Source organism: Scyliorhinus torazame, chromosome 1, assembly GCF_047496885.1.
Source record: "Scyliorhinus torazame isolate Kashiwa2021f chromosome 1, sScyTor2.1, whole genome shotgun sequence".
Classification (NCBI taxonomy): Eukaryota; Metazoa; Chordata; class Chondrichthyes; order Carcharhiniformes; family Scyliorhinidae; genus Scyliorhinus; species Scyliorhinus torazame.
The window spans coordinates 341,104,993-341,249,171 of NC_092707.1; the positions used below are offsets into that span (position 1 = coordinate 341,104,993).

The window sequence follows — 144,179 nt, forward strand, 5'->3', positions numbered from 1 at the left end:
CCAGTTGAACACACCCCTCGCACTGGGAAATTCACGGAGGGGTGCGCCATCGGCAAGACCAGAAAATGCCGCCGGTGTGAACAGCCAGAAAATTACAGCCATGGAATTTTTACAGCACAGAAGTTGATTCAATTGTTACTTAGGGGCCTTTACTGAGAAATGACAGTTTATGGAGATCAAATGAGAAAAATACTGGGCTCAGCTGTGGCAAATTGTTGACACTGCTAGGCTAACATCTGAAGAAGTGCAGATTGGGCAAGATACCAGTGATCCACTAGTGCTCAATGAACTTCAACAGGAGTCAGTATCTTCAGGAAAGGAAGAAAGAAAGAAAGAAAATCACAGAGAGAGACAGAGTTTGCAAGGCACCCCAACAGTCCCTAAGATCTCTGTCCTCAAATCCGATCTACCCTTTTAGCTAATGGGAATAAAAATGAAATGTAAACAGGCTGCCAATTTACTACTACCCATTTTGCATTGTTGCACAATGTTGAGATCTTCTCCAATGTGTTTGTAAATAAGTGTGTGATAGGGCTTTCATTTATTCAATTTCACATTGAAATAGCAGGCAGAATGTTGAAGTGCAGGTTTGCCCCTGTATTTTGCTCATACACTGAATCCTCAATCTTATTCACATTTTTGAGGATAATCCAAAATAGAGACCAGTCACTCCCTCCTTGAGTTTGAAGATATCATCAGACATGCCTGGATTGGATCTTCCCTCTCACAGCTAGCATGGCATGGGAGAGTTAACAGAAAAGAAAGGAGAGAAAAATAAATTATTTCCAAGGACGGAAAACTCCCCAAACCAATTAAAAAATTTATTTTAAAAAGCTTTTGTTTACAGTGATGTGATGTTTTAGTACAGCTTAGAAAAGAGGAGCCAAATGTAGCATTTAGAATGGATACACTCGAGCATTTGGCAAAGTACTGAATTAAATTGACATATTTATGTGAACAAAGAGTTTGCTTTTGCAAAGATGGAAATGTAGGTCATGAATCCATTATTGATACATACTTTATGTGTAAAGCTATTAAGCAAAACATCACTCAACAAGTTTTATTTAATTTAACAATAGACAATGCTTTTGCCAGGTAACTAACCACTGAAACAGGATACAAAATCAATTGATATGAAGTAGACTGCTGTTACAAATCTAGGTCATAGATCCCAACTTAGGTTCAGTGGCGTCAATCGCTGTCATAAACAGTCTGAGCATCTTACTGGTAGGGGAGTTCACTTACAGAGCACAATTCTGTAACCAAGGGTGTAACTTTAATACTCCCTTGTGACTTGAACCAAATATTTATGCCTTTACATTTCTTCTATTACTTGGAAGATGCACCAAGCAAGTACCCAAAGGGATGAGGCTTGATATGAACTGTTTATTTGCTTTATTGCAAATAGTAATAATCAGACCAATTGTTATAATCCGGTTCATTGGGCGTGATTTTGCGGGTCCATTAGCCAGGGGTGCAAATTATCGCGAGAGGTCAAAAACAGGATTTCCGCCGGCGAGATTTCCGATCGCGATCTTCCCGTACCCTCCTCAACTACATGATCAGGTTCACGTCCAGGAATGATTTGAATGAATTTTAATGCAGTTTAATTTAATTAGCGAGTTTAAAGTCGAATATCCAGCCCTCATTGAATCTTCCCACCCACCAGCGTGATATCACATGGGCACAATTACCACTCAAATGGGAACCAAGCGCCATGACCTCGGAGAGGGAGGAAGGAGGTGAGCTGCCCTCTCCACATTCTACCAGGGTGTACAAGGGTACAGTACCCGCTGGACAGCTCCAGAATGGACTTGGTTCAAGGGCGTTGTGGGTGAATGGTGTGATTTGGGGTGAAGGGGCGGTTGGAAGTGGAGGGGGGTTGGAAGTGGGGGGGGGTTGGGAGTGGGGGGGGTTGGAAGTGGGGGGGGGGGGTTGGAAGTGAGGGGGGGGGTATGATACTGCTCAGAATGAGCAGCTATCCTAAGGGAGCCGCTGCTCAGGAACCAGTACCTTCGAGTGGCGGCAGAGTGACCAGGATCGGGGACATGCTGGGTGGCAGAGGAGTGGGCTGGATGACACCCCGTGAATTGGCACATCGTGTGACGGTGGGTGTCCAGCTCTTGGTCGGTGCCATCCGTGACCTCAAAACGGTTGTGCTTGGACCCGATGGCATTCGCATTCTTGAGGACACGCAGGCATGCGGTGGACTCCCATCTGAGCAGACACCTGGTTGGTCAGAATTTCACATTGGCCCCAAGCACCGAACCCTCCTTTGGGAACCGGAGCCCCACAACCCTAGCAGCCTCACGGAACTGCCCACGATGCCCTTTTGCATTGCATGGTGCAGTTTCCTATATGGACTGCTGATACACCCCTTTCACCTCCTTGCCCTCAACCGGCACCAGGACCCGTGTCTTGTTGCCCAGCAACGGAGGTCCCTACTGGAGATTCCTCTATGGAGGAGTCCTACCAGTTAATCTTGGGGACCTTGGTGTTGCACACAGAAGCCCCATGCAACTGTCATCTGCACCTGTTCATGGACTCCAAGATGCCTGCCTTTTTTGCAGCCTTGAGGAATCCTTGCACCATGTCTACATCAAATGTTTTAGGCTGCATCTCCTGTTTATTTTCTTAACAGATGTTTTATTACAATTTTGTTTGCACTTCAATCCCACGCTCCAGATCAATGGGCACTTGGTGCGGAGAGGGGCAGGTAAGGAGGAGGACCTCCTCGTGAACCTGCTCCTGGTACTGGTACAACTTTCCATCAACAGATCCAGACAATGGGTGACCGAGGAGTCATCTCGCCTAACTGTTTTATCCTCTTCCATGGCCTCATTTGTGGTGGGGTGTCCCTGGAGAGGGAGCATGCAGTGTTCACTGGCACCATCGAGGCCTTCGATGCGCAGTGGGCACCGCAGGGTCTGGGTTGCTTTATGGACCCTTTTAATCACCTTTTGGTTTAAGTTTTCTAAGTTTCCTTTGCTCTTTGTTTTTATTTATGGCAGTTCCCCTTTAAGGAGCGGCCCCTTTTAATTTGTCCCTTATTTGTTTACTTTAGTTTAATTAGTAGGCACTTTAAAAGAGTTCAAAGTCATGGATATGGGTGAAACTCATGTTTGATGGATAAAAGGTTGGGTGCAGGGGATTGAGCCAGCATAATAACCAGATCCCAACACTTACAATAGAGGATTCATTGCCCCTCAAGGTATAAACAAGGGTCCAGTTGGAACTTTTTTGCCATACCTTCACTCTAACTGGGTCAAAAGCTTGGAACCCTCTTCCTGATAATGCAGTGGGTGTACGAACAACATATGGACAGCAGTGGTTCAAGATGGCGGTTCACCACCACTTTCTCAAAGGCTATTCGGGATGGACAATAAATGTTGGCCTAGCCAGAGATGCTCACAGCCCAAGAAATAACTTTTTATAAACTATTTACACAGCTGTTTTATTTACATAAAACTATACTTTTTGCATCAGCCTGGAAAGAATGAATAATTACGCTTTTTGAAATAGAAAAACTGTTTTCTGTTGCGATCCTCGAATCTTGTGATTGTTTCTCTGAACATGGGGCAATTTAAGCCGTCGAGAATGTCATATGGGTATGTGCTTCACTGACAGGGTGGCCAGTGACCAATGAAACCACAAAAATATCGAACATTAAAGCACGTGTGGACAGCACCATCAGTGAGATGGTCACACCGTAGGTGAGGATTGATCAGGCAGGAAGGGAATGAGTGACCACTGGGCAGAGTAGAGGAAAGCATGTAGTGAAGGAGTCTCCTGTAACCCTGTGACCATCCGCTTTTCTAACAGTTATACCGTTTTGGATACTGTTGGGGGAGATGACTGTGTTGGGGGAAAGCAGTGGCAGCCAACTTCATGGCACCATGGGTGAGTCTGCTGCACAAGAGGGGAGGAGGAAGAACATCAGGGCTATAGTGGTAGGCGAATCAATTGTAAGGGAAGTAGACAGGCCTTTCTGTGCCTTCAAGAGACTGAAGGATAGTATGTTGCCTCCCTGGTGCCAGGGTCAGGGCTGTCACTGAACGGCTGCAGGGCATAATGCAGGAAAAGGGCAAACAGGCAGATATTGTGGTGCACATTGGTACCAACGATATTGGCAGAAGAAGGGATGAGGTCCTGAAAGAAGAATTTAGGGTGCTCGGAAGAAGATTTAAAAACAGGACCCAGAAGGTAGTAATCTCAGGATTATTTCCGATGCCACATGCCAGTGAGTATAGGAATAAGACGTTAGTCCAGATGAATGTATGGCTGGACAAATGGCGCAGGAGGGAAGGCTTTAGATTTCTGGGATATTGGGACCATTTGGGGGGATGGTGGGACCTGTACAAGGTGAACAGTTCGCACCTGAATTGAAATGGGACCAGTATCTTTGCAGGGAAGTTTGCTAGTGCTGTTGGGGAGGGTTTAACCTAACTTGGCAGGACCTGGGATCCTGTGAGAAGGTTCAGCAGGGATAAATGTACTGCCAACATTAGAGGAAACATCAAGTGAGTCAGGAAGGCATAGAATGTCAAGATCAGTAAAGTTCCAGGGATGTGACAAGATTGGTTGGTATTTATTTTAACACAAGGAGTCTGACGAACAAGGGCACAAATTGAGGGCACAATTTGAGGGCACAAATTAAAACATGGGACTATGATGTTATTTCTGTCACTGAGACATGGTTGAGGGGCAGGATTGGCAGCTCAATATTCCAGAATACAGGATCTTCAGGCGTGATGAGATGGAGATAAAAGAAGAGGGGGTGTCGCAATTTTGATCAGTGAATCAATTACAGCAGTAAAGAGGGATGACATCTTAGAAGGCTCTTAAACTGAAGCCATATGGGTAGAACCTAAAAACCAAAAAGGAGTGTTCTATAGGCCCACTAACAGTGGGAGAGAAATAGAAGAGCAGATATGTAGGCAGATTTCGGAGAAGTTTTTAAAGTAATAGGGTAGTCATAGTGGGGGATTTCAAATTCCCTAACATTAACTGTGATAGCCATTGTGTAAAAGGTTTAGAGGGACACACACACACTCATCTCTCTCACACACGCACACTGACCTCCCTCACACACTCACTCATCCCTCTCACATGCACACTCATCTCTCACATCTCTCTCACACATTCGTCTCTCACACATACACACTCATCTGCATACTCACCTCTCTCTCACACACACTCACTCATCTCTTTGTCATGTACACACTCATTTCTTTCACACGTATACAGTCATCTCCCACTCATGCACACTCACCATTCTCTCATGCACACTCACTCATCTCTCTCTCACACAGACACACTCGTCTCTCTCTCATGCACACTCTGTTGCACGATCAATTGCACAAAGACTAAAGTTGGGTACAACTGTGGCTTTATTACAGTCAGATGCGAGGCCTCCTGCTGCAGCTGGCGAAATGACAGGGCACTGGAGGTCATGAATATTTATACAGTTCTCCGTGGGCGGAGCCAGCCGGCAGGAGCTACCGGCGAACCTGTAGTGCAGGTCCTACCTTACATCTCCAATTACAGTGGATCACCACACACTCACTCATTCCTCTCTCCACACAGACCCACTCATCTCTCTCCACACACACACTCATCTCTCTCCACACAGACACACTCATCTCTCTCTCACACAGACACACTCATCTCGCTCTCACACAGACACACTCATCTCGCTCTCACACAGACACACTCATCTCGCTCTCACACAGACACACTCATCTCTCTCTCACACAGACACACTCATCTCTCTCCACACAGACACACTCATCTCTCTCTCACACAGACACACTCATCTCTCTCTCACACAGACACACTCATCTCTCTCCACACAGACACACTCATTTCTCTCTCACACAGACACACTCATCTCTCTCCACACAGACACACTCCTCATCTCTCTCGACACAGACACACTCATCTCTCTCTCACACAGACACACTCATCTCTCTCCACACAGGCACACGTATCTCTCTCCACACAGACACACTCATCTCTCTCGACACAGACACACTCATCGCTCTCTCACACAGACACACTCCTCTCTCTCCACACAGACACACTCATCTCTCTCTCACACAGACACACTCATCTCTCTCCACACAGACACGCTCATCTCTCTCCACACAGACACACTCATCTCTCTCGACACAGACACACTCATCTCTCTCTCACACAGACACACTCCTCATCTCTCTCGCCACAGACACACTCATCTCTCTCTCACACAGACACACTCATCTCTCTTCACACAGACACATTCATCTCTCTCTCACACAGACACACTCAAGTCTGCGTAATACATTATAGCACGATCAATCACTCACGAGACGAGATGAGAAGGAGTCAATCGATGGCTTTATTACGCAGACTTGTTCCCCAGCAGCACAGTTACAGAATGTGGCTGCTGGGAGAACACGGGCTCTTATACTCTGCCTTACTGGGTGGAGCCAGTAGGCGGCCGATCCAATCGGGACCCAGCGTCTATCCACCAATAGCCTCTCGGCATCACAGGGTACCGTAATACCCCTAATACATACCATCACACACAGACACACTCATCTCTCTCTCACACAGACACAGTCATCTCTCTCTCACACACTCATCTCTCTGTCATGCACTCATCTCCCTTTCACACACACTCATCTCTTTCATACACAGATATTCATCCCTTACATGCACACTCATCCTAACTCAAACACTCATCTTCACCCAACAATACACTCATCTCACAGAAACTCATCCTTCTCACACACTCATTTCTCACACACACGCTCACCTCCCTCCCAGGCTTGAATGCCCCCCATCTCTTGCAGATCCTGCTAACCCCCTCCGGAGGCTCCACTCTCCCTCACTTGCAGGCCACACTCTCACCTTCTTGCAGGTCCCACACTTCTCCCTTAACATGCCCTGTTCTCCTCTCCTCGCAAGCCTCATTCTCCCCCTTCTCTTCCCCCTTGCAGCCCTAACTGTCCAGCCATAGCAGGCCCTGATCTTCACCCTTAGCAGGCCCTGCTCTCTGCCCCTAGCTAGCCCTGCTCTCCACCGCTAGCAGGCCCTGCTTTCTGGCCCTAGCATTCCTGCTCTCTACCCCTATCAGGCTCTGATCTCAGCCCTTGCAGGCCCAGCTCTCCACCCATTGCAGGCCCTGCTCTTCCCCTTCACATGTAGCCCCACTCTTGCCGCCTTGCAGGCCCTGCTCTCTGGCACTCGCAGGCCCCACTCTCACCCTCTTGCAGACCTACTCCCCACCCTTCACATGCCCTCCTCTCCACCCCTCACAGGCCCCGCTCTACCCCCTTGCAGGATACAGTCTCACCCCCTCACAGGCCCCATTCTCACCCCTTCGCAGGCCTCGCTGTACCCCAAAACAGGTCCCACATTTTCTCCTCACAGGCCGTGCTCTCCCCCTCACAGGCCCCAACCTCACTCCCTCGCAGGCCCCACTCTCACCCCTCACAGGCCCCACTCTCACCCCCTCGCAGGCTGATGCACTATCAATTACCACAAAGACGAGAGTAGTGGAATAATTGAGCAAAGATGTTCTGCCCCCTGTAGCTGCCACCAGAATGGCTGCAGCACCGGCGAGCACACACATTTATACGCCGCCTACTGGGCGGAGCCAGTGGACAGGGATTTACTCATGTACCTCTATTATACATGTCTTACCATAATGCATATGATATTGCTAGTAGTGACTACCACATTCACCCCCTGTTAAAAAAGAGTCCGGCGGGGATGGTGGAAAACATTACAATTTCAGTCTGTCGGGGGCCTTGACCCTCCTCTGCGATCGCCTCAGTCCTGATGGTGATGTGGGCACTGACTTGGTCACCTGTGACTCCGGGAGCGTGTTGTCCTCGTCTTCGTCACCCCTGAGTGGAAGCATTGGGAGGATGGATCCTCCTGGGGTGGGGGCTGCGGTGAGGTTCGCTGGAGGGAGGGTGAGTGGCGCAGGGGTGAATGAGGCAGCCGGGGGGGGGGGGGGGGGGGGGGGTGTCAGGTCAGGAGCTGTGGGTGGGGATCCAGCAGGTTTCAGGTCCCGGAGGGAGGCTGTGTCCTGGCGCCCGCCGGGGTGTGCCACGTAGGCGTACTGCGGGTTCGCGTGTAGGAGGTGGACCCTTTCGACCAAAGGGTCCGACTTATGGGTCTGCACATGCTTGCGAAGGAGGACGGGTCCAGGAACTGTCAGCCATGTTGGGTGCGAGACCCCAGAGGTGGACTTCCTGGGGAAGGCCAAGAGATGTTCATGAGGGGTCTCCTGAGTCGCGGTGCAGAGGAGCGATCAGATGGAGTGGATTGCGTCGGGGAGGACCTCCTGCCAGCGGGAGACTGGGAGATTTTTAGACCACAGGGCCAGCAGGACGGTCTTCCAGACTATCCCATTCTCCCTCTCCACCTGTCCGTTTCCCCGGGGGTTGTAGCTGGTCGACCTGCTCGAGGCGATGCCCTTGCTGAGCAGGAACTGACTCAACTCATCACTCATAAAAGAGGATCCCCGAATGCTGTGGACGTAGGTGGGGAAACCGAACAGTGTGAAGATGCTGTGGAGGGCTTTAATTACTGTGGCAGAAGTCATATCGGGGCATGGGATGGCGAAAGGAAACCGGGAGTACTCATCAACCACGTTCAGAAAGTACGTGTTGCGTTCGGTGGAGGGTTGGGGCCCTTTGAAGTCCACGCTGAGGCGTTCAAAAGGGCGGGAGGCCTTCACTAGATGCGCTCGATCTGGTCGGTAGAAGTGCGGCTTGCACTCCGCGCAGTCCTGCGTTGCGGGCAGGTTGCGGGCCTTGATGAAATGGAAGAACCAGATGACCCCCGGGTGGCAGAGGTCACAGTGGAGAGCCCGGAGTCGGTCCACTTGTGCACTGGCACATATACCGCGGGATAGGGCATCAGGGGGCTTGTTGAGCTTCCCCGGGCGATACAAAATCTCGTAATTATAGGTGGAGAGCTCGATCCTCCACCTCAAGATTTTGTCGTTTTTGATCTTGCCCCGCTGTGTGTTATTGAACATGAAGGCAACCGACCGTTGGTCAGTGAGGAGAGTGAATCTCCTGCCGGCCAGGTAATGCCTCCAATGTCTCACAGCTTCCAGAATGGCTTGAGCCTCCTTTTCGACAGAGGAGTGCCGAATTTCAGAGGCATGGTGCGGGAAAAGAAGGCCATGGGCCTGCCCGCCTGGTTGAGGATGGCGGCCACAGATACATCCGATGCATCGCTCTCGACCTGAAAGGGGAGGGACTCGTCGACCGCGTGCATCGTGGCCTTGGCGATGTCTGCCTTGATGCGGTTGCAGGCCTGGTGGACCTCAGCCGTCAGGGGAAAAACTGTGGACTGAATGAGTGGGCGGGTCTTGTCTGCATAATTAGGGACCCACTGGGCATAGTAGGAGAAAAACCCCAGGCATCGTTTCAGGGCCTTGGGGCAGTGGGGAAGGGGGAGTTCCATGAGGGGGCGCATGTAGTCGGGGTTAGGCCCTAGAACTCCATTTTCCACGACATAGCCAAGGATGGCTAAGCGGTTGGTGTGGAACACGCATTTCTCCTTATTGTATGTGAGGTTAAGGAGTTTGGCGGTCTGGAGGACTTTTTGGAGGTTAGCGTCATGGTCCTGCTGATCGTGGCTGCAGATGGTGACGTTATCTAGGTACGGGAAGGTGGCCCGCAGTCCGTACCGGCCAACGATTCGGTCCATCTCACGTTGGAAGACCGAGACTCATTAGTGACGCCAAAGGGAACCCTAAAGAAGTGATAGAGGCGGCCATCTGCTTCAAACACAGTGTATTGGCGGTCCTCTGGGCGGATGGGGAGCTGGTGGTAGGCGGACTTCAGGTCCACTGTGAAAAAGACCCGATACTGCGCAATCTGATTGACTATGTCAGATATGCGTGGGAAGGGGTACGCGTCGAGCTGCGTATACCGATTGATGGTTTGACTGTAGTCAATGACCATCCTGTGCTTCTCCCCAGTCTTTACCACTACCACTTGAGCTCTCCAGGGGCTGTTGCTGGCCTCAATGACCCCTTCCCGCAGAAGCCGTTGGACCTCCGACCTGATGAAGGTCCTGTCCTGGGCACTGTACTGTCTGCTCCTGGTGGCGATGGGTTTGCAATCCGGGGTAAGGTTCGCAAACAAGGAAGGTGGATCGACCTTAAGGGTCGTGAGGCCGCATATACGGTGAGGGAGGGGTCGGGGTCCGCCGAATTTTAAGGTTAAGCTTTGGAGGTGGCACTGAAGTCCAGGCCGAGTAACAGGGCAGCGCAGAGGTAGGGGTGGACGTAGAGCCGGAAGATGCTAAACTCTACGCCTTGGACGGTGAGGGTCGCGATGCAGTACCCCCGGATTCCCTCGGAATGGGTAACAGGGTGTACCGCGAGGGAGCAGCGCCTTACTGTCGTGGGGTGGATGAAGCTCTCTGTGCCCCTGAAGTCAAAAAGGCAGGTCGTCTCGTGCCCATCGATTTTCACCGTTGTTGTTGCGGTCGCGAGGTTGTGGGGCCGGGACTGATCCAAGGTGATTGAGGTGAGCTGCGGCAGATGCTGGGAGGTCCCGGGCTGGTCAGCGGTGGTGGAGGTAGCGGCAGGCAATGAACGGCCAGACGTGCAGGGGTCCTTGGCCCATGGGGCGCACATGGCAGGCGGTATCAAAGATGGCGGCACCCACGGGCCGCACGTGGCTTGCGAGGAGGAAAATGGCAGCACCCCTGGGCCATATGTGGGGGTGCAGGAACGCGGGGCCTGGAAACAGCGGCGACCGACCGGGCATGGCAAACAGAAACAAAGTGTCCCTTCTTTCCACATATGTTGCAGGTCACGCTCCGCGCCATGCAACACTGCCAGGGGTGTTCGCTCTGCCCGCAAAAATAGCACTTGAGCCCCCCCAGAGTTGGCTGACTGCCACACGGCGCAGGCTTGCGTTGAGCTGGAGTCGGCAGCTAGTGGGGCCCATGATGCCCACGAGGGTGCCGCGTAGTCGGGGGCGTACCACTGGACTTTACAGGAGGCCACTTTTAACGAGTTTGCGAGCTGCCTACTTCCCGCAAGATCAAACGTACCCCCTTCTAGTAGGCGCTGGCGGACATACGCAGACCTCATGTCCGTAACGAAGGCGTCTCGGATTAAACGTTCTGTGTGCTGGACTGCCAAAACTGCCTGGCAGTCACAGTTCCTCCCCAGGATGTGCAGGGCACGCCAGAAATCGTCCAGAGACTCACCGGGGAGTTGCTGTCTCGCGGACAGGAGGTGCCTGGTGTATAGTTGGTTGACTGGCCAAACGTAATGTCCCTTCAGGAGCTCCATTGCTTCGGAGTAAGTGGGCGCATCCAGGATGAGAGGAAAAATATCAGGGCTCACCCATGAATAAAGGACTTGGAGCGTCCGAGGGTTCCTCAGCGGATGTTCGGAGGTAGCTTTTGAAGCAGGCTAGCGAGTGGTCAAAAGCAGACGTAGCGTTGGCTGCTTGAGGGCTCAGCTGCAGACGATCAGGCTTGATGCAAAGATCCATCGTTTTAAAAATCTTTGCTCAATAAATTGATGCACTATCAATTACCACAAAGACGAGAGTAGTGGAATAATTGAGGCTATACTGAGCAAAGATGTTGTGCCTCCTGTAGCTGCCACCAGAATGGCTGCAGCACCGTGAGCACACACATTTATACGCCGCCTACTGGACAGGGATTTACCCATGTGCCTCTATTATACGTGTCTTACCGTAATACATATAATACTGCTAGTGGTGACTACCACACAGGCCCCACTATCAACCCCTCGCAGGCCCCATTCTCACCCCCTCACAAGCCCTGCTCTTCCTCCTCTCAGGTCCCGCTCAACACCTTTTCAGGCCCTGCTCTCCCCTCTCGCAGGCCCCACTTTCCCTTCCTACAGGCCCCACTCTTCCCACTTGCAAGCCCCGCTCTTACCTCTCATAGGCCCTGCCCTCTACCCCTCACAGGCCCTGCTCTCACCTTTGCCCCACTGTCCTTGTTCACCCTGATTGCGTTTCCTGTTGTCTCCAGCTTGTCCAATCAGAGGTTGGATTCTGAGAAGCCAGCCTCCTGCTTGGACTAGCTGGAAACAGCACAAAACTCAATTGTATCAATTTATCGAGCCTGGTGCGGAATTCCTGGGAGACTCCCAAGGAAGCTTGGGGTTCCATGGAACCCTCCTTGGGAATGCCTGATCTATGTCATTAACTATTGGCCTTAAATATAGGCAGCAGTAGCTTCATATCTGCCACACAGTAGCATAGTGGTTAGCACAGTTGCTTCACAGCTCCAGGGTCCCAGGTTCGATTTGCGGCTTGGGTCACTGTCTGTGTGGAGTCTGCACGTTCTCCCCGTGTCTGCGTGGGTTTCCCCCGGGTGCTCCGGTTTCCTCCCACAGTCCAAAGATGTGCAGGTTAGGTGGATTGGCCATGCTAAATTGTCCTTGATGTCCAGAAAGGTTAGGTGGGGTTACTGGGTTACGGGGATAGATTGGAAAGTCTGGGCTTAAGTGCGATGCTCTTTCCAAGGGCTGGTGCAGACTCGATGGGCCAAATGGCCTCCTTCTGCATTGTAAATTCTATGATTCTATGAAAACTTGACATTCAATATATTTCAATGGAGAGGGAAGCAGCAAAACTACATTTTTGAAAAGCTAACACCTCAATGGCAGAATTCAGACAGCAACTTTTGAATATTGGAATTTAACTACACATCAAAGCCCATTGCCTAATGTTGATGTTTCACTCAGGCATAAATAATGCTAGGTTTCATTGGACTCACCATTATTTTGACAGCAAATTGTGCCCCATCAACTTTATTGCTCAAAGCTGTCACTTCAATCAAAAACAACAGGCAAAATGGAAATGCGGATAATATGGCAACTTATTTTTATCTGGGTGGGGTTCTTCAAAGACAGCATTCAGACACTCAAGCACCCATCTTATAGACAAAGTTGGGGAATCGAGAATTGCCGCAAAATTACAGAGGGAATCAAAAGCAAGAGCTAATTACACAAATTGACATAGATTGCTATATGGTCAGTGAACTGCAGTGTGCTGCAAAACGTGATATTCCTTAACTCCTGAGAAATCAGGAGCTCATGCCTTTGCAATTTGATGGGGTGTATGTGCCACTGCAAAGGGACTGCTCTCTGAGTGCACCATGCAAAATTGTCCCTATAGCGTATGCTTCCCATGATGCACGAGTCTTCCCTTACGTGAGAGCAAATGTAATAACTCAACGTCAGGTCGTGCTATCGACACAATCACCTTCAAGGTGTGATTTTCTTTGATGCAGTATGTATTTGTCAGAACTCATACTGAGAAACATATGGGCCCAGCATGATCTGTAAATGAAAAACAAAGATAAGAAATTAAACGGTGCTAGCTGAAGTGCTGATATGTGAAGACAGAGTGGAACAGCTCTTCATACAGAATGATATTTGACACTTAAAAGTGATTTATATCTGGAATTAAATGAATGGTTTGGGTTTAAATTGAGGTAGACCTCCAGTAAGTTGGAGGTGTCTCTCACGATTTGCATTTGTTTTCTGTGAAGACATTTCTTCTATTGAATATAAACTCATGAATCTTTTCCTGTTTCTTTTGTACAATGGCTTACTCCAGCTGATATTAGAATTTGTGAAACATGTTTCTGGCTGTCAATACATAAGTAAACTTTCTTAAATCCTTACAATGTGCACAAGCAAATGGATAAGCTAATAAATTCATTGGAAGAATAAATAAACTTTGAATCAACTATTTCAAGATCCATAACCTCACACATGTTTGCATTGCAAATGTTTACAATGTAAAAGCCTAACATCTGCATTCATAGCTGACAAAACTAAGGGAGTTCAAAATAGCAGTAAGTCAAAATGGAGCTGGACAAATAAACATGGAAATTGGACTTATTTAAAATTAGATAGCAAGAGTTAAAAGAAACAAACAACCTCAGGAATTAGATAACATCTAAAAACTGCCTCAGCTTCATTCTCACTGCAGTATTCTAACTTTCCAGCTACAGTATTAACTAGTCTACAAATCCTTGTCAAAATATTGAAGAGCAGAATACTATGCATTTTAGCTAAAATATGTTTTTTTCCATTTTATTGGCTTTCGTTTATTCTCATTCAGCTCTGTCTTACTTCCAGTACAGAATTATTTATTATGTCTTCATATCTAACCATTTTGGACAGTCCCCTTTAACGTACGGTTAAAAATGCTATCAGATGTCATCAAAAGTAAGGGTCATGCTATAGCGAAGAAGGCATGTATAGCATCCTAAATTGGTCCAAATCCAGATTGGTAGGACCAAGGCATGACGATGCCTTACATCGTTTGAAAATTTGCAAAATATGTGGTACCTTGTTCTTTTTAGTATTTATCCATGGTAGAACAGAAAGCGGCTTGCATGGTTTTGGTTTAGATTAAGGTTGACCTCCAAAAGGATGGAAGCATCTCTCACAAGTTGTCCTAATTTTGTGTAAAGAAATCTTTTCTACTGAGTATAGACTCATTGTATCCTGTGTTTCTTTTATATAAAGGCTGTTATTAGAATTCCTGAAAGACGTTTCTGGCTGTCAAAACGTTTTGATGGTCATCATTTAACTCAGGTCAAGAGTAGTATGAAGAACTAAGACTATAATTGACATAGCTCATTGCTGTTTTTAAAGTGTTCGAACTGTACAAATGTCCTTAATTAGGCTGAAACTGTGTCTGTCTGTGACTCCAGAACAAAGTAAGTCATCTCGCAGTGTTTGGAAAACTAAGTCTTCAATGTCTCTGAGGAGCCAAAATCGATCCATCCTGTGGACTGTACAGCTTAACTGCAAAGAGAGGTATACAAAGATCAGCTGCATTTAATCGCCCAGGCTGGCTACATGGAGATGGGCCATCTGTTAAGACAAAGGCTCCGCAACCTTCCTTTCAATTCCTAATGGCTGAGACATTTAACAGTCCTCAGAACCTATATGATGGACATGCACCCTTCAGCAAAGGTCAGGTGGAGAAATAAGAGGTCATGTGACATGGGCCTTTGGCTTGTGAGACAAGTAATATTGCCTTGTTCAATAGCATAGGTCAATCTGCTGTTAACCATCTGACTAGCAGCCTCACAGAAAAGGAGCTCTAACCCAGGTTGGACACCTGGCCCCATCTACACTAGTTCTTGTTGGAACTTTTGTACCATCACCTACAAGACAGATTGATCTCTCCATGCGTATCTCACAGTCTGAAGTCAACACCACCAGAAAAGTGAATTATACAGCATTGGTTTTCAACCCACTGATCTCCGTGAAGAAAAACCTCATTGAATTTGATTCTTCTGGACTCTGGAATTCACATGAACCAATGTTTATTTTCTCTGTGGCCTCTGTACTATAAATCCTTCTTTTATTACCCCTTTCTTCCAAGTGTGGAGGCCGCATTGCAGCCCTCCTTTTGCATTTGAATATGTGCAATAGACTAACCCTTTTCAGTTCATCCTATTTCGAGTTTTCAATGGGGTTATTAATAGAAAATGGGATCACAGAAAACCAAGGTGTTGGGAAATAAGCCACCGCTTATCAAGAGGGAAACAAATCAAACACCTTTCAGTTTACAGATGGATAGAGCAAGGAGAAATTAGTGCTGTTTAAATTAACCTCCCACCTGTCCATAACAGTCTCAGATATGATGATCAGTAAGTCTATACCATTAACACTGAAAGATATTATCAAAGAGCAAAAGGCATGTGATAGGGAAGACAAGCTTGGTTGATGCAAATTCAGAATGGGCGGATCTTTGCATGATGATAGCTTATTGCATTTGAAAATTTAAGATATGTATATATTTGAAAAAATGTATGTGACAAAATACGCCATTTTATTTGAGAGTCAATTATCCACGAAGGCACTGAAATTGGAGCACGGTGAACTATCAACAGTTTCCAGAAGGCATGATGCCCCAGTGCAGCTTAATTTATAGGGAACTCGACTTCCGGTGACGGCGGGTGGGAGGCGGCCGCACAATGGAGGGCTCCCGTTCGGCAACGGCATTTTCGGGGCTTTAAGCCCGGTCCCAGGGTCCGCGGAGGTGCCAGAAGCAGGGAGAAGGCACGGAGGAGGCACAGTGAAGACACAGGAGGAAAAAAGAACAAAGAAAAATGTCGAGGGTGAGCAAGAAAACGGCCAAAAAAAAACAGCTGAAAGTCCGCCGGGGAGTGGAAAGGTCACCAAGGAAAATGGAGGCTGGAGAACCAGGAAAGGCCGCACTGCTTACGGCTGAAGAAATAACTAAGGTGATGGCTGCGCTATTTGAAAAGCAGTTGGCGTAGATTGCGAAATGCATGGAGACGGTGAGGAAGGAGATGAGGGAGGTTTTGAGTGTGCTGGTGGCGGAGGCGGTTTCCCCGGTGAGGACGGAGGTGGCGAGCGCAGTGGCGGAGGTGCGAGAGCAAGGGGAGGTGCTGAAGGAAGTGGAGGAGACGTTATTGCAGCACGGTGATCAACTTGCCTCGATGGGGAAAGAGATGCGGAAGGTGATGGATACTAACAAGGATCTGCGAGGAAAAATGGAAGAACTGGAAAACAGATCCAGGCGACAGAATTTGAGGATTGTGGGGCTGCCCGAAAGAGTTGAAGGACCGAAGCCGACTGAGTATTTTGCCGCGATGTTGGCAAAACTATTGGGGGAGGGGGTGGATCCCTCCCGATATGAACTGGATCTGGCTCATCGGTCGTGGAGGCCTGTACCAAAGTCGAGTGAGCCACCAAGGGCAGTGACTCTGTGCTTCCGTAGGTACAGTGTGAAGGAGAAGGTCCTGAGCTGGGCCAAGCAGAAGCGGGTGGTGCAGTGGGCTGGAGTTGGTATACGTGTATACCAGGACTTTACGGTGGAGCTGGCGAGGAGGCAGGCTGCCTTCAACCGGGTGAAGAGGGCACTGTACATTAGCAAGGTGCGGTGCGGCATTGTATATCCAGGGAAACTGAGGGTGACTTACAAGCTCAGGGACTTTTATTTTGGAATGGCGGAAGCAGCGGAGGAGTTTGCGAAAGCAGAAGGACTGTGGCAGAACTGACAAATTGAGGAATGGCCATGTGCCGATGTAACCTCATGACTGTATTTTCTTCTTTTTGTATCACTGCGCGCGGGTGTAGAGACTAAAGGAGCCAATGTTGTATATATTTGGACAGGGGAAGGGACGGGACTTTCACTCGAAATGAGGGTTCTTTGGGGTGTAGGTGGATATGCGGGGTTTGTGTGCTAAAAGGGGATCTTTGGGCTTTCCTGGGGCTGGGCAAGTGGGAAAGGGACCCGGGCGGGGGCCTCCACGCTGGCCCGTTTAAGCCGGTCAGTGAACGGGAATGAGGTGGGGGAGGGGCTGCGGCCATCGGAGCCTGGCAGAACAGGGTCCGAGTGGTCTAGCCGGGGTGGAAAGTTGGGGGGAAGGAACCGAGGTTGGGAGGAGGAGTTTTACAAGAGGCAGTGGACGGGAGGAGCTGGAGACCTGGGGTGGGGGGGGGGGGGGGGGGGGAGAGCTGTGTAAGATTAAGGGTGACTACGGGTGATCCCTGATTCCTTTTTGTCATTTGTTTATGTAAACATGCGGGTTGAGGTTTGGGGGTTGGTGGGTAGATGGGATCGATGTTATTATGGGGATTGACATATCTTGCTGATTATTGTCTATTGTTGATGGATGTAAATGTGGGAGAAAATGTGAAAAACGAGAATTAAAAAAAAAAATTTTTTAATAAATTTTTAAAAAATTTATAAGGAACTCCTTACCCACTTTGGACCCAGCAGCAGAAGCTGTGGAAAGGGTCAGGTGAAAAATTGCCTGCATCAGCTGTCAATCAGGTGCTACCGAGCCACTAAGTAGTTGTGCCTGAGTGAGTGACTGCAACTGAAGAAGGAAGATGTTTAGAAGTTTGGCTGAATTGGCACTAAGCCATCATGTTCTTCCTTGCTCAAGTCATCTGTGGCCTCCGCCACCAAGACTTTGCAAACTGCTTCCTGATGGTGGCTCAACTGACACGTGTTAACAGGGTGTGTGGTTGTGGCCAGCGTCCTTCTTTGAAAACAGAAAACACAAGTGCTTTCAACATTTGAATGTAATGAGATACAAGGCCAGTGCCTAACCCACAGTGTAAATAGAAGACTACACAGCAGGAGTAATTTTGTCAGTCCATGTTTGTGGCAGGTGAGGCTTCCCACCAGCAACACGTATTCATAAAACAATCCTCACCATCTGCAAGTCATTTGAGGTGGTATTGTGCCTTTAGCATGCAACAAGCATGGGGTATCTGTGACATCTGGGGGTTATTTGGAAAGATTCCATTTCCAGTATAGAGCCCAAGAGCAGGGAAGGGGCTACTATCTTGTAGCTGTGAGTTTCTGACCCATACTTGACACAAACAGAACCCCGCAAAATTATTATTTCAAAGCCTTTCTCTGGACCAACCACATCGGAAGCATTAGACCTGGAAGATTAACAGCGTCCGGTAGCGGCCATGACCTGCTAGGTCACGCGAACGGCAGCTCCCGCCGGGACCGGTGTTTCGGGCCGCTAAAAGGAGCGGCGGTGGCAATTGACTGGAGGGACCGGCGCGGGAACGGACGTGGGTGAGGCTTCCCCCGGTGGTGCATGGAGAGGACCAGGAGCAGAGCCGACAGACGCGCGAACCCGGGGAAGAAGGTCGAGAAGGTCCGGGAGGACAAAATGGCGGCCGGAGAGGATCGGGAGGTGTGAGCCTAGTGGGCCAGAGAACAACAGGAGCTCCTTAAAAACTGCTTCGTGGAGCTGAAAACAGAGATGCTGGCCTCCATGGAAAGAATTGTGGTGACCCAGAAGGTGCAGGAGAAGGAGATCAAGGAGGTGAGGAGGAAGGTGGCGGAGAACGAGGACGAGGTCCTGGGCCTGGTGGTGAAAGTGGAGGCGCATGAGGCGCTCCATAAGAGATGGCAGGAGAGGCTGGATGACCTTGAGTGCAGGTCTCGGAGCCACAATCTGCGGATCCTGGGCCTTCCTGAAGGAGCGGAGGGGGCGGACGCGAGCACGTACGTGGCCACAATGCTGGGGACGCTGATGGGCGTGGGGGCCTTCCCGCGGCCCATGGAGACTGATGGGGCTCACAGGGTTCTCGCCAGTAAGCTGAGGGTAAACGAGCCACCGAGGTCGATGGTGATACAGTTTCAGCGCTTGGCAGACCGGGAGCGAGTCCTGCGGTGGCCGAAGAAAGAGCGGAGCAGTAAGTGGGAGAATGGTGAGATCCGAATTTACCAGGACCTGGGAGCTGAGCTGCCGAGGAGGCGTGCAGCTTTTAACCGGGCGAAGGCGGTCCTCCACGGTAAAGGGGTGAAGTTTGGGCTCCTGCACCCGGCGAGACTGTGGGTAACATACCAGGACAGGCACCACTATTTTGATAACCCAGACGAGGCGTGGTCGTTCATCAGGCAGGAGAAGCTGGACCTGAACTAAGGGACGGTTGTATGTGGGTGAAATGTGCGGGTGGGGAGGGACCGGGGGGAGGACGGCGGGTGAAGCATAAGTTAATGGGCATGTCTGCCCTAGTTTGGTTGGGGGTTTTGTTGTTTGTTCTGCTTGTTTTCCAGGTGTTTTGTTTTCCAGGTGTTCGGTGCTAGGGGGCAGGAAACGCATGGGACAGGCTGTCCGGCGCACGAGGAGGTCCCAGATGGCGTTTTCCCCTCTACCCTGTGGGGGAAGGGGGGTAGGGTGGCCCGAAAGAGGCAACAAGTTAAGGGTTGGTATATAGAGGCGGGAGTGGCTGGGTCAGCATGGGTGAGCTGACTCACGGAAACACAATGGGGGGGGGAAATCAGAGCTAAGCGGATGCTTGGCAGGGGGTGGGGGGGTGCGGGGGTTTGGGGGGTAAGGGGTGTTGCTTTGCTGACTGAAGGGGAGCCAGGTGAGGGGTATGGATGGAGAGTCGGGCGAGGGGGCCGCCGGGGGGAGAGCTGGAGGAGGGAGGCGGGGGCATACGTTTGGCCAAAAAGGGAGATGGCTAGTCAGCGGTATGGGGGGGTGGTTAATCCCCCGACCAGGCTGATCACGTGGAACGTGAGGGGCCTGAATGGGCCGGTCAAGCGATCCCGTGTGTTCTCGCATTTAAAGGGGTTGAAGGCGGACGTGGCCATGTTGCAAGAGATGCACTTAAAGCTCACGGACCAGATGAGGCTGAGGAAAGGATAGGTGGGACAGGTGTTTCACTTGGGGTTAGACTCAAAGACCAGAGGGGTGGCCATTTTGGTCAGTAAACGAGTGGCGTTTGAGGCGGGGAGCTTCGTGGCGGACCAGGGGGGCAGGTATATAATGGTGAGTGGCAAGCTGCAGGGGGCCCGGGTGGTGTTCGTGAATGTGTATGCCCCGAACTGGGACGATGCGGACTTTATGAGGCACGTGTTGGGTAGGATCCCAGACTTGGAGATAAGTCACCTGATAATAGGAGGGGACTTTAATACGGTCTTGGATCCAAGCTTGGATCGTTCCAAGTCCAGAACGGGAAAGAGGCCGGCGGCGGCCAGGGCCTTGTGGGAGTTCATGGGCCAGATGGGGGAGTGGACCCCTGGAGGTTTACGCGGCCAAGGACGAAGGAGTTTTCCTTTTTCTCCCATGTCCATAAAGTCTATTCGCGAATAGAGTTCTTTGTGTTGAGTAGGGCGTTAATCCCGAGGGTGGAGGGGGTAGAATACTCGGCCATTGCGGTCTCGGACCATGCCCTGCACTGGGTGGACCTGCGACTGGGAGCGGAACGGGGTCAGCACCCTCTCTGGCGACTGGATGTGGGGCTGCTGGCGGACGAAGAGGTGTGCGGGCGGATAAGGAGGAGCATTGAGAACTATGTGGGAGCGAATGACACAGGAGAGGTGATGGTGGCAGTGGTTTGGGAGGCTCTGAAGGCGGTAATTAGGGGAGAGTTAATCTCCATTAGGTCCCACAGAGAGAAGAAGGAGAGGGCGGAGAGGGAGAGACTGGTGGGAGAGATACTCAGGGTAGACAGGAGGTACGCGGAGACCCCAGAGGGGGGGCTGTTGAACGAGTGCCGGAAATTACAGGCGGAGTTTGACTTGCTGTCCACGGGGAAGGTGGAGGTGCAGCTGAGGAAAGCGAAGGGGGCAGTGTATGAGTATGGGGAGAAGGCGAGTAGGATGCTGGCGCACCAGCTGCGCAGGATGGAGGCGGCCAGAGAGATTGGGGGAGTGCGGGATAGGGAAGGCAACATGGTGCTGAGCCCAGAGAGGGTGAATGAAGTCTTCAGGGAGTTCTATGGGACGTTATATGAGTCGGAACCCCCCGGGGAGGGGGAAGGGATGAGGCGATTCATGGACCGGTTGAAGTTCCCAAGGGTGGAAGCAGAGTGGGTGCAGGGACTGGGGGCCCCGATTGGGTTGGAGGAGGCAGTCAGGGGGCTGACAGGCATGCAGACGGGCAAGGCCCCGGGCCCGGATGGCTTCCCCATAGAATTCTATAAGAAGTTCTCGGAGCTGCTGAGCCCGCTCCTGATGAAAACCTTCAATGAGGCAAAGGAGAAAGGGATCCTCCCTCCAACAATGTCGCAGGCATTGATCTCGCTTATCCTGAAGAAGGAGAAGGATCCGCTTCAGTGTGGGTCCTACAGGCCGATATCGCTCCTGAACGTGGATGTCAAGCTGATGGCAAAAATTCTGGCCATCAGAATAGAGGACTGTGTCCAGAGAGTGATTGGGGAGGACCAGACGGATTTTGTTAAGGACAGGCAGCTGAACACGAATGTGAGCAGGCGCCTGAATATTATCATGATGCCCTCGAAGGGGGGGGAGGTGGAGGTGGTGGCTGCGATGGACGCGGAGAAGGCCTTTGACAGGGTGGAGTGGGAGTATCTGTGAGAGGCGCTAGGCAGGTTTGGATTTGGGGAGGGATTTATAGGGTGGGTCAAGCTGCTGTATCAGGCCCCTGTAGCGAGTGTGTCCACAAACCGGCTAAGGTCGGAATATTTCAGGCTGCACCGGGGGACGAGACAGGGGTTTCCCTGTCACCATTGTTGTTTGCCCTGGCAATTGAGCCGTTGGCCATTGCGCTCAGGACTTCGGGGATTGGAGGGGGCTGGTGCGCGGAGGGGAGGAGCACCGGGTCACCCTCTATGCGGATGACCTGCTGTTGTATATTTCGGACCCATTGGAGGGGATGGGGGAAGTCATGCAGATCCTGGGGGACTTCGGGAGGTTCTCGGGGTATAAGTTGAACATGGGGAAGAGTGAGCTGTTCGTGGTCCATGGTAGGGGCCAGGAGGAGAGACTGAGGGAGCTCCCGCTCAGGATAGTGGAGAGGAGCTTTCGGTACTTGGGGATACAAGTGGTCAGGAACTGGGATGCCCTGCACAGGCTTACCTTAACCCGGCTAGTGGAGCAGATGGAGGGAGAGTTTAAAAGGTGGGATATGCTCCCGCTTTCCTTGGAGGGACGGGTGCAGACTGTGAAGATGACGGTTCTCCCCAGGTTCCTCTTTGTATTTCAGTGCCTCCCCATATTCATCCCCAAGTCCTTCTTTAAGCGGGTGAATAGGATTGTTACGGGATTTGTGTGGGCGAATAAAACCCCGTGTGTCAAAAGGGTATTCTTGGAGTGTAGCCGGGGCGGGGGGAGGACTGGCTCTGCCGAACTTCTGCAGTTATTACTGGGCGGCCAATGTGGCCATGATCAGGAAATGGATGATGGAGGAGGGGCGGCGTGGGGGCGGTTGGAGGTGGCGTCGTGTAGAGGCACCAGTCTAGGGGCACTTGTTACGGCTCCGCTGCCGTTCTCGCCGGCGCGATACACCACTAGTCCGGTGGTGACGGCGGCACTGAGGATCTGAGGGCAGTGGAGGAGACACAGGGGAGAGGAGGGGGCCTCGGTGTGGACCCCGATACGGAATAACCAAAGATATGCTCCGGATAGGTTGGATGGGGGGTACCAAGGCTGGTACAAGGCAGGTATTAGGAGGATGGGGGATCTGTTTATAGACGGGGTCTTCCCCAGCATGCAGGCACTGGAGGAGAGGTTCGGCCTGGCCCCGGGGAATGCGTTCAGGTACCTTCAGGTTCGGGACTTCCTTAGAAAACAGGTGGGGACATTCCCGCGGATGCCCCCACGTCGGATCCAGGATACGGTGGCGTCTGGCATCTGGGTAGGGGAAGGGAAGGTGTCGGACATATATCAGGTGCTGCAGGAGGTAGAGGAAGCCTCAGTGGGGGAGTTGAAGGATAAGTGGGAGGAGCAGCTGGGCGAGGAGCTGGATGAGGGTCTGTGGGACGATGCCCTGGGCAGGGTGAACTCCTCCTCATCGTGTGCCAGGCTCGGATTAATCCAGTTTAAGGTGGTGCATCGGGCGCATATAACGGTGGCAAGAATGAGTAGGTTTTTTGGGGTGGAGGACAGGTGCCCAAGGTGTGCGGGGAGTCCGACGAATCATGCCCATATGTTTTGGGCATGCCCGGCTCTTAAAGGATTCTGGCAGGGGTTTGCAAGGGTGATGTCTAGGGTTTTGGACGCTCGGGTGAAGGCGAGCCCAGCGGTAGCGATAGTTGGGGTGGCGGAGGATCCAGGAGTGCAGGAAGCGAAAGAGGCCGAGGTTTTGGCCTTTGCCTCCCTGGTAGCCCGGAGACGGATCTTGTTAATGTGGAGAGACACGAAACCCCCGAGTGTGGAGACCTGGGTTAGTGACATGGCTGGGTTTCTCAGCCTGGAGCGAATAAAGTTTGCCTTGAGAGGGTCCTTGCTGGTGTTCTCCCGGCGGTGGCAACCTTTCCTTGACTTTCTAGGGGTAAGTGTCAGCAGCAGCAGCATCCTGGGGGGGGAGGGGGTGTTCAGGTTGTGGGGGGGGGGGGGGTGCGGGGGGGGTACTGTTGATATATTGTGAGTTGGGCATGGAGGCAAAACCCACCTTGTTCTGTTTTTAAAAAAAAAAAATTCTGTTGTGTGAGTAGTTTCATTGTAAGCTTTGGGCTATGTTTATTGTTATTTTCTATTTCAATTTGTATTTCTATTTTTGTCATGTAAAAACGCTTGTTGGAAAAACTTTAATAAAACATTTATTTTTAAAAAGACCTGGAAGATTGATTCCAAGATGCGAGGGACCATGTGGTGTATTTGACCCTTTGCTATTCATTCTGCACCCCATTGGATAATATGAACATTTATTTAGTTTGAGTGTTCAAGTAATAGGCAACCCTGTCTTGGAACTCTTGCTCATGCCAAAGAATTCCTTATTTGCTCCCAAAACATAGAGAAAAGGTAAAGTGCATTCACACTATCAGCAAACACTTTTCTTGGGCACGACCTACCGGCCGCGTCCCACCGGAATCAGAGTGCAATGTGGCCGGTAGATGCCGTGTGTGGCCTCCTCCGGGCTTCTCGACACCCGTTGCACCTGGTGTGAGCTAACCAGAACTGACCAGGTGTCACAATCTGGGTCCCACCCACAATAGACCTAACCGGCTACTGGAATCTACCGGCCTCCCCAGGGAGATCCCTGCCAGGCGGCAATTAGCACTGGTCTACACAAATGTGGACCGGGCAATACGGCACGTGGGGGAGCCCTGGATAGTCAGGGACAAGGTAGGCTGACACCCTGGCTCTCCCCAGCACTCAAGCACCTTGGTACTGCCAGGCTGGCACCTTGGCACTGCTACCCTCATACCACCAAGGTGTTAAGGTGGCACTGCCAAGATGACAGGAGTACTGCTGGGGTGCCAGGGTGGCAGCACCAGGGTGCCTGGGTGCAAAGGTGGCATTGCCAAGAGTCAGGGCTTGAGGGGTACCATACCATGAAAGGAGGGGTGGGGGGGAATGAAGGGTGAGAGATGAACGGCAGGTATGAAGGGGCCTCCGGAAGGTTGGAGGGGTAAAAGTTGGGGGTCCTGAAGGCGGGACCCAAAAGAAGACATCGAAAGGCCTGAAAAGGAGGCCCCGCAGTAATCCCATAGCGGGGTGTCCTCACTTGGGGTGTGCCCATTTGTGTGGGGGGGCTGACATTGCCCATGGGTGGGGTTGTGGGGGACTCTCAAGCTCACTTCGAGATCGGGACACCCTTTCAAATTGGTGGCTCAATCTCTAAGAGGCCAGTCTGGCCAGCGGGTTCAGTTTCCCAGTGATTGAAAATCTTCTAAGTGAGGGTTATCTTGGTGAGAAACTCCTCAGGGCCCAATAAAGTGCCTGTGTGGTTAGGTAGCGGTGGGAAACCCACCAACGAAGCCGGGGAGAATCTCCCAGCAAACCCGCCTGAAATGACACTTAGAAACCTTTCCGTTAGATCGCGCCCATTCAAATTAAGTCAGGGAGAATGCGTATTTTCAGCTTCAGATAATAAAATCTTCTGTCAAACTATTTCTAAACGAATATGAAAAGTCACTTTATCAAAGAGGGCAGTTGTTCCCCTGGCACAATTCTTTTTCCATAGCATTATTCAGCCACAAAGAACAGCAAAGTGAGAAAAGATGTACTGCCCTCCTCATATCTCACCTATTTTCAGTCACAGTGTTCACAATGCTAACGCCAATGTGCAGGGAGCTCATCATTTCTAAAATGCAAAGATCTCATTGAATCTGATAAGATCGCATCACATTCCAAGGCAAGATACTTCCTGTACTTGTAGAAAACTCCCTGTTGTTGCCATGAATCAGATAAGAAGCCCCAAAATCCACTCTTACACTCAGTATACCACAACACAGCATTATCTTCATATTCCACAATATTTATGCTGGCACCTTTGCTGGCTGATAACATGAAAATTTGGAACTCGCACCACAGTATCTAAAATTTCTAATGTCCAGAATCATGGGCGTCATTCTCCGACCCCCCGCCGGGTTGGAGAATCACCGGGGGCTGCTGTGAATCCCGCCCCCGCCGGTTGCCGAAGTCTCCGGCACCGGATATTCGGTGGGGGCGGGAATCGGGCTGCGCCGGTTGGCGGGCCCCCCCGCTCGATTCTCCGGCCCGGATGGGCCGATGTCCCGCCGATAAATTGCCTGTCCCGCCGGCGTGGATTAAACCACCTTTTGAACGGCGGGACAAGGCGGCGTGGGCGGGCTCCGGGGTCCTGGGGGGAGCGCGGGGTGATCTGGCCCCGGGGGGTGCCCCCACGGTGGCCTGGCCCGCGATCGGGGCCCACCGATCCGTGGGTGAGCCTGTGCCGTGGGGGCACTCTTTCCCTTCCGCCTCCGCCACGGTCTCCACCATGGCGGAGGCGGAAGAGACTCCCTCCGTTGCGCATGCGTGGGAAACTGTCAGCGGCCGCTGACGCTCCCGCGCATGCGCCGCCCCGACATGTCATTTCCGCGCCAGCTGGCGGGGCAACAAAGGCCGTTTCCGCCAGCTGGCGGGGCGGAAATTCCTCCGGCGTCGGCCTAGCCCCTCAATGTTGGGGCTCGGCCCCCAAAGATGCGGAGCATTCCGCACCTTTGGGGCAGCGCGATGCCCGTCTGATTGGCGCCGTTTTGGTCGCCAGTCGGCGGACATCGTGCAGTTTCGGGAGAATTTCGCCCAAGCTTCTCAATAAAATGTAAAAATTAGGGTCGGGATTCTCCACTCTCCGGCAGGGCGGGCCGTACCGGCGCCGAGAAGTGACATGAACCACTCCGGCGTCGGACACCCGGAAGGTGCGGAATCCTCTGCACCTTCAGGGGCTAGGCCGGCGAGCCGGTGTGAGTTGGCGCATGCGCGTGTGCGCCAGCGTTTTCGGGCGTGATCCCAGCGCATTCGCCGGGGCGTTCTTCTCTGCGCCTGCCATGGCGGACCGTTACAGCAGCCGGCGCAGAGGGAAAGAATGCCCCCACTCCACAGGCGCACCCGCAGATCGGTGGGCCCCGATTGCGGGCCAGGCCACCGTGGGGGCCCCCCTCGGGGCCAGATCCCCCCGCACTCCCCTCGCCCCCGCCCCCCCCCCCCCCCCCCCCCGAGGACCCGTAGGCCGCCCGCAGAGCCAGGTCCCGCCGGTAAGGACCTTGTTTGATTTATGCCGGCAGGAATGGTTGAAAAGGGCCGGCCACTCGGCCCATCGCGGAGCGGATAATCGCCAGGGGGCCACAGCCAACAGCCCCCGACCGGCGCAACGCGATTTCCGCCCCAGCTGAAAAACGTCGGGGCGGGATTCACACCACCCCCTGCCGATTAGCCGGCCCAGTGGGGGGGTCAGAGAATCCCGCCCTAGATGTTCAACCATAAAGGTTCTGGCAGCATTCTTGCATCACCAGGAATGCAGTGGAATGAAATATCTGTTACTACTCTGCCACACCACTTTTAAAAAAAATCTTTATTGTCACAAGTAGACATACATTAACACTGCAATGAAGTTACTGTGAAAAGCTCCTAGTTGCCACATTCCGGCGCCTGTTCGGGCACACAGAGGGAGAATTCACAATGTTCAATTCACCTAACAGCACATCATTCGGGGCTTGTGTGAGGAAACCGGACTCCGGCACCCGGAGGGAACCCACGCAGACACAGGGAGAAAGTGCAGACTCCACACAGACAGTGACTCAAGCCCGGAATAGAACCTGGGACGCTGGAGCTGTGAAGCAACAGTGCAAAGCACTGTGCTACCGTGCCGCCCGCTCCTCGGGATGATTTTTATTAAATTCAAGATGGTTCCCAATGCTAATAGTGCCACAATACATGTCACTAACCAGGCACTATGCAGGAGAGATTTTTTTCAAATTATTTGTTCTTGGAACGTGGACTTCAGTGACTTGGCCAGCATTCATTGCCCATCCCTATTTGCCCTCGAGGAGGCAATGGTGATCTGACTTATTGAACCGCTGCAGTACTTGTGAGTAGCTACACAAACCTTGCTATTCGGGATCGAGTTCCACGATCTTGACTCAGAGACAATGAAGGAATGGTGATATTGTTCCAAGTTAGGTTGATCTCAGACCTGGAGGGGAGTTTCCAGGTGGTGGTGTTCTCATCCATCTGCTGACTTTGCCCCTCTAGTTTGCAGAGGTCAAGGATTTGGAAGGTGCTGTCAAAGGAGCCTTGATGAGTTGGTGTAGTGCATCTTGTAAATAGTACTCTTTGCTGCCACTGTTGTCAGTGGTGGAGGGAATGGATGCTGTAGGTGGTGGATAGAGTGCCAATGAAGTGGGCTGTTATGTCTTAGATGGTGCCAAGCTTCTTGAGGGTTATTAGATCTGCACTTATCCAGGCAAGCAGAGTGTACTCAAAACACACTCCTAGGGCGCCATTCTCCGACCCCCCGCCGGGTTGGAGAATCGCTGGGGGCTGCCATGAATCCCGCCCCCGCTGGTTGCCGAAGTCTCCGGTACCGGATATTCGGTGGGGGCGGGAATCGGGCCGCGCTGGTTGGCGGGCCCCCCCGCTGGATTCTCCGGCCCGGATGGGCCGAAGTCCCGGCGATAAATTGCCTGTCCCGCCGGTGTGGATTAAACCACCTTTTGAACGGCGGGACAAGGCGGCGTGGGCGGGCTCCGAGGTCCTGGGGGGGGCGCGGGGCGATCTGACCCCGGGGGGTGCCCCCACGGTGGCCTGGCCCGCGATCGGGGCCCACCGATCCGTGGGTGGGCCTGTGCCGTGGGGGCACTCTTTCCCTTCCGCCTCCACCACGGTCTCCACCATGGCGGAGGTGGAAGAGACTCCCTCCACTGCGCATGCGCGGGAAACTTTCAGCGGCCGCTGACGCTCCCGCGCATGCGCCGCCCCGACATGTCATTTCCGCGCCAGCTGGCGGGGCAACAAAGGCCGTTTCCGCCAGCTGGCGGGGCGGAAATTCCTCCGGCGTCGGCCTAGCCCCTCAATGTTGTGGCTCGGCCCCCAAAGATGTGGAGCATTCCGCACCTTTGGGGCGGCGCGATGCCCGTCTGATTGGCGCCGTTTTGGGCGCCAGTCGGCGGACATCGCGCCGTTTCGGGAGAATTTTGCCCCTGATTTGTTCTTTGTAGATGGTGGACAGGCTTTGGGGAGTCAGGAGGTGAGTTACATGCCACAGAATTCCCAGCCTCTGACCTGCTCTTGCAGCCACAGAATGATATATTTTTCAAATTTCGACTCACTTAGTGCTAGGGGCTTAGACGGGGCAGAGTTTGTAAGGAGCATCCAGGAGGGCTTCTTAAAACAATATGTCGATAGTCCAACTAGGGAAGGGGCTGTACTAGACCTGGTATTGGGGAATGAACCCGGCCAGGTGGTAGAAGTTTCAGTATGGGAGCATTTCGGGAACAGTGACCACAACTCAGTAAGTTTTAAAGTGCAGGTGGACAAGGATAAGACTGGTCCTAGGGTGAATGTGCTAAATTGGGGGAAGGCTAATTCTAACAATATTAGGCGGGAACTGAAGAACCTAGACTGGGGGCGGATGATTGAGGGGAAATCAACATCTGACATGTGGGAGGCTTTCAAATGTCAGTTGAAAGGAATTCAGGACTGGCATGTTCCTGTGCGGAAGAAGGATAAATACGGCAAATTTCGGGAACCTTGGATAACGAGAGATATTGTAGGCATTGTCAAAAAGAAAAAGGAGGCATTTGTCAGGGCTAGAAGGCTGGGAACAGACAAAGCCTGTGTGAAATATAAGGTAAGTTGGAAGGAACTTAAGCAAGGAATCAGGAGGGCTAGAAGGGGTCACGAAAAGTCATTGGCAAATAGGGTTAAGGAAAATCCCAAGCCTTTCTACACGTACATAAAAAGCAAGAGGGTAGCCAGGGAAAGGGTTGGCCCACTGAAGGATCAGCAAGGGAATCTATGTGTGGAGTCAGAGGAAATGGGTGAGGTACTAGGGAATACTTTGCATCAGTATTCACCAAAGAGAAGGAATTGGTGGATGTTGAGTCTGGAGAAGGGTGTGTAGATAGCCTGGGTCACATTGAGATCCAAAAAGACGAGGTGTTGGGTGTCTTGAAAAATATTACGGTGGATAAGTCCCCAGGTCCTGATGGGATCTACCCCAGAATACTGAAGGAGGCTAGAGAGGAAATTGCTGAGGCTTTGACAGAAATCTTTGGATCCTCACTGTCTTCAGGTGATGTCCCGGAGGACTGGAGAATAACCAATGTTGTTCCTTTGTTTAAGAAGGGTAGCAAGGATAATCCAGGGAACTACAGGCCGGAGAGCCTTACGTCAGTGGTAGGGAAATTACTGGAGAGAATTCTTCGAGACAGGATCTACTCCCATTTGGACGCAAATGGACGTATTAGCGAGAGGCAGAATGGTTTTGTGAAGGGGAGATCGTGTCTCACTAACTTGATAGAGTTTTTCGAAGAGGTCACAAAGATGATTGATGCAGGTAGGGCAGTGGATGTTGTCTATATGGATTTCAGTAAGGCCTTTGACAAGGTCGCTCATGGTAGACTGGTACAAAAGGTGAAGTCACACGGGATCAGGGGTGAGCTGGCAAGATGGATACATAACTGACTAGGTCATAGAAGGCAAAGAGTAGCAATGGAAGGGTGCTTTTCTAATTGAAGGGCTGTGACCAGTGGTGTTCCGCAGGGATCAGTGCTGGACCTTTGCTATTCTTGTATATATAAATGATTTGGAGGAAAATGTAACTGGTCTGATTAGTAAGTTTGCAGACGACACAAAGGTTGGTGGAATTGCGGATAGCGATGAGGACTGTCAGAGGATACAGTGGGATTTAGATCCTTTGGAGACTTGGGTGGAGAGATGGCAGATGGAGTTTAATCTGGACAAATGTGAGGTAATGCATTTTGGAAGGTCTAATGCAGGTAGGGAATATACAGTGAATTTTAGAAAGTCAGAGAGATCTAGGTGTACATGTCCACAGGTCATTGAAAGGGGCAACACAGGTGGAGAAGGTAGTCAAGAAGGCATACGGCATGCTTGCCTTCATTGGCCGGGGCATTGAGTATACGAATTGGCAAGTCATGTTGCAGCTGTATAGAACCTTAGTTAGGCCACACTTGGAGTATAGTGTTCAATTCTGGTCACCACACTACCAGAAGGATGTGGAGGCTTTAGAGAGGGTGCAAAAGAGATTTACCAGGATGTTGCCTGATATGGAGGGCATTAGCTATGAGGAGCGGTTGAATAAACTCGGTTTGTTCTCACTGGAACGACGGAGATTGAGGAGCATAGACAGAGTGGATAGTCAGAGGCTTTTTCCCAGGGTAGAGGGGTTAATTACTAGGGGGCATAGGTTTAAGGTGCAAGGGGCAAGATTTAGAGGAGATGTATGAGGCAGGTTTTTTACAGAGAGGGTAGTGGGTGCCTGGAACCCGCTGCTGGAGGAGGTGGTGGAAGCAGTGACGATAGTGACATTTAAGGGGCATCTTGACAAATACATGAATAGGATGGGAATAGAGGGATACGGACCCCGGAAGTGTAGAAGATTTTAGTTTAGACGGGCAGCATGGTCGGCGCAGGCTTGGAGGGCCGAAGGGCCTGTTCCTGTGCTGTACTTTTCTTTGTTCTTTGTCCATCGGGCAGGAGATACAAAAGTCTGAGAACACGCACTAACAGATTCAAAAACAGCATCTTCCCCACTGTTACCAGACTCCTGAATGACCCTCTTACAGACTGGACTGATCTTTCCACGCATCTTGTCTACTGAGTAATACTACACTCCGTATGCTTCACCTAATGTCTATGTCCATGTATTTACATTGTGTATATATCACATGTCCTATGTTATTCGTGAATGCGCCGATCTGTCGGGACTGTACGCAGAACACTTTTCACTGTACCTTGGTACACATGACAATAAACCCATATCCAAATATGGCTGGCCCAGTTTAGTTCCTGGTTAATGATATACCCCAGGATGCTGATAGTGGGGAATTCAGTGATGGTATAAATAAATAGGCCAGCAGAGGTATGTGGGCATTGCTTAGCAACTGGAGGGTTTTATAAGGTAAACAAAAAGTTAAGTTTTAGTTTTAGCTGGATATGTTGCAGTTGGATATCGGGGAGTGAGAAGAAAGTATTCATTGGACAGCAGGACACTGGGATGCTCCGAGGAACAAAGGGACCTTGATGTTTTTGTCCATAGATCTCTGAAGACAGAAGGACAAGTTAACAGGGAGGTGAAAAAGGCATATGGAACATTTACCTTTATGAATTGAGGCATAGATTACAAAGGTGGGGAGGTCAAGTTGGAGTTGTACAGAACTTTGGTGAGGCCACATTGGAGTACTGTGTGCAATTCTGGTCGCCACATTATCGGAAGGATGTGATTGTACTGGAGGGGCACCCAGAATGTTGCCTCGGGTGGAACATTAAAGTTATGAAGAGAGCTTGAATATGCTTGGGTTGTTTTTGTTGGAGCAGCGAGAACTGAGGTGGGATCTGATCGAGGTGCACATGATTATGAGTGGCATGGACAGGGTAGATAGGGCGTAGCTGGTCCCCTTAGTTGAAGGCTCAGTCATGAGGGGCAGAGGCGTAGGAGGGGATGTGAGGAAACATTTTTTACCCAGGGGGTGGTGACGGTCTGGAATGCATTGTCTTGGAGGGTGGTAGAGGTGGGTTGCCTCAAATTCTTTAAAAGGTACCTGGATGAGCAGTTGGCACATCTTAACATTCAAAGCTATGGGCCAAGTGCTGGCAAATGGGATGAGGTAGATAGGTCAGATGTTTTTCATGTTTCGGTGCAGACTCGGTGGGCCGAAGGGCCTTCTGCACTGTATCTTCTGTGATTCTGTGAGTGAACATCTGTCAACCTTTCCAGAAGAAAAACTAGACAGGGTGGAAGCTGCAAAGAGGCAGGCTGCCTCGAGTACCAGTTACAGTCCAGATAACCAGAGAATTGGGACTGAAGGATTTCTTAAGACGACTAAAGTTAAGAGAACAGAGAGCAATGTATTGTCAGAAAAATTCAAGGAAGAGTGAACAAAGTATTCAGAGTTGAAGAGACAATAGGCGGGATTCTCTCAGCCCACGTCGGGTCGGAGAATCGGCGGGCGCGAATCACATGACGCCGTCCCGAAGCGGTGAGCGGAGAATCAGCGCCATTGGTACCGGCACGGTCAGGGCAGCGCCAGTCGGGCGCCGCTCTATGCGGCCCCACGGGCGATTCTCCTCCCGGGATGGGCCGAGTGGCCGCCCAAAAAAGCCCGAGTCCCGCTGGTGCCATTCACATCTGGTCTTACCCGGCGGGACTTCAGCATCCATCCTGTCTGGGGCGGCCTGGGATGGGGAGGAGGGCGGGGGGGTGGAGAGGGAGTCCGACCCTGGGGGGGACCTCCACCGTGGCCTAGCCCGCGATCGGGGCCTATCGATCGGCGGGGCGGCCTCTCGTATTGGGGTCTCTTTTGCTCCGCGCCAGACCCTGTAGGCCTACGCCATATTGCGTCAGGGCCGGCGCAGAGAGGAGGCTACCGCGCATCCGCACCGGTCGCAGTGCACATGTGCACATTCGGGCCAATTGCAGGGCGCATGCGCAGGCCCGCGGCGCCCATTTGACGTCGGCATCGGCAGCTGGAGCGGCGTGGGTCGCTCCAGTGCCATGCTGGCCTCCTGTGGGGCTGAGGATCGCTACACATAGCGGTCCGATGACGCCGTCATTAAACTCTCCAGTTTTTACGATGGCATCAACACTCTGCCTTCAGGTGGGAGAATCCCGCCCAATAGCAGTAACCAAAGTGGGGCAGTAGACTTCAGAGTTGCCTCAAACATCTGATACCATTTTAATATGAGTTTGGGAATCAAGAGTTTAAGCAATTGTGAATAATTTGCACAGCAGTCAAGACAAAGAAATCCTAAAGTATGTGGTGTAAAATCCTGGACTGGATTTGTTGTTAAAAGTGGAGTGGAAGCTTTGATTAAAAGTGTCATTTGTAAAACAGGGACTGGCATTTGGAATACAATCTGCTAATGGAAGGCATTATTATGAACAAAGATTTTAAAGCGTGTTTTTTGGGAGTGGGGAAATTGGAAACTCTCACATGGCAATCATCTGGGGGGGATTCTGAGGAGAAAATCATAGACACTAACTTGGGTTCAAAGTAGAGTGTGTTTATTTGACTGCAGCCAATCTATGTGCTTAAAAGGGACTTTGTGTTAATGGGACCATTATAGCATAAGATGGACATTGTAATCCATGTTAGCCTCAAAATCTGTGCGGATTTGTTACACTGAGGGGGAAATAAAGAAGTATTGTGTCATAATCCAACTTTTTATGTTTAATAAATATTTTTTTTCTTGTTGTGGTAATTAGAGGTCCTGTGACTCTGTTCCTCCACGTTTTATTTAAAAAAGTAAAAATTATGGTCTTTTGAGCCAGGGTTCCATTCAGGGATTTTCCCATCCAGTTGTAACATCAACTGGGATTGTAACACCTCCAACAACCACAACCATCTCCCTTTATCCTAGGTATGACTCCAAACAGCAGAGAGTTTTCCTCCTGATTCCCATTGACTCTGCAATTTCTAGGTTTCCTTGATGCCACCCCCCCCCCCCCCCCCCCCCACTTCCCCCTCCCACTCAATCAAATGCTGCCTTGATGTCAAGGGCACTCACTCTCACCTCATCTCTGGAGTTCAGCTATTTTGTCCATGTGGTCAGGGCTGAATGATGCTGGCAGAACTAAAACTGAGCATCAGTGAGCAGGTTAGTGCTGAGCAAGTGCTGTCGATTACATTTTCCATCATTTTGCTGATGTTTTAGAGTTGACTAAATGGGTGGTAAATGGTTGGGTTGGATTTGTTCTGCTTTTTGCAGAAAGAATATTCCAGGGAAGTTTTCCACATTGTCGAGTAGATTCCAGTGTTGCAGCTGTACTGGAACAGCTGGAGTAACGGCACAGCTAGTTCGGGGACACAAGTCTTCAGTATCAGTGTTGGAATGTTGTCAGGACCCACAGCTTTTGCAGTATCCAGTGCCTTCAGCTATTTCTTGATATCATGTGGAGTGAATTGTATTGGCTGAAGACTGACATCTGTGATGTTGGAGACCTTAAGAGGAGACCGAGATTAATCATCCACTCGACACTTCTGGCTGAAGATGGTTGCACTGAAATGTTGGACTCCCTGATCATTGAGGATATCTATGGCGCCTCCTCCTCTTGTTAATTGTTTCATTGCACACCATCATTGACAACTGGACATGGCAGGACTGCATTGCTTACATCTGACATATTGGTTATGGGACCATCTAGCTTTGTCTATTGCATTGATTTCGCTGTTTGGTTTGCAAGTAGTCCTGTATTATTGTTCCAACAGGTTGACGCCCCATTTTTAGGTTTGCCTGGTGTTGCTCCTGGCATCTTTGTTTTTCCAACAAAGCGGTAATTTAGCCTAGCCAATCCACCTACCCTGCACATCTTTGGGTTATGGGGGTGCGACCCACGCAAACACAGGGAGAATGTGCAAACTTCACACAAACAGTAACCCGGGGCTGGGGTCGAAACCGGGTCCTCGGCGCTGTGAGGTAGCAGTGCTAACTATTGTTCCACTGTGCCGCCAAGGGCATCATCAATTGTACCCATGTGGCCATCAAGAGACCCAGGGACTGACCAGTCAGATTCATCAACAGAAAAGACTTCCATTCCCTCAACATTCAGCTGGTCTGCAACCACATTAAGAACTTTGTCAACATGTGTGTTAACTTTCCTGGCAGCTGCTCTGACCCCTTCATCCACCAGCAGTTCACTCCCCAAAGTCCATGGATAGATCCTGGGGGACAAGGGATATCCCATGAAGAGATGGAAGCTCACCTCTTTATGAGAGTCACAGGCAGAGGCACAGAGATGCTACAATCAATGCCATCTGCTCACGAGGACAACTATTGAGAAGGCCAAGGGACGTCAGAAGATGCAGTTCCAGTGCCTGTTCAGTCAGAAGGCACCCTGCAAAATACTTGCAAGATCCGTACTCATTGTGAAGGCTACACCTCCAGAAATTGGTCCTCTAGAGAGATGTGAATCTTTAGGATTGTGAGGCCTTGGAAGGGGACAGCTCACCTGAGGAAGAGGAAGTGCAGGAGGTGGGACAGGAGGACGAGGAAGAATTTGGGGGATGGGATGATGAAAATAGCAGGGATGATTTCATTCAGAAACGTTTCTGCCATGCCTCTCTGACCCAGGATACAGGGCATGATATGGAATTTGCTCTGAGATGCCTGTGCAAACACATCCATTGAATATGCAGCCTGGAACATCTAAACTCTCACTACCAATGATGGAAGCACATTTTGGCAGAGGCTTCACCATCCTCATTGGTGAACCATTGTTCTCCTTCACCATTACATACTTTGTTTCATTTCCACCATCAATAAAATACATTTTCCATGCGTGCCTTCAGGTTTTAATACTTACATGGTACTCAGAAAGGATAACAGTGAACATTAAAAGCAAGTTAACACCCCAGTGGCCAACGTAGTGCTCCCTTTGTAGCCTCAAAGGAGGTGGAGGCAGCCTACTCTCAATTTGGTTTGAAGCTAATTTGCCGGTGGCAGTCACCGTCATCATGGAGATAACCCTTGTGTGCATCTCCAAAGGTTGCTGCCCCTGAATCACTCTGTTATTTGGCCTTGCAGCACAGAGGCTCCCACTGTCAGAGGAGTGGAGGAGGCCAAGGATGATGCCCCATGAGAGGTGCCACCTTCTCCTCATCGGCATCCTCAACCCTTGCTTGGCACTCCGGATGGCAGGAAGGGATCAATAGCTAGCTTACAACTGGGATCTTCTTCAGCCATCATCCCCAATGATTGGTCGATGCTAGATAGTGTGGCATACATCCTGTGGATGTCAGTCTGAGTTTCTTGCAATCACTCCATGGGGGCTGCACGGGGCTCTCTACGAGGCTGGGCACTCTCTCCGGTGCACATTTCGACTCCTCCATTCTCTGCCCATGATTCCACACTGCCTCAGGGAAGTCTCACATGTGGGAACACTTCTGCTGCTGATGGTCTCCGGAGAGCCTTAGTTCCTGTAACTCCAGTTGCCCTGCATCTGTGCCCAACTGAGCAGGATTGTGTCTGTTCTTCATGGGGAACTGGTACAGCTGCCTCTGACTCTGGTATCTCCTCCTGCACATGAGTGCTGGACTGTCTACCGATGCCACATTGTCTAAATGCACATGAGGACCCATGGGAGCATCTATGCTGGTGGACTGTAAGATTGTAAAGTGTGACAGTGTTTTGCATTTCTTTGGTGGCCATTAATGGACAGCAAGAAAGCTTTGTGTGTTGCATCTAGGTGTGAGACACAGGAAGGAACCACGACAGCTAATCTTGGAAAACAGAAGCCGCTGCAGTGCTGCAACCTCACAATACAACTCAATGTTCAGTATGCTGTTGGACAGGGCGGAGTGAAATGCACCCTTTAATAAAACCCTGGAATCACAATCTCCACCATGAGTACCCATTTTACCAATGTCAGCTCCGCCAATTCATTAGAAGCTGTGTGTATCAGGCTGTCAGCAGGTCCTCAGCAACATTTTGGCTTTGCCAGACAGTGGGGTACATTTTCTCCCGAGAGGAGATCAGGCAGACTGCCACGATGCAGCAGATAGAGCCAGCAATGGAGCTGGTCCATTTTGAGGCCCAATCTGTTTAGTAGAGGACCAGCAGGTTGTAGAGAGCAAATTGAGTGCCCATCAATTCTTGTCGCAAGGTGGCCCACCGTGGCAGAGGATCCTCAATCTCAGAAGGAGGTAGGACACCAGACCAGCAGTTGCCCAGGCTTCATGGAGCCAAGGGAAACATGGCATCTGACACTGCCAAATTTAGGGAGGCCTGGACCAAGTGGCTGCTGTTTATACAATTATGAGGAGTCTGGCAGTCTGTAGGTGAGGCCCACAGCCAAATTTGAAGAAAGACTTTGGCATAGAAGAAGGAAGAGATATCATGGGAGGAGGCAGTAGGAAGGGAGGATGAAAGGGTAAGGTGCCTTGGGAGGGAGAGAATGCTAGAAGCTGAGCTATTGGGGGAAGGGATGGGATAGGAACTGTTAACTATCACAACTTCCAACCCAAATATAGTGTGCAGCTTTGGTGGCTGCTTGTACTGCCATAGAAAGGCACCAATCTTGCACAAGGGTAAACATGTCATGTGTTCATTTATGAAGTCTCGGCACAGAGGAACAGATACACATGAACAGAAATCTTGAAGAAACCAGCAGCAGAGATGTGAAACGAAAACCGGATTGCATGACAGACTTCCTTTTGAGTGATGTCAGGCTGCAGTCTGTTAAAGGCATCTGACAATGCCAATCACCACTTCTCACTTGAAAGAAAATAAGAAAAAGACACAGCAACAAAAAGGGTTAAAAGGAGTGGAACAGAAGGTCAGAAAAAAGAAAGAAACAACACAGCTAACAGACACAGACATGAGAACTACCATTTGCAAAGCCATTAGAGGTTGCTTGGCTTATAAAATAACATTGTAAATGCATTTTCATTAAATATGAGTAAAAACACAGAGGCTATTCAGAATAAATTTACTAAAAAGACATACATATCTCGATTGTTATTTAAAAATGCACCCTCTGATTCATACTGAGCAATACCATGGTACATCTACTATGTTGATATCAAAAGCATGATTCAAAAATACGGTTCAAAGAATGTCTCAGGCCAGTAAGCGCCATCCATACACAAATTACTTTTTTGCTGATTTGACATTGTAGCTGGCAATAATAGGCTCGCTTTGATAAAATCACCTCGATGACTGAATGGAAGCTATTGTTCAACTCAACTTGGCTGCCTCCTATTGTGAGCGAGAAAAATAGAGAGACGCGTTTGCAAAATCATGACCTCCAACTCACCGTCAGTAACACCACTAAAGAAGTACAAGCACAATATACATTTCAAATGGAATTATTGTCCAACATGCATAGATCCACTGGCTGACTTTATCCCTGCTAAGTGTGGTGCCTAGCCACTGGGATAACGTAGTGGGAATTCATAGGTGCACTCCCCAAGATTTTCCACCCATAATGGACAGAAATTCAAGGAAAACGTGTCCATTATTTCCCAGTGCACACTCCTAAGAGTACAATTTCATAAACACTCTGATGCCATGTTGAAATTCAATTACTGTACTTTGATTCGTTTTTATGACTTCTTTAAGGCTTGGGGCAAAGCCTTGTGAAAATCTATTTGAATCATTAAAGGCACAGCATGAAGTGTTATATAATAATGCAGTAGGGTCATAAAACCGTTTTCCTTCAAGTTTCAGGGACATAAAGCATGATCTGATGCAGAAGCTGGACCTGACTGCTATTATGATGCAAGCAGCTGAACAGCTTGATTCATACCTTTGATGAAGTTATTGCTTCCTGCACTGTTAACTCTCACTCAATAAACAATTCCCTCATAAAAAATGTTAAATAATTTTTTTAAATTATAATTAAGATCAGGGTTTTTCAAAGTGCCCGTCGCAACCCACAATCGCTTGCGCCATTCCCACTGTGGTCCCAATCACGGGAGCTTCTGGCGCCCAACAGCCGCTGCCGGCTTTTACATTGAGAATGGCACCTGCTACCCCCCTTTTAAGTGAAAATAAATGAGATTGTGTGGAGTCTTCCCGCCAGAAGCGGCAGCGGAGAGCAGGTCATGTGCCCTGGACGCACACGTCAAGCATCCTCATGGTACGTGCTTTTGGTGCCAAATCACAGAGCACTGTTGCTTCCATTTTCCTGCTGCTGGCAAGCAAGGCAACTGGACAGTGAAGGTGAATGGTTTTCTTAAGAGATGGCCAGAGACTCAAATAGGCAGTTTACATAACGGACAGGATACTAACAAAGTAATATAAAGATGATTTGTTTCGGTGTGGTTTTGTCAATTGTGCCAATGCAAATAAGTATACGAAGCCCATGTGCGTTATTTGCAGGGAAGTACTGACAAATGAGTGGAGGAGTTTCAGATTTTGAAAGAGAAGTAGTGGGTGAAAAATTCCTTTTGAATTTGAGACCTCAGAATCAGTTATTAACTGTGCTGTGTCCAAATTAAAAGATTACACTGCTGTACCTGACCTTTAATACACATTAAAAACACGCCCAAAGCCCATGAGGCGGTCAGCATTCCAGTGTAGCATCTCCCAGGAGTATCCCAGTGCTGAGTAAAACACATATTTTGTTGCTACTGCCCTTTACGACGACCTACATGTCCAAGATTGGATTTTCCATTTTCCTAAAGGTGAAGTCGGCACAAAGGAATTGGCTGAAGTCTTCAACTGATATCTACATTGTCCTCTCCTCCTTTGACCCTGATTCAAGTGAGATTGTGAGGATGGAGCAGGCTCCTCTTTCACATTAAAGGTAAACGAACATGGCTTGTGTCACGAAGATCCGCCGGCATGGGTCGCAAAGGACTGCCAGAACGGGTCGGCAAGATCGGCAGGTGTGGATGGCGAAGGTTTGCTTGCATGAATCGCGAAGATCGGCTGGTTGGCAAAACTGGGTCCCGGGAAAAAAGTTTGAAAAACACTGATTAAGATAATGGGTGAGACCTTCCGACTGTTCACGCTAACGGAATCTTCTGGTCCCACTGAAGGTGGACCCCGCTGCGGGTTTCCCGGCGGCATCGGGTGGATTCAATGGGAAATCCCATTGATAGCAGTAGGGCCAGACGACCCCACCTCCGGCCAACGATGGGCCACTTTCCACCACCGAGAACCACGAGATGGGGGGGAAATGACTGAAACGTTAGGCATTTTGTGAGTAACCCCTGCAACATACTCATCATTCCAGCCTTTTTGAGTTCATATGCACTTCAGCTCAAAACTACGCAGTCAGATATTTTTTTGGTCAACCAAAAAGAAGAGGTCATGTCAGCTGTACTTATACCATGAAGCTGTGGTTTATGTGAGCTGGTTTCTTCCTGGCATGAACTGCTCCTGCAACTATTTACAAACATTGGTTGTTCCAGCACTAAACTCACCCCATGCCCTGTTAGTTCACAATTATTGAACACTTCTTAATGCTTGAGGGGGGAAAAGCTCCCTGCTTAAAAAAGGAAATTGCTGGTGTACTCTGGAGTAAAAAGTAAACTATTCCTTTTTATAAGGCCCTGAAAGATTTCAAAGTCTTGATACAAATACATAATGCCAGCAAAAGCCAAATCTGTCACTCATTTAGTTTCAGTAATATAAAATGTCAGAGAAAATTTCTAAATGAATGTCAGACCTAACTGTTCACACAAACAATAAATATATATAAAACAATGCTCATGTGTTCTTTTTAAACAAAGGGAAAAACAATTATTAATATTCCAATTATTTTACTGACATCTATTTATTTTTTCACCCTCTGGATCATTTGACTTTGTTTGCATCTGCCTCTGGTGTTTCTGTCCTTCACAAGCGTTCTGGTACATTTCTGTGCAACCTTCAGTGCAGTGTCAAAGGAATATTGAAAGCCTTGTCTTTTGGGCCAGATGTTAAACCAATGTTATCATCTGCGCTTTCAGGTAAACGTAAATGATCCCACAACATTTTGAAGAAGAACAGGGAAGATGTCCTGGTGACCTGGGCGATATTCAGCTTTCAGCCAACAGCAGGGAAATAGATTGGTCATTCAGCTCATTGCTGTTTGACAAAGCTTGCTGAGTGCAAACTGGCAGTCAGGGTGTGTGCACTTCAGAAGTGCCTCATTGGCCCTGAAGAACTTTGGACATCTTTTTTAAAATAAATTTAGCATACACAATTCATTTTTTCCAATTAAGGGGCAAATTAGCGTGGCCAATCCACCTATCCTGCGCATCTTTTTGGGTTGTGGGGGCGAAACCCACGCAGACACAGGGAGAATGTGCAAACTCCACACGGACAATGACCCAGAGCCGGGATCGAACCTGGGACCTCGGTGCCGTGAGGCAGCAGGGCTGACCCACTGCGCCACCGTGCTGCCTGAACTTCGGACATCTTGTGATTGTAAAGGAAGTTATGTAATTTTTCGATCATAGAGCATTTCTTCACCATTTCTTTAAAGCGCCTCTTCCCACTGCCTCAGCCTCCACTTCTGCCCTCTGACCACCTACATTATTAATCCTTCATCCTTGATCCAAGCTGCCTTCACATTCCTTCCGCACCATTCCCGGTGCATGCGCAGACCCGCGCCGGCCGGCGGAGTCCCTTCAGCCCCGGCTGGTGCGGCGCCAAAGGCCTTCCACGCCGGCTGGCGGGGCGCAAACCGCTCCAACACCGGCCTAGTCCCTGAAGGGGTGGAGGATACCGTACCTTTGGGGCAGCCCAACGCCAGAGTGGTTCCCGCCACTCCACTGCGCCGTTTCTGCCCGCCCCGCTGATTCCTGGAGAATCCCGCCCTATATGTCCACAACCATTCTTCTGGTAAGCTCCGTGTTTACCAACCCAATTGGTTCTTCCTGGACATACCTTCAATTCCACTCGATCCCAAAAGAACTGGTACATGGATAGGTCATCTTTTGGAGACAGGCCTGGCGACAACTTGTGTTAGTGTGAAGGCTCTTGTGCACGTGCATTAAACTTTAACACCATTAAATCTTTTCCAAGTCATCACCCGTGACAACTGACAAATCCACTGGCTGGTTGCCCTTAGTTGCATACAACACTGCCATGCTTTTGTCACTCCCTCACCCTTTACCCTTCTTTCCGTCCCAATCCACTGAACAGGTTCCAAGGCCACTTATACTCAAAGTATCTCTCTCCATTCCTTCAATCTATCGATGGATAACTGGACAAATGCAAAATTCAACACTTCCTTTTTGAAAATTGAATCAACATTGAATAGTCTCCTCTCTCTTTATTCTCCTCTCTCTTTTTCTCTCCCTAGTTCTCCCCCTGACCCTCGCTGTACTGTCTCTCTTGCTCTCCTTTTCAACTGAACACACTTTCAAAAGTGTATAATCACATGGTAATTTTGTTTTTCATTCGCTCCCATGAACAAAACAACCATTTGATTTAAAAAAGATCAGTATGAACATTCGCTCAATATCTTGACATTTGTCTTTTCTTAATTGTTTGAAGGAATAATCCTGACTAGAAAATCAATCCACCAGTGCAGCTGATTCAACAGTGCTTATGCAAACTGGAAAATCAGAGACATTGGACTGGATTTAATGCTCCTGATATGAGTCCCACCCATCAATTGAAGAACCGGTGGGAAATCTACATTGATTCCATGGGGCAATTCCAACAAGTTAAGTGTCTCTCAGCACTTAAATGGTCAACATCTTGTTTTACCTTATGTTTAGGGACCCAGGAGTGAAAATCTGCAGGCCAATCAAAGTCCATCAGCTCTCCATTGCTGGAAATGTGGCTCCTATTTTTGCGAAAAGCAAATTGTACAGGTCCAGGGAGCCAATGGTTAGATTGTCCAATCATGGAGTGATACCTTAACAATAAAATAATACCAGGTCTGTGTTACAGCAATGTGTTCTGCATCAATGGTGCTGAGGTGGAGATGGTTGACAGCTCCAAATTCCTAGGTGTGCACATCACCAACAATTTGTCCTGGTCCACCCACGTCGACGCCACGACCAAGAAAGCACTACAGCGCCTATACCTCCTCAGGAAACTAAGGAAATTCGGCATGTCCACATTGACACTCACTAATTTTTCGAGATGCACCATAGAAAGCATCCTATCTGGCTCCATCACGAGCAACTGCTCGGCCCAAGACTGTAAGAAATTACGGAGTTCTGAACACAGCCCAGTCCATCACGCAAACCCACCTACCATCCATTGACTCTGTCTATACTTCCCGCTGCCTTGGGAAAGCAGGCAGCATAATCAAAGATCCCTCCCACTCGGGTTATTTTCTCTTCCAATGTCTTCCACCAGGCAGGAGATACCAAAGCCTGAGAACACACACTAACATATTCAAAAACAGCTTCTTCCCCGCTGTTACCAGACTCCTGAATGACTCTCTTATGGACTGAACTGATCTCTCCACGCATCTTCTCTACTGAGTAGTATTACGCTCTGTATGCTCACCCGATGCCTGTGTCTATGTATTTATATTGTGTATTTATGTATGTCCTATGTTTTTTCATGTATGGAACAATCTGTCTAGACTGTACGCAGAACAATACTTTTCACTTTACCTCGGTACAGGTGACAATAAATCAAATTCAATAAATCAAATTCAATTCAATACATTGTATGATACCCTTCACACGGGAATAGCAGGTAATTCATTTTTAACTTGTGCATCTCCCAAATGTCCCAAATTTAATATATGATAAATAACAATAGGTAACAAGGTAAGCAGTCCTGCTTTCCATTTAATTAAAAAGAGTAAATATACAAAAGTTTTCTGGATCATATAAAACCTTTTAGGACACAAAAAAAAATCAATTTTAACCTTTCTTATTTAAGCATTAGCCTACAGTACAAAGGTACATTTTGACAAAACACATCTTAAATATATGTTGTGGTAATGTGAATTTCATTTTTTCAGCAACTATTTCTAAAAGAGACTTTTAAAAATTAATTTACAGAATGTATGCATCACTGGCTAGGCCAACATTTATTTCCCATCCCTAATTGCCCTTCAATACTGAGTTTCCCATTGTAGTTTCCAGTGCGTGGGTCAAAGCCGGGTGATCCGTCCGGTTTTGTTCCTTTTTTTTGCTTTTCGCGTGACGGTTGAATACAACTGCATAGCTTGCTGGGCTATTTCAGAGTCAACCACATTTCAGTGGGTCGGGAGTCACATGTCAGACAGACCAGGTCAGGTCAGTAGGTTTCCTTCCCTAAAGGGCATCAGTGAATGGGTGGTGTTTGCGTTGGTTTTTGCAATGGTCATGGTCATCATTAGGTTTTTTATTCCAGGGGCTAGTTTCTCCGGTCCCCCAGCGGCACACGCTTCATGTGTGTTTCTCAGTGGTGCGCCATTTGCTGGCAGCGGTATTCTATCTTCCCGCCGCTGTCAATGAAATTTCCCATTGAAGCCACCCCACGCTGCCAGGAAACCTACAGACAGAGGTGCACAGCCGATGGGAAAAGTAAATCGTAACAGATGGAGAATTCCAGCCCAGACATTTTATTGAGCTTTAATTCCTCCATCTGCTGTGGTGGAACTCAAACCCATGTCCCCAGAGCATTGCCCTGGGCCTCTAGTCCAGCGACAATACCACTGCATCACCGCAGTGTAATGAATGCCATTCCAAGAATTGGAAGCCTTGCTTAAAAAGAAAGCTGACTACTAAATACAAGCCCTAAAACCCACATTAACAGCGGTAAAGTTGACTGGAAAAAATGCCATAACCACATACCATAAGACATACCAGAGGAAATCTTGAAAGGTCCTCGATGTTTCTAACTGTGCAAGCACGCGTTACTTCGAGCAGGCATAATAAGTGATTGCTAGATTAATAAATCTGCTATTTTACTTAAAAGAAACACAAGTTTATGAAAAAGAATTTCCAATAATTATACAGTATCTCAAGCAGACACCATGCAAACTCTCAGGTACATTTTAATTGATGTAGCTCTGCTTATCATAAAAAAGAAAGAAAAATATTGGAACTGCAGAAATTAAAACATAATAAATGATCTGTTGGCAATACGTGACATGAAATGAGGCCAGGATAATATTTGTTACAGACGCATCTTCGAACTCTGGACAGCTGAATTCTCAATCCAAGCAAAAGCAAGTTATTAGAACATGAGAAATAGGAGAAGGAATTGACTGCGTGGCCCCTCGAGCCCGCTCCTCCATTCAATATGCTTATGACTGATCGTCTGCTTCAGCTCCATTTTCCGCTGATCCCCTGAGAGACCATAATCTGTCTATCTCAGCCTTAAATATGTTCAATGATGGAGCATCCACACCCCACTGGGATGGAGATGCCAAAGACTCACAGTGAAGACATTTCTCCTCATCTCAGTCCTAAGAGGTTGACCCCCTTGCTGTGTATAGTCCCATATTATACCATTTCGTTAGGCATGGGAAATATTATGTGATGGGTGTGCCTACTGGCGAGTGTGTCTCCCCTACCCTTCAGCATGAAGGCTACAAGAATACATCCCTTGTAGGAATACCATTGAGAAAAATACTTCCCATATAACTAATGGGGGTGTGGTAGCATGCATTAGGGGTCATGTGGGACTGTGAAGCCGTGATGTCATTGGCTGACAGATCCCGGGTCCTGGTTGGCTGTTGACCTCTAGCTCCGCCCTGAAGGCGGAGTATAAGAACCAGGAGTTCTCCCCCGCAGGCCAGTCTGCTACTGAACTGCGGGGAACAAGTCACACTTAATAAAGTCTCATCGACTTCATCTCTATTCGTCTCTCATGAGTCTTTGTGCGCTACAGTTTATTAAGCGTGCTTAAAAGAACTATGGAGCTCAGGATCATCCCGGAATGCCTGAGGATCAGCCCCAACGCAGTGAACTCAGCAGCAGTTTTCAAACACTGGCAGACTTGTTTCGAGGCCTACCTCAGAACGGCCCCCGGCCGGGTCACAGAAGACCAGAAACTACAGGTCCTGCACTCGAGGGTAAGCCCGGAAATTTTCCCTCTCATCGAAGACGCAGAGGATTTCCAGACGGCGTTCGCAGCACTAAAAAGCATCTATGTTCGCCCAGTGAACCAGATCGACGCACGCTACCAACTCGCAACGAGACGGCAAAGTCCCGGAGAATCGATAGATGAATTCTACGCCGCGCTACTAATTTTGGGACGGGCCTGCAGCTGCCCGCTGGTAAACGCGATGGAACACACGGACATGTTGATGCGTGATGCTTTTGTGGCTGGTATGAACTCTTCACAAATCCGCCAAAGACTTTTAGAAAAAGAGTCGCTAGGATTCTCAGAGGCACGGGCCCTTGCAGCCTCACTAGATGTGGCCGCGCGAAACGCCTGCGCCTACGGCCCCGACCGCGCGGCAGCCCCTTGGGCTCCGTGGACCCCCGTCGCGACAAACCCCCCCCCCCCTCCCCCCACCCCACAGGCTTGCGCGGTTCAGACGCCAAGTCGTCCCGGGGGAGCCCGCTGCTATTTCTGCGGCCAGGCGAAACACCCCCGGCAGCGCTGCCCGGCCCGCGCAGCGATTTGTAAGAGCTGCGGGGAAAAAGGGCCATTTCAATAATAAAGCCTCATCGACTTCATCTCTATTCGTCTCTCGTGAGTCTTTGTGCGCTACAGGGGGTAAGACATCTGAAAGGCACATTGATCCTAATGGATGATGTGTCTGAAGCCTAGCTGTGGACAATGACACCATCACCTCAATCAACACAGGAAAATCCACTTCTAAATGTTGACAATTGATGAAAACGATTTCATCCCTAAGTATACAATATGGCTCCATCATTTTTTTTAATCATTCGTTCATGGGATGTGGGGCTGGGCCAGCATTTATTTCCCATCCCCATATCTGCAACAATGTCAATAAATTCAATGCGTCAGACTATAATTTTATATAGTGTGACCTGCATTAAAATGTAGAATGTTGATGTGTAAAAATGTATGAAATAACTAAAGGACTTTTTTTTTTTAATTAAGAAAATTTGGTAACAAGGTACCACAGAGTTGAGTTACAACAGCAGCATGTTGTATGGAGTTGGGAGCAAATATGGCCTGGATTTCCATCTCAATGGTGAAGATGTGGCATTTGCCACTCACTGGACAGGGAAAAAGGAAGTTCAGTGGTTCGTGGCTGCAGAGAGAACTTCCTCTTCCTTCTGGGATCATACCGTTTCATAACATTGGGGTGCGCCAGACCGGCAGGGTCTGGAGACATAAAGCGATCCTTAGGAATGGGTTAGCTGGTAGTTTCCACTTGTGAGGCAGTGACTCTGAGTGCGGCAGTGTACCAGGGAGGGTTCCAGCAGCAGCGGTGTATGGGTCCTTTGTTTGTGATCAGCTCTGCTAATCCTCTGCTTCCTTTGATGTGGAGCTAATGAGTAGTGCCAGCACCTGGTGGTCGAGCGATTGATTATGGCCTCACCCATTCCCTTGTTTATTCCGCTGAGATATGAGGGCGTCCAAATGGACGGCCTGGAGGGACCTCCACATGACCAGGCAACCTCAGAGCATTTCCAAGTTAGTGTCAGAAGTCAACAGTCTCAACTTCAGGAGCCTGTAAGTTACATCCGTAGTTTGGGTTTAAATGCTTTTAGAGCAGCAATGGGAGGTTCAGCAAGGGCCACCTGGGGGGGGGGGGGGGGGTGGGGGGGGGGGGGGGGGGGGGGGGGGGGGGGGGGGGGGGGAGACACCCTGCGTTCATGCCTCTGACACCAAGTTGCTCCTCACTACTCCCAGAGCTTCCCTGCCACCCCCCCCACCCCCACCCCCACCCCCAGCAAGCCAGAATAATGAGAAAGCTTTTCTTACCTCCTTGCTCCCCCTCAAAGGCCATGACTAAGCCCCATTTTTAAAAACTCACATCAAATCATGCCCGCGGTCTCCTGGCTGTGAAGGCTAGAGCATGCAGGGGGTAAGGAGCCCCATTAAACAGATTAAAATTAATTAAAATCGTCTTTTTGCATGTGCCTGCCAGTCATGGGGCTGGTAGCATTCTGTGACCGATGGCAGGGGAGCAGAGAATGGCAACAGATCTGACGCCTAGCGCCAAACCCATTTTTCGGGCGACACTCCATTCTCTGTCCAATCGGGATTCCCAACTTAGCGGAGGGAAAGAGAGAATCCTGGCTTTATGTTACTGTTATTGGAGGTGAAGGCAAAGTCATTGAATATTTTGAAGGCAGATGCAGATAAATATTTGTTAGGCAAGGGAGTCAAAGGTTCACGGGGGTATAAAGGAATGTGGCTTTCAGGGCGCAAACAGATCATCCACTATTTTATTGAATGGCAGAGCAGGCTCAAGAGGCTACTTCTGTTCCTATTTTGTATGTTCATATCTATTGAATAATTGCAAGGGGGTTTTGGGGAGGTGGGGAGAGCATGATTAGTCAGGGGGCCGAAGTGTGGTGGGGTATCCTGTACAGGGCTTGATCTGAGTGTTTTAAATAATTACTGAAGTTAAAAGTGCTTTTATTTCTTCTAACTTTCAGGGTAACTATTGGTATAACACTAGCAGAACCATCCAAAGTTAGCGATTTAAATTGCTTTGTCAGATGGTTCCCAATGCAGCTCAATTGCCCGGGAGAAGTTAGCGCTTCTGGACAATTGCCACGGAAACCCTTATCTGGGAACCTCCCAGAGGGATTCTGCAGTACATCCTTGGGGCGCCCCCCAAATCCGACGTTCAGGAGCCAGGTCCATTGTTTTCACAGATATAAGATGGCAGCACAGGAGATTGTGCAGAAGAAGAGAAGTCTGAACTATTTGGATGAAGACATGAACATTCTCCCAGTTGATGTGAAAGCAAGACACAGCCATATCCTAAGAGGTGAAAAAGTGAATCTGCCAAGGAGAGTGCCAGCTGTTGCTGGGAAGGAAGTAGCAAATACAGCACGACCATGACCAGCATCATGCCACACACGGTAGGTCAATACAGAGAAAAATGTCAGGATTTGATGAGTGCAGCCAGGGTGTATATAGATATATAAATTAATTTCTGAAACATTAAATCCTACCTTTTGAGCTGAAAGTACAGAAAGTTTCCAAGATGTGTTGTTCTGTTTACTAATTTTATGAGGTGTCGTAAAATGCAGTTGCCTTGGAGATGGCGCTGACTTTTTCACAAGTGTTATTTTGAATCATAAGTCCCCCTGGGTGCAGGCTTTTAGCTGTCTCCAGCTGTCATAAAATGCATCACAAGATAGTGGAGGAAAATCTGGACTATGATATCTTTTAGAATGTTCATTTCTTCCTCTAGGGAAAGCTAGCCCATTCTACCCGGCAATGCTCGCCGACTAGACGGCAGTGGGGTGGGCTACTGTTCATTAAGGACCCGACTCAAGAGGAGTTTGACTTGACTACTTGACCTCTCCAAATCCACGATAACCAGTGGTGTATCAGATGTGGCGATGGTCAAAGGTGATGTCATCAGTTTAGTGCTCATACCATCAGGAGGAGAGTTAAATTATGTGACTAAGAAGAAATTGTGAATATTTTCCTCTGACAGATGCATAGGTGGCATTGGACACATCGGGTGACAATGTACGTGAGTTTGTTGCAGCGTCTGAGGGTTGGGGCAGAGGCGCGTATATCACCGCTGTTGCAGTGGAGGAGGGAGAGGAGTGTCAAGAGGGTGAGACATCTGGGGCGAAATTCTCCGTTATCGGCGGAAAGTCCGCCGATCGGCGCAAAAAACGGCGCAAATCCCACTTGCGTCACGTCATAAAAATGGGACGATAGTCTCCGGCCCGAAATGGGCTAGCAGCGACGTAACGGGATCCGCGCTTGCGCAGTGGTTCACGCCGTGCAGCGTCATACGCGCTGCACGGCGTGACGGCTCATAAGGCCGCGCAGCTCCCCCCCACCCGACCAGATCACCCGACCGCAACACCCGACTGGATGGCTGGCCGTCGCTCAGCCCCGAGGTTCGAGTCACGTGATGTGGAGGCGCTCCTGGACGCGGTGGAGCAGAGGAGGGATGCCCTGTATCCCGGGCACGGCCGCAGAGTTGCCCCACACCACAGCCGGCGTCTGTGGAGGGAAGAGGCAGAGGCCGTCACCGCTGTGGCCCTGACACCACGGACAGGCACCCAGTGCCACAAGAAGGTGAACGACCTCGTCAGAGCAGGTAGGGTGAGCCTCCCCCATATCCCCCCTCCCCCATATCCCCCATATCCCCCCTCCCCATATCCCCCCTCCCCCATATCCCCCATATCCCCCCTCCCCATATCCCCCATATCCCCATAGCCCCCCTCCCCCATATCCCCCATATCCCCCCTCCCCCATATCCCCCCTCCCCCATATCCCCCCTCCCCCATATCCCCCCTCCCCCATATCCCCCATATCCCCCTCCCCCATATCCCCCATATCCCCCCTCCCCCATATCCCCCCTCCCCCATATCCCCCTCACCCATATCCCCCATATCCCCCCTCCCCCATATCCCCCCTCCCCCATATCCCCCCTCCCCCATATCCCCCATATCCCCCTCCCCATATCCCCCATATCCCCCCTCCCCCATATCCCCCCTCCCCCATATCCCCCCTCCCCCATATCCCCCATATCCCCCCTCCCCCATATCCCCCCTCCCCCATATCCCCCATATCCCCCCTCCCCCATATCCCCCATATCCCCCCTCCCCCATATCCCCCTCCCCCATATCCCCCCTCCCCCATATCCCCCACATCCCGCCTCCCCATATCCCCCCTCCCCCATATCCCCCATATCCCCCCTCCCCATATCCCCCATATCCCCCCTCCCCCATATCCCCCCTCCCCCATATCCCCCATATCCCCCCTCCCCCATATCCCCCATATCCCCCCTCCCCATATCCCCCCTCCCCCATATCCCCCATATCCCCCCTCCCCCATATCCCCCATATCCCCAAGTGAATCCAGCCCTAACCTTAACCTCTGCAATGCACGCGCAACCAATGGCGTGCATTCATATACCTGCCTAACACTGTTGCCCCCCCCCACAGGAGAAGCGCACACGCAACAATAGGGAGCATGTGAGGACTGGAGGAGGGCCCGCTGATGAGAGGCCACTGACCGTACACGAGGAAAGGGCCCTGGAACTGGCTGGCGGACCTGAGGACCGGGAGGTTGCTGATGCAGAGGTCGGGGGCCCACGAGCAAGTGAGCCACCAACAGCCCGTCCCCATATCCCCCCTCCCCTATATCCCCCTCCCCCGTATCACCTGATCACTGCCTGATGTCTAACCATGCATGCTTCATTGTGTATCGCAGGACCAAACGTCCAGGCACCCATCCCCGCAGATGCACACCGCCCGCAGGATGCCCCTCGGAGACCACAGGAGACGGAGAGACCCGCACCCTCCAGCATGCGACGCCCGCAGGATGCCCCTCGGAGACCACGGGAGACGGAGAGACCCGGACCCTCCAGCATGCGACGCCCGCAGGATGCCCCTCGGAGACCACGGGAGACGGAGAGACCCGGACCCTCCAGCATGCGACGCCCGCAGGATGCCCCTCGCACACCACGGGAGACGGAGAGACCTGGAGCAACAGGGAGACGACACCCCCGTCACGTGCGGGAGCGACCACCCAGCGATGAGGGGGGCAGCCACAGGCCCCCGTCACATCCGAGCCAGGACACCACTACCCAGGACACCACTATCCAGGACACCCCTACCCGGGACACCACTACCCGGGACAGCACTACCCAGGACACCCCTACCCGGGACACCCCTACCCGGGACACCACTACCCGGGACAGCACTACCCAGGACACCCCTACCCGGGAAGACGAAATACCGGACAGTGACTCAGAGTGGATGGGTGGAGACGAACCCCCACCCCAAAGTGCCATGGAGTCAGAGTGGGACGAAGAGCACGACACAACGCCACTGCTGTCACCAACACCCTCCACCATCGCAGAAACACTCACCACGGTTGGGCACTTTAGTGATGAGGCGTCTGGTACACTCACTGGTGCGCACAACACAGCCGTCCCGGTACAGCAGGTGGAGGTGGGAGCAGCAGAGGGACCGGGCGGTCGGAGGGCAGCCCAGGCCAAGCGAACATCTGCCGCCCGGATGCATCCCGGGTTCCTGCAGTTACCACACCCACACATAGATCCGATGCAACCACCGACACGGAGACGAGCGAATAGGGTGACGGGTGGCTTGCGGCGGCTGCGGTCGCAGGTGGAGGAGTCCACCCTCGTCCAGGAGCTGGGAGTGGTCCCGGTCATGCGTGCCACCCAGGCTGACACCGCACGGGTGGCGTCCGCGGTGGAGGCAATGGGTGCGATGGTGTCAGGCATGGGGAACGGTTTGCGAGGCCTGGGGCCTTCCGTGCAGGCGGCGTCTGTGGCCAAGGAAATGGCTGCCCTCTCACAGGAGGCCATGAGCCAGTCCCAGCGCCAGATGGCAGAGGCGCTCAACGCCATAGCCCAGTCTCAGCAGGCCATGGCCCAGTCTCAGCAGGCCATGGCCCAGTCTCTGCAGGCCATGGCCCAGTCTCTGCAGGCCATGGCCCAGTCTCAGCAGACCATGGCCCAGTCTCTGCAGGCCATGGCCCAGTCTCAGCAGGCCATGGCCCAGTCTCAGCAGGCCATCGCTGAGGGCATCGGCGCCAGTGGCCATGTGCGAGCCGGCGTCGCACTGTCACAGACAGGGTTTGACAACCCCCTGGGCTCCATGGCTGCAAACCTGCAGACCCCTGTCGATACCAGCACGGGCCTCCAGGACTGGCAGCGCCAGATGTCGGGGGCGCGTCGGATGGCCAGTCCGTTCACATCCCTCACCCATGTAGAGGCCTGGGGGCCATCGGGCACCCCGAGGGAGGAGGAGGTGGTGTGGTCCGTCCCGGCTCCCTCTGTAGGGGAGGTCCCGGTACACCGCGACACCTCGGACTCCCCCCCTTCCGTCCCAGGTGCATCGGGTGGGCAACGGGCAGGACAGGCTGGCAGCTCGCCATCCCAGTCGCCCGGGCCGCAGCCTGGCCCATCTAGGCCAGGACGCCCCAGGAAACGGCCGCCAAAGGGATCCAGTGTCAGAGGGCAGGAATCACAGGAGTCCACCTCCAGTTCTGCTGTACCGTCTGGGGAACCACGTAGACGTAGTCAAAGGGCCCGTAAGGCCAAACAATTAGACACTGAGTAAGTTGGCACGGGTGCAGGGCACAGATGAGTTTTAGGGGCTAGGGCACGTGCATGAACTCCTTTGGTTATTAAAGTCAATGTTACACCTACCGAAGCTGCCTTTGTGCTCTGTCCAAAGTGTGCGGGCGTGTCATGTACGTTGAGCGCAAGTGTGTGTGTGACGGGTGGTCTTACCTCAGCCCCAGGTGAGTCTGCCCCCTTCTCCCTGGGCCGCCATCAACATCCCCCGGGCAGAGGACGGGACCGTGCGCTGCAGTGTCACAGCCGCATGCAGGGATGGTCCGGGTGGATGGTGGTACTGTGGCCATGGGTCAGACATAGTCCAACGATGTAGAGCCATGAGCTCATCGCAGGGCGGGTTGTCATCATCCTCCATGGCCTGCGATAGACACGCGTCCACCCGCAACTGGGTGAGCCCGGCCCGTTGTGCCGCCGGTGGATCGGCAATTGGGGGGGGGGGGGGTGGTGTGCATGCGGGTGGGGTGTGTGGGGTTGGGGAGGGGGGTGAGGGTGCTGGGTGGGTGGATGGGTGGGGGGTGTGGGTGGTCGGCTGTTGCCATGGTGTGCGGTCTGTGGCCATACTACCCGATTCCCACGCCCATTTGGTCAGTGAAGCGGGCGGCTATCAGTCTGCCCCGTGCCCGCTGGGCCAGCCGGTAACGGTGGACAGCCACCCGCCTGTGTCTACCCCGTCTGCCCTGACCATTGCCCCCATCCCCCTCATCTGGGGAGGACTGGGCCTCTTCCTGCTGCTCATCCACTCCGCCCTCCTCTGCCTGCGGCACATCACCCCTCTGCTGGGCTATGTTGTGCAGGACGCAGCACACCACAATGATGCGGCCGACCCTATCTGACCGATACTGGAGGGTGCCCCCAGAGAGGTCCAGGCACCTGAAACGCATCTTCAGCACGCCAAAGCACCTCTCGATCACTCCCCTTGTCGCTACATGGGCATCATTGTAGCGGTTCTCCGCCTCATTACGTGGCCTCCGTATAGGCGTCATCAGCCACGATCGCAATGGGTAGCCCCTGTCGCCCAGCAACCAGCCCCTCAGCCGGGGATGGCGTCCCTCGTACATGCCGGGGATGGATGACCGCGACAACACGAATGAGTCGTGTACACTGCCTGGGTGACGGGCGCAGACGTGCAGGATCATCATGCAGTGGTTGCAGACCACCTGTACGTTCATCGAATAGGTCCCCTTCCTATTAGTGAATACAGCCCTGTTATCTGCAGGTGGCCGCACGGCGACGTGCATCCCATCGATCGCGCCCTGGACCATGGGGAACCCGGCAACGGCAGAGAAGCCCACGGCCCGGGCATCTTGGCTGGCCCGGTCCACGGGGAAGCGGATGTAGCGGTGCGCCATGGCATAAATGGCATCTGTCACTGCCCGGATGCACCGATGCACCGATGTCTGCGATATGCCGGACAGGTCCCCACTCGGTGCCTGGAATGACCCCGTTGCATAAAAGTTCAGGGCCACGGTAACCTTGACGGACACGGGGAGAGGGTGTCCCCCGCCAGTGCCACGCGGTGACAGGTGTGCCAGCAGGTGGCAGATGTGTGCCACGGTTTCCCGGCTCATCCGGAGTCTCCTCCTGCATTCCCGGTCCGTGAGGTCCTGGTATGACTGCCGGGGCCGGTACACACGGGGCGCCCTCGGGTGCCTCCGTTGCCGTGGGGCTGCGACATCCTCCTCCCCCTCCTCGTCCTGTCGATCAGGTGTCCCTCCAGCCTGGGTGGCTGCCGCCTTTCCCTCTGCGGCAGCCTGCGCCGCCTCTCTGGCACGCTCCTCCTCCTCCTCCTCCTCCTCCTCCTCCTCATCCAGGGCAACATAGACATGAGCGGCTGCCACCACGGCGGCCAACATCGCTGGATGGTCTGAAAACATGACGGCCTGGTGGGGGGGGGAGGGGAACGACGACATGTCATCATTGCCCATATCCCCTCCTCCCCCCAGCCAGGTGGCATGGACCGCATGGGTCCAACTGTTGGAGGCTGGCACCTGGCCAGGTCGACCAACTCATTTGCCCACCCATCACCCTCCTCGGCACGGACCCCCTCCCCAACCTCCACCCCAGCACGGACCCCCCCCCCAACCCCCAACCTCCACCCCGGCACGGACCCCCTCCACAACCTCCACCCCAGCACGGACCCCCCCCAACTCCCAACCTCCACCCCAGCACGGACTCCCCCCAACCCCCAACCTCCACCCCAGCACGGACCCCCTCCCCAACCTCCACCCCAGCATGGGCCCCCCCCCCCCAACCCCCAACCTCCACCCCGGCATGGACCCCCCCCCCAACCCCCAACCTCCACCCCGGCACGGACCCCTCCCAACCCCCAACCTCCACCCCGGCACGGACCCCCCCCAACCTCCACCCCAGCACGGACCCCCTCCCCAACCTCCACCCCAGCACGGACCCCCCCCCAACCCCCAACCTCCAGCCCGGCACGGACCCCCTCCACAACCTCCACCCCAGCACGGACCCCACCCCAACCCCCAACCTCCACCCTAGCACGGACCCCCCCAACCCCCAACCTCCACCCCGGCATGGACCCCCTCCCCAACCTCCACCCCAGCACGGACCCCCCCCCAACCTCCACCCCGGCACGGACCCCCTCCCCAACCTCCACCCCAGCACGGACCCCCCCCAACCCCCAACCTCCACCCCGGCACGGACCCCCGCCCAACCCCCAACCTCCACCCCGGCACGGACCCCCCCCCAACCCCCAACCTCCACCCCGGCACGGACCCCCTCCACAACCTCCACCCCAGCACGGACCCCCCCCCAACCCCCAACCTCCACCCCGGCACGGACCCCCTCCCCAACCTCCTCCCCAGCACGGACCCCCCCCAACCCCCAACCTCCACCCCAGCACGGACCCCCCCCCAACCCCCAACCTCCACCCCGGCACGGACCCCCTCCCCAACCTCCACCCCAGCACGGACCCCCCCCACCCCCCAACCTCCACCCCGGCACGGACCCCCTCCCCAACCTCCACCCCAGCACGGACCCCCCCCAACCCCCAACCTCCACCCCGGCACGGACCCCCTCCCGGCACTCCCCCGGAGCCCAGCCTACTCTAACCCCCCCCCCCCGCCGCACACACACACACACAAGCCGAGACACACCTCTCCTCACGCAATCAGTCTGCGGCCACGCCATTGCCTGCCCAGAGCCAACCCCCCAGGCCGTCACTCACCTCCTCGCTGGTCGGCGTGAGCCTGGAGCACCGGGTCACGCCGATGAAAAGGTGGTTTGATTCACGTTGACGTGAACGGTCATCCCGTCGACGGGACTTGGGCCCATCCGGGAGGGAGAATATCGGCAGGCCGAAAATCGGCTGCCTTGTGCAGACCCGTGACATTCTCCGCGGCAGCGGCGCCATTAACGCCCCGCCGACTTTTCTCCCTTCGGAGACTTCGGCGGGGGCGGGGGCGGGATTCACGGCGGCCAACGGCCATTCTCCGACCCGGCGGGGGGTCGGAGAATGACGCCCCTGATTTGAAGAGTAGTTTTGGTGACACTTCAGTGATAATGTTAAATCTTTGAGAAGGGGATGGTCAATGATGCTATGAATGCTGTGGTGGAGGGAGGAGGCCCAGAGACTTTGGGAGTGAGGGAACCTGTGGCTTTGGGAGACAAAACTCCGCTGTCTCCATGAGCACATGGGCAATGTCAAGCTCATGCTGGTGGGGATGATTATGATGTGTTGCACCTTGGACACTTATGTTCAGGACAGCTTCAAAGAATTGAGAGTTATCAGGTCACTCCTAACATGCTTCATAAACATTGACTGAATTAAAGACAGATGGTAACAAGCATTTGCAAAGAAACAATGAGGTGATTCCTTGCAGCAGAATGAGGATCATAACCGGCAGAATGAATTTATTAACCACCATAATGAGGTTCATTGCCTGCAGAATGAGATTCATTGCTAGCCGAATGAGGTTCATAGCAAACAGAATGAGGTCTATTGCCAGCATAATGAGGTTCATAACCAGCGGAATGAGGTTCACTATCAGCAGAATTAGGTTTATTCCCACAGAATGAGGTACATTGCCACCACAATAAGGTTCATTGCCAGCGTAATGAGGTTCATTGCCAACATAATGAGATTCATTGCAAACAGAAAAGTTTATTGCCAGCACAATGAGATTCATTGCCAGCAGAATGAGGTTCATTACCAGCAGAATGAGGTACATTGCCATCACAATAAGACTCATTGCCAGCAGAATGAGGTTCATAACCAGCTTAATGAGGTTCATAGCCACCATAGTGAGGTTTATTGGCTACAGAATGAGATTCATTGACTGCAGAATGAGGTTTATAACCAGCTTAATGAGGTTCATTGCCAGCAGAATGAGGTACATTGCCAGCAGAATAATGTTCATTGCCAGCAGAATGATGTTCATTGCCAGCAGAATGAGGTACATTGCCAGCAGAATGAGGTTCATTGCCAGCAGAATGAGGTTCATTGCCAGCAGAATGATGTTCATTGCCAGCATAATGAGGTTAATTACCAGCATAATGAGGTTCATTGGCAGCAGAATGATGTTCATTGCCAGCAGAATGAGGTGCATTGCCAGCAGAATGAGGTTCATTGCCAACATAATGAGATTCATTGCAAACAGAAAGGTTTATTGCCAGCACAATGAGATTCATTGCCAGCAGAATGAGGTTCATTACCAGCAGAATGAGGTACATTGCCATCACAATAAGACTCATTGCCAGCAGAATGAGGTTCATAACCAGCTTAATGAGGTTCATAGCCACCATAGTGAGGTTTATTGGCTACAGAATGAGATTCATTGACTGCAGAATGAGGTTTATAACCAGCTTAATGAGGTTCATTGCCAGCAGAATGAGGTACATTGCCAGCAGAATAATGTTCATTGCCAGCAGAATGATGTTCATTGCCAGCAGAATGAGGTACATTGCCAGCAGAATGAGGTTCATTGCCAGCAGAATGAGGTTCATTGCCAGCAGAATGAGGTTCATTGCCAGCATAATGAGGTTAATTACCAGCATAATGAGGTTCATTGGCAGCAGAATGATGTTCATTGCCAGCAGAATGAGGTGCATTGCCAGCAGAATGAGGTTCATTGCCAGCAGAATGAGGTTCATTGCCAGCATAATGAGGTTCATTGGCAGCAGAATGATGTTCATTGCCAGCATAATGAGGTTGATTACCAGCATAATGAGGTTCATTGGCAGCAGAATGATGTTCATTGCCAGCATAATGAGGTTGATTACCAGCATAATGAAGTTCATTGGCAGCAGAATGAGGTTCATAACCAGTAGAATGAGGATCATTACCAGCAGAATGAGGTTCATTGACAGCAGAATGAGGTTCATTGACAGCAGAATGAGGTTCATTGACAGCAGAATGAGGTTTATAACCAGCAGAATGAGGTTTATAACCAACATAATGAAGTTAATTATCAGCATAATGCGGTTCATTGCCAGCATAATGAGGTTCATAACCAGCATAATGAAGTTAATTACCAGCATAATGAGGTTCATTGCCAGCATAATGAGGTTCATAACCAGCATAATGAAGTTAATTACTTCATTATGTTGGTTATAAACCTCATTCTGCTGGTTGAGAGTTGAAACAATGAGGTTCATTGTGAGCAGAATGAGGTTCACAGCCAGCAGAATGAGGTTCATAACCAGTAGAATGAGGTTAATTACCAGCATAACGAGGTTCATTGCCAGCAGAATGAGGTTCATAACCAGTAGAATGAGGTACATTGCGAGCAGATGATGGTCACAGCCAGCAGAATGAGGTTCATAACCAGCAGAATGAGGTTCACAGCCAGCAGAATGAGGTTCACAGCCAGCATAATGATGTTAATAACCAGCAGAATGAGGTACATTGCCAGCAGAATTAGGTTCATTGCCAACATCTGTTGATTTTGCGGCAGCGGAATGAAATGCTTAGTCATGGCCTGTCTCACATTGTAGTGCCTGCATCCTCTTGGCAGCAATAGCCCAGTGCAGAGACAGCTGCTTCTGGGCATGCCTCTGGCATACAAGAGGTCAAGCCTCGGGGATTGGGAGAAGGTATGAGGGTCCTTATTCCTCTATCTCATTATCCTCCCTCTCTTTTTATCATTAGCGTTATTTTTGGTCTTTTCATTGCATTGCTTCCTTATTTATTTTTATATTGACCACTATATGTGACTGCATGCTGTTCTGTTAATATAATAATAATAATCTTTTATTGTCACAAGTATGAAGTTACTGTGAAAAGCCCCTAGTTGCCACATTCCGGCGCCTGTTCGGGTAAGCTGGTATGGAAATTGAACCCGTGCTGCTGGCCTTGTTCTGCATTACAAACCAGCTGTCTAGCCCACTGAGCTAAACCAGCCATAATGTTTGACTCATTATTTTTTATTTGCGTTAGTTATTGGCCATGGCTGGAGCTTGGGCCTCCTCACATCCTCCAGGAGGCATGTTTGCATCTGGCTCCACACTGCACTCCTCCAGCTCCTCCATTTCTGATGCCAAATCATCTTCAAGGTGAAGGTCAGTCCTTCTGGAAGGCAAAGTTCTGCAATGCAATCTTCGAACACTCACAGGTGAGCACTGTAAAGTGACCTGTCCAGGCAATGGAAACATGAGAAGAATTTACTGAATGTTAAGCATGTGCACTCACCCTGATTGTCTTTATTTTGATCTCAACCACATTTCGCCCCCATGGCCCCTCATCATGTTACATAATGCATGATTCACATTGCCATCTTTCACTTTCTATGGGGCTGGGTTACATCCTGTTAATCTGTTTGCACACTGGACGCATGTCTGTGATTTCCTGATGAACTCTGTTCCTTTACCTTCACAGGCACCTTCAGTCATTTTGTACTTGACATGGTGTGTTTCACTGACTGCAGTGGTCTTCAAAGACACATATATTGCAAACACAATTTTGTAAGGTACCTTCCAGTTTGTTTGTGCTTATTCCTTTATTTCCCTTTTCTTTTATTTTTGTTGTTACATTTTTTATCCATGGATGTTTAATGGGCCTGTGACTTTAAGGCAAAGATGCCTGTACCTTTAATTCAAACAGAAGGATCCAGAAGGCTGTGCTATTTTAGGCTGGTGATTGAAGACTGGCTGACATCAGTGATGACTCGGTTTGATTTATTTAACTGGTGGCCGATGGATTGGCCCAAAGGGCTGTGCTCTGCCCGGGTACAGGTGGTGATTGGATCTAATCCCAGTGGAATGTTTTTAGAGCCATGAGGTTCCAGTTTGGTTTCACTTTTGATTCTGCAGCCTGGATGGAGGAATCGAACAAACTATTTCCAACAAATTCTAACTAATCCTCTCCATAAGGCCACTGTGAGGGCTAATACTCTTTCCAGCAAGACTGGGTGTCATTCTCTTGAGTATGCAAAGGCTTGAAGTCAAACCATGAGTTGAAAGCAAGGTTTAATGTGAAATAAAGTGTCTGTACAGAAAGATAGAGGCCTGAATGTGAACCTTGAGCTGAAAGCCCTGTTTTAGTCGAAATAAAGCATCTCTCCAGAAAGCCTACTACCTGTAATTGCTGTATTGAATGAATGACTCAGCAAGGAAGACCATTACCAGCTGTTAACCAGATACTTTGATCGACCAGCATGCTGTGAGGAAAGCGTGCTAAAGAACCAGCATTAGAAGCAAAGACTTATCTTTTGAGCTTCATCCTTATTAATTTTACCCCTCCCCCCTCTTTGTTTGTCTCTCTTGTGCATGTGGGCAGAGGGTGGGACAGTTAAATTGGGGAGGGGGGGGCTAGTAGGTTAGCATGTCATTATCCACTCGTGTTTACTACATATTCAATCATCATTCTTGTTAGAAATTAACAGTAATTGTGTTTCTACTTACAAACGTGATGATTCTAAGCATTGGGCAGCCAAGGGCCAAAGACTTTGGAAATTTTTATTGGTTAAATCACTTGTGTTGTGACTCCAGGGCACATGGGTTGGAATTGACCGTGCACTTACCCAGGGTAACATAACAATTACCAGCCTCATTTGACCTTTGTTCAATTATCTGTAACACACACAGTAATACCTGCTCTTATTTACAGTTTTATTCTACAGCCATTTAATCAGGCTAGGCACAATAGTTTTCAAATCCAACCCTTTCTGGGTTGCCGCCAGTACAGGCGTGGTGAACTTATCTGTGGACTCAGGCCAGTGGTCTTACAATCCTTACCAGTCTGGATTTTCCAGAGAGGCCTACTGTGCTCCAAGGGCTATTTCCAGGTGATCCCCTTTGGGGGGGGGGGGGCCATTTTGATTTGATGGTATGATATTGTGATTCCAAATGGGTGTGGCCAGGGAGGGGCTGTTGCAGCTCCATGGCCCACATTTGGATGCTGGGTCAGTGGTAATTGTTGTTGGAATGGACGGTTTGCTGGTGGCATCGGTAGGAGGGGAACTGGTTCCTCCATTGCATCCAACAGTACATGATGCATGCGGCAATATTGTTTTTCTCCATACAACTTCAATTCATTTAGGTGATACCATCCTGCTTCTCATGTGGCCAATAGTACCTTATGCATGAAGAGGCTAGTTTTTTCTGCAATGGGATAAGGGTCCATTTACCTGGGTGACAGGAATGTCCCCAGCTGATAGACACTAATCATAACCTTATCGCTGAACTTATACTCTGTAAGTTTTACCTTCCCGTCAAAATATGCCTTACTCCTTTGTTGCTTCATTCCTGTCTTAACAGTGGCAGCCTTCTGGGCAGCGTGTGCATTCTCTCGCAACTGTTGTACAGCTTTCTCATGGGATGCAGCCACCACCTCAGGTTCAGACAGGTCCAGTCCCAACAGCGCTTCAATTCCCCTCATGGGACGTCCTGTCATGAGAATATGCAGGGTGAATCCCGTGAGGTAGCCACAGTGTTTCGTCCTGAGGATGAAAGGTCACATCTGGTTCCAGGTGGAGTTATTCTGCTAGACCGTTTTTCCGATCACGTTCTTTAGAGTTCGGTTCATTCTCTCTACCATACCGCTGGAATGGGGGTGATAAACTGTGTGGAATTTTTCAATAATTCCCAATAAGGCCATTGTTTGTTGCATTATCTGGGCTATAAAGTGATCTGATTCAATACTCCTTGGGAGTCTCCAGCAGGTAAACATGTGTTGCAGTAGAATTTTGACCGGGAATCACCCTATTTACTAAAGGTATCAATTACGATCAAAATATATTTTTATCCCCCCCCCCTTACAAGTGGCAGAGGGCTGATGTAATAAATTTGAAGGTTGATCCAAGGTCCCTCTACAGGTCGTGTGTGCCTGAGCTCCCCCTTATTGATTCATCAATCAGGATTATTCTGTGCAAAGACTAGGCAAGTGTCCACACAATGTTTCACATTGTTCGGTACATTCGGCCACCAACGCGTACTCTTGATTCATTCTATGCTGTTACCTGTTACTCCTGCAAGTTGGTTTATTTAATTTGCCTTTTTAGAATGCTTTATAAAAGTGGAACTTGTTATAAATTGCTGCAGATCTCCTTATCACATATATCAAATTTATTTCTGAAAAAGCTTTAACATTGCATTAAAGACACTCTTAAAATTTAAATACAGCATGCTGCATCAACAAAGCCCTTTTAAAATATATTGTTAGTCCCCGAACTGCATAAAAATGTTGTAAAATAATTGATATTTCTTGTTTTATGCGTTCTGCAGAAAGCAAAGAATAGTTTTAATACACCATCACAAGTTCTCCAATAGAGTTACTGCCTCTCCTCGCTAGTCTTAGATTATCAATAAATAAGTCTAAAGAAATCCCAGTAAATACCCTTGTATTTTCTAGGCATCCAGCCGAAGTCTGCACTGCTGTATTTTAAATAGCTGTGATTAAAAAGGCCGGAGACAATCAGGCAATTTAAAACCCTGATTGGAAGTTCAAAACTCGCACACATCTGTGCATGTCCGTGTGTCTGGACTTCAGTGTATGCCACTGGAACAAGGATCTTCAAATCGATTCAACATTCTGAGTTTAATATGTAATTTGTTGCAGATATATTTTCTGTTAGCTTAAAAATCAATTAACAATCAAACACCCCCAGAGAGACAGTAGACCATGCTTCTCAGGAGCGGGAAGTACTATGCCCTGAAGGACTTATTTCACCACTCACTCCTTTTATGCTACCTAAGCCATTCTTTCTCCCATTCTTTCTTTAGTTATAGGCAAATACAACACATCATCAGCCTCCGCCCTCCCCTCCCTCCGCCACCATCAATCACCAGACCCAGGCAGTGGCAACAACTTTAAATATTTTATGACATCTTTTAAAACTGTTAGAAACTTTTAAATACTTTTAAATACTGGGACAGAAGGAGAAGCTGAAAGTACTGGAGAGAGAGATACAGGGGGACAAAGAGGGAGACACAGAGATTGAGAGAGGGCTATATTTCTTTGTTGCCGCAAAGGGAAAAGGTATGGCAGTCCACAAACTCTGGATTATCTTTAAACACGATGAGAGGTTTACTAAGGCTGCTCATACAATCAAGATGGTGATCTGCTCCAAGCCCACATCACGTGACACAGAACCAGCAAGAATGTATTCCCAGATACATAACACTCTGCCCTCTTTCCTTCGTTAGTGCTATAACAACAATTAACATTTATACAACAGATCCCCAGATATGTTACTTCAATACATACAGACAATTCAATAAGACGGTCTCTGTGTGGACGTCTATTCATTTATGGCAGAATTTGGCATTCTTGAACTTGGCTACTTGCGACCTCAGAAGTGTCCTCATTCCTTTCTGTAGATAGTACTTCTTGAGCAGTTATTTCAGTATCTGTCAAATATGCATTGAAAAGTCCTCACAAAAATAATCTGAACTAGTCACTGTTTCTGGTCTCCATTCCAAAGTATGACTCTCCAGATCTTCTAAAGGTAGAACCTCTTGAGAAGTTGCTGCAAACTCACTTTGTGCAGCAAGTAACTGATCAATATGACATTTCCAAACTCTTTCTTCATCCATCTGTACGTGTATTATATTGAACCTGTCTTTGCTAGGATTATAGCTGGTACCCATTTCTCGATGGTGGTGTAACTCATAGCTAACACTCTCTCTCCCCGATTGAATACTCTTTTAGAGATTTTTTCTCTCCAAGCAATTTCTGGTTGTTGTTGTCGTTTGACAATCTCTGAAGTATCAGGTGGAGTTAACAAATCAAACTATGTTCTAAATTTCTACTTGAATAACAGCATTACCGGCAAATTTTATGTGGTGGTGTGTACAGAGTTCCTGGAAGATATTAGAAATCTGTTTACTCTTCTTGATAATATTCCCTGGTCCTTTGATGCTTTGATATAATGCTTTAATGATTGCACAAACTTTCAGCCAATCCGTTCGTTGTTGGATGATATTGAACTGACTTGATTGGGTGTATAATCTTCATGTAGTCCTCAAACTCTTTCAAAGTAAACTGTGTACCATTATCACTGACAATCTGCTCCAGTGTTCTGAATCTTGTGAATATTTCATTTAGTTTCTCAATGGTCTGCTCAGTCGTTGTCGACTTCATTATCGCGACTTCTGGCCATTTCGAGTGCACATCTACAAGAACATGGGCGCCATTCAGCGGACGGAGGTTAATCTGCTGTAGGGTGTGTTTAACGGTGTGTTTCTCAGTAGTTACAGCGCCGAGAAACATCCCACTATCCAACTGCTATTTCTTTTGGCCGAAGGGAGTTTCTCTCCGTTGAGGCTGCCCTTAGAGCGATTTCCTGCTGCAAAGGAAAGGCAGGAAAGGCTGCTCACGGATTTTGCCTTCCCTCATGGCTGACCTTGGAGCGACCCCCAGAGCCTCCCCTCACCGCCCCTCTACTTGGCAAGGCCCCTGAAGGCCCAACGCCTGCCAGTGCACCCTGGCACTGCCCACCTGGCACCCTGACATTACTCCAGGTACCCTGGGAGTGTCTGGGTGGCACTGCCAGGGTGCCATGCTAGCAATGCCAAGTTGCCCAGGTGCCAGGGGAAGTGCCAGGGCACCACTCTGCCCTATCTCCAACAACCTAGGGGTCTTCAATGACCTTGAAGACTCTCTCAGGTGCCGTTACACCTGGTCCATGTTTGTGTGCACTAGTACTCAACGATGCCCTGGTGCGATCTCCCAGGCACAACCATTGAGCAGTGGGCACCGGATGAATTCGGTGTCCGGGTATTTAAATGAGCCGACTAAATATCCAGATCGCGCCGGGCGGAGCGAGTCGGGTGACTTGCAGTCAGCCCATCCCCCGGCGTGGAGCCCGATCTGGCGCTTGCACGTGATTCAGCTGCTACACTCAGCTTTGCGCCGGGCGCAATGGGGTCACTGAATCGCACCCCATGTGTGACTTCAATGGACCAGCATAATCGATGTGCATTCTCTGCCATGGTTGAGTCGGTCATTCTCATTGATGTAATGGTGGAGTATTCTTTAGTTTTGCACAAGATTAGCATTGCCCAACTCTCTCTTCAATTTGAAACCTAGCCACCAAAAATAACTGCTTGCCAATTCCTTCATCCTCACCACACCAGGATGTCCCTCATGCAGTTGGTCAAGGACGCTACTATGTAAGCACGAAGAATAATCTCACGGACTGCCCTCAATAGATTGCTCATTCGGTACTGTCAACTCAAGTCTTCATGTGATGTAAGATATGAGGTCTGGATTTTTCATATGAATGTCTGGCAATGTTCCTTTTTGGATCATGTGCATCACCTTTTCCATCACTACATCAGTTTTTGTATACCTTTGAACCTGAACATACTTTTGAGTGATCTTGAGTTTCATCCATTAATTTGCAGACACAATTAGATTGTTTACTTGTATTGTTCTTCTTGCACCTTCTTGGTGTAGAAGCAGTTTCCTGAGCCCAACACACTTTGGCAATGTGGCCCTTCTTATCACAGTTCCTGGATGTATTCAGCATTCCCCCACTGCGTGCCCAACCCATGTTCAATGGTGACACAGTCGTACCTTTGCAGTCTGTTCCTTGAGGAATCTATTTTGTGGATCTTCGCTCCAGCCCCTTTCTGCTTCTCTCGTACCAAGCTCCATAGATGCAGCAACTTCCACAGCAGCTTTCAGAGTTAAATCATTTACAATAAGCAGATTCCTCTGAATTCTGGGCCACATTATGGCAGCACGTAAGCCACGAAGCAGCAATGTAGCATGGATGAAGCTAACTGAGCAAGTTTATGCTGATCCTTCAGTGTGAAGATGACCATGTTCATCATCTATGGTGTCTGGTAGGGTTCTGGTGGCCACATAGGTTACTGCTAAGACTGATTTGCAGCCTGCTGAAAATAGGACAGGATATCACAGGGTGATTTGATTTGGGGGGGTTGCTGGCCAAGCATTTCCCCTGCTTGCATTTCCTTCTGCTTCTGATAAGCATTTACTTTCGAATGAGGCTGGGCCATTTTCTATTTGGTTCTGTAAGGTGCAGCGACCATGGGTGAGTTTCTCCCAGAAACATGGGACGTAGGAGCAGGAATAGGCCATTCAGCCTTTCCAGCCTGCTCATTCATTTGATAAGTCCGTGGCGGATCTAATTGTGAACTCTACTCCACTTTCCTGTCTGTCCCGCATAACCTTTGAATTCTTTGTCTATCAAAAATATTATCTAACTCGGCCTTAAATAAATTCAATGGTCCAACCTCTACTGCTTTCTGGGGACGGGAACTCCACAGACTAACAACACTCTGAGAAAAAGGGACTTCTCCGCATCACCATCTTAAAATGGAGACCTCTCAGTTTTAAACTGTGTTCCCTAGCTCTAGTCTCCCCTACAAGAGGAAACACTGGCATTCCTAATTATTTGCCATACCTGAAAACTAACTAACCTTATATGATTCATACACCAGCACACCTAGATTTCTCCATACCATCAAGTTCTGCAATCTTTCACTATTTAAACAATATACTGTTTTCCTATTCTCCCTGCCAAAGTGAACATTCTCACAGGTTGCACGGTAGCACAGTGGTTAGCACTGTTATCTCACAGCGCCAGGGACCTGGGTTCGATTCCTGGCTTTGGACATTCTCTGTGCGGAGTCTGCACGTTCCTCGTATCTGCGTGGATTTCCTCCGGCTGCTCCGGTTTCCTCCCACAAGTCCCGAAAGACGTGCTGTTGGGGGAATTGGACATTCTGAATTCTCCCTCAGTGTACCTGAACAGGCACCGTAGTGTGGCGACTAGAGGATTTTCACAGTAACTTCATTGCAGTGTTAACGTAAGCCTACTTGTGACACTAATAATTATTATACATTTACGCCAATTTTGTGCCGACTCGTTTTACCTGTCTATATCCATTTGCAGACTTACTATCTCCTCTTCAGAACTTACATTCCAATCTTTCCTAATGGCAAAATATTTAGCTATCATACATTTGGTCCCTTCATTCAAGTCATTGATACAGATTGTAAATAATTGAGGCCCTGCACTGATCCCTGTGGCACGAGTTACAGCTTGCCAATCTGAATAAGACCAATTTATCCCTATTCGCTGCTTCCAGTTAGCAACCAATAATATATCCATGATAATATGGGAGGCACTGTGGCACAGTGGTTAGCACTGCTGCCTCACAGCTCCACGGTCCCGAGTTCAATTCCAGCCTCGGTGATAGTCTGTGTGGAGTTTGCACTTTCTCCCCGTGTGTGCGTGGGTTTCCTCCGGGTGCTCCGGTTTCCTCCCACAGTCCAAAGATGTGCAGGTTAGGTGGATTGGCCATGCTAAATTTCCCCTTCGTGTCCAAAAGGTTAGGTGGGGTTACTGGGTTACAGGGATAGGGTGGAGGCATGGGCTTAAGTAGGCTACTCTTTCCAAGGGCTGGTGTGGACTCGATGGGCCAAATGGCCTCCTTCTGCTCTGTAAATTCTATGATTCTAATATGTTGTCCCCTAGACTATGTGCTTTTATCCTGAGAGGAACTTTTCATGCGGTACCTTATCAAATGCCTTTTGAAAATCCAAGTAAGCCACATCTGCTGGTCCCCCTTTATCCACCATGAATGTTAATTCATCAGAAATCCTGATCAGATTAGTTGAACATGATTTTCTTTTCACAAAGACTAAATGGCCCTAGGCTTCCTAATTTCTGAAAACTCCCATTTCTTGAATAAAGGTGTTACATTACCTTGTTTCCAATTTGCTGGAACCTTTCCAGAATCTAAGGAATTTTGGAAGATTATAACCAATGCATCTGCTATCTGTGCCACCACTTTTTTTAAGAGCCTAGGATGCAGGCCACCTGGTCCCGGGAACTTGGCAACCTCTAGGTCTTATTGTTTTCCTAGCACACTTGCACTGGTGGTGGTGATTATATTAAGTTCATCCCTCCCTATCATCTCTTGATTTTCAAGAATCTTTTTAAAATAAATTCAGAGTACCCAATTCATTTTTTCCAATTAAGGGGCAATTTAGCGTGGCCAATCCACCTAGCTTGCACATTTTTGGGTTGTGGGGGCGAAACCCACGCAAACGCGGGGAGAATCCATTTAGCATGGCTCCAAACGGTCAGTGACCCAGAGCTGGGATCAAACCTGGGACCTCAGCGCCGTGCGACCGCAGTGCTAACCCACTGCGCCAGCGTGCTGCCCGATTTTCAAGAATCTTTGACAAGTTTTCTAAGCCTTCTACTATGAAGACAGACACAAAATAACTGTTCAGCGTCTCCACCATTTCTTTGTTTTCCCTGATCAATTCCCTAGCTTTAGTTACTCCTTTTCCTATTCAAATATTTGTAGAAACGTTTGCTCTCTGTTTTTCTCTTACTAACTAACTTTCTCTCATATTCTGAGGTCTGGATCTTTATCTTCTTAGCCATTCTTTGTTGGTTCCTAAAATCTGTCCAATCCACTGGCCTGGTACTAACCTTTGTAGGTTTGTACAGTGTTTATTTAAGGTAATACTGTCCTTAACTTATTTAGCCACAGATGATGCATCCTTCTCAAGGAGCCTTTATTTCTTACTGGGATAAATTTTATCTGAGCATTTTTACATATCTCCTCAAAGGTTTGCCACTGCAAATCTACAGTGCTACCTTTTAACCTAGTTTTCCAGTTTAATTTAGCCAGCCCTGCCTTCATACCCTCATGGTTATGTTTACTTCTGTTTATTTAACTTGGTGTGGAGGTCTATGGTTTGTTGTTGGAATTTCTCCCGAGCTGTCTAACTACAAACAGCATATCAGTGGTTCCTTGAAATTTTCTGAAACTGAGCTGATTCTGGCAGCAGATCATGGCCGAGATGTTGCACTAAGCAGTTCAAAAGTATTCTGCCAAAGACTTTGCCGGTGATGGAGCGAAGTGACACCCCTCTATGATTGGTGAGTTCTTTTCTGCTTATACAGGTGGACAAATGAGGCATCTTTGCATTCTTGCAAGATGGTTCCTTGATCTTACATAGATTAAAAGAGTTCATTGAGCATGTTGACCAGACATTGACCTCCAGCCTTTTAGACTTCAGCTGGGACAGCATGAATTCCTGGAGTTTCCTTTAAACAGGTGTTTGATTTTGTTTGTCATTTCTTTTTTTAATAAACACTTTTATTGAGGTATTTTTGGCATATAAAACAATGACATTGTATAGTACCGTACAAAAGGATAAGCAAGTAACACAGTGCAAACAACGACTCCATTCGCGCAAGGACCTGCCTAAACCACCCCCTACTCTACACTACCCTAGCTCTACCACCACCCCCCCCCCCCCCTCCCGACGATTAATTCTCCGCGAAGAAGTCAATGAATGGCTACCACCTCTGGGCGAACCCTGATAGTGAACCTCTCAAGGTGAACTTAACCTTTTCTAGACCGAGAAAGCTCGCCATGTCCAATAGCCATGCTTCGGTCTTCGGGGGCTTTGAGTCCCTCCATGCCAACAGTATTCGTCGCTGGGCTACCAGGGAAGCAAAGGCCAAGACATCGGCCTCCTTCCCCTCCTGGACTCCCGGGTCCTCCGACACCCCAATGATATCCACCTCAGGACTCATTACCAGCCCAGTTTTCAAAACCCGGGACACTATGTCCGCGAATCCCCGCCAGTACCCCCTGAGTCTCGGGCACGACCAGAACATGTGCACGTGATTAGCCGGCCCACCGGCGCATCTGGCACACTTGTCCTCCAGCCCGAAGAATTTACTCATCAGGGCCACCGTCATGTGGGCCCGGTGCACGACCTTAAACTGGATCAGACTGCGCCTGTCACATGTTGCGGTCGTGTTTACTCTGCCCATAGCTTCTGCCCAAATACCGTCCTCCATCTCCCCCCGAGGTCCTCTTCCCACTTAAGTTTCAGGTCCACAGTCTGTGTATCCTCTGCTCCCATTAGTTCTTTGTAAATATCTGAGACTCTACCCTCACCTACCTCTCCCCTAGAAACTACCCTGTCCTACCTCCCCTTTGGCGGGAGGCGTGGGAAGGACGGCACAGTCTGCGCACGAAATCCCGCACCTGTAAGTATCTAAAGTCATTCCCTCCCACCAGCCCGAACATCTCCTCCAACGCCCTCATGCTCGGAAAGCTCCCTTCCAGGAACAGATCATCCACCCTCACAATCCCCGCCCTCCGCCACAGTCGATACCCACTGTCCATGTTCCCCAGGGCAAATTGGTGATTGCCACAGATTGGGGTCGACACTGATGCTCTCACTTCCCCTATATGCCTCCTCCCCTGGCCCCAGATCCGCAAAGCCGCCACCACTATAGGGCTGGTGGAGTACTGCGCCGGCGGGAGTGGCAGAGGCGCCGTAACCAGGGCCGTCAAACTGGTGCCCTCGCACGAAGCAGCCTCCATCCGCTCCCAGACCTGCCCCGTACCCACCACCCATTTCCTTATCATTGCTATGTTGGCCGCCCAGTAGTAGTTGCGAAAGTTCGGCAACGCCAGCCGCCCCTCCCCTCTGCTCCTTTCGAGCATCACCTTTCTCACCCGTGGGGATTTCCCCGCCCAGACAAATCCCAGGATAATTTTTATTCAGCCTCTTAAAGAAGGACCTCAGGATGAAAATGGGGAGACACTGAAATATGAACAAGAGTCTCGGGAGAATCGTCATCTTAACAGTCTGCACCCTCCCCGCTAGTGACAGCGGGAGCGGATCCCAACTCCAAACCTCCTCCCTCACCCGTTCCACCAATCGGGACAGGTTGAGCTTATGCAACCTGCCCCAGTCCAGTGCCACCTGTATTCCCAAATATGGAAAGCTTTCTCCTACCAGCCTGAATGGCAACCCCTTCAGCCTTCTCTCCTGCCTCCTCGCCTGAATTACGAACAACTCGCTCTTAGCCACGTTCAATTTATATCCTAAAAAATGGCCAAATTCCCTCAGGGTTTCTATGATGCCGTCCATTCCCGCCATTGGGTCCGCTATGTATAACAACAAGTCATCCGCGTATAACGAGACTTTATGTTCCACTCCCTCCCCGGACCAGCCCTTTCCAGTCCTTTGAAGCTCTCAGAGCAATTGCTCGGGGCTTTATGGTCAGCGTGAACAGCAGTGGGGAGAGAGGGCAACCCTGTCTTGTCCCGCGGTGTAGTCTGAAGTAATCTGATGTTGTCCTGTTCGTCCTTACACTAGCCTCTGGGGCCTGGTATAACAGCTTAACCCAGTCGATGAACCCCTCCCCGAACCCAAACCTTCCCAGCACCTCCCACAGATAGTGCCACTCGACCCGGTTGAAAGCCTTTTCCGCATCCATTGCTACCATTATCTCTGCCTCCCTGCTCTCCGGGGGCATCATAATCACATTAAGCAGCCTTCTTAGATTGGCCGCCAGTTGCCTACACTTTACGAACCCGGTTTGGTCCTCAGCAATTACGTCCGGTACATAGTCCTCAATTCTAGTCGCCAAGATCTTGGACAGTAACTTAACGTCTGCGTTGATCAAAGAGATCGGCTTAAGTCCCACAGGCCTCCGGGTCTTTATCCCGTTTCAGAGTAAGCGAAATAGTGGCCTGCGACATCGTCGGGGGTAGAACCCCTCTGTCTCTTGCCTCGTTAAAAACCCTGACCAGCACCGGCCCCACTATCTCAGCAAACTTTTTGTAAAACTCCACCGGATACCCATCCGGCCCCGGGGCTTTACCCGACTGCATGACCTTAAGGCCCCCCAGTACCTCTTCGATCCCAACCAGGGCCCCCAGTCCGTCTACCAACCCCCTACCCACACTTGGGAAGGTCAGTCCATCCAGGAATCGTCTCATCCCCTCCAGTCCCCTGGGGGGCTCCGAAGTGTACAGCTTACTATAAAAGTCCCTAAACACCTTGTTCAGCCCTGCCGGGTCTCCCACCAGATTTCCCTCCCCATCCGTTATCCTTCCCATCTCCCTAGCCGCTACTCTCTTCCTTCGTTGTTGCGCGAGCATTCTGCTGGCCTTCTCTCCATGCTCATAAATCGCGCCTTTTGCCTTTCTAAGCTGCTCTACAGCCTTGCCTGTAGTCAGCACCCCAAACTCGGCCTGCAGCCTCTGTCGTTTCTTGAGTAACTCTGGCCTCGGGGACTCCGCGTAGCTCCTGTCCGTCCGTAAAATTTCCTGAACCAATCGGTCCGTTTCTGCCCTGTCTGTCCTGTCCCTATGGGCCCGGATTGAGATCAGCTCCCCTCTCACCACTGCCTTCAGTGCCTCCCAGAGCACCGCTGCTGAGACTTCTCCGGTATCATTTACCTGCAAGTAATTCTGCATGCATTTCCTGAGTCTCCCACACACCGCCTCATCCGCAAGCAATCCAACTTCCAACCTCCATTGTGGGCGCTGGAAGTGTAGCCTCTTAAAATGGCCAACTCCCGATTCAAAATGCGAACGGCAAAGGCTGATGGGAAAGTCAGCCAACAAGCCAAAAACCAGCAGCTGCAGGTTGGCTGTGTATTTACCTCTGGAAAGGCCAGACAATATCGATACCAGCAACCATCAGCATAACAAAACAACAGCCATCTGCATACTAATGAGCAATCCCCGGGAACAATAAGCAACATTTAGACATATAAAGCAAAACCAGACTCTTCGGCACCAGCAGGAGCCTACACAAAAGGAGGTGAATGAGCACCTCAAGACCACCCATCGATCAGGGAACAGCTCCAGCATTGGAGAAAATCGAACCAAGCGATTGGGACAAAGTCCAATCACTTGGGACCAGATACAGGGTCGCCCCGAAAGGCGGGAAGCCCCTGGGGACTATAAGAATTGAGCCCCAAGTTCAAATTGTTCTTCTCTTCTTCTCCACCTCTTCGCTCTCTTCACGCTCTTCTTCCTGCCCGGGTCACCCAGCAACAACAAACCAACATTGACCATGACCGGAGCAGTGAAGATCGAAATCGTAAGTCTTAATTCAACGCTCGCTACGAGATAGACGCTCCTAGCTACCAATCCGTACCACCTTCGGATCCCACAGGCTCAGAACCCGAACGAAAGGCCATTTGTTTCCCTGACCTGGTGGGCCAGTTCCAAGTTAAGTATAGGCCTGTTAGTTGTAGAAGTAGCTTAGACGTAGAATTTGTGCGTGAGTAGCGATTACTGCGTATAATAAATGTGCTTTGATTTAAACCTTACTAATCGGTGTATTGGATTATTGATCATTACTCGGACTTGAACCTCGTGGCGGTATCATAAAGATACCTGGCGACTCGAGAGCAAAGGTAATAAAACAGAGCAATTGAACTAAGGCAACATTAGCAACAGAAGCTAACCTTACAAATCCGTAGGTCTACCCAGTGCGGAGCATGGTCCGATATGGTAATTGCCGAATATTCTGCCCCCACCATCCCGGCCAGCAAGTCCCTACTCAGGACAAAGAAATCAATTCGGGAATACACCTTATGGACGTGGGAGTAGTACGAAAACTCCCTCACCAACGGCCAGCTAAATCTCCATGGACCATCTCCCCCCATTTGCTCCATGAACTCTCTCAGTTCCTTTGCCATCGCTGGCAACCTGCCTGTTTTTGAAGTCGGCCGATCCAGGCTCGGGTCCATGACTGTGTTAAAGTCCCCACCCATGATCAGTTTGCATGAGTCCAAGTCAGGGATCTTCCCTAGCAACCGCGTGATAAAATCCACATCGTCCCAATTAGGGGCATACACACTGACCAAGACTACTCTCACCCCTTCGGGTTACCCCTAACCATAACAAATCTGCCACCCCCATCCGCAACTGTACCCTCTGCCTCAAATTGAACCATTTTATTAATCAAGATCGCAACCCCCCTAGTCTTAGTGTCGAGCCCCGAATGAAAGACCTGACTAACCCAGCCCTTCCTCAACCTAACCTGGTCTGACACTTTCAGGTGCGTCTTCTGCAGCATGACTACATCCGCCTTCAGAACCCGCAAATGCGCGAACACAAGCGCCCTCTTCACTGGCCCATTTAGCACTCTAACATTCCAGGTGATCAGCCTGGTTGGGGGGCACTTTGCCCCCCCCTTTGCTGATCAGCCATCCCCTTTCCTTGGCCAGCCCCCCAGCCATGTGTCGCGCTTCCTCTGGCCCGCCTCCTGGCTGGCTCCACCCTTGACCTCCTCACTGTTGCCATGTCCAATTTCCATCCTCGTCAGCAGATCAACTCCCCCCCCCCCCACAGTAACAACACCCTACCACCTAACCCCTGCTCTAGTCTAACTGTATGAATCCCCCCCACCTGGCGTCCGTTGACTAGCCCACCCAGCGGGCCTGGTGGCTCCCCGCTTCGGCGCCAACGCGTCTCTCACCCATTGTTCCCTGTCTCCCCTCCCCCCGGCCCATCCATATCACGTCCCCAAACCAGCCCTGCTTAAACACACACTCTATACAAGTCAAAGACATCCCCTACAATAGTGCAATTTAAATCAAACAAATAGAGATAAGAAGTACCAGGCACTCTCAGCCCTTCCCCTCCACACACAGAAAAAAATTGCAAAAAATTCCCCTGAAACCCCCATCATAATCACACCTTTTTAGCTATATTCTTTGTTATTTTCCCCCTACCAAACCTCCAACCAAACAAGAGACCCCAAAAAGGAAACATTTGGGGAAACCACGATAAAGAACAAGAAAACACAACACAACCAAAATACATCAACCTAAAAAGGTTGAAAAAATGAAAAGAACGGATCCAAGTATGCAGGCATCTCTCACAGCGAGAGAGAAACAAAATAGACTTAAAAGTTCTACCAAGAGTCCTCAGCTCAGAGCCAGCCCTTGCTTCTTAACAAAGTCCATCGCCTCCTCGGGTTCCTCGAAATAGTAGTGCTGGCTCTCATAGAACATTGAACGATACAGCGCAGTACAGGCCCTTCGGCCCACGATGTTGCACCGACATGGGAAGTCAAAGAACAAAAGCCATCTAACCTACACTATGCCATTATCATCCACATGCTTATCCAATAAACTTTTAAATGCCCTCAATGTTGGCGAGTTCACTACTGTTGCAGGTACGGCATTCCACGGCCTCACCACTCTTTGCGTAAAGAACCTACCTCTGACCTCTGTCCTATATCTATTACCCCTCAGTTTAAGGCTATGTCCCCTCGTGCTAGCCATTTCCATCCGTGGGAGAAGGCTCTCACTGTCCACCCTATCTAACCCCCTGATCATTTTGTATGCCTCTATTAAGTCTCCTCTTAACCTTCTTCTCTCCAACGAAAACAACCTCAAGTCCATCAGCCTTTCCTCATAAGATTTTCCTTCCATACCAGGCAACATCCTGGTAAGTCTCCTCTGCACCCGCTCCAAAGCTTCCACGTCCTTCCTATAATGCGGTGACCAGAACTGTACGCAACACTCCAAATGCGGCCGTACCAGAGTTTTGTACAGCTGCAACATGACCTCATGACTCCGGAACTCAATCCCTCTACCAATAAAGGCCAACACTCCATAGGCCTTCTTCACAACCCTATCAACCTGGGTGGCAACTTTCAGGGATCTATGTACAAGGACACCTAGATCCCTCTGCTCATCCACACTTCCAAGAACTTTACCATTAGCCAAATATTCCGCATTCCTGTTATTCCTTCCAAAGTGAATCACCTCACAGCAACGGCCCCAGAACAGATCCTTGTGGTACGCCACTTGTAACTGAACTCCATTCTGAACATTTCCCATCAACCACCACCCTCTGCCTTCTTTCAGCTAGCCAATTTCTGATCCACACCTCTAAATCACCCTCAATCCCCAGCCTCTGTATTTTCTGCAATAGCCTACCGTGGGGAACCTTATCAAACGCTTTACTGAAATCCATATACACCACATCAACTGCTCTACCCTCGTCTACCTGTTCAGTCACCTTCTCAAAGAACTCGATAAGGTTTGTGAGGCATGACCTACCCTTCACAAAGCCATGCTGACTATCCCTAATCATATTATTCCTATCTAGATGATTATAAATCTTGTCTCTTATAATCCCCTCCAAGACTTTACCCACAACAGACGTGAGGCTCACCGGTCTATAGTTGCCGGGGTTGTCTCTACTCCCCTTCTTGAACAAAGGGACCACATTTGCTATCCTCCAGTCCTCTGGCACTATTCCTGTAGCCAATGATGACATAAAAATCAAAGCCAAAGGCCCAGCAATCTCTTCCCTGGCTTCCCAGAGAATCCTAGGATAAATCCCATCAGGCCCCGGGGACTTATCTATTTTCAGCCTGTCCAGAATTGCCAACACCTCTTCCTTACGTACCTCAATGCCATCTATTCTAATAGCCTGGGTCTCAGCATTCTCCTCCACAACATTATCTTTTTCCTGAGTGAATACTGACGAAAAATATTCATTTAGTATCTCGCCTATCTCTTCAGACTCCACACACAACTTCCCATCCCTGTCCTTGACTGGCCCTACTCTTACCCTAGTCATTCTTTTATTCCTGACATACCTATAGAAAGCTTTTGGGTTTTCCTTGATCCTACCTGCCAAATACTTCTCATGTCCCCTCCTTGCTCATCTTAGCTCTCTCTTTAGATCCGTACTCGCTACCTTGTAACTATCAAGCGCCCCAACTGAAACTTCACACCTCATCTTCACATAGGCCTCCTTCTTCCTCTTAACAAGAGATTCCACTTCTTTGGTAAACCACGGTTCCCTCGCTCGACGCCTTCCTCCCTGCCTGACCGGTACATACTTGTCAAGAACACGCAGTAGCTGATCCTTGAACAAGCTCCACATATCCAGTGTGCCCAACACTTGCAGCCTACTTCTCCAACCTATCCCCCCCAAGTCATGTCTAATGGCATCATAATTGCCCTTCCCCCAGCTATAACTCTTGCTCTGCGGGGTATACTTATCCCTTTCCATCACTAACGTAAACGTCACCGAATTGTGGTCACTGTCCCCAAAGTGCTCACCTACCTCCAAATCTAACACCTGGCCTGGTTCATTACCCAAAACCAAATCCAATGTGGCCTCTCCTCTTGTTGGCCTGTCAACATATTGTGTCAGGAAACCCTCCTGCACACATTGTACAAAAACGACCCATCTAATGTACTCGAACTATATCTTTTCCGGTCAATATTTGGAAAGTTAAAGTCTCCCATAATAACTACCCTGTTACTTTCGCTCTTATCCAGAATCATCTTCGCCATCTTTTCCTCTACATCCCTAGAACTATTTGGAGGCCTATAGAAAACTCCCAACAGGGTGACCTCTCCTTTCCTGTTTCTAACCTCAGCCCATACTACCTCGGAAGAAGAGTCCCCATCTAGCATCCTCTCCGCCACCATAATACTGTTTTTGACTAGCAGCGCCACACCTCCCCCTCTTTTGCCTCCTTCTCTGAGCTTACTAAAACACCTAAACCCCGGAACCTGCAACAACCATTCCTGTCCCTGCTCTATCCATGTCTCCGAAATGGCCACAACATCGAAGTCCCAGGTACCAACCCATGCTGCCAGTTCCCCTACCTTATTTTGTATACTCCTGGCATTGAAGTAGACACACTTCAAACCACCTACCTGAACACTGGCCCCCTCTTGCGACGTCAAATCTGTGCTCCTGACCTCTATACTCTCATTCTCCCTTACCCTAAAACTACAATCCAGGTTCCCATACTGTATTAGTTTAAACCCCCCCCAAAGAGCACTAACAAATCTCCCCCCCAGGATATTTGTGCCCCTCAGGTTCAGATGTAGACCATCCTGTCTGTAGAGGTCCCACCTTCCCCAGAAAGAGCCCCAGTTATCCAGAAATCTGAATCCCTCCCGCCTGCACCATCCCTGTAGCCACGTGTTTAATTGCTCTCTCTCCCTATTCCTCATCTCACTATCACGTGGCACGGGCAACAACCCAGAGATAACAACTCTGTTTGTTCTCATTCTGAGCTTCCATCCTAGCTCCCTGAAAGCCTGCCTGACATCCTTGTCCCCTTTCCTACCTATGTCGTTAGTGCCAATGTGGACCACGATTTGGGGCTGCTCCCCCTCCCCCTTAAGGACCCGGAAAACACGATCCGAGACATCACGTACCCTTGCACCTGGGAGGCAACATACCAAACGTGAGTCTCTCTCGCTCCCTCAAAATCTCCTATCTGTGCCCCTGACTATCGAGTCCCCAATTACTAATGCGCAGCTCCTCTCCCCCCCCTTCCCTTCTGAGCAACAGGGACAGACTCCGTGCCAGAGGCCCATACCCCATGGCTTACCCCTGGTAAGCCCCCCCCCCCCACAAGTATCCAAAGCGGTATACTTGTTACTCAGGGGAACGACCGCAGGGGATCCCTGCACTGACTGCTTCTTCCCAGTCCCTCTTACAGTTACCCATCTATCTCCAATCTTTGGTGTAACTAATTCCCTGAAGCTGCTATCTATGACCCCCTCTGCCTCCCGAATGATCCGAAGTTCATCCAACTCCAGCTCCAGTTCCCTAACTCGGTCTTGGAGGAGCTGCAGATGGCTGCACTTCCTGCAGGTAAAATCAGCAGGGACACTAACGGCATCCCTCACCTCAAACATCCTGCAGGAGGAGCATTGCACTACCTTCCCTGCCATCCCTCTAACCCCCAACCAAGATCTGGTTAATAAATACATTTAAAATATATATATATATATATATATATATAAAATATATAATAATAAGGCACTTACCTCACACCAATGGGTCTTATTATTAGGTTAGAGGAGGAGGGTGGGTGGGAGACACTACACGTGTAGTGTCTCGGGTTTCCTCGCCACCAGAATTTATTGGTTGGGGGGTGGGGGGGGGGCCTTCCCAGAAGTCCGCGGGTCGAACTTCCGCCTTATATTTAAATAAATAAATAAATAAAACAGAACAGAAACGGGACCAGGTAAGTGTTTTTAAAGTAAATACTAACCTCCCAGAAGGCCCTTGCGCACCACTCCCGTCGAAATCCAAAGGGCTGCTCCTGCAAAGGTAAGTGATTTTAAAGTAAAAACTTACCTCCCAGAAGTCCCTTGCGCACCGCTCCCGCCAAAATCCAAAGGGCTGCTCCTGCAAAGGTAAGGGTTTTTAAAGTAAAAACTTACCTCCCAGAAGGCCCTTGCGCACCGCTCCCGCCGAAATCCAAAGGGCTATGTAACCCACAATCGCGCCGGAAAAAGCAACCCAAATTTCACCTTGTTCTTGTACAAAATCTCCTTCACCTGCCTGTAGCCTCCCCTCTTCCTGACCACCTCAGTGCTCAGGTCTTGGTAAACACGCAGGGTGCTATTGTCCCAGGTACAGCTTTGTGTGCTCTTGGCCCATTGCAGAACTCGCTCCTTGTCCAGGTACCTGTGGAACCGGACCATCATCGCTCGTGCGGGACCCCCTCATCGCGGCTGCCTCACCTGCACTCAGTATGCCCTGTCCACCACCAGCAGGTGAGGGAACACCTCGTTCCCCAGCAGCTTCTGAACATACCCCCCACATACGCGGCGGCATCCAGCCCCTCAGCCCCCTCATGGAGACCGACAATTCTTACATTCTGCCGGTGAGATCTGTTGTCCCGCTCCTCCAGCCTTTCCAGGAGCATTTTCTGCTGATCCCTCAGCCTCCGAAACTCCACGTCTGCCACCGTTTGAAAGTCTGCCTGCTTTTCCACCATCTTCTCCAGCTTCTGGAGCTTCTCAGCCTGATCATCCAGCCCTTTTTGCAATCGGTCCATCGACTTCTGGAGCGGCTCCAAATTATCACGCTTCAGAGCTAAAAAGCCCTCCTGCATAGCCTGTAGCTGCTGCTCCATTGTAGGCTGGGCTGTCGGCATCTTGCTCTGGACACCGGCCATATTGGTCTCTCTCACAGCCTCCACCGTGCCCTTGTTTGACCACTTCTTCTGCTGTTTACGATCCCTCTGGCTTCTTTAGTCCATACAACACTGTATGGGTTCAGTGCCTGAGTACTATTGCTTTCCAGTACCGCGCTCAAAAGCGCAAAAAAGTCAGGGGAAAAGATCCAGAAGTCCGACCGAAACGGGAGCCACCAAATGTGAGACCTACTCCCTCATAGTCACCACCGGAAGTCCCTTGTTTGTCATTTCTAACAGCATAGGAGGACCATCAAGAGATGACAATCTGTGGCAGCCTGTTGATTTCTTCTTCATTGATGGATGGATGCCAATTGGTGGGCGGCACGGTAGCACAGTGGTTAGCATCCGTCGCTTCACAGCGTCAGGGACCTGGGTTCTCCCGGCTTAAGTCACTGTCTGTGTCAAGTCTTCACGTTGTCAGTGTGGGTCTCCTCCTGATGCTCCGGTTTCCTCCCACAAGTCCCGAAATACGTGCTTGTTAGGTGAATAGGGCATTCAGAATTCTCCCTCAGTGTATGCAAATAGGCGCCGTAGTGTGGCGATCAGGGGTTTTTGCAATAACTTCATTGCAGTGTTAATGTATGACACTAATAAAGATTATTATTATTATTATTATTAAGGATGTGGTTAAAGTGTTCTGTCCATCTTTCGAAAAATTTTTTTTCTGTGAGCATTGTTGACCCGTTGGCACTGAGAATTGATGAACTATTAGAATGGGTTCCATTGACAGATTTCAAAGCATTGTGTAATCTCTCTGCAGTCTTTGTGGTCTGCATATGCCAGTTCTACAGATGACCCTTTACTCAGGCACCCAGCCAATAAAAAATGCAGTTAGTTCTGGTGGGATGCTGAAATCATTTTGAAGAGCAGGCTACACAAAGGTTGGTGCTCTGCAAAAGACACAGGTTAATCCTGCATCACAATCCTGCACCTTTGTTCTGTGGTTACCAAATTTAGCCCCTGCTTGCTTCAATGGGGCTTTTTCAGTCTTAACAGTTGACTGTTTTGTGTAATGCTCTCAGATGTCACAGATTTCCTACATAGGGTGACACACTGAATCGGCCATCCCATGACAGCTTGTCCCTGTTCAAAAGCCTCCTTGATTCCCGGCTTGGTTCACTGTCTGTGCGGAGTCTGCACGTTCTCTCCTTGCCTGCGTGGGTTTCCTCCAGGTGCCCCGGTTTCCTCCCACAGTTCAAAGATGTGCGGGTTAGGTGGATTGGACATGCTAAATTGCCCTTAGGTGAGGTGGGGTTACTGGGTTATGGGGATAGGGTGGAGGCATGGGCTAAAGTGGGGTGCTCTTTCCAAGAGCCGGTGCAGACTCGATGGGCCGAATGGCCTCCTTCTGCACTGTAAATTCTATGAAATCTATGAAACTCTGTGCTCAGCCAATGTAATAATGTAATGATCAGCAAGTGCCGTTCCTTCACTTCTGACCACAAAATCTGGGCCATTCTGTTTTAATTAATGACAAAGTATCTCTCTCTGATCCCTGAGAGAAAATACGGAAACAGATTGGTCACTAAAACATTTGTAACATATGATCATAATAATCACTGTTATGACAACAAGTTGGTCCCTGTTTTCAATTTGATTCTAATACATACGACCCAAACGATTTACATTCAAGTATGGAATTTTATTTCAACCACATGTGTTTTGTCAGAAAGATTTGCCAAAATTGCTAAATTATTTACAAACTATAAGAAACTTGATACTTATTCTATACAGTTAATATGCACAATGGTTTTCTAGTATCACTTACTAATGCCACTTTTGTAAACATATAAAAAGACAAAAATAGGATGTGTTTATTTATGAACCCAATAAACTGCATTTACCCAATAAACTGCATTTAAAAGGGACTCTGTGTAAGTGAAAATGCATGTGGGTTTCATTCTAGGTCATTACGCAAAATATTTTTTTGAAAAATTGAAGTCTTTTTATTGGAATTTTCAATTTTTATAAAATCACCTCAAAACAAACAAAAGAAGAGAAAAGGAAGTCATAGGCATCAATGTACAACAGATACAGTGTAAAACAGTAGTCATCTCAAGAATGGGAACAAATAAGACTGGATAAATCAGGGACAAAATCCCCAACATATTCCCTTCATGGATTTAGGATCCATCTACACCAAAACAGGGTACAGACTACATCTCAGATCAACATCATGCCCACAGCTTCAAAACAAAATGACAGAAGGAAGAAAACAATATCCCAAGAACCCCAGAGCTGAGGAGGAAATCAACCAATACTCAGAGCATAAATTACACTCTTCCACAGGCCCTGCACAGAACAGATAGCTGTAATATAACAACAGAATGACATGGAGAGGACCAGGCCTCACCAAGCATCAACTTTAGCCAAACAAATCTCAGTCCTCAACAGCATAACACACAATCTGCCTGGGCCTAAAAAATGAAAGGGCTCTAAATTAAAAGCAAAAGAGATTAGTTCTCACTGGGGGGAACCTTGCTCGAACATAGCAAGGACAAAACTAATCCCACCAACCCAAACCATCAACCCTTCTCCATCTCTGCTCGTATCTCCCCACCCCCCAGGATACATTAGGATAAAGGTACTTTGTACAAATCACAAATTCAACATTCTGCTTAACATGATATAAACTTATTAAATCAGGATAACCAGCAGGGCAGGACATCACATCTGAATTATTCACTTTCCTGCAAGCATATAAATTGACAACACCAACAGACAACATAATCATTAAGGAGCGAAGTCCAGGAAACAACTGAGGTGCAAGACAGTTAACAGAATGGAAACTTCTCCACCGGCGCATGAAGAAAGCAGAAATTAAGGATCAAAGACGGTGAACACTCTTCAGGATCTTTCAAGGATGCCAACGATCAAAACACGAGACGTTATTGCATCCAACATGCCGTCTCAACCAAACCCAGGTGGTCAAGAAACCATGCTCCATCAGAGGGGGATGACCCAGCAGGTTCAGCCATCCTTAACCCCTCTCAACCAACATCGGGAACAAGACAACATAGGGCCAGGGTTCGGAAGGCCAACCCAACCTCAGGCCCCAGAGACAGGATTAAATGTGCTTCCTCAATCCACCAAGGGCAGTGCTTTCTCTGTCACAAGAACTTCCTCTTAGCCTCCAATGTCTCCATAAAAACACCTCACAACTCTATAAATTGGGCTTTGCCGACATGCATCGCTGAGCCAAGACATTCGGATGGAGCACCATCATCGCTGGCAGCCATCATCCATCAGAACACACTGCACCGTCAGAAGCAGCTGCACTACGAATGAGAAGGCCCCACCCCAACTCCTTCCAGCCACCACGAATCAACGAGGATTTCAGCATTTTGTCTCAAATCAATCGTGCTGAAATATTGATCAATAAATCTCGAGACATAGTAAAATCTATGTACTCCAAGAAAAGACATAAAAGAAATGTGCAAACGGATAAAAAAAGGAATTAAAAGATGAGCAGAGCCGAAGCTCGTGAAATCGTAGCCGCTCCTGCGCTCACATCACATGACACTCCCCCGCAAAACATTAATTAATGATCTACTGTTTGGGAATGATTTAAGAACATAGAACATACAGTGCAGAAGAAGACCATTCGGCCCATAGAGTCTGCACCGACCCACTTAAGCCCTCACTTCCACCCCATCCCCGTAACCCAATAACCCCACCTATCCTTTTTTTTGGACACTGAGGGCAATTTGACATGTGCAATCCACCTAACCTGCACGTCTTTGGACTGTGGGAAGAAACCAGAGCACCCGGAGGAAACCCATGCAGACACGGGGAGAACATGCAGACTCCGCACAGACAATGACCCAGCGGGGAATTGAACCTGGGACCCTGGCGTTGTGAAGCCACAGTGCTAACCACTGTGCTACTGTGCTGCCCTAAAGGTGGCACAGTGGCCTTTAAGGTGGGCTACTGCACTGAAAAAATGGTACATTACCTACATATTTGTTGGAAATGTATTCCTTATTTTTAAAACAAATTTCCCCAGAAAAATTAATTTTGTACGATTGCATATTTTAATACAAAAAGTCAATGCTTTAAAGAAAGCGGGCGCGATTCTCCCAAAAGGGAACAAAGAGCAGGATTCTCTGGCCGCGTCCGCCTGAATCCCGCCCGAGGTCAATAGACTTCTCCATTGTCCGCGTCTCGCCCGTGGCGTTCTTGCGGCGAGCGGGGCAGAAGAATCCAGCCCAAAGTCCCTCACTAGTGCATTTAGCCGCGTGTTTCCCGGCACTCACAGTGCTGACTTTCCGGCGCAGCGTGGCCTTTAGATCGAACCCAGAATTTCCAATTGTATGCTTCCGTTCAAAAAATTTCCACACTACTTGACTGAACTGACATATAGATAATAGACCCAAATCCTAGCCCGAGACTTGAACCTACAATCTTCTGACTCAGTGCTGAGCGCACCATTACTGAGCAAATCTCGCACTTACTTACGATGAAAAACAATGAATGATCATGGCTCAACTTTTTACTCATTACAGTTTTGTACCAGTAAAGAATGGTAAGATTGTATATACCTTACAATTTCTTAATTTAAAATTACAGACTCATTTAATTAATTTAAAATAAATTTCAACAGTCTACTAAAAAATTGATGTGTAAAAACAACTGAATAATTTCTCCTCAATCTTGCTCGACTATTGAAGAATTGTACACTATTTTACAAGATTTATAATTTCCTTTCATGTTTGAATATCTACTTGTCAAAATCTTTTTACGTTACTGTAATTATAAATATAGTAAAACCGTAACTAATCGGTGTCTTTGAAATAAAAATTATGATTCTCTATTTTACATTCTGTGAAACTCTGATCAAAGTGAAAATTGTAGGATCTGTCAAATTCAGCTAATTCTTGAATGCTTCCTAGGCGCTCACCAAAATCTAGCATAGCTCACGATTTGAAACTAACTCGCATGGCACCATCTTAAGTGAGAAACAGTTTGGGGAGCCTAAAAGGTAGCGTAGCTGAAATAACAATGTCAATAGCAATAAACCCTGTCCTTCAAAATTAATTCTGTTCTGTGGGGCAGCTGGGAAGAGAATTACTTAGCTTCCAAAAGATAGTTCACTCCTATCGCTCAGTGTCCTGCACGGCACCTCACTGAACAGTGTATGAAGTAACACAACAAAGTGCATAGGATGGTGCCCACACCAGCAAATCTATTAAAAATATATTCTGATACTTTAAGACAGTTTACGAAAGTTTGTAGTAATGGTGGCAATAAAATATTTCAGTTTGTAATTTAACTTCAACCCCTTAGAGGAAAAAAACAAAAACAGATGGTTCCCTTCAATGTGGTTGCACAGCACACCAGTAAACATTAACAAAACAGAACAGATGCCAGGGGCCACACAGCTATGAGCTGTAAATTCACAGTCCAGTGTAGATCATGTCCAGAGGCACATTATAGTAGGGAGAATAAATGATTCACAATTTCAGATTAACTATCTGAGTGCCAGTTTCTTGAGTGGTTTTCAGTCATAGGCTAATATATCTTCATTGTGCATTTTATCACAATACCGATCAGCGAGAAAAGGTAAAAGTGGACAATTTGGTTATATCTAATAGTGTAAAGGTTATGTATGATTTTAACAATTTCTCTGCTATAAACTGTCTATTAAGTTGTATACCGACAGATAGACATGTTAATTAGTATAAACTGTCAAGAGAATTGCTAATACTAAATGTGCCCAACAACCTCAATAGTTACAACAGTTACATATTCTAAATATCCGTTTTCATGAATTGCAATGAAAAACATTACACAAGTAACATTTTTCTCTCCACTATTACACAAAAGCTCAAGACTATTGTCACGAAACAGCCAAACCTGCTTTTTTTCCATTGTAATCATTTGAAATCCTAAATTCAAAGATGTTTTTTTCTGTTGCCCACATAATAAGTCAACTTTACTCCTTAGTTGTGACATATAACATCTGTGTCTTATGGAGGACTGGGTGATTTGTATGTTGATCAACAGGACAGGGATTAACACCTGAATTTAGAAAGCTAAATTTTGAAGACAATTGGATCCTTCACTGATCGTAGAACACTTACAAGCTTTGAATATGATTAAGTATTTTTAATTTGGAAATATTTGAGTTTTGAGCCACTACTACTAAAGTTCACGTTCATTTTTCTCACATTTTCAAACTTCACTCATGCAGAACTATTTCTGAAACATTCCAAAATTGAAGTGGTCCATTGGAAATCAGGAATGCATGCTTGTCTAGGTTCTTGATGATCAGAAGTTTAATCGCCCAAAGCCAAATCAGAAACCAAAGAAAATTTGGGGGTGAAGCTTATCCTTCAGTCAATGCAAGAGGATACCTGGCAGTGTGTAAAATGGGCTGCCAATTCACGAGTGTCCATTTTACACCATTGCCCAAGACCAATTGCACTGCCTAAATACTCATTTACTGATGCAATTGCATGTTAAGCATCAGATTAATTCGTGGTAGCCTAACAAGGTGGAGGTATGCAACCATGTTCATAATCCATCCCTTTGATCCCCATCAGTTTGGTAGTAATGAGTACAGATAGGTGGCCTCAGACAGCACAAAAGAATGCCAGAACGGCTGCACAGGGTCTTTGAAAGAGCAGTCATGCTTAGTCCCACATGCCTGCTTTTTATCCATACCTGTGTGGGAACCTCATGCTCAAATACTCGCCAAACTCCTTTCTAAAACTATTTATGGATCAGCATCCAATACCTTTTCAGGTAGAGTGTTCCTGCTCATAATAAGCCCGAGTCAAAGCGTTTGCCCTCTTCTCGCCTCCAGATCTTTTGCCAATGATTTTAAAATTACTATTCATCAGCTCAGCAGAGGGAAGAGTTTTTCTTTATCTACTTTATCAGCGCCTCTCATCATCCTGAAAAGCTCTAACAGTTCACCTCTTAACTTTTTCAGTTTCAAGAAAAACAGTCCTAACCTTTCCAACCTCATCTCATAACTGATATTTCCCTGGTAACATGCTGGTAAAACCCCTCTGCACCCTTTATCTCTTTTCTGAAGTGTGGTGCCAAAAGTGTCCACAATACTTCATCTAAGGCCTAACTAGTAAATGATAATGTTCTAGTTTGATCTCTTTATTTTTATATTTTATGCCTTTATTTCTAAATCTATGTAACCCAAATGCTTTATTAATCAATGGGCAGCACGGTAGCATAGTGGTTAGCACTGTTGCTTCACAGCTATAGGGTCCCAGGTTCGATTCCCGGCTTGGGTCACTGTCTGTGCGGAGTGTGCACGTTCTCCCCGTGTGTGCGTGGGTTTCCTCCAGGAGCTCTGGTTTTCTCCTACAGTCCAAAGGTGTGCAGGTTAGGTGGATTGGCCATTATAAATTGCCCTTACTGTCTAAAAAGGTTAGGTGGGGTTACTGGGTTATGGGAATAGGGTGGAGGCATGGGCTTAAGGGGGGTGCTCTTTCCAAGGGCCGGTGCAGACTCGATGGGCTGCATGGCCTCCTTTCTGTACTGTAAATTCTATTATCTTGCCAGCTAGCCCTGTTACCGTTAAGCATTTGTGTACATAAACAGAAAAATCTCTCTGTTTACATACAATTTGCAAAATCAGGTCATTTATTATATATAATCTTTCCATATTAATGTTCCCAAAAAGCATCAATTGACACTTTTCCACTTAGATTTCCATCTGTCATACTTCTTCCCAATACATCTAAGTCACTTTGAAGTCTATAGCCATCCACATCACTATCCATTACTCTGTCAAGTTGTGTATCATCTGCAAACTTTATAATATTGCTCCCTACATTCAAGCTTGGGTCATTTAGAGTAGTCGACCCAAAATTGACCCTTGGGGAACATTGCAGAAAGTCATCTCCCAGTTGGAAAAATATCCACCTACCATCAGCCTTTACTTCCTGTCACAAAGTCAATTTTGTATCCATATCATCTTCCATAATAAGCTTTCTGTCTGGCACTTTGTCAAATCCTTTTTGAAAATCTGAATATACATCTACTGCAGGACCTTGACCAACTTTCTGTCTTTCCTCATCAAAAAGTTAAATCAAGTTAGTTAGGCTTTGGCTCTCTTGATCAGCCTATGCTTTTCCAGACAGAAGTTTATTTTGTTCCCAATAATAGGGTTTGAAAGATTATGATGAATACTTCTTCCAGCAACATGGGATATGTTCCATCTGGGACAGGGAACATACCAGCTCTAGGTAATGCTGTCTTTTTAACATGTCTTATCTATTTGTTCCTATTCTTAAATTTACTCTCCTCTTCCAGTGTAAATCCCTCCAAAGACAAGAATAGACTTGTATGCTAAGGATAGAGTGGACCACTGGCATGAGTGTGGGTGGTCACCATCTTTGTCATTCTGGTATGAAATTAATTTTTTTGTCTGAAAACAAACTCCGAAATAATGTAAAGTAAATTGGTCATGTCAACGGAAGTAGTTCATTAATTTGTTGCATAATTCTAAGCATAACACTGAGGAAAGTAATCACATGGCTTCCCAATGGCTTAGTGAATTTAATCAGTGAGCTGCTAAATTCAATCCCCAATCTGTACTGAATTAGCTGATCTTAGTTGAAGTTGCAAGGGGAGTACCACAATCAGCTTCAGTGCTTTTGAGGTAGAGAGGCACAATTGGCCAGGAATTCTGTTCCAGATCACGAGCTACTGATGACGGTGTTCCTGGAACTTTTCATGTGTTGATGTCAGGTGAATATAAAATTGGCCTTTTTCGATGTCCATTGACAATTAAACAGCCTATCACCATTCACCAACAGGACACATGAGACAGTTAACAATCATGTAACTGAAACATTAAGCCACCAATGATATGTAAGAGGCAATAAAATATATTAAATAGAAAATCATCCTCAACTATCTCTACAGTAGCAAACGTTGTGTTAAGAATTATTCTCAAATTGGCTGGCAGGTTTGCACCTACATTAGGAAAGATTAGGAATTTCTAATAATTCCAGGAAGCACGGAGTAAAAGGCCAAACTAGTTTATTTTAAACTGAAAATAAAGCTTCTACCATGGCACACATAATGAACGTCCCAGCCCAGAACCATTGGGAACTGCCGGTCAAGGACTGGGAGCTACAAGGTCCCTCTAACGAGCCCCAGTTGGGCAGGCCTCTGCCCGCTGAGCTCAGGAACTTGTATTCTATGAAGCCCATGGGGTGATCAATCAGTGATCCCCCGTGATCCTTGTGAGACTATCACAGGTTTGTTTACTTTTTCCAGAAAACTTTCAGGATACCTCGATTTGTGTGGTTTACAGGAAAAAGTCTGTCCTAGGCCCAACCATGCTTCATCAATGACCTTTCTTCCATCATAAGGTCAGAAATAGAGGGCGGGATTCTCCCCTAGCCGCGGGGTGGGCGGTCCCGGCGCCGAGGAGTGGCTTGCGTCGCGCAAGCCGGCACGGAAGGGGCTTGGCGCCCCTTCAACCGGCGCCGATGGGCCTCCGCCGGCCGGCGCGAGTTGGTGCATGCGCGGGAGCACCAGCGTGTGCTGACATCATCCCAGCGCATGCACAGGGGGGGGTTCTACTCCGTGGCTGCCATCGCGGACTGTTATACCAGCCGGCGCGGAGGAATAGAGTGCCCCCACGGCACAGGCCCACCCGCGGATTGGTGGGCTCCGATCACAAGCCAGGCCACCATGGGGGCACCCCCCGGGGCCAGATCCCCCCCCCATACCCCCCCCCCCCCGAGGACCCCGGAGGCCGCCCGTGGAGCCAGGTCCCGCCGGTAAACACCTGTCATAACATACGCCGGCGGGACCGGCTGAAAACGGGCAGCCACTCAGCCCACCGCGGGCTGGGAGAATCGCTGGGGAGGCCGCTGCCAACAGCTCCTGACCGGTGCGGCGCGATTCCCGACCCGCCAAATCCCCGGCGACGGAGAATTCAGCAGCCGGAGGGGGCAGGATTCACGCCGTCCCTGATTACTGCACAATGTTCAACAACATTCACACTCCTCAGATACTGAAGCAGTTCATGTCCAAATGCAACAGTAATCACACTTTAGGAAAGGGTATAAATCAACAAATAATAGGAGCATGTAAAAAAAACAATTATGGGTGATTTTAATCTTCATGTTAATTGGATTAATTCAGTTGGAAAGGGTTGCTCTGACAACAAGTTCACAGAGTGCATTAGGGATAGTTTCCTAGAGCAATATGCCCTGGAGCCAACTAGGGAACAGGCTATCTTGGATCTGGTAATGGGTAATGAGGCAGGTTTAATAAATGACCTCAGAGTAAAAGCTCCCATCGGAAGTAGTGATCATAACATGACAGAATTTAATATTCAGTTCGAGAGTTAGAAATCTGGGTCGGAAACGACTGTGTTTAACTTAAATTAAGGAAATCACAATGAAGTGAGGATAGAGTTAGCTCAAGTGGACTGGATGTATAGTTAGCAGGAAAGGCAGAAAACAAGTAGTGGCAGACATTTAAGGAGGGAATTCATGAATCTCAGCAAAAAAAACATCGCAGGAAGGAATAAAGATTCAAAAAGAGGGATAAACCAACCATGGCTAACCAAGGAAGTTAAGGAGAGTATTAAGTTGAAAGAAAAAGCCTATAAGGAGGCAACAATCAATGATAACCCCGAAGACTGAGATAAATTCAGAATCAAGCAAAGGAAGACTAAAAGGATAATAAAGTTAAATAAATTAAAATATGAGGGCAAACTGCCAAGGAATATAAAAACTCTCAATGAGAGCTTCATTAAATGTCTAAGAAGGAAGAGAAAGGTCAAAGTTAACATAGGTTCCTGAGAAAGTGAATCTGGGGAAATAGTTATGGGGAACAAGGAAATGGCAAAGGGGTTGAACAGATATTTTGCATCAGTTTTTATGGTGGAAGATACTTTGAACGTCCCATTAATACAAAAGAATACGGGGTAACAATTAAATACTATCACAATCACTAGAGAAGGAGTATGAGACAAACTAATGGGGCTAAAGGCAGATATGTCCCCAGGCCCTGATGGCTTGCAGCCTAGGATCCTAAAGAGATAGTGGATGCATTGGTTTTAATTTTCCAAAAATCCTTGGAGTCTGAAGAAGTACCGGAGAATGAAATGAAATGAAATGAAAATCGCTTATTGTCACAAGTAGGCTTCAAATGAAGTTACTGTGAAAAGCCCCTAGTCGCCACATTCCGGCGCCTGTTCGGGGAGGCTGGTACGGGAATTGAACCATGTTGCTGGCCTGCCTTGGTCTGCTTTCAAAGCCAGCGATTTAGCCCTGTGCTAAACAGTCCCTTTGGAAAACTGCCAATATTTTACCCCTATTCAAAACAGGAAGAAGGCAAAAAGTGGGTAACTATAGGCCAATTAGCTTAATATCTGTTGTTGGAAAAATGTTGGAATCAATTATTAAGGAAGTAATAGCAACACGTTTGAAAAATCATAATCTAATCAAGCAGAGTTAGCATGGCTTCATAAAAGGGAAATCGTGTCTGATTAATTTATTAGTTTTTCGAGAAAGTCTCAATCAGAATGGATAGAGGGGAACCAGTAGATTGTTGAATTTGGACTTCCAGAAGGTGCTTGACAAGACACCTCACAAAAGGTTAAGTCGTAATACCATGGTGTTGGAGGTGGTATATTAGCATGGTTAGAGAATTAGCTAATAGGCAGAAAACAGCAAGTGAGATTAAAGGGTTATTTTCAGGTTGTTGACCTGTGATCAGTGGGGTTCCACAGGAATCAGTGCTGGGACCACAACTGTTTACAATATATATTAATGACTTGGAGGAGGAAAGCGAATGAACTGTAGCCAAATTTGCAGATAACACAAAAATAGGTGGAAAGGTAAGTTGCGAGAGGGATACAAACGTTTTGCAAAAAGATATTGATAAAGTAAGTCAGCTGCAACACAAAGGGACTTTGGGGTACTTGTGCACGAAACACAGAAAGCCAGCACACAGGTGCAGCAGGAAATCAGGAAGATTACTGGAATGTTGGCCCTTATTTCAAGTATAAGAGTAGGGAAGTCTTGCTGCAACTGGTACAGTTGAGACCGTCGTCTGGAGTACTGTGAGCAATTTTGGCCCCCTTATTTAAGGAAATATATTATTTCGTTGGAGGTGCTTCAGAGAAGGTTCACTAGGATGATCCCTGGTATGAAAGGATTGTCTTATGCGCAAAGGTGAAAGAGGTTGAGACTCTGTTCATTGGAATTTAGAAGAATGAGAGGTGATTTCACTGAAACATATTGGATTCTTAAGGGGCTTGACATGGTAAAAGTCCAAAGGATGTTTCCCCTCATGGGAGAGTCTCGGACCAGAGGGCATAATCTCAGAATAAAGGGGTGCCACTCAAGACTGAGTTGAGGAGGAATTTCTTCTCTGAGGTTTGTGAGTGTTTGGAACACCTTGCTACTGAGAGCTGTGGGGGCAGAGGTCTTGTGTATATTTAAAGTTGAAATAGATTCTTGTTCAGTAAGGGAATCAAGGGTTACGGGGAGAGGGAAGGAAAGTGGATGTGAGGAATTTCGGATCAGCCATGATCCCATTGAATGGTGGAGCAGGCTCGATGGGCCAAAGGCCTACTCCTGTTCTTATTTATTATGGTCTTTGGAGTATGATGCAGCTCCAACGACACTCAAGTAACTGAACACCATCCAGGACAAAGTAGCCAGCTTCATTGGCACCCCATCCACAAACATAGACTTGTTCCTCCAACGACGTACAATTGTAGCAGCGTATACCATCTACAAGGTACACTGCAAGAACTCACCAAGCCTCCTTATACAGCACCTTCCAAACCCATGGTCACTACCACCTAGAAGGACAAAGGCAGCAGATGCATGGGAGCTCTACCACTTGCAAGTACACCTCCAAGCCACACACCATTCTGACTTGGAAACATATCACCGTTCCTTGACTGTCATGCGCTCAAAATCCTGGAACTCCCTCCCTAAATGTGCCTACACCACATTGGCTGAAGCCGTTCCAGATGGCAGCACACCACCACCTTTTCATGGGCAATTAGGTATGGGCATTATATGACGTACGCATCCCATAAATTTTTTAAAAATGATTCCACCGTTATCAGCCTTAAAATTTTCAGCAGATTTAAGTATTTCTGAGAAGTTATTTTAACTAATTTAGACATCTAATCAGTCCAACTATTTTGAAATCAGGTACCTGATTAATATCAGCCACAATATTCATCTGAATATGAATGAGCACTGCAATACACATTTCTATTGGTTTGGGGAAGGGGCAGCGGCTCCGCATACTCAAACTGGAAATTAAATAGGAAAGACATCAGACAGAGTGGCAGTGAACAATTGATTTTTCTGGGCACAAATAATCGATGTGTATTTTTTACAGCATTCTAAAAACAGCCTACTGCTGTCCCTTTAAAGTCTACTGGTTAATCTATATTTGTCACCACTGGGCAGACTTGCATGATGTACATTGTGCACGTTGGTACTTGAAAGTTATGCTGGTGTCATTCATTCAACATACCGTGGGCAGCACGGTACCACAAGTGGAAAGCACTGTGGCTTCACAGCACCAGGGTCCCAGGTTCGATTCCCTGCTGGGTCACTGTCTGTGCGGAGTCTGCATGTTCTCCCTGTGTCTGCGTGGGTTTCCTCTGGGTGCTCCGGTTTCCTCCCACAGTCCAACGACGTGCAGGTTAGGTGGATTGGCCATGATAGATTGCCCTTAGTGACCAAAAAGGTTAGGGGGGGTTATTGGGTGACAGTGATAGGGTGGAAGTGAGGGCTTAAGTGGGTCGGTGCAAACTCGATGGGCCGAATGGCCTTCTTCTGCACTCTATGTTCTATAAGACCCTAATTTAACTATTTAGACAAGACTGCTGCTCATTTTGAATGGGGGTGATGCCATTAGAACCGCCAGTGGTTGGTAGGGGTAAAACATAATCTACCTATTGCTACATGTTTCCTTCAGAACCGATCAGTAGGCAAGCAAAAATCAATCCCCTGCCCCATCCTTTGAATAGTAGCTTTTATGCTTTTAACAAATATCAAAACCAAATCCAGTATGAAAGAAAGACTCTGGGGGAAAGCCGCATCATCCATGGCCCTGAGAGGGTCCTGGCCAGGTTCCCAACCATGTTTCAGCAAGGGTGAGGCACAATCAGCCCAACTGAGATACTTCCGCGCCGGCCTGTCCCGTATGCATTACAGTCAAAAGTGGACGTAGAGTTGAACTGTCTCAAAGGCCTGAAGATAATACCTCGTGGCCAATTCTTCAACTGGGCAGCACCATTCATGCCGGTGATGAAGCCTGATGGCTCCGTCCGCCTCTGTAGGGAGTACAAAGTACAAGATGACAGTCAACTGCGTCTCCCGTCTGGATCATTACCCTGTCTCTCGTATTGAGGACCTGCATGCCAAGCTCGCCGGTGGACGCACATTTTCCAAATTAGACATGAGCCATGCGCACCTCCAACTTCCTTTGGCCCCAGAGTGCATGCAGTTCATGACTACCAACACACGCCGCTGGCTATATGAGTATACTTGGCTACCTTTCTGGGTTTCTTCCGCTTGTGCTATCTTCAAACGGGTGATAAAAGTATCCTGCATGGACTCCCAAGAGTGGCAGTATACTGGACGATGTCCTGGTCACGGGATCGTCTGACCGGGAGCATGTGGACAACCTGGCCTATGTTCTACGCAGGGCAAAATGCATTTTCAATGCAACCCAAGTCACCTACCTGTTTTATCGTGTGGATCGCCATGGATTGCACTCCATGGAGGAAAAGGTTCAGGCCATCCGCCAGGCTCGGGTACCAATTGGACTGATGGAACTATGTTCGTTTTAGACCCAGCAAATTACTATGGCAAGTTTATTTTGAACCTAGCCACGGTCCATAATAGTAATCTTTATTAGTGTCACAAGTAGGCTTACATTAACATTGCAATGAAGTTACTGTGAAAATCCCCTCGTCGCCACACACTCCAGGGCCTGTTCGGGTACACGGAGGGAGAATTCAGAATGTCCAATTCACCTAACATGCATGTCTTTCAGGACTTGTGGGAGGAAACCGGAGCTCCCGGAGGAAACCCACGCAGACACGGGGAGAACGTGCAGACTCCGCACAATGAGCCAAGCCGGGAATCAAACCCGGGTCCCTGGTGCTGTGAAGCAGCAGTGCTAACCACTGTGCTACCGTGCCTCTATTGGCTGGGGACAATTGGTTACCCGATGATCCTTGGGGAATATGAGCTCCCCAATGAAGGGGGATGGGGGACGGGAAACAAGGCAATAATTAGCAGTGCAGCTGTATAGAGCCGGCTAGTGTGGCACCAGCCGGAGAGGGAACCAATAATGAACTGCTGGTACTATGTACATATTGTTGTCAATAAAGTTACTTTCTGTTTGACTCTACAAACTCATGCTGGATTCTTCGTGGCCCTCACAAAACCCAGTAATGAGGGAACGGGCATTCCCCTTAACAGGGGATTAGGTCACTTGTGAAAAAACCTTGACTTGGCCCCTGCTTGGTCAATGCATGCTACTTTAGCGGATTGTGCAATATCTAAAACTTAAATATATCTCTCAATCTTTTTATAATTGGTAGCATATCCTCAAGCACAAAGCAAGCAAAGCTGTAAATGCTACTATTTATATTGGCAATAATAGAACCCACACCTGTGAGTATTCAAACTCGTTCTAACATCATGGTGTGCAATTTGATGAAAATGACCATAAGATGACATTCTCCTGTTTTGTTAACGTCTTTGATGTGGTGGTTCTATCCAATCAAAGCATTACAGCAAAACAGATGCTGCAACTAGCACATGGCTCTGCGATACCTATTGAGGCACACATTTTTTCAATTGTTGAACCAACATGTCATCATTGTGTGCTGGATCTTGCAGTAAAAATAACATTGTGGTCAACAGCACTATAATTTATGTGCACATCGGACAACAACTTTCAGTGACTGCACATGTGCAGTGAGATTCGGAAATCCAAAGGTTGCTGTCGAAGATGCTCAACTCTTCCAAAAGCTACACAAAATGGCACCTTGTCATCTGACTCACCATTGAAATGTTTTGTACGGCTTGAAGACTTTCCTCAGAGATTTGGACTAAATTTGGTAAAATAAGGTTAAGCCATGTCCATTCCATCTCAAGCACTTTTTAAATGGTTCGATCAGTCTTAATTATTGGCAAACAACTTCGCTGGCACTGAAAATTAACTTTTAAAAATGGGCATGTAACTTCCTCTGCCTTAAGTTATTGTAAATGGGAATTATTTTTTACTTTGTCTTTTTTACATCTCTCTTAACCTAACCTTTACTTTGCTTTCTGTACCTGTTTGGACATTAAGTTCACTATACTAACTTGAACTTCCCACTTCAGAATCTGCTGCATGCTAATGATTCCTCAATCTGATTGATTAAAGAAATAGAGTGTAACGCATTCAGCATAGTTACCTGCACTTTTTGAATGGTTGGAAGATAGCAACTTGCCTTGCAAAGGCCTAATGACAATCTGGGCAAGTGCAAGTCTAACACATGGCTAGTAGTGTAGCCATTTGGGATGGCCACGTCCCAATTACAAAATGGACACTTGCAAAGAATGCAGGGAAAATTGAACAATACAAAGACATTAGCAGGTGCAAGGTTTGTCTGTTGATTAGAACCTTAAGCTCTCAGACAGGACAGACTGCCAAGCAATCTACATACTAATGAGGCATCTCCAGGGAAAAAAGGGAAATATTTAGATAAACAATGTTAAGGCAGACACCCCGGCGCCAGAAGAGACTAAAACAAAGCAGACCAACAGTCACTAGGACACGCCCAGCAATCAGAGAACCACCCCTCTATTTGAGGAAGATCGATACGAATGATTGGGACAAGACCCAATTAATTGAGGCCAAGTTCAAGGCCCGCCCAAAAGCACGCAAAGCCCTTTTTAGTATAAAAGGTATTCCCCAAGGGAGAATCTTTCTCCTTTGGCTTTGGCTCTCAGCGAAGAGAGAGACCAGCCTAGCAGCTACATCAGACCAAGTAAGTTCCAAGTCAACGCACGCTACGAGATAGACGCTCCTAGTTGCTACCGTGTAAACAGCTCAACCCAGCAGCCTCAGAACCGAGCAACGGCCATTGTTCCTCTGACTGAGTGGGCACCCGAAGCTAAGTATAGGCTTTAGTAACAGTGGTTGTTTAGTTTGTAAAGTTTATGCATGAGTAGATTTGACTGTGTGTAAATAAATGAGCATTGCTTTAGAACTTACTAACTGGTGTATCGAGCCATTGATCAGTATTCGGTTCTGAACCTTGTGGTGGTGTCGAAAGATACCTGGCGACTCTTGAGCAAATGTAATTAAACAGAGCCAAATTAAGAAACAGCTAAAGTTAGCAACATTTACTGGCGACATCTGATGGGGCTCAACTTAGAAGTGGCCTAACCACTCCATGAGAACCCAAAATTTGAATTGAGAATCCAATTAGAAACAGAAAAACCACAAGCATAAGAACAGCACTGATCAAGCCTCTGAGATTCGGAAGTGTGTTAATGCATGCGTACTAACAGGGATATAAAGTAAACCTGAGAGATTTTGTTGCGTAAAACTGTCGGGAGTTTTGTAGGCCGGAAATTAGCGTAAACCGTACCCATGTTTACATCACCACTTTATCACCCCCTGTTCCAAATTCAGTAGAAAACCTAGATAGAGAAAATGGCAATGAAGGCAATGGAATGCCTTATGAATCCCCAGGAATTCGAGGTCGCAGCGACCAGTAGAGTAGGACAGTGTCCCGTTTGGGAAGATGAGATCAGGAAATATCTCAAAGGGAAAGGATGGCCCCTTTGGAGTGAATTCTGCAATAATGAGGAAACAGGTCTCGGGAGTATAGGACATACTTGGTGGGAGAACCTGTCAGAGATCCACAAGAAGAGCTTATGGAAAGCTCGCAAGCCGGTGGCAATCGTGTCCTGTTTGGCACAATTGCAAGGCACAGAGGAGGTCGTTAGGACGCTCCGTAGAGAGATAGAGGAGAGAGACAGAAGTAGTGAGGTAGCCGTCAGTGAGGTAGAGAAGGAGAATCGAGATTTAAACGAGCAGTTAGCAGCAAGGGACAGAGAGGTGGATGACGCCAAGGGGGCACATCAGTCTTGTCTCGCGCTTTTGAACAGTTTTCAGACGCATTATGATAAGGCCTACCAGGACACGCAACGTGCGGTCTTGGTAAGACAAGAAACAGAACAGCAAGTTGAGAAATTGCAGAAACAGTGCAATGATTTAAGAGCAGCCCTACGAGCACAACGGAACAAAGGAAGAGCTCCGTAGACCACGCAAAGTGCCGGAAGCAAATTGCAGAATTGCAATCTCTGCTTTCCGTTCAAAATGGATTTCAAAGTACATTTGGACCCCAATTAGATCAAGAAAACGGCCTTGATTGGCAGGAATTGAACGAGACTGCCCATAAATACGTACATGGGACATGTACGCAGGAAAAACCCCAGAAAAGAAGAGCGCCCCAACCCCCGACTGAACAGGCAGAACACACCCCCATGAATCCTGTAACCACACACCGCAGGGCCGCAGCAGGAGAAGCAGATTTCCTGTACACAACCCCGTTAACCGTGACCCAATTACGGGACGCGTGTGGAAGAATTACACTGTTCCTTCCCACATCAGAACCCCACCAATTTTCCGCAAAAGTCAAACAGCAAGCAACCATGTACGGTCTGGACGAAAAGGAGCAAGTGAAGCTCACAGTTTTAAGCCTCGACCCTTCAGTCGTAGCAGCCCTTCCCGACCCACAGAATGTAGGAGGAGGCACACTCCAAGAGATACACACCACGATCCTTGATGTGATCGGCTTTAACAGAGGAGACCCCGTAGAAGGCCTAAATAAGTGTAGGCAAAAGAAGACAGAGCATCCCACAGCGTTTGTTGGACGTTTGTGGATTCACTTTACCGCAGTTTTTGGAGAGTTAGCCCGCGCCCATTTGTCCACAGATAATATGGCCAAATGGACCCGAATTCTAGTCTCCCATGCCACAGAAGCAGGACGAAAAGCTTGCGCAAATTATGACCCCTCAGATGAGGCCCACAATGAAAAATGGGTTTTGAAGTGATTGTCCCGCGCTTGGGAGCAATCAATTGCAGGCAAAACCGCATTTATAGCACCCGATGAAGAGCAGGCAGAGATGAACCCAGTTAAAGCACACCAGAACCCTGCATGGGTAAATGAGGGCAGGAACAGCCAATCCCAGCCCAAAGCTCAGGAATGTTACAACTGTGGACAGTTAGGACACTTTGCACGAGAGTGCAACGCGTCCCAAAAGCAGCAGAAAAGCCAACAGACAAGCACCCTAAACAGGAATAGGGCAAAGCCGATCCATAGCGTTAGCGCGCGTTTAGAGAATGCAGACATGAACGGCACCGAATTATGGTGTTCGGGCTCCCCAACTTGGGCCCTTTTGGACAAGTCCGGTAGACCGGTAGTAGCAGGCAAAGTCCGGGGACAACCCGTAGAATTTCTTTGGGACACAGGAGGGATCCACACCACATTCAATTTCTCTACGATGATCCAGCGAGACACGTGGCCCACAACAGACACCATCACACTCAGCGGTTTTCCAGGCCATTTACAGCAGGGACACATCACAGTCCCTGTAGCAATACAAATAGGGAACATCACAACCAAGCACCCTGTAGTTTTAGTTGATCTGCCCCAGACAGCAGAACATATCCTTGGGATCGATTTCATGAGCTCCCATAACCTTTCTTTTGACCCAGTGAACAAGTGTGTATGGAAAATGGCAAAGGCAGCACGAGCCACCGCCGCGCTCAATGTAGGAGAATACGTAAACATGATTAGCTCAGTAGGAGAGTTCTGGTTCGACCCTCGAGCCATTAGTGCAGACAAACAGGTTAGGGCAGTCCTGCAGGAACATAAAGCACTATTTGCACAGCACAAGCACAACTATGGCAATTTGGCTGGCATTGTGAACATTACAGTTCCCGACCCCATACCCCAGAAGCAGCACGGATTTCCACAGGAAGCAGAGGGAGAAATCTCCAAAGTAATAGAGAGCTTGTTGGATCAAGACGTACTCAGATCAGTAGCCTCCACAAACAACGCACCAATTTGGCCCGTCAGGAAACCGGATGGATCATGGCGACTGACCATTGATTACCGGGAACTGAACAAGGTAACCCCAGCAGCAGCCCCCACCGTAGCCACGAGTCCCGAGACCATGCTCAAACAGGGACTCCAGTCAAAAATCTTGTCGGTTTTGGACATTAGTAATGGTTTTTGGTCCATTCCATTGGCTAAAGTGTGCCAGTACAAATTCACCTTTACATTCCAAGGGCAACAGTACACATGGACATGCCTTCCACAACTCCCCCTCCATTTTCCACCGACAGCTGGCAAATGGATTAGCAAAGTTTTCCCGCCCCGATTGTCTGGTCCAGTACGTAGATGACTTTTTACTACAGACAGACACAAAGGGAGAGCACATTTCGCTTCTCACCGAGCTCCTAGAACTCCTAAAAGAAATTGGTTGTAAAGTCAAGCCCAAGAAGGCCCAGATTTTGGAAGAGAAAGTGATTTGCTTGGGAACAGTGATCACACATTGTGAACGCGAGATCGAGCAAAAGAGAATTGACTCGATCGTCAAATTGCCCCTTCCCCACAATGTCTCAGCCCTCCAGTCATTTTTAGGACTGGTTGGCTACTGCCGAAACCATATTGACGGTTTCACCACTAAAGCAGCGTCCCAGTCCGACCTTCTCAAGAAGTAGGCACCTTGCAAATGGCTTCCATAGCATACAGATGCCGTGGACGCTTTAAAAAGAACATTCAGCACAGCCCCTGCACTACAGGTCCCAGATCCACTTTCCTCATATGCAATCGAAGTGGCAAGCACTGACCGAACCCTTTCGGCCATACTCCTCCAGGAACGTCATGACCAGTTACGCCCCGTAGCATATGCCTCACGCATGTTAGACCCCGTAGAGCAAGGATTTTCTGCCTGTGAAAGGCACCTGCTCGCAGTTTTTTGGGCAGTGCAATACGTTGCCTACATTACATGACTCAACCCCATCACCATCCTCACAGAACACACCCCGACACAGCTATTGTTAGATGGCCGACTTAAAGATGGCACAGTCCGCGAAATCCACGCAGCCCGTTGGACCCTTCTTTTACAGGGATGGGACATCACAGTAAAGAGAACTAAAACCCACACCTTCCTTGCCGATAATTTGCAGTATGCAGGCACCCCTCATTAATGTGAGATCATCACCACGAAACAGAATACAGGCCCATTTATTCCCAAGACACCTCCCAGGAAAACAGGTAGTACACCCCAGAGACCCCAGCCCACAGACACGTGCGCACCCCTGAAGATTTATGTGGATGGTTCATCCACGGTGTTAAATGGAAAGAGAATTAGCAGTTGTGGTATTTACGTGGAGGACGCGCAGGGACGTGCCGTAAATGAAATTTCCTTAAAGTTGCCAGGACACTTCGGCTCGCAGGCAGCAGAGCTGGCAGCGATTGCATATATTGTAGACCACCCAGACTCGTTCCTGACCCCAGCAGACATCTATTCGGACAGCTTGTATGTCTGTAATCGTTTGACAGAGTTCCTACCACTCTGGGAAACAAGAGGATTTGTTTCTGCGGACGGTAAACCTCTACCCTCAGCTCCATTACTCCGCCATATCTTAGAGACAGCGAAGGATAGGAAATATAGAATAATTAACGTTCGCAGTCATCACCGTTCTTCCCCCCCTGGTAAGGTTAAAGCAGACGCCCTAGCGAAGGCAGGCTCCAGGCATGGTTATTTTTGGAACCCCCTCCGAAGGCACCCCAGTACACGCAGTTCAGGTCTCACAGACCAATATTCAGGATTTAGAGAAGGCCCAGAAAGAGGACGAGAAACTCAGGGAAGTTTTAAAGGGAATCTTCCCAGCCCCGTACAACAAGTTTAAAAACTCAATATCCACACATGACGGTGTGATTTTAAAGGATGGCATTTATATCGTTCCCAGCCAGGACAGGAACCAGATCATTTGTCAATCCCATGACAATCATGGACACCAAGGAATTGAACCCCCCCTAGCCCAACTCAGACCGCTCTGCTGGTGGCCTGATTTAAAAATCGATGTAACACACTACATAGAGAATTGCTTAATCTGTGCCCAGAACAATCCGGACAGATATGCTAAAAAGGCTCAACTTAGTCATACCCGCCCCGTTAATGGACCCTGGACAAATCTCCAGATAGATTATATAGGACCCCTACCCCCCGTGCAGAAATGGTTACAAGTATGTGTTGGTGGTCATAGACACCTTCACAAAATGGGTGGAAGCATTTCCATCACAAACTAATACGGCCAAGACAACGGCTAAAATATTAAAACACCACATCTTTACAAGGTGGGGCCTCCCACGCAGTATACAGTCCGATCAAGGCTCCCATTTCACCGCACGTGTAATGAAAAACGTCCTCACGATTTTCGGCATTAGACAAAAGTTCCATATCGCATACCACCCCCAGTCAAGTGGTATTGTAGAACGAATGAATAGGACATTGAAAGCCACCCTCAGGAAAATGGTACAGCAGAATAATAGCACCTGGGATTCAGTACTCCCATTTGCTTTAATGTTCTTAAGAAACATGGTATCTATGTCCACAGGATACAGCCCCCACACCCTCATGACCGGACGCCCTATGAAAGGCACGGAATATTTATTAGGACTGGATTTGGCAAGCTCCGCAGTTACAGCCCTCACACATGAAAATGCGGTTAAACAACTGATACAGAACATAAAGGCAGCCCAACTCGCAGCAGCAGTGAGACTTGGAACCAGGAAGAAACAGAGCAAGGCTTGTTTCGACAAAACAGTACACGCCACTGAGTTTACAGTAGGGCAACAAGTTATGCTTTCCCTTTACAACCCCAGTTCATTCCTTTCCCCAAAACTTTCCGGACCGTACTCCATTTCGGACAAAGTTAGCCCCTCAGTATACAAAATAATCTATCCCAATTGTAAGTCTGCGTGGTTTCATATAAACCAGTTCAATGCTTACGGCTCGCAGAATAACCACACACACCACATCCTGCTCGCAGCAGCAGACTGTCACACCCCGCCCACAGATGTACCAGGCCCCACTCCCAGAGAATCTGAGCATGATTCCCCTCACCCATTTGAGATCACTTATATCAAAGCCCCTGACCCAGACCCACCGCCCGACGATTATGGATGAAGCATAGTCGCTCCAACCTCGACACACGATTCTGGCACCGAGACAATTCGTTCAGGCTCATCCGGAATGATGAGATGGACCCAAATTCGCCCCAAGCAGCTTTAGCACGGTTACTACAGTCAAGAGTTTGGCAGCCGGGAGAAGACGATGACTTAGAGTCTGACTCCCACCAAACGAATCCCTTTGCGACCCTGTTCGCTATTGAGCAGTGAGGTGTCCAGATGATAGAGAAAAAAGGAACCGATGGAGAGATACGGTGTCCTTTCTGATGGAACCTGCAATATGTTTGTTGAATGTTTGTTCGTTAGTGTTAACTTTAAGTGTTGTTCATAAACTCGAAAGTTTTCACGGCCCCACGTCACCACTCCTTTAACGTCCCCTGGCTGTTAATGGAACAAGTTTGTCCCCAGACAATAGTTCAGAGGAACTAGTTTGTCGACAGAACACGACTCATAGTTGCTCTCCTAATTCGAGAGGCAGCCCCCCATGGCGACCACATTCATACCCGTTCTTGCCGGTTTCTTAGGCATTGGAGAAACGGCATTGGTCCCCGCCCTACCTGAGGACCCCCCTCTGGTCAGCTACGCTCGGGTAGAGCACATACAGCATTGATCACCGTCTTACCTGGGGATTCCACCCATTTCTTACCCGCCACGGCCCATAAGCACCCCATTTTGGCTCGTTACGTTCGAAATTCTTTTGTTTGATTTTGGCAACCCTTAGGTTGCTTCCCTATGCTATTTACATCCTCAAACACTGGGATGGTAAATCACACAGGCTGCGAGACGGCTCGCAGTACGGCAGCATTTTTCTTAGATGTCTTGTCCCAATATTCGGTTCTAAAAAAAAATGAGGGAGTCAGAGATGGTGACCAATTATAAAGGGAAATTGGCAATAAAGGACAGACAGACAGACATACAAGATCATAATCAAGATAACAACAGAAATTATTCTTGTGTTCACAGAACTCCGGAACCCAGGAACCCCAAAGGAAGACAAAGAAGAGACCGACAAAGATGAAGACAGCCTTCATGTTCACATGGATCTTAGCGGGATCCCTTCAGTTGCTAGCGGACGCTACCACTCCTGACCCCTACCACACAAACAGTAAAAGATTCTCACCCCTGCACGGAACCCCAAGATAACTAACCCAGCGACAGCTAGCAATACCCCGACCTGGTGTGATAAGTTTATCACCTGGTACTCACTCTCATATGTAGTCGAAGCACTCTTAGTGCTGGCGATACTTTGCAGTGTCGTGCAAACGTTTAGAGTTAGGAAATGGCGAAAGAGAGCATATCACTCTTGCACCCTGGTATACAGGTTTAGGTCCCCCATTTTCGGATTTCACCAGACCCCCGAACCCATTGGGACGGATTAAAGATCATCCATTTTTCTTTATGTATTCTGTGGAATAAAGAGATGTAAACCTCTGTGTCTGACTGCCAGGCCAGAGCAATTTGTGTGCTGCTATTTTGTACAGTTTAAGATGTGTAGATTATTTTTGGATTGTTTGTATTTTTGGATTGTTTGAATGAGGATAGTTTATTGAGAATAGTTAGAGGTTCCAGTTTTTTATTTTTCTGTAATGCATGTATTGATGTCATAGCGCCCCGTAGAGTTTTATGATAATGAATGTATTTAAAATGGTTTCGGTAAAATTGTGTTGCATAGGATAGGACAGTGTAGAGCCTAAGTATGGGTGCCCCGGTTAGTCAGAGGATGAAGACGATGTAGTAGTGTGATCCTTCATGCTTCGCATTGAGGATCACAAGGAGGGAGTGTAGCCATCTGGGATGGCCACGTCCCGATTACAAAATGGACACTTGCAAAGAATGCAGGGAAAATTGGACAATACTAGGAAACGAACAGGTGCAAGGTCTGTCTGCTGATTAGAACCTTAAGTTCTCAGACAGGACAGACTGCCAAGCAATCTACATACTCATGAGCCATCTCCGGGGACAAAAGGGAAATATTTAGATAAACAATGTTAAGGCAGACACCCCGGCGCCAGAAGAGACTAAAACAAAGCAGACCAACGGTCACTAGGACACGCCCAGCAATCAGGGACTCACCCCTCTATTGGAGGAAGATCGATACAAATGATTGGGACAAGACCCAATTAATTGAGGCCAAGTTCAAGGCCCGCCCAAAAGCACGCAAAGCCCTTTTTAGTATAAAAGGTTTTCCCCAAGGGAGAATCTTTCTCCTTTGGCTTTGGCTCTCAGCGAAGAGAGAGACCAGCCTAGCAGCTACATCAGACCAAGTAAGTTCCAAGTCAACGCACGCTACGAGATAGACGCACCTAGTTGCTACCCTGTAAACAGCTCAACCCAGCAGCCTCAGAACCGAGCAACAGCCATTGTTCCTCTGACTGAGTGGGCACCTGAAGCTAAGTATAGGCTTTAGTAATAGTGGTAGTTTAGTTTGTAGAGTTTATGCATGAGTAGATTTGACTGTGTGTAAATAAATGAGCATTGCTTTCGAACTTACTAACTGGTGTCTCGAGTCATTGATCAGTATTCGGTTCTGAACCTTCTGGTGGTGTCGAAAGATACCTGGCGACTCTTGAGAAAATGTAATTAAACAGAGCCAAATTAAGAAACAGCTAAAGCTAGCAACAGTAGCACTCGCTAGCCACTTATGGCAAAACTGGGGCCAATGTGTAGAGAGAATCATTATTGTGTATTAGCATACAGCAATGTCACATTACTTAATAATCAATAGCCACCACTCAAGCCCTATTTGCATACAATTAACAGGAGCCCCCCCCATATCTAACGGCTTCCCGTGAACCAGCGGCTTCCCCAGCAAGTGGTCACGCTGGCGCTGATTTTCGTATTTCTTTTTAAAAACGTGAAGCTGGCAGAAGGGCCTCTGTGGGGAACCGAGGAGGTGAGTAGCCATCTTCGCTCACAGGGCCCGCGAGCATTGGGCTTGCCGCCCCAGTGCTCGGGAGGAGGTGTGGAGGCACCCTCGGTTGGGGTGGGCCGCCATAGGGGTGGGATCGACATTGGTGAGGGATAGAGAGTGGTCCACTGGGGGCCAACTGCGCATGGCTCTGCCATGCCAAACCCTACATCGTGTGTACCCATTCTGGGAGCAATCCTTGTCCATGCCCATCTGCCCCATCGACCATCCATACCCTCACTGCCTGCTGAGATCTCTGGCCGTGCTAAAGCCTATTGCTGAACTGCCTATCATGGTTAAATGAATACTTCATATAACCCAAGTAGATTCCTATGGGGGGCCTGTCATGTAGCATGTGGGAGTCATTGCCTAACATCCCAATCAGACCGTGATGCCTGAACACTGCAGGAGGCAACACCACACACTCAGCAGTCGAGATCCGAACAGCCAGGGAACTGGCCCCAGCCCCGGAGACAAAGGATGGGTGAGTGCAACGGGGAGGGACCAGGTAATGCTATGTGCGGGTGCCGGGGTACAGGTTCTGGAGTCCGGTGAAGGGGGCCCGCTGCAGCCTTCTGTGAGTGAGCAGGGTGTTCCAAGTGTGGAGGAGGGGTGGAGTTCAATTGGGAATGGAAAGCCCCGGGGTGGGAGCCACCGCTTTTTGTCAATCTCCAAATTCCTTACAGATATTGAATGGTATGGACAGTATTTTGGACCTCGCAGAACAGGCTCTAATGGTGCTGTTGGTAGGCCAGGTGGCCAGGCACCAGAGACAACAGCAGCAGCAATAGCAGCATCTACAGATGGTGGAGGTGGCGGCCCATATGCCGGACCCACCCCAAAGCCTGAGGACCCAGCGGCCTATCAGGCCAAGGTGAGACCCAGGGGGGTAGGCCCATGATGGACCAAAGTGTACAAGTGACGCTGGACGTTTGAGCAGATGACGGACAGCGCGTACCGCAGGAGACTCCGCCTCAACAAGGAGATGGTGCGGCATCTATGCCATGTCCTCGCGGACTTGGCACCATGTGGAGCAAGAGGACACCCACTCTCTGTGGCCATCAAGGTCACCATGGCCCTGAACTTTTACGCCTCGTGATCCTTCCAGGGCTGGAGCGGGGACCTGTGTGGAATCTAGCAGGCTACAGCCCACAGGTGCATCCAACAGGTCACGGATGCCCTGTTTGACCGAGTGGTAAACTATATCAACTTTGACATGGACCAAGCCCAACAAGATGCCCGGGCAGCAGGTCTCCACCATTGCTGGGATGCCCCAGGTCAAGAGGCTGGTAGACTGCATGCATGTCACCTTGCACGCACCAGGCAAGCTGGTAGTGCCCTAAATTAGCAGGAAGGGGTTCCACTCCCTGAATATCCAGCTAATGTGTGACCACCCATGCAGATCATGCACTTGTGTGCACGCTTCCCAGGGAGTGTGCACACAAGTGCATGATCTGTGCTACATCCTGGGGTAGTCAGACATCCCAGGATGGTCGGCAGGCTCCTGGGGTATAAGGGTCCCGCTGAGGACCTGACTAATGACACCAGTATGGAGGCCAGAGACCAAATGCGGAGACCCGGCACAACGAGGCCCTTGTGTCCACCCAAGCTGCCATTGAGCGGTGCGTCAGATTGCTCAAAATGCGGTTCTGATGCCTCAACCGCTCTGGTGGTGCCCTGCAGTACATCCCCCAGAGGGTTGCCTGCTTTGTGGTGGTCTGCTCTGTCGTCCACAACCTGGCACAGTAGCGAGGCGATGTGCTGGGAGTGGGGATGAGGAACATGTGGCCACCTCCAAGGAAGAGGAGGAGGAGGACAAGGATGATGAAGAAGCGCCGGACCAGCAGGGCTGGAGGACAATCTCGGGCAGGAACCGAGGGACCATCCAGAGGCAGTTCCCGCTCGTTACCACCATTACAAATCTTTCCGGAGAATCGCATCGAAGGATAATCTAGCCATTTGAATGTGACCTTGTAAACATTGCAATTGTTTGCATTCGGATTTGAAGTACCTCTTTCAATTAAGTTCCTTATTAACAAAGGATGTTATATTAATCCCCTTTGCTGCTCAACAAGGGGACAAAACATAACATTTCAGACATGTAAACGAGCATTAGACTACCCACATCACCCCACCATATTTTCTTATCAGCGAAAAGATGATTATACCTCCTGAGCTTTCAATGTTGTGACTGACCACCTGAAAAGCTGTCATGATTTGCTTATGCTGTCCAATTTAGAATTAAAATATATGAGGTTACATTGTGTGTGCAGCTCTTTTGGAATCAGAGTTACCATGCTTAACTGCTGATCCTGGCAGATAATATCCCATTTGTATTGCAGCTGGACATTAAAATCCTGGGTACCCCCAATCTCAGTGAGCCACCAAAAGTAGAGTTAAGATGTAATGAAGGCCGACATGCGTCTTTATGCGTGATTGAGTATTCCTTTGACGTTCTGAAAATATGGCTTTGTTTTGTGCAATGATCAGAAAAGAAACTAAACTGAAGATCAGTGATGCTACCCGGGGGCATTGTGACACAGTGGTAGCGCCCCCTACAGCTGGACCAGAAGCTTCTGATTCTAGTCCAATGCCAGGGCTTGTTGGCGAAGGCAGGAGTTTTCATAACGTGGATCAGTGGGCTGATACTTAGCTTGGGAATCTTTCCACTACTTCCACCACTATTCCCCAAAGGATAAAAATCAGTGTGGGTGTGAAGATATGCTAAACAAATGTAATATCCCAATCAAAGATTGCAGCACAGAGGGATATCAACCAGGAGTTCTAGACCCAGACCTGAATAATTTTGATATTTATAACCACAATGTTCAACTACAACTCAGCCCGAGTTCACAAAATGAACTGATTAATTCATATTATTCATAAACTCCTCCAACCCACAAACAAAGTACCCTTTAGCACACGGTGAAGTAAATATTGTAGCTATTAAAAATACATTCAGGGCTAAGTGTTAAAAATGAAAATCAAGAATTTATATTGAATTGCATAGTCATGAGACATGGAAGTTGACTTAACAGGAAAATATTTTTCTAAATCTGACCCTTCTAAAGGCTTAAATAAAATTGCCTATTTTCCATCTAATGATCCAATGTGCTGTGGAAAATATCCACCACTGCATCCCTAATTCCACATTAATTTCTTGAGTACATTCAGATTCACTCCATATGGTCCCAATACTTGAATAATATTCATATATTTAACTTAATTAATACCCAGTTTTTGTGGACATTTACTTTCTCCATGAACGGAATCCATTCTCTATCGAACCAGCTGTTGAGCTGGGAATACTGCCAATATTAGCTATGGTAAAACAGTTGTGAAAAATGTCTTTGAATGTTCCACTATTCTGTTTACGTGTTGCATTATCTGGACCAGTTATGGGACCAAAGTCCCGGCTAAATATTACAAGGAGGGCTATGGAGTTGCCTTTAAACTTTGTAATGTAAGATAGCGATGTTGATAACCAGAGTGTGACAGGAAGGCATACAACATTCAAACACAAGAAAGCACCAAACAATGGCTGGTAACTTCCTGCGTGATTCATGACGTAAGTCGCTGGTGTGCCGTACATGTGCGGCATGACAACCCAGAAATGCAGGTGTTCAGGCATGCATGTTGGAAGCACCCGCCCGATTTCTTTTTGACTGCTTGAAGCCCTGCGCTGCGATGGAGCAGCTGAATGAAAAGTCCAGCTGCAGCGCTAACCTGGACCACTTACCTGGATATTTGTTGAGTTTTTACGCCGTTTTACTTACACGGACATTTTTCAGTTTAGTAGAGGCAGGAGACGTCGGGAAACATTTTTTGGTAGGTTAATGTTGTATATTATTAGTGTTTAGCATTTATTAATATGTTTAAAACTCACACAAAATGAAGGGAAGATTTTTTTTTTAAACTTTGGTTTGTCATGAGGCTGATAATTCCATTTAAAGGATACTTTATTGTATAAAATGAGTTTGAAGTCACAGAAGGTGAAAGAATCTTGTTTTTTACTTTGGTTTGTCATGAGAATGTTAATTCCATTAAAGGAATTATAATGGATAGAATGTGGTGATCACTCTCTAACGGGTATGATTGTCCACCTACGATACTCAGTGTTACTGGTCACAGGTTCTGTGGGTCCTTGCATGGCTGATGAGCCCGATCCCAGAGCCGAATCTTCAATCACTCACTTGGTAGGAGTTTCCAAAAGGTGGGATCGGTCCTTGGACGCTAATTCAAGGGTATTCCTGTCTCAGGCTCCTTTTCCGGGCCTCCTCCTGCCGTCAGGTGTTCTCCAAGAATTGTGACCCTTCAATCAGGAGACTCCTCCAGGTAGGTCTCTTCTGAGCAAAGGTCTCCCCGGCATTGACGTCTATGTTCCATTTATTGAGGTAAGCTTACAAGGTGTCTTTGAAGAGCTTCCTTTGTCCTCCATTGTTCGGGATCCTTCCTTGAGCTGGGTGAAGAAGATTTGCTTTGGCAGTCGGGACTCTGACATCCTAAGCATTTGGGTGGCCCAGTGGAGTTGGCTGTGGATGATCATGGCCTTGATACTGGTGCTATTGACTAATTCAAGGACACTAATGTTAGCACGCCTGTCCCCCCCAGCTGATTCAGAGCTAAAGTACATTTGGATGTTGCAATGTATTTTAAGCTGAGTTGTTTACAAGTCTCCCTGATGTAATGCTTATTCTTAGAAGCCTCAGTGATTACTTCAAATGGTATAAAAACGTTTAATGCCTTAGTTGATATATGCAAGTCTCCTGTGAGCTAACGTGAACTATCTCTCTCACAGGTATTGCAGCCAATCAATCACCCACCCCTAAGTCTGCACAATGATGGCAGAGAAGATTCGTGCCAAGACACTGCACTTCAGCAGCTGCTGCTTTTGGACATTGAGCATGTTGATTAACAATTACTTTGTCAAAACCCTCCCCTTCCCCCGCCTCTTCCCTCCCTCCCCTCCTCCCTCCCTCCACTTCCCCCTCTTCCCACCTGTTCTTTTACAAATAGCTGGAACCATTGTGATAAAGTGAGAAAATATATTTTATTGCAAGAAATTTGTAAAAGTTGAGGTCATTTTATATAATTTTTCAGCTGATAAAGTTAAACTTTAAGTTAAATGTTAACTGGTTTCAAAGTTTTACATTTATAAAATTAATTTTGTTAATTTTTGTTCATAAATGTTTTACATTAAACTTTACATGATTCTCCAAATGTCTTACTGAAAAATCAACACACAACATTTAATTGTGAGATAGTTATTAATTAATAAGATAATTGAAGCAAAAAAGGCAGAATGATAATTAACACGGGTAACATGGTGATGTACTAGCTAGCACTGCTTCCTCCAGAGACCCTTATTTAATTCGGACCTTGGGTGACAGTGTGGTGTTTGTACATGCATCCCGTGCCTGCATGGGTTTCCTAGAACCATAGAATCCCTACAGTGCGGAAGGAGGCTATTCCGCCCATCAAGTCAGCACTGACCCTCAGAAAGAGTACCCTACCTGGGTTCTCTCCCCCGTCCTATCCCTGGAACTCAATCTGTACATCTCTGGACACTAAAGGGCAAATTAACATGGCAAATCCAACTGACCTGTACATCTTTAGACTTTGGGAGGAAATCAAAACTCCCGGAGGTAACCCACGCACAGAAGGTCCACACACACAGTCACCCAAGTCCAGAATTGAACTTGGGTCTGTGCTAACCATTGTGCCACTGTGCCACCGCGCTGCCATCATTTCCTCCTGGTGCATCGGTTTCCTCCCACAGTCCAAAGATGTGCAGGTTTGGTGGATCAACCTTGCTAAATTGCCCCTTAGTGTCCAAAGATTAGTTGGGGTTATGGGGATCGGACGGGGGCGTGGGCCTGGGTAAGGTGTTCTTTCGGAGTGTCAGTGCAGAGCTTATGGTTTGAATGGCTTCCTCCCCCACTGCAGTGATTTTGTAAATATTTTTTTTTTTTAAATCAGATGTTACAAGGACAGTGACAGCAAGAAGCCCTGGGGCACTTTTAAAATCTTATGACCATAATCTAAATTAAAACATATGAACATTTTTAAGCATGCCATAATAATATGGTGCAGATTTAAATAGTTTCACAGATTTAGAACAAATAAGCAAACCTATATTTATTAATAAATAATCACCTTTAATCATAAAAAAACCTAAAAATTACTTTAAAAGATTCAAAAGAGTAGCAATGCCCGTTTAAAAGAAAGAACAATAAAACCTGTTGAATTAATGTCTACATACCTTTAAAACACTTGTCAAAAAGTTGCCTGTTGTTTTCTATCTAAATCTATTATTTAATGCCTGCCCTCAATGGGCGTTCCCAAGCTGTCCGTGTCATAAGAGGGCAGAGCTGCACTCCTCCTGTGCCGCACTGGAGCCTGCGCAGACCAGGACGCTGGAGGCCCCGGCTGCAGAAGGAAAAGGAAAGTTCCTTGCAACATCAGAGCACAGGTAAGTGCACACATTTCTCTTTCAAAATCGATGGCTCGTGGCTTCTCGCCGGTAGCCAGATGTTATGAGCCAATAAATGCATTTCCGCAATAGCCAAGGTCATTGTGCATCAATTCAGCACAAGTAGGGCCTTGCAGGGAATCGCTCGATGCCTGTTCGCTGGCCTTACACACATTTGTAGTGTCTTCAATCGACAACACCGGTCTTCTTACTTTTTTCTCGCGCACCCGTTCACAGTTTATTCCGAACACAACTTTATCTCGCAGCATAGACTCGGAGACTGAGGAAAAATTACTGGACTACGCTCGCAGCTTAAGAGCTGTAATATCTTAATCTACAGTTTCTCCTCTGAATTGCAGCCATTTGTTTAACATGTAACCCTCATAGTATTTTTTCATGATCAGGCATCTCTGTAGCACCATGCTGTATTTATTTTTATCCTCATCTGTACTGAATTCAAATGAATTGAATAGCTCCAATGCTTGCGATTCAGCCAAATTATTAGGAGAGCTATTTTATCTTGGTCTGGTGCATTTTCTAGCGTGGAGGCAGAAATAAAGACTTCAAACTGTTGCTTAAAGAAAGCCCAGTACTGGCATAGTTTACTGTGTGTCTTGAAGTGGTCAGGCTTCTTGAGACCTTCCATCTTCTGATCAGTCTTTACTGTAGATTTTTTCTGAGTTGTAGCTTCTGGATTGATTTTTTTCAATCTCCAATGCTATTCTAACCTCATCTAATTGCTGTTTCATTCAAGGAATAGACTCCTGGTACCATGAGGTGTTTTTTGTGTTGCTTGTTTAAGATGGTTGACGTGGTGTTCCACAAAGACCACAATATAGCTTTTACTTAAAGAAAGCTATGATTTTATTTCCACTACTAAACTGGGTTTTGACACTTTGTCCTTTAGAATACAGAATTCATCAATAACACCTAACTACACTCAGCTGCTGCTAATCCCACTACTGGTATAAACTATAATCTAACCTTCTCACACTAACTGCTCTTCTGACCTAAACTAGCTGTCTCCTGCATACACTCGTCCCCTAAGGTCTAGCATCACTGGCTGATTGTGGCTATTCATGTTATTCATGTTACATTAACCCTTGTAATGCTGATAGTTATGATAATACCAAAGTTTGGTCAAACAATCTGAATCTGTTGCACTGGCAGAATACAAACTGAGCATTGGTAAGTCGGTTGTACGCTGACATCTCTCTCCTTGGCCTACTACAAGATTCCAATGAATCTTAACGCAAGTTCAAGGAACAGCGCCTTATCTTTTGATCAAGCACCTGACAGCCTTCTGGATGCAACATTGAGTTTAACAGTTATTAGGTGGTAATTTTGTTTTCTTTGATGCGTCAGTCTTAACCTTGTTTTTTTACTTTTTGCTTTCAGATGGCAGTTTTTAATTATTCTGCCATCCACACCTCCTGTGGACCTTTTGTTTCTCTGCTTATCCCATTGCTACTCTCTTTGGCTCTGCCCCACAAACTATTTTGTCATTTTTTTTTTTTCATTTCCCACTCTTTCGCAGACCTTCCCTTTTGTTTTATTCCCACCTTCCCTCATTTCACCTACATAAAAGCTATTGGGTGTGATTCTCTGTCTCGCCGCACCCGTTTTCTGGTGCGGCCCGCCCCCACCAGCAGCGGGATGTTCCGTCCCGGCAGCCAGCCAATGGAGTTTCTCATTGAGGGCACCCCACGCCGTTGGGAAATCCGCGGGTGTGAGTGCACTGCCGGCAAAACGGAGGTCCTGCCGATTGAGAATCCAGTCTATTACATTCCCAACTTTGTCCAGTTCTGATGAAAGGTCATGACTTGAAACATTAACCCTGCTTCTCTCTCCACAGATTCTGTCAGACCTGCTGAGCATTTGCAGTATTTTCAGTTTTTATAATGGTGAGCAGGTTATTGACAAGCAGGCACTAGTTAATAGTACTGTCGATGATCCCTGATCATTGAGAGGAACAGTAATTGGCTAGATTGGATTGGTCTTGCTTTTTGAGGACAGGATGTACCTGAGCAATTTTCCTCTTTGTGGGACAGATACCAGTGTGGTGACTGTACTGGAGCAACGTGGCTAGAGGGGGAGCTGGTTCCAGACAACACAAGTCTTCAGTACTACAGGAAGAATGTCGGGGCAGCCCATTGCCTCTGCGGCATCCTGTGCACTCAGCGATTTCTTTGAAAACACATGAAATGATTGTAATTGGCTTCTGTGATGGCGGGGATCTCAGGAGGAGGCCGAGTTGCACTTCTGGCTGAGGACGTTCCACCATTCTCTGTTGCATTCACATGCTGGGCTCTGCCATCATTGAGGATGAGGATGTTGATAGAACCTCCTTCTCCTATCCTTTAAAGAAAAAAATCCATTAGCATTCATGACTAGATATTGCAGGTCTGCAGAGCTTTGATCTGGTCTGTATGTTGTGAAATCATTTAGCTCTGCCTATAGTACGCTACATCCACAGTTTATCATGATGGCCCGCAGCACCTCATAAATGTTCAGTTTTGAACTGCTAGATCTGTTCTGAATATATCTAATTCAGCTCAATTTTAATTACACCACACATGATGGAGGCTGTCTTTACCCGTGCAAGGGCTGTGTGGTGCTCATTCCAACCACCATTATCATGGACAGATGCATCTGTAAAAGGTAGATTAGTGAGGCCAAGGCCAAGAAGGTTCTTCCCTTAGTGTTGATTCTCTTACCACAGGCGTAGCCTGGCAGCTAATGGCTCAGGAATCCCACAGCAGTGGTCCTACCACTGTGCTGCCACCTTACGTGAACAGGACGTCCCAGGGTGGATGTTCGATGGTTCAGGAGTCTAAAATATTGGCTGAAATGTATGATTTTGTATCACTGCATCAGGCTGTTGTTTGAATAGCCTGTAGGATAACGTTCCCAATTTTGGCACAATCCCCCAAAGTTAGTGAGGATGACTCTGCAGGGTTAACTTGATGGGCCTTTGGCCTATCTGAATCCAACATTGAGTGATTCGCCTGAATCCAAAGTCGAGTGTTCCGTCTGGTTTTATTCTTATACTCTTTCTCATAGCAATTTGGTACCACTGAGATGTCTGCCATCCTATTTCAAAGGGCAGGTAAGAGCCAACCACATTGGTGTGGGTCTGGCAACACAAACAGGCTAGCAATTATTCCCTGAAGGACATTAGTGAACCAGATGCATTTTTACAAGAACCTGGTAGTTTCATGGTCACCTTTACTGATAGTAGCTTTTTAATTCCAGATTAATTCAATTAACTGAATTTAAAAGTTCCCAGCTGCTGTGGCGGGATTTGAATTTATGTCTGAAGATCATTACTCCAGGCCTCTGGATTGCTTGTCCAGTGACATTAACACTCTGCTACTCTAACCTTTTGCTTTTCCAGCATCCCTGTTAGGACATCCTCTCCTGTTATTCCAGTACTAAATGGTATTTCCACTGCAGCTTTATCATCCAGAACATCTTGACCCCTACCCTGAATTGTTTGCCTTACCATTCAATGATCCACTGTCCTGAAATCTGGCACATGATTTTTATTATACCTCTGTTATATCCTGCCTACTTACCATTGGCTGGGGACTAATGACTATCCCACAATCCTGTGGGAGTATGAGCTTCCCCAATGAGGGGGGGCGGAGAAACCACTAGTAAACTCCTAGTATAAATAAAGCTGGCCAGTTCAGGAACCAGCAGGAAGGAGTATGTAGCAAGGGAAGTTACTGCTACTGTTATGTATATATGTTATAGTAAATAAATGTTATTACTTTGTATCCTTAAAACGCGTGCTGGATTCTTTGTGGCCCTTACAAAACTGGCGACGAAGGTTAAAGTGAATAGCTGTCTACACTGCTGAAGCCACCTCCCTGGATTTTTGTTGGATACAGGTTGGAAGTTGTTTTCTATTATACCATGCCTCTGTACGGACGTTTGGATGTTTTTGATGCAGCGCTGGAAAGCTGGAACCAGTACACACAACGGATGCGTTACTATTTCCGGGCAAACAATATCACCGAAAACGAGCGCCAGGTGGTCATATTGCTCACCACCTGCGGCCCGCATACGTTTGGGGTGATTAGGAGCCTTACGTACCCAGCCGGACACCAAAACGTTTGATGAACTTGTGAATATAGTGGGGCAACATTTTAACCCAACCCCGTCCACGATAGTCCAGCGTTACCTGTTTAATACCGCTGAGAGGACCCCTGGAGAATCCCTTGCCGATTTTCTATCCAGGCTACGCAGGATTGCGGAGTACTGTGACTATGGTGAGACCATGTCAGAAATGTTACGCGACCGTTTGGTTTGCGGTATTAACAATGCGGCCACCAAGAGAAAGTTGTTAGCGGAGCCAACATTGACTTTTCAACAGGCCATTCAAATATTATTGTCCCGAGAGAGCGCAGAGCGAGGAGTACAGGAGCTACAGGGAATGGAAGTGCATGCCTTGGGGCGCAACCCCTTCCGTCCGAAAACGTCCCCCCGCACTCCTGTGGTACCTTGGGCGAGGCAACGTCTGGACCGACGCCAGTGGCCGTCGGACATTCCTCCCCGAAGGGAGCCTTCTCCAGAGCCAATGGATGAGGAGCCATGTCCGTGTCAGACTTGTAGGCGCCGACCCCGTCGCGGATGGCGGTCTGGGGGCGCCAGAGGTGCCATCGTTCCGACCGAAACTGGGACCAGCCCAGGGGCCGTAACTGGGACCAGCCCAGAGGCCGTACCTTCCATGTGGATGAACCTGCGGTGACTACTCCTGAGGACGTGGAGACGGAGGACGACTGCCTGCAGCTTCATTGTGTGGCAGCTCCCTGTGTGACCCCCATTAAGGTGACAGTACGGGTCAATGGCCACCCGCTTGAGATGGAGTTGTATACTGGCGCAGTGGTCTCCGTGATTGCCAAGAGGACATTCGACCGCATCAAGCAGGGTATACAGACCCTTACATTAACCGACTCACAGGCCAGGTTGGCCACCTACACGGGGGAACCACTGGACATTGCAGGAACTACAATGACCCCTGTTGTTTATGGACGCCAGGAGGGGCGTTTCCCACTTATCGTAGTGCGCGGCCATGGGCCCAGCCTGTTGGGTCGGGACTGGTTGCGCCATTTGCGGTTGCAATGGCAGCACATCCTCCAAACAGTTTCTGAAGGGTTGACTGAGGTGCTAGGACGATACCCAGATGTATTCCAGCCTGGTTTGGGGAAAATAAAAGGGGCCGTAGCCCGTATCCAAGTTGAACCAGGAGCCACGCCGCGCTATTTCCGGGCGCGCCCAGTGCCTTACGCCTTGCTCGAGAAGGTAGAAGAGGAGCTCACTCGTTTGGAGAGTTTGGGTATTATCAGGCCCGTCCGTTTTGCTGACTGGGCAGCACCAATTGTACCTGTAATGAAGCCAGATGCCACAGTTCGCTTGTGTGGTGACTATAAATTTACAGTGACTATGATTTCCCGACTCGACCGATATCCAATGCCTCGCATAGAGGATCTCTACGCGAAACTTGCAGGTGGACTCTCGTTCACAAAATTAGATATGAGTCACGCCTACCTGCCGTTGGAGCTGGACCCTGCCTCCCGACCATATGTAACGATTAATACACACCGGGGCCTGTATGAATATACACGGTTGCCCTTTGGAGTATCCTCTGCCTGCGCAATTTTTCAACGTGTTATGGAGGGCATTTTGAGAGGTTTACCACATGTGGCTGTCTACCTAGATGACATTTTGAATACAGGGACGTCGGAGCAGGAACATTTGGAAAATCTGGAGGCTGTCCTTAGACGCCTTTTGGAGGCTGGAGTCCGTTTACGTCGCACAAAGTGTGTATTTCAGGCAAAGGAAGTAGTCTACCTAGTTATCGGGTGGACTGCGAAGGTCTGCACCCCGTCGTAGAGAAGGTGCGTGCAATTCAACATGCTCCCGCCCCGACTGACACTTCGCATTTTCGTTCTTTTCTCGGTCTCGTAAACTATTACGGGAAGTTCCTCCCCAATCTGGCAACTACGCTGGCCCCTTTGCACCTTCTGCTAAAGAAAATTCACACCTGGGTTTGGGGTCAGCCGCAAGAAACCGCTTTCCGGTGGGTAAAGCAACAATTGTCGTTGCCTGGATTACTAACCCACTATGATCCTGGAAAGCCTTTGCTCGTCACATGTGATGCATCCCCGTATGGTATTGGGGCCGTCCTGTCCCACAAGATGGAGAACGGGGCCGAACGACCAATAGCTTTCGCCTCCCGCACATTGACTGCAGCGGAGAAAAAGTACGCGCAGTTCGAGAAGGCAGTGGTTTTTGCGGTGAAACGCTTCCACCAGTACGTGTACGGCCGCCATTTCACTATCGTGACTGATCATAAGGCCCTGCTGGGACTTTTCAGAGAGGATAAGCCAATACCGCCCATTGCTTCTGCACGGATCCAGCACTGGGCTTTGTTGCTTGCTGCATACGAGTATTCTCTGGAGCACAAACCAGGTACGCAGATAGCAAATGCCGACGCACTGAGCCGATTGCCTTTATCGACCAGCCCCATGTCGACCCCCACGACCGGTGAGATGGTTGCAACCCTAAATTTTATGGACACCTTGCCTGTCACGGCATCACAGATCCGTGAGTGGACCCAGACGGAGCCAGTCCTGTCAAAGGTTCGGCACATAGTCCTGTATGGTGGGCAGCATAGACAGCTCCCAGGCGAGTTGCGGGCATTTTCCTCCAAGCTGTCAGAATTCAGCGTGGAAGACGGCATCCTCTTGTGGGGGACGCGTGTGATTGTCCCGGAAAAAGTCCAGGAGCTGATACTACCAGACTTGCACAATGGGCATCCAGGCGTGACCAAAATGAAAATGTTGGCCCGGAGTTATGTCTGATGGCCAGGCCTCGACACCGACATTGAGAAGGTGGCCCAAAACTGCTCCATTTGCCACGAGCATCAGATGCTTCCGCCGGCCGCGCCCCTACATCACTGGGAATGGCCAGGGCGGCCTTGGGCACGCTTGCATGCAGACTTCGCAGGCCCTTTTCAAGGATCCATGTTCCTTCTACTAATTGACGCCCAGTCCAAATGGCTAGAGGTGCATAAGATGCAGGGGACAACGTCCTGCGCAACAATTGAAAAGATGCGTTTATCGTTTAGTACGCATGGCCTCCCCGAGGTGCTGGTCACGGATAATGGCACTCCATTCACGGAGTTTGCGAGGTTCACGAAGATGAACGGCATCCGCCATATCCGCACTGCCCCTTACCACCCGGCTTCAAATGGGTTGGCAGAGCGTGCAGTGCAAACATTCAAAAGAGCCCTAAAGAAGCAGTCTTCCAGATCAATGGACACGAGACTGGCTCGCTTTTTGTTTACGTACAGGACCACCCCCCATACAGTGACTGGGGTAGCTCCCGCAGAACTCCTAATGGGCCGGAGACTTCGCACCCGCCTTAGTATGGTTCTCCCGGACATTGGCGCAAAAGTACGCCGCACACAAGAACGGCAGGGACAGGGATTTTCTCGGCATCGGCCAATTCGGCAGTTTGCGCCCGGTGACCCAGTGTTCGTTCGGAATTTTGCTGGTGGTGCCCAATGGATTCCTGGTGTAATCTTTCGCCAAACGGGCCCTATAGCTTACCAAGTGCAAGCCCAGGGTCGTCTCCAGCGAAAACATGTAGACCACGTTCGGTCCAGAAGACCATCCCCTCAAAAGATTCCCCGCCCCCGGAGCTCATTTCAACAGCCGCAGAGACCAGAGACAAGTGAAGGTAGTCCACACAATCTTCCACTGGTGCCTCACTCGAAGCCTGCGCAGGTCGTTATGGGACCGAATGGAGATAGAGACGCTGACATGACAGAGGCAGCAGACTCTGACTCCGAGATGGAGACACAGGATGCATCAGAGGGGGAATCCTCGGGTCCACGGGCCGTGGATGTACAACCGCGCCGTTCATCACGGAAGCGCCGGTCTCCGTCTCGTTACACGCCGCCTGATCCAGCGCCGCGTGCAAATGGTGTCCGGCCTGCGGCCAAACGAGTCCGACGCCCTCCTTCGCCAGGGTCTTCGGTGGATTCCTTGGACATTGGGGGGGGAGGGATGTTATAATCTGCCTACTTACCATTGGCTGGGGACTAATGACTATCCCACAATCCTGTGGGAGTATGAGCTTCCCCAATGAGGGGGGCGGAGAAACCACTAGTAAACTCCTAGTATAAATAAAGCTGGCCAGTTCAGGAACCAGCAGGAAGGAGTATGTAGCAAGGGAAGTTACTGCTACTGTTATGTATATATGTTATAGTAAATAAATGTTATTACTTTGTATCCTTAAAACTCGTGCTGGATTCTTCGTGGCCCTTACAAAAACCTCATTCTGAAATATTCAGCTACAATGAATCTGATATGATTGCTAATACTCAGAGATGTTCATTATCAGAGCTCACTACAATCTATTGCAGACTATGAATACCTGCATGTGCTTATCTTAAAGAATGAGTTAACATATTAAATAAATGGCACAATGTCACATGATGGGCTCTAGGAGTAAACATTTGTACATAGTAAGCTGTTAATAAGAATGCATTATATGTTTGACCTGCTATCACTTTCACTGAAAACAGTTCATTTCATAGTATTCACCCACTATTGATTTTATTGTGACAATGTATACACAGATTTTATTTGGAGTTCAGATATTAGATTACTATTTGGATTTGCACCAATACTAGCTTGCCAAAAGGTCCTAGGGGTCATTTTCCTTGGATACTTTAGACATTAAAGAGTCTGAAAAGTGGCCAAGATGCGGTCTTCAGCGGAAATGTCAGTTTAGGCAAGACGCTATCTTGGTAAATAAGCTGAAGTGCACTTGGAACGGCATCTTCCGTCCAAGAGGTTACAGCTAACATATCGTCCCATCTTGTCTTGAAAGATGAGGGCTGACTGTCCATTCTCCTTTAGGATAATTTAGAACCAGGCGCTTTTACAAGCTTTCGGTCATGTCACCTAATGTGTCATCTTATTTGTCTCGATTTTGAATTTCCAGCATCTGGAACCACAGGTTTGTCATGTGCAACAACCTATTCCTGGGTTGAACGCAAGTTTTTCCTTTGCTGATTCTAGCAGAGGGTGCAGAAGCCATGGCCCTAGATTGACCAGAGGGTCATCAAAGGGCTGATTGCCACTTAAATTTCCTGTTAATACGCATTTGAAAAAAAAAAACTGTACAACATTTACGTGTATAGTGCTTTGATCTAATAGAGTCATAGAGTCATAGAGGTTTACAGCATGGAAAGAGGCCCTTCAGCCCAACTTGTCCAGGCACCCAGTTTTTACCATGAGGTTAGTCCCAATTGCCCACATTTGGCCCATATCCTTCTATACCCATCTTGTCCATATAACTGTCAAAATACTTTTTAAAAGACAAAATTGTACCCACCTCTACTACTGCCTCCGGCAGCTCGTTCCAGACACTCATCACCCGCTGTGTGAAATAAGTGCCCCTCTGGACCTTTTTGTACCTCTCCCCTCTCACCTTAAACCTATGCCCTCTAATTTTAGACTCCCCTACCTTTGGGAAAAGATGTTGAATATCTGCTTTCTCTATTCCCCTCATTATTTTATAGACCTCTATAAGATCACCCCAAGCTCCTACGCTCCAGGGGAAAATGTCCCAGTCTCTCCAGCCTCTCGTTATAACTCAAACCATCAAGTCCCAGTAGCACCCTAGTAAATCTTTTCTGCCCTCTCCTTACACCAATGAGTTGGTTGGAACTAAGTAAATCATTGCACACATTTATGCATTTATACTTAGGTCTTACAGCTCCTGAAGTTAATGTCCAAGGAAAAGTTAAAGAGATGGGTTAAAAGAGGTTGAAAGTTAAGTGATTGTAAAAGCAAAACACAAAGTAGAAATGCTTAACCGTTGCCTAGTGACACTGACCCAGTGGCACAGACATGGGAAAGGCAGGAGTTGAGAGGGGGAGAGTTCAGTGTGTGTCAGAGAAAAGACAGATGTTGTAAGCTCCCTGAGAAGAAAGTGGTACAGTAGTTAACTGAATAATTAGTTATGGCATTCAGTAAAGTGGTCAGTTCAGCACAAATGCTGCTGAAAGACAGTTGAAGTAACAGTGAGAAACAGAGCAGTTTTGGGATATCTCAGGGAAAAATACAGTTTGGTCCCTTTATCTAAGGGAAGATATACTGGCATTGGAGGCAGTCCAGAGAAGGTTCACTAGGTTGATCCCGCGTTTGGAAGAATTTTTTTTATGAGGAGAGGTTGAGTACATAAGAACATAAGAACTAGGAGCAGGAGTAGGCCATCTGGCCCTTCGAGCCTGCTTCGCCATTCAATGAGATCATGGCTGATCTTTTGTGGACTCAGCTCCAATTACCCGTCCGATCACCAAAATCCTTTTTTCTTCAAAAAACTATCCATCTTTATTTTGAAGACATTTAATGAAGGAGCCTCAACTGCTTCACTAGGCAGGGAATTCCATAGATTCAAAACCCTTCGGGTGAAGAAGTTCCTCCTAAGCTCAGTCCTAAATCTACTTCCCCTTATTTGAGGCTCTGCCCCCTAGTTCTGCTTTCACCCGCCAGTGGAAACAACCTCCCCTCATCTATCCTATCTATTCCCTTCATAATTTTATATGTTGCTATAAGATCACCCCGCATCCTTCTAAATTCCAATGAGTACAGTCCCAGTCTACTGAATGAAATGAATGAAAATCGCTTATTATCACAAGTAGGATTCAATGAAGTTACTGTGAAAAGCCCCTAGTCGCCACATTCCGGTGCCTGTTCGGGGAGGCTGGTACGGGAATTGAACCGTGCTGCTGGCCTGGCTTGGTCTGCTTTAAAAGCCAGCTATTTAGCTCATTGTGCTAAACCAGCCCCTACTCAATGTCTCCTCATACTCCAACCCCCTCAACTCTGGGATTAACCTTGTGAATCTCCTCTGCACACCCTCCAGAGCCAGTACGTCCTTTCTCAGGTAAGGAGACCAAAACTGAACACAATACTCCAGGTATGGCCTCGCTAACACCTTATACAGTTGCAGCATAACTTCCCTAGTCTTAAACTCCATCCCTCTAGCAATGAAGGACAAAACTCCATTCTTCTTCTTAATCACCTGTTGCACCTGTGAACCATCTTTTTGTGACTCATGCACTGGGACACCCAGGTCCCTCTGCACAGTAGCATGTTTTAATATTTTATCATTTAAATAATAATCCCTTTTTCTGTTATTCCTACCAAAATGGATAACCTCACATTTGTCAACATTGCGTTCCATCTGCCAGACCCTAGCCCATACACTTAAACTATCCAAATCCCTCTGCAGACTTCCAGTATCCTCTGCACTTTTTTGCTTTACCACTCATCTTAGTGTCGCCTGCAAACTTAGAAACATTGCACTTGGTCCCCAACTCCAAATCATCTATGTAAATTGTGTACAATTGTGGGCCCAACACTGATCCCTGAGGGACACCACGAGCTACTGATTGCCAACCAGAGAAACACCCATTAATCCCCACTCTTTGCTTTCTATTAATGAACCAATCCTCTATCCATGCTAATACTTTACCCTTAACACCATGCATCATTATCTTATGCAGCAACCTTTTGTGTGGCACCTTGCCAAAAGCTTTCTGGAAATCCAGATATACCACATCCATTGGCTTCCCATTATCTACCGCACTGGTAATGTCCTCAAAAAATTCCACTAAATTAGTTAGGCACGACCTGCCCTTTATGAATCCATGCTGTGTCTGTCCAATGGGACAATTTACATCCAGATGCCTCGCTATTTCTTCCTTGATGATAGATTCCAGCATCTTCCCTACTACCGAAGTTAAGCCCACTGGCCTATAATTACCCACTTTTTGCCTACCTCCTTTTTTAACCTGGTGTCACGTTTGCTAATTTCAAATCCACCGGATTCTAGAGTCTAGTAAATTTTGGTAAATTATCACGAGTGCATTTGCAATTTCCCTAGCCATCTCTTTTAGTACCCTGGAATGCATTCCATCAGGGCCAGGAGACTTGTCTACCTTTAGCCCCATTAGCTTGTCCATCACCACCTCCTTTGTGATAACAATCATCTCAAGGTCCTCACCTGTCATAGCCTCATTTCCATTAGTCACTGGCATGTTATTTGTGTCTTTCACTGTGAAGACCGACCCAAAAAAAACTGTTCAGTTCCTCAGCCCACTTCTGCTTCTCCATGGCTTATGGCTTGAATATGAGTGATGAATGTAGGAATTTCATCTATACTGTATTATAGGTATTTGGTGAAGTAAGGGTTAAAAACCTGGGTTAGAGTGTGTTTGACTGCTGCAGTCATGTTTTTAAATAGATCCTAGTTGAAAAGCAAGTATATTTTAGTCAGTTGGGGTACAATTAGCCATCATAAAAATCTTGGGTTAATGCAGTTTTGTTTTGATCAGGGGGATTCCCTGGGGAGTTCATTAGTTTTCAGCTTGGTGAAATTATGTCATTGCTGGGGGGAGCTAAGGCATCAAGATTTTTGAGGAAGCATTTTCAGTTCAGTTCTGACCTGGCTGAAGCTGTATGCCCAGCAAAACAGTTCTGTTCTCACTGTGAGTTAAAAGAGATGGACCGTCTTTAAAGCAGTGCAAATTTGTCTGAAGACAAGGGGGAGCTGAAACAACTTAGTAAGTTTGCAGAGGGCACAAAGGTTGGTGGAATTGCAGATAGCGATGAGGACTGTCAGAAGATACAGCAGGATTTAGATTGTTTGGAGACTTGGGCGGAGAGATGGCAGATGGAGTTTAATCCGGACAAATGTGAGGTAATGCATTTTGGAAGATCTAATGCATGTAGGGATAATACAGTGAATGGTAGAACCCTCAAGAGTATTGAAAGTCAGAGAGATCTAGGTGTACAGGTCCACAGGTCACTGAAAGGGCCAACACAGGTGGAGAAGGTAGTCAAGAAGGCATATGGCATGCTTGTCTTCATTGGCCGGGGCATTGAGTATAAGAATTCACAAGTCATGTTGCAGATGGAAAGAACCTTAGTTAGGCCACAGTTGGAGTATAGTGTTCAATTCTGGTCGCCACACTACCAGAAGGATGTGGAGGCTTTAGAGAGTGTGCAGAAGAGATTTACCAGGATGTTGCCTGGTATGGAGGGCATTAGCTATGAGGAGCGGTTGAATAAACTCGGTTTGTTCTCACTGGAACGACGGAGGTTGAGGGGCGACCTGATAGAGGTCTACAAAATTATGAGGGGCATAGAAAGAGTGGATAGTCAGAGGCAAGTTTTTTACACAGAGGGTAATGGGTGCCTGGAGCTCGCTGCCGGAGGAGATGGTGGAAGCAGGGACGATAGTGACATTTAAGGGGCATCTTGACAAATACATGAATAGGATGGGAATAGAGGGATACGGACCCAGGAAGTGTAGAAGATTGTAGTTTAGACGGGCAGCATTGTTGGCACAGGCTTGGAGGGCCGAAGGGCCTGTGCCTGTGCTGTACTTTTCTTTGTTCTTTGTTCTTTGTAAGCCAGTTGCAACAGCTTTTGAAGACAAACAGCCAGAATTTTTGACAGCTGCCAAAGTTTTTCTGTAAAGCAGTGTCAAGAGATCCATTTCCCAAATAATAACTTTGTAATGCAATCATTCCTCTGTGCCATTGGTATTTAAGGTGGATTGAGAGCTGGGATGATTGTTTTCTTGTTGTTTAAGTGGGAATAAAGATAGCAATTAAGGGTATTGTATTCACTATATTGCGTCGTATTGTTTAAGGGATAATTGTAAGCTATTTTCTGGTATGATGCTAAAGATTTTAATTCTGTATAATCTGTATTAGTGTGTCACAAGTAGGCTTGCATTAACACTGCAATGACGGCGCCTGTTCGGGTATACTGAGGGAGATGTCAGAATGTCCAACTCACCTAACAAGCACATCTTTTGGACTTTGTGGGAGGAAACCGGAGCACCCGGAGGAAACCCACACAGACACGGGGAGAACGTGCAGACTCCACACGGACAGTGACCCAAGCCAGGAATTGAACCCGGGTCCCTGGCGCTGTGAAGCAACTGTGATAACCACTGTGCTACCATGCCACCCATTGTTAGTAATAAAGCTTGTTTTAACATACCATGTCCTTATGTCTTTGTGCAATAACTCCTGGAGCAAAGCACCCTTTCCTGACAGTCTTACAAAATTAGAATAAAATATTGGGGTTTCTGTCCAGTATCCTAGCCACTGTTGGGGTCTGGTCTGGGATCGTAACAGGTGAAAGCATCAAGTAAATGCTCAGGTGTTCACTGGTAGAAAACCACTGCAGCTGTGCCAGTCCCATGCTAGAAATCTTCGTGCCAAGTTAGTGGTAACTCTTTATTGGCTTATGTGTCTGTAAAGACATTGCTGGGGTAAAGGAATAGTGGGAATTTGAATTGTGTTTGTATTGAGATCTTTCCAAACTTTACCTGTCTGGTATAACATGGTTCATTTTTCTTGTTTTAATAAATATTTTATTCCATGTATTAAATGATCATCAGCAGACTCCTGTGAATTTGTACAGTAACTTTCCTCCATAGTTTCGAAAAAGAGCTCGTATCAATCAAGCCAGGTTTCACTCGGAGGTCTGACTTGTCCAGTATGACAGAGCAAAGAACAAAAAAAAGTACAGCACAGGAACAGGCCCTTCGGCCCTCCAAGCCTGCGCCGACCATGCTGCCCATCTGAACTGAAATCTTCTCCTCATCTGGGGTCCGTATCCCTCTATTACCATCCTATTCATGTATTTGTCAAGATCCCTTAAACATCACGATCATCCCTGCTTCCACCACCTCCTCCAGCAGCGGGTTCCAGGCACCCACTACCCTCTGTGTAAAAAACTTCCTCGTACATCTCCTCTAAACCTTGCCCAACGCACCATAAACCTATGCCCCCTAGTAATTGACCCCTCTACCCTGGGAAAAAGCCTCTGACTATCCACTTTGTCTATGCCCCTCATAATTTTGAAGACCTCTATCAGGTCGCCCCTCAACCTCTTTCGTTTCAGTGAGAGCAAACCAAGTTTATTCAATCTTTCCTCATAGCTAATGCCCTCCATACCAGGCAACATCCTGGTAAATCTCTTCTGCACCCTCTGTAGTGTGGTGACCAGAATTGAACACTGTACTCCGTGGCCTAACTAAGGTTCTATACTGCTGCAACATGACTTGCCAATTTTTATACTCAATGCCCCGGCCAATAAAGGCAAGTATGCCATATGGCTTCTTGACTACTTTCTCCACTTGTGTTGCCCCTTTCAGTGACCTGTGACCTGTCCACCTAGATATCTCTGACTGTCAATACTCTTGAGGGTTTTCCATTCACTGTATATTCCCTACCTGTATCAGACATATACCCTACCTATTTTAGACATATTCCTACCTGTATTAGACATATTCCCTACCTGTATTAGACGGTAACACCATATACAGATAGAGTTATCCGGGAGGCTAAATATGGCACATCTGATTCCTACTGCAAGTCATGGGACTAATACAGCACATGCTGTGTAGCGATCGACAGTAATTGAAGATAAGCTTCCTCAAAAGTATATGCTGATCATGGGGGGTGAGGGTGGCTGGGGGGGATTTACCGGCTGTTCACGCCAGTGGGAAATTCTGGTCCAACATCCGGGGGCGAGGAGTGCTGTCAACGGGAAATCCCATTGACAACGGCAGGGCCGGTAGACCCCCGGGAGGGCCGCCTCCCCCGCCGATAACAGGCGGTGGGGTGGTCGGTAAATCCCGCCCACATCTCAACATTCTTTTTTAAACTAAATGTTTACCCTTGAACAAGCAAACTACTTACATGACAGGAAAAGAAAATAGCATGTATTTGAATGTACTTTAATGAAGAAAAATACATTTGCAAGTCCCTGTACATATTAGCGGTTTGCTTATCTCTCCAGACTTGGTTATGGGTGACCTTTGCTTGAGGGTGCAGTACATTTTCAGAATGTTGGTTAGGACTCCTTTGGTTGTATTGCATCTTAGACTTCTAGCCACAATATGATTATTTGATGTTTTTGGTTGTGGAGTTGTTCTGATTTGGAATCTGTTTCGTCACATTGTCATGCACTTGATATAGTCTTTGTTCTGGGCATACGTTAATGATTTCTGCTGGATTTGAAGTGCCTTCAGTTGGGTGTTGCACTTGAACTTTCTGTCCGTGCTCAGGTTGGGTGATTCATTATCGAGATGCTGGTCATGGGTGTTTTTTTTGGAACGCTTCCATTGGAGAAGATGCTCTCACGGGTTTGATTATTCTCTTGGCTAGATCGCCTGCCGTGAAGTTGCAATCACACCCTAGTCTCTGCAACTAGTTATGAATTGGTCAGCGGTCTGTCGGTTGTTGCCTAATGGACATGACTTACAGATGGTGTATTCTGAAGTTGAGCTTCAATTGAATTGATCTTCAATTGTTCACCATGTTTTATCTGGATTTTCAGTCATCGTTGGGCAGATCTGATGTGTTCAATATGTGGAGGCCTTCATTACCTATAGCAATTTTAATTTTTATGGCTTTTATGTTCATCTAGTTCGGAAATATTAAGGTCCAGAAAACATAGCTCAATGCATTGTCGGAACAAAGTAAATTCAGATGGGAGATATGTAGTCTTCCAATCGAGTGTTGGGAATTTTGTGGTTATCTTTTAGCTTTTTGTAGGATCTTTGTATGCTATTTGGGGTTTTTGACAACTATGCAAGTTTCTGCCAACTCTTTTAGAGTTAATTTAGGACTGAGGTGTAATACTTTAGTGACTACTACATTAGCTGGTCATAGATAATTGCCTGAATACAATGGTGACATTGTTGAGCTCTTTCTGATCTTTCCAGAGTTTACTTCAGCTCTGCTCATGATGCAGTGATTTAGGTGGGAACAGAGCTTCAGGACTTCAAAATTGAAAGCCATCAGTGACAGAAGCTATTTCAAGCTTCTTTTAGCTGTTGAGAGCTCTTATTGGACAGATTCTTCTTCTCATCCCAGCCTACAGCATTTAACTTCAGCAGGAATGAATTTGCCTGACTGAGAGTCCCTGGAGTTGCTGTTTAATTTCTGCTCTTGCTTAAAATTAGCAGCTGGTAAACTTATATGGCATCGCAGACTTTGAACAGGCTTGCTGCCTGGATTGAGGTGCAGTCCCAGACTGGGGTGACATAATGTGTAGAATTTCTGTAGCTTTGCAGAATCACTTGTACGCGTGGCTGAAATTTTCCAGCCCTTCCTGCCAGCGGGATCGGAAAATCATCAGGTCAAAGGGAGTGCTGAGTCATCAACTTGCTAGGAATCCTCCTTAGCCTGCAGGGGGAATGGGGGGGGGGGGACATGGGGACAGGTAGAGTAGCACCAGCTGCTGCAAGAGGTGGAGTTCTTCCTCCCTGCGAGTATAGGACATCCATCCTCCTCCAGACCTCCTCCACTAGGACATCCAGTACTGTGTCTGAGAACCTTTGTGCCCTCTCTCTCGATCCTTGACTATCCTGAAAATGTGCCATTAAGTGTCAGCACATTCCATGCTTTCAGTGGAAGCGGCAAGCTGAATCCACTTATACTGTTCCATGGAAGTTGCATCTTCCATAGAATCACCCATCAAGTATGCACTGAACTGAATTTGATTATTGTCACCTGTACCGAGGTTCTGCGTACAGTCCAGGCAGATCGTTCCATACATAAAAACCATAGGACATGCATAAATGCAGAATGTAAATACATAAAAGGTCAGTACGGTTATAAGAGATGTAGGAAGAGGATCTGTGTGAGATAGCTCACAGAGATTCGCCACGCTCCAGCGCCATCTTCAGATCATCATTATATAATGAACCTGCGTAAGAGCTCTCCACCGAGGTCCACTTCCCCTCCCCACCCAATCCCTGCAACCCCACCTAACCTGCACATCTCTGAACACTAAGGGGCAATTTAGCTCCACCTAGCCTGCACATCTTTGGGCTGGGGAAACCAGAGCACCCGGAAGAAACCCACACAGACATGGGGAGAACATGGAAACTCCACACAGACAATCACCCAAAGCTGTAATTGAACCCGGGGGGTCTCTAGCACTGTGAGGTAGCAGTACTAACCACTTTGCCACCATGCCAACAGTCATTTCTTATAAACACATCATTTAGTATCTGGATTCACACTTTTATCAAAATGAAATAAAAACGTCGGCTACAAGAAATGGATGTGTTTAAAATAAATAATAATGTGATTGGCTGTTCAGCTATCAAATATGGCTCGGAGATAGCATTCTTGCCTCTTGAGTCAAAAGATTGTAGGTTCAAGTCTTAACTAGAGACCTGAGCATAAGATCTCGGCTGCCACATCGGTGCGGTACTGAGAGAACAACACAGCATCAATGATGCTGCGTTTTGGATGAGATGCAAAGCCAAGACCATGTCTGCACTCTCAGGTGGATGCAGAAAATGCCAAGGGGTGTTTTGAAAAAACAGCAGGGACGTTGTCCCCTAATTTCCTGGCCAAATTTATTCCTCACCCAACGTGACTAAAACAGATTATCTGATTATTATCACAATGCTGTCTGTTGGACCTTGCTGTGTGAAAATTGGTTGCTGTGGTTTCTACAATCATGTACCTCATTGGCTGTAAAGTATATTGGGTTATTTTCAGATTGTGAAAGGCATCATGTAAATGTATTTACAAGTGGACTAAATAATCACTAATATCGAGTTTGTTGAGTAAGCAAGAACATATAATCCCAGCATTATATTTCTGACTAGTCATCCACCAATGTATTAGTTGGCAATTCTCTGTATGAGAAAAATATATCTAAATTGGATGTCTTAAGTGGATTTTATTATCTGATGACACTTAAAGCTGTCAGGTGCTTACATTATCAATTCTGCTCTAAGTAGAAGTTTCACCGAACAGTCAATTAATGTTAGTTTAAAATGGAAGGTTGAGGATGTTCTTCAGTTTCGTTTTGCATCTCATAATTGCTATTACATGGATTATAAATGAAAATCTCAGCGGTTAGTGAATAGTGATGAAATACATTTGTCGGTAATATAGAAAAATACAGGGAAAGCTCCTGCCAGTTAAAAATAATAATTGGCACCCAAAAAATTATTTCAATGCTTTTCCAAAATCAACTGTGATTTATTTTTAAAAAGAGGGCTCTGATGATAAGTAGGTGTAGCATTCTTGGATGGTTAATCACAGTAATGTCTTCTAGTTTGTCAGATTTGGTTGGTAATATCCTTGCCCCGGGTCGAAAATTATGAATTCAAGCTCAGGTTCAAGCATGTAATTCAGGTTGACAGTCCAATACATTACTGAGGAAGATATGTTAGGCTAAAGTGACATAAAAGGGTGAATTTTAACTTGCAGGAGTATGTGGGTTTGGAAGCGTATGGAGGTTTGAAGTGCGGAAATTGACTACATCAGGGAGCTGGCTCCAACCTACCGGCTTCCAACATTAACTGTCAAACTTTAGGCTGCGTGTAACAACTGCCTTGGGGGCGGCAAGTTGTCAAATTCAACACATTAATCCCTCAATTCGAGCAACGTGGTTCTTGGAATTTAACTGTGATTGCACAGATATCCCGGAGTTCTTGGAACTTGCCAGTGAAAGTAAGGTAAAAACACAGTGGCAACTTAATGTGGCTGAAGACATGGCAGGGAAATATACCCAGATGTACTGATGTACTGAAATATCATCGCTGATTTCTTACCTGATTGTGTCACCTTAACAACTTTGGAGGTTTGTACATCTGCCTCCACTTTGGAGTTGTGATCGACCAGATCAGCATGGGTGCTCTTTGTGCTGTTTTTACTCTGGACCTCAGATGAAAATCTCTGTGATCAGCAGCACCAGAATCAGCAACAAGAGTATCAACAGCAGGAGAACTGCGGGCAGGAACTGGAACAGCCTGCTCCTCACAGACGTGTAGGAGAGGGTGGTGGTGGTTGGGGGGGGGGGGGTGCGGGGAGCAGAAAGGTGCTGCTTTGTAGAAGGCTATTGATGTGTTAGGCAGGTAGATTCGATGTGGACTGCTCTCAATGCATATACTGAACTGACTGGAGACCTTGTAGTAGCCTGACCAGACTTACTAGCTTCCGCATGGTGTTTGCGCTGTGCTAGCTCGTAGACTCTGACTGTCTCAGTGGCTGGGCCCCGAGAGAGCGGGAAACCTAGTGCCCTCTGGCTTTATAGTGGTAGTGTCCTGTCTGGTGATTGGCTGCACTGTGTTGTGTGTTTACTGGTCATCCTGTGTGTCAATCACTGTCTGCCTGCTTCTCATTATATACATGAGTGGATATTATGACACCTGCCCCCTTTTGTTTTTAGATAAATAAATATTAAGGTGTGCGTGCGCATATATATATGCCTGACTATATACAAAAGGTGTCTAAATGAACATATATACATAGGAAGGTGTCGATAGTGCAGATACATGGCAAACAAAATAATATTTACAGAGGTTAAATCGATGAAGTCACAAAATGTACAAAAGTTCAGTCTACAGACTCAGTCGTTGCGGTGGGCAACAAATTCTTGTCCATCGCCGCAGAGGTGGATCAGGAGCCGCCTGCACGTGGATTGGTGGGATCACTGCCACCGCGGTGGTCGCATGGGCCGGCAGGATTGCTGGTAGATCGGTGGCCACGTGGTAGGGTACGTCCAGAGGAAGCATCGTAGGTGGTGGGGCACTTCGGTCAGGTAGCGGGCGTGGAACTCTTCGCAGTGCCCGTCTGTTGCACCATAGCAGGGAGCCATCAGCCATGCAGACAAGGAACGATCTTGGGGCCACTTGTTTGATCACAACAGCTGTGGCTGACCAGCCCTCAGGCAACTGGACACGAACATGATCAGTTGGGGCCAACTTGGGTAGATCAGTGGCATGAGCATCGTATGTGGCCTTCTGTTGGGCCCGTGACTACTGCATTTTATGTAAGACCGTGAGGTGGTCAAGGTCTGGAACATGGATGGCTGGAACTGTGGTCCTCAGAGTGCGATTCATGAGCATCTGCACTGGAGACAACCCAGTGGACAGTGGGGTTGCCCTGTATGCCAGCATCGCCAGGTTGAAGTCGGAACCTGAGTCTGCAGCTTTGCACAGCAACTGCTTTACAATGTGGACCCCTTTCTCGGCCTTCCCGTTTGACTGCGGGTAGTGGGGACTGGAGGTTACGTGACGGAAGTTGTAGGACTGTGCAAAATCAGACCATTCCTGGTTGTAAAAACAAGGACCGTTGTCGTTCATTACCGTGAGCGGAATCCCATGCCTGGCGAATGTTTTTTTGCAGGCTTTGATTACCGCCTTCGATGCGAGGTCAGACAGTTTCACCACTTCTGGGTAACTGGAGAAGTAGTCAACCAGGAGTACGTAGTCACGCCCCTTGGCGTGGAAAAGGTATACACCTACTTTGGACCACGGAGAGGTCACAATCTCGTGCTGTTGCAGCGTTTCCTTGGGTTGAGCTGGTTGAAACTTCTGACAGGTAGGGCAGTTGAGGACTGTGTCGGCAATGTCCTGGCTGATGCCCGGCCAATAGACCGCCTCCTGAGCTCTGCGTCGGCATTTCTCGACCCCATGGTGACCCTCATGGAGTTGGCCCAGCACCATAGCCCGCATGCTCTGAGGAATTACGATCCTGTCGAGTCTCAGAAGGATTCCCTCTACCACCGTCAGGTCGTCTTTTACGTTATAGAACTGGGGACATTGTCCCTTCTGCCAGCCATTGGTAAGGCGCTGCATCACACGCTGCAGCAGAGGATCCTTGGCCGTCTCTTCACGAATTTGGACCACCCGTTCTTCAGAGGCCGGAAGGTTGGTGGCACACAACTCACTTGCGCTTCTATGTGGCAGATGAAGTTACTTTGTTCACACGGTGTGGTAATGGGCCTGGATAGGGCATCTGCAGCGATCAGCTCTTTGCCTGGCTTGTAGACAAAGAAGTCGTAGCGGCGTAGCTTCAGAAGAATTCGCTGTGACCGAGGTGACATGTCATTTAAATCCTTCTGGATTATATGGACTAGAGGCCTGTGGTCCATTTGTACCGTGAATTTTGGCAGGTCATAAACGTAGTCGTGAAACTTGACTATCCCTGTCAGGAGGCCCAGACACTCCTTCTCAATCTGAGCGTACCGTTGCTCAGCGGGCGTCATGGCCCTGGAGGCATACGCCACTGGAGCCCAGGACGAGGAGTCATCTCGCTGAAGGAGCACCACCCCAATGCCGGCCAGTCTTGCATCAGTCAATATCTTGGTTTCCTTGGTTGGGTCGAAGAACGCTAGAACCGGGGCTGTGGTGAGCTTTGCTTTCAGCTCACGCCATTCCTCTTCATATGTGGGCAGCCACGGGAATTCCGTCGACTTCTTGATGAGATGGCGGAGGGCCGTGGTGTGGGATGCCATATTGGGAATGAATTTCCCGAGGAAGCTGACCATCCCAAGGAAGCGGAGGACCGCCTTCTTGTCCTCCGGGGTGTTCATGGCGTTGATCGCCGAGACCTTGTCGGCATCTGGCCGCACGCCGTCCTGCGAGATGTGGTCACCCAGGAACTTAATATCCGATTGACCAAATGAGCACTTGGCCCTGTTGAGCTGGAGACAATGTTCATGAATTCTCTGGAATACCTTCTTGAGGCGAGCGATGTGTTGCTGGGGCGATGTGGACCAGATAATTACATCATCAATGTACACTCGCACCCCCTCGATGCCCTCCATCATCTGCTCCATGATGCGGTGAAATACTTCGGAGGCAGATATGATCCCAAAAGGCATCCGGTTGTAGCATTAGCGACCGAACGGGGAGTTGAACATGCACAGCTTGTGACTGGACGCGTCCAGCTGTATTTGCCAAAAACTCTTGGAGGCGTCCAGCTTAGTAAAGAATTTGGCATGAGCCATCTCACTGGTCAACTCTTCACGTTTTGGTATCGGGTAATGCTACCGCATGATGTTGCAGTTTAGATCCTTGGGGTCAATGCAAATGCGAAGCTCCCCTGACAGCTTCTTTATGCAGACCATGGAGCTGACCCAGTCTGTTGGCTCTGTGACCTTCGATATGATGCCCTGGTCTTGGAGGTCCTGTAATTGCTTCTTCAGACGATCCTTGAGGGGTGCCGGCACCCGGCGTGGTGCATGAATTACAGGGGTGGCGTTCGGCTTGAGCAGGATTTTATATTGGTATGGGAGCGTGCCCATTCCATCGAATACGCTGTGGTACTGCGTGATAATGTCATCTATGTCGGCTTGCAAGTTTCCATCAGGCGAGCCCGTCGCCGGTGATGATGACTTGGTGTGGACTCGCTGAACCAGGTTCAGTAGCTTGCAGGCTCTAGCACCGAGCAGGGATGCTCTGTCAAGTCCGACAATTTCAAATCGCAGTGTTGCCTTGATCGCGTTGTTGGATACCCCTAGTTGACAGGAGCCACTGGCAGCTATGGCATTGCCATTGTAGTCAAGGAGCTGGCAGGCCGGTGGAAGAATGCTTGGTTTGGCGCGGATGGTGTCGAGGTCGGATTGTGAGATGAGGTGCGCTGATGCGCCGGTGTCCAGTTTAAATCGGATGCGAGCCTTGTTAACTGTGAGGACAGCACACCACTCGTCATCAGGATCCACACTGAGGATCGAGAGGCGTTTCGCCGTTGTGATGGAAGGCAGCGCATGTGTAGTTATGATGCCCACGCGGTATGGGGACTCAGCATTAGGGTCTGTTGGACTGTCGGGATCGGAATCTGGCATGCCATGTATTGAGCGGACACTTCTGCGGCGCAGCTGGGATCGCTGGCTGCTGAGCAGTGGAGCAGATCTGCAAAGGGCTGCGTAGTGGCCAAGCTTGCCACACTGTAGACACTGGCGTCCTTTTGCCGGACATTTCCGCATTAAATGGGCGAAGCCACAATTCGGACACGTCATGATGCCGACGTCAGCGCGTTCCGTGCGCCATCGCGCATGTGCAGTGCGGTCGGTCGACATACGCACCTGGCAGTCGGGTTGTCGGGCACGTCGTCCACTCAGTCGTGGCGCGCATGCACAGGGACCCAGGAAAAGCGCGCAAAACGGCCACTCTCCTCGATGCTCAGGCCTTGCATTTGTGCAATTGGCTACACCCGTTCCGCCTCATGTTCCTGCCGCCCTGATGTGGGAGTAATGATTCTTAGCATGCTCATGGACAACGCACGTCTCGATAGCGACAGAGAGGGTCAACTGTTTGACTTTCAGGAGCTGCTGCCGAAGGGAGTAGGAGTGTACCCCGAAAATGATCTGATCCCGGATCATGGAATCAGCCGTCGAGTCATAGTTACATGACTGCGTTAGGATGCAGAGATGGGTCATGAAGTCTGAGAAAGTTCATCCTTACCCTGAAGCCTCTGCTGGAAAACGTACCGTTCAAAGCTCTCATTTACCTCAATGTCGCAGTGGCTGTCAAACTTCAGCAGGACTGTTTTGAATTTTGTTTTGTCTTCGCCGTCAGCGAACGTAAGGCAGTTGTAGATGTGGATGGCGTGGTCCCCCGCGGTGGAGAGAAATAGTGCAATCTTCCTGGCATCCGATGCTGCTTCGACATCGGAGGCCTCAATGTACAAGAGGAACATTTGCTTGAAGATTTTCCAATTGGCGTCGAGGTTGCCGGAGATGCGGAGCTGCGAAGGAGGCCGGATGTTTTCCATTTCACCGGATGGCTACTTGCTGGTCAATGCTGATTCACTCGAGGTAGGTCCGTCAAGATCAGTATCACTCCGATACCATGATGTGTTGGGCAGGTCGATGTGGACTGCACTCGATGCAGGGAAGCTAGAAACAGACGTCTAACACTGGAGAAGATCCAACACTGTTTTATTGAATGATAGAACTGATATACATATTCAGCTGTGTGTCGACACTATACTGAACTGACTGGAGGCCTTGTAGTAGCCTGACCAGACTTACTAGCTACCGCATGGTGTTTGCACTTGCTAGCTCGTGGACTCTGACTGTCTCAGTGGCTGGGCCCCGAGAGAGCGGAAAACCTCGTGCCCTCTGGCTTTATAGTGGTAGTGTCCTGTCTGGTGATTGACTGCGCTGTGTTGTGTGCTTACGGGTCATCCTGTGTGTCAATCACTGCCTGTCTGCATCTCATTATATACATGAGTGGATATATGACAACCTTCATAGCGGGCGTTGTCCTCTCTCCAAACTAACCTGTACATCCACCCAATGTGGGGCATGATCCGACACTGCAATTGCCGAGTACTAAGTATCCACCACCCCCAGTATCAGGGGCTTTTCACAGTAACTTCATTGAAGCCTACTTGTGACAATAAGCGCTTATTATTATTATTAGAGCCCTGCTCAGAACAAAATAGTTGGTGCGAGAGTATACCTTATGGACATGGGAGAAGAAAAGAAAACTCCTTTGCCCTTGGCCGGGCAAACCTCCATGGGTCTACTCCCCCCATCTGTTCCATAAACCCCTTCACTTCCTTTGCCTCGGCTGGCATCCTCCCTGTCCTGGATTTTGGCCGGTCCAATTCCGGATCAATTACTGTATTAAATTCTCCCCTCATAATCAAGTTATGTGACTCTAAGTCTGGGATCTTACCTAACACCCACCTCATAAATTCCACATCATCCCAATTCGGAGCATATACGTTCACGAGTACCACTCGCACCCCCTCCAACTTCCCACTCACCATTATATACCTACCCCCCATGTCTGACATGATTCTCCCTGCCTCGAATGCCACTCGTTTAATGATCAACATCGCCACCCCCCTGGTCTTTGAGTCCAGCCCTGAGTGGAATACTTGGCCAACCCACCCCTTTCTCAATCTAGTCTGGTCTGTAACCTTTAGGTGTGTCTCTTGTAGCATTGCCACGTCCGCCTTCAGCCCCCTCAAATGCGCGAACACCCGAGTCCTCTTGACCGGCCCATTCAACCCTCTAACGTTCCATGTAATCAGCCTTTTCGAGGGGCTTCCAGCTGACTAAGCTGACTTGGTAGATCTCACCAATGCACCAAACAGTCTGTCTCCCCATTGTTCTCTCCCCTCTCCCCCCACTTGGACAGCATATTCAAAGCATCACATTCCCCAGTAAACAAACATCAGAAAAAACAGTGAAACGACGTCTCGCAAGATTTTGTTAAATCACTACAGAGGTACTTGCAAGCACAAGTTACTTCCATCTCTTCCATTGAGAACAGGCACATTCTACATTTTCATATGATAACCAATGCTTGTTAGCATCAGCTTACTGATTGGAAAGTTACTCAAATTCTTGCAATAAATTCCTTCAAATGGAATTCTCACACAATACCATTGACCTAACTCACTTTAACCATCAGCCATTCAATTTCTTTATATTTCTATCTCCCTTGATATGTTGAAACGTGCCCCAAATGACAGGTCAACTCTTACTGAGGTTGGATTCAAATTACAGACAGCATTGATGGATGCGCATAGGACCATATCATGTTGTACAAATGCAGTAATTGAATTACATGCAAAGATCAAATTTGCAGACTCTTGACAAGTGGAATTGTCAGCTGCTATTTTTACTTAAAATAACTTTGGACATTTCAAATATCCTTCTGCGTGCTATACACCAATTAACTGTGAGTTCATCGAATTTTGTTTTGCCTACACATAACACCAAAGTCGATAAACATGCAGCCAACCATTCTGCTGTTTTGAATATGCCAGCAGCATCAGCAAGAACTATTGAATAGTGATAGTAGTGGGGAGACTTCAATTATCCTAATATAGTCTGCGGTAGTAACAGTTTAAAGGGCAAAGAGTGGGGAGAGTTTCTGAAGTATGTTCAGAAGTTTTTTTGATTTGTATGCTTCTAGCCCAATAAGGAAGGAAGCATTGCTGGATCTGCTTCTGGGGAATCAGGAGGGTCAAGTGAAGAAAATGTTACAGGGACACATTTAAGGAATAGTAATCATAATGTGTAAGGTTTAGAATAGCTATAGAAAAGGAGTGTTGGTGGAGACAAGTGGAGAGTATTCCATTACACTCCTGACTTGTGCATTGTAGATGGTGGACAGGTTTTGGGGGATCAGGTGGTGAGTTACTCGCCTTAGGATTCCTAGCCTTTGACCTGCTCTGATAGCCACAGTATTAATATGGCTAGTCCAGTTCAGTTTTTGATCAATGGCGTGATCGTTAGTTATGACCACCCTGAGCTAGTGCACGGTCGATTTCAGCCCCAGAGACCCAACACAAGTGAATTAACCAATAATTCATATAAAGTTTGCAGAACCTTTGACCCTTTGGCTGCTCAAAAAGTTATAGTCCCAAGTTGAACATAATAGCTGATTATTTATTACAGGAACAAAGTTGAAATATGCAATAATTATAACAGGATAATGGACAGTTAATCTATTACTCCCCCTTTTACGGTCCTCCACTACCCAAACACACGCAATACAGACATACAGAGAGGGAAGATTAAGGAAAAAAATATACAAGAATTAATATTAAATTAAAGATGAGTGTCCTTGGTTCCGATGTTGATGTCATTGCAGCAGGCCGTCCTCCCAGGGTGCTTAGTGTGAAGCCACCAGTGTATGGTTAGAAGTGATCTTCTGGCAATAGCATTCAGCCAGTATTCCCAGCCAATAGGTATTCCTCTGGAGAGGCACTTTAACTTTTACCAGCCTGGGCCTTCACTCAAAGGAACAGCCCAGACCTGTTTAATTCTTATTTGTTTCCAACTCCACCAGAATGACTAACAATCTTACTACATAAGAATAGAGTTCCCACACGAGATTTTAAGAAGGTTTTTAAACAACTGACCTTGCCTTCAGCTGATGGCTGAAATGGATTTCCTTGCAGTTCAGTCTGGCTGTGGAGAGAGAGAGGTCTTCACTTTGGATCTTCAGAAAGAATCTATTAGATGAGAGAGAGATCAGAGCTGTGAACCTCCAGCTTCTGACATCAAAACAAAAGTGAAAGAGAAAACACAGTCACACACAGGAAGGAACATTCCAGAGAAAACCCCGACAAATTGGCAGGGGCCCTTGATAAGGCCCGGCACTTCAAAACAGTCCATTGACCGACAGCCAAGTCCATCATGATGTGTCAGCACTTATCTCCCTTGAATCCAAAATATAAACAGCTCTTTACAACCTGCTTTACCTGAGGTCATAAGTCAGCCCTCAGTTTACCAGCCACTCAAATTAAAGGTGAAGTTGATCTTAAAGGCATAGGCACATTAATTGTCCATGTTCAAAAGTTGACATAGCAAAACAACAGAAATTAAAAGGGGAAAACTAGGGAGGGTTCTTACAGGTTAGAGAAATCAGGAGGGTCCTTACAGATTAGATACTCTCTTATAGATGATGGTCATTGTCTGGCACTTGTGTGACATGAATGCAACTTTCCATTTGTCCGCCCAAGCCTGGATATTGTCCAGGTCTTGCTGCATTTGGACATGGACTGCTTCATTTTCGGAGGAGTCATGAATGGTGCTGAACATTGTGTAGTCATCTGCGAACATCCCCACTTCTGACCTTATGGTGGAAGGGAGGTCATTGATGTCGCAACTTAAGATGGTTCAGTCTAGGGCACTACCAGCGGGGTTGGTTTAGCACAGTGGGCTAAGACAGCTGGCTTGTAATGCAGAACAAGACCAGCAGCGCGGGTTCAATTCCTGTTCCAGCCTCCTCAAACAGGTGCCGAAATGTGGCGACTAGGGGCTTTTTACAGTAATTTCATTGAAGCCTACTTATGACAATAAGTGATTATTATTATTATTACCCTGAAGAACTCTTGCAGTATGCCCTGGAGCTAAGATGATTGACCACCACAACTATCTTCCTTTGTGCCAAGTATGACTCCAACCAGAAGAGAGTTTTTACCCCGATTCCCATTAATTCCAGATTAGCTAGGGCTCCTTGATGCCATAATCTGTCAAATGCTGCCTTGATGTCAAAGCAAGTCACTCCGACCTCACCTTTGCATTCAACTCATGTTTGAACCAAGGTTGTAATAAGGTCAGGAGCTGAGTGACGCCGGCGGAACCCAACTGAGCATCCATGAGCAGGTTATTGCTGAGTACGTGCCATTTGATAGCACTGTTGATGACCCCTTCAATCACTTTGCTGATGATTGAGAGTAGACTGATAGGGCGGTAATTGGTTGTGTTGGATTTGTTCTGTTCCTTGCGTACAGGACACACCTGGGAAATTTTCCACATTGCCGGGTGGATACCAGTGTTGTAGCTGTACTGGAACAGCTTAGCAAAGGGTGCGGCAAGTTCTGCAGCACAAGTCTTCAATACTATTGCTGGAATACTTTCAGGGCCCATAGCCTTTTCAGTATCCAGTGCCTTCAGTCATTTCTTGATATCACGTGGAGTGAATTGTATTGGTTGAAGACTGATATTTGTGATGCTGGGGACCACCGGAGGAGACTGAAGCGGATCATCCACACGGCACTTCTGGCTGAAGATTGTTGAGAATGCTTCAGCCTTATCTTTTGCACGTATATGCTGGGCTCCTCCATCATTGAGAATGGGAATATTTGTGGAGCCTCCTTCCCCAGTGAGTTGTCCAATTATCGACGACCATTCATGGCTGGATGTGGCAGAGCTGCAGAACTTCGATCTGATACATTCATTGTGGAATTGCTTAGCTCTGTCTATTATTTGCTGCTTATGCTGTTTAGCGCACAAGTAGACCTATGTTATAGCTTCATCAGGTTGACACCTCATTTTTAAATATGCCTGGTGTTGCTCTTGGCATGCTCTCCTGCACTCTTCATTGAACCAGAGTTGAACCCCTGGCTTGGTGGTAATGGTAAAGTGGGGGGTATGCTGGGCCACGAGGTTGCAGATTGTGGCTGACTACAATTCTGCTGCTGCTGATGGCCCAGAGCACCTCATTGACGTCCAGTCTTGAGTTGCTAGATCTGTTTGAAGTCTATCCCATTTAGCACAGTGGTAGAGCGATACAACACGATGGACGGAATCCTCAATGTGAAGACACAACTTTGTCTCCACAAGGTATTGTGCGGTGGTCACTTTTATCGCTACTGTCATGGACAGATGCATCTGCAGTACGAAGGTTGGTGAGTGTCATATCCCACACGGGATCTACTGGGTAGGAATGCTTGTCTTTCCCGTGCTCCTCGTGGAGTCTGAGCCCCCCACTGGGGGTGGGGGGTATCTCGTTAATCACTGCATAAAAGGTCGATCAATAAGGCACCAACCAGAGGAGAACCTGATGGAGATCTACCGGCTAGTGTAAATATTGTTCTTGTAAATAAACTTTGTTTCTTATCGTACTTGGTGTGGACCCCATGTTCTTATTAAAGTGATGATGAGTTCAAGTATGTTTTTCCCTCTTGTTGGTTCCCTTACCATTTGCTGCAGTCCCAGTCTAGCAGCTATGTCCTTTAGGACCTGGCCAGCTCAGTCTGTGGTGGCACCACTGAGCCACTCTTGGTGATGGGTAGTTGGTGCATCTCCCATGCTTACAATGGAGAGGTGCTGTCAGTATTGGGGGCTGAGGAGTGGGCCTGAGTGAGGAGGAAAGAGTCACTTCAGAATGTTCAAAGGGCAGGGCAGAGGAAGATGGCATATTTAGGTGGGGCAGCACGGCAGTACAGAGGCTAGCACTGTGGCTTCACAGCGGCAGGGTCCCAGGTTCGATTCCCCGCTGGGTCACTGTCAGTGCGGAGTCTGCACGTTCTCCCCATGTCTGCGTGGGCTTCTCCGGGTACTCCGGTTTCCTCCCACAGTCCAAAGACATGCAGGTTAGGTGGATTGGCCATGCTAAATTGCCCTTAGTATCCTAGTGTTAGGAAGGGTTATTGGGTTATGGGGATAGGGTGGAAGTGAGGGCTTAAGCGCGTCGGTGCAGACTC

General features: G+C 48.1%; 1 long non-coding RNA gene across 1 annotated transcript; it reads left to right on the forward strand.

The window, feature by feature from the left end:
- Positions 1–48,953: 48,953 nt before the first annotated feature.
- Positions 48,954–111,804, forward strand: LOC140399409 (uncharacterized). Its single transcript, XR_011937802.1, has 3 exons — positions 48,954–49,297; positions 59,921–60,095; positions 111,674–111,804. It is a non-coding gene; the product is annotated as an uncharacterized lncRNA (long non-coding RNA).
- The last annotated feature ends 32,375 nt before the right edge of the window (positions 111,805–144,179 follow it).